Source organism: Silurus aristotelis, assembly GCF_946808225.1.
Source record: "Silurus aristotelis genome assembly, chromosome: 22".
Taxonomy (NCBI): Eukaryota; Metazoa; Chordata; class Actinopteri; order Siluriformes; family Siluridae; genus Silurus; species Silurus aristotelis.
This window is the reverse complement of record NC_139595.1, coordinates 6044414-6188592: the sequence shown is the minus strand read 5'-3', so window position 1 is coordinate 6188592 and position 144179 is coordinate 6044414. Positions and strand designations below refer to the sequence as shown.

Sequence of the window (144179 nt, the reverse complement as noted above, 5' to 3'; positions counted from 1 at the left end):
ATTTATCCCAATGGATCAGTGGAAACCCATTTCTGATAAATTAACAGATTTGGTAAACACTCATTCCTGATGCTTGTTCTGCTAATATATATGAATTCTTTGTTTTTTGTATATTAACAATTTAAAGCAAGTAGGATCCTGCATACATGAGGTGTATGTAGTTATATAGACACGTTTGATTGTTATGGGTTTAAAATCTTATAGTAAAAAATGGAAATTTAAATTCGACCGCGAAATATATCGGGTCCGGAAAAAAAAAAGCATTGCTGCGAAACCATACGCATACGACTGGTTGAGAAATAATTTATATTCTTGCTCTCCAGTGCAGTCACACTTTTGGAATTGCATTGACCTGTTCAAAATGCACAGTGAATGCAAGTGGGGAAAAAAAAAAAAAGGACACCATATAACTCTGTTTGAAGTGTGCGTGTGTGTGTCCTGATGGACAACTGTATATGAATGAGACTGCCTTAAACATACGTGAGGTCGTTAAGAAAAACATCTCCTGACCCAGCGTGTGGGGTGTGTTTGTGCGTATGGCAAACTCCGGAGCTTCACCCTCAGGCAGGTCAAACTGCAGCTCGCCTTGTACGTTTCATTGCGCAGGCAGTTCAGCACATACATTTCAATTTCCATGCAAAGGAATGATTTATTTCAGGCATTGCTTGTGTGTGTGTGTGTGTGTGTGTGTGTGTGTGTGTGTGTGTGTGTGTGTGTGTGTGTGTGTGTGCGCGCACAGGCGAGCTGACCTGGCTCTTACCTTGGGTACGTCTCTACAAATTAAGCCCAGTGGTGACCTGCCTCTTCTGACTAAACGTACCGGAGGTAAAGTAGTGATCGTGAACCTGCAGCCAACCAAACACGTGAGTTACCATGCACACATATTAAACCAGAGGTGCCCAAACTTTCTCCTGTAAAGGGTCAAAAATCGAACTTGATCGAGAGCCGTCGACCAAAAAATTAGACCAGACATTACATGCACAAATATATATCCTTAGCATAAAAATGTTATATAGACATATATACACTTTTTTGTATAATATACAGTACAGACCAAAAGTTTGGACACACCTTCTCATTCAAAGAGTTTTCTTTATTTTCATGACTATGAAAATTATAGATTCACACTGAAGGCATCAAAACTATGAATTAACACATGTGGAATTATATATGGAATTATATACATAACAAAAAAGTGTGAAACAACTGAAAAATGTCATATTCTAGGTTCTTTAAAGTAGCCACCTTTTGCTTTGATTACTGCTTTGCACACTCTTGGCATTCTCTTGATAAGCTTCAAGAGGTAGTCACCTGAAATGGTCTTCCAACAGTCTTGAAGGAGTTCCCCGAGAGATGCTCGGCACTTGTTGGCCCTTTTGCCTTCACTCTACGGTCCAGCTCACCCCTAAACCATCTCGATTGGGTTCAGGTCACTCTTCTTCTTGGTTAAATAGCCCTTGATGCCTTCAGTGTGACTCTACAATTTTCATAGTCATGAAAATAAAGAAAACTCTTTGAATTAGAAGGTGTGTCCAAACTTTTGGTCTGTACTGTATATATATGTATACATCACTGACTTTTTCTATTACAAAGGTTTTTAATTTACCACTGTTTTCCAATTAACCAATCCCTGAGCACCACTGTTTTCCCATATCCAACACTTAAAACAACACGGATGGATGGATGGATGGATGAATGGATGGATGGATGGATGGATGGATGGATGGATGTTCTAGTTTAGTGAAAGTTATAGTACAATGAGAAACAATCCAGTTTATTGTATGATTCAGTGCCTAATGAATATTCATTGACCTCTAAAGGGAGACATGAAGCTGGTTCTTAATTTTCAAATGTTTTTCCAATTTTTTTTTACTTTCCCCTCTTCTCATACATGGCACGATAGGCCAAAGCGAAGGTCACCACAGGCCAACTTTAGTCCACAGTCCCTAGTTTGGGCATCTAAACACAACTCTTGAGTCGAGTCAAATTTTGAGCTGAAAATACACAAACCTACTGTAAATTGTAATGCTTTTCAAACTTTTTTTCAAATTGCATGGCACCCTTAGATTAAGTATTTGGTACAACGAGAGTAAACCTAGGGTTACACTCGTTGTACCAAATACTTAATCTAAGGGTGGATGGTGATGGGACCAGGTAGTCGTGAAACGATTCCTCGTTTCAAATTATACGAGAAATCGTTTCACGCCTACCTGGTGCCATCACCATCCACCTCACACACTCACACACACATACACACATACACACTCACACTATAGGCATGACTTGACGATTCTAATTCGGCTGTGTCAGTCCTTAGTCAGGGACACCCCTAGGATTATGTCAATTATTGTCTGTAATCTTTTTTTTATTATTATTTTTTTTTTTTATGCAACATTTCCCCAGCTGTCTAAAAGGGTGCTGATCAAGTTTGCAACAGAAACTTATTGTTTTATGCATGTTGCTTTCAAAATCTCAGTTCTCTTCATGTTTTAAAAGAAATTGTCTAGACAGTAACACTGCCGCCTTATTTCAGGACAAGCACGCCCACCTGCTAATCCACGGTTACGTGGATAAAATCATGAGTCAGGTGATGAAGCTCCTGGGCCTGGAGATCCCAGAGTGGATGGGGCCAACGAAGTGCGAGTCTTCAGGTGGTGACGCGGACATCCTGCCCTACGGAGCCTGGAAAAAGGAAGTCAAGATCGAACTAAAGATAGAAGAAAAGAAAGAACCCGGAGCGAAGAGAAAAACGCCAAAGAAGGACAATAATCGAGGAGTCAAAAAAGAGGAAGATGATGAAGAGGGGCTGAAGAAATCATGTAAACATGAGATTGTGGTTGACGGTAGATCAGAAGCAGACAATGAGCTTAACAGAGTCAGTGAGGAATCCGCGACTGAAGTCTCTTCTGTGGGTGAAGCTAAAAAGCCACGAATCAACAATCCATCCTTATAGAAACTCTCTTTCTCTTTCTCTTTTTTTTTTTTTTTTTTTTATTTTATTATTTTTTTCAATAAAGAATTCTCAGTGCAAAAACCAGCAATACATTCTCAGGCATATTCTCTACCACCTCACAAATCTAGGCAGCCACTGTGTCTGTACAAAATCTTTTTTTATGTCAAGTCAATAAATGAAAGAAGAATCTCAATCGAAACAATATTTGGTGTGACCACCCTTCGGCTTCAAACTAGCATCAATTCTTACTTTTGCACAAAGGCAGGGATTTTGTAGGATCAGAATCAGGTGTACGATTAACCAATTACAGTGGAACCTCAATACTCGCGACCTTGACACTTTTCATTTAGAACCGGACATTTAAGAGTAACTCGCGAAATATCTGATAGTTGGTGAGAAGCTGCGAGTGGCTCGAAAGTTCGGAGTAACATTTTATTATTGTATTATTTATTTAAAGTAGTAAATAAACCAATTTTGACATTGTACAGTACATGTACAATTACCCTTGAAAAAGGAACCAACCAAAGGAGAGATTCAAAACGGATTTTTTACTCGCATCGAGGTTGCACTGTAACCAAACAGGTTATCATCATGATCATCGATTTCATATGAAGATTAAAACACGGTCATTAATTGAAAAAAGAATCAGCTGTGTAAGAGATCAAAACTGGCTGAGAAAGGACGTGGAAGACAGTTTCATGTCACAGGTCATACACCATGGCAAGACTACAGCAACAAGACACAATGAAGTGATTGTGCATCAGCAATTTCAAAGCAGACTGGAGTTTCAGGATGTGCTGTTGAAGCTATTTTGAAGAAGCAAAAAAGAAATAGGCAGTGTTCAAAGAGTGTGGATGCAGTGGAGGAAGGATGAAAGCAGATGAAAGACACATCATTCTTATTTCCCTTTGAAACTGTAAGATGTTAAACAGTGCCGTCAGCAAAGAACCAGTGGGACCCCCTATTGTCTGGAGAAATCTGGCCAGAAGCGGTCTTTATGGAGAAATTGTGACCAAAAAGCCATACTTCCAACATGTAAACAAGGCTAAGAGGTTAAACTATACTCCAAAACAGCAGATGCTCTGGACTGATGAGTCAAAATGTGAAAAGTTTGGCTGAAACAGGATGCGGTTTGTTTCATCAAATTCTGCGCATCTGCAGGTAACAGTGAAGCATAGTTTAGATTTCCTGCAAATTTGTGGCTGCTTTTCTGCCAACGGATTTGGAGGTTTGGTCAGGATTAACAGTGTCCTCAAAGCTGAGAAATACAAGCAGACCCTTATCCGTCATGCAGTACCATCAGTGAAGCTTCTGATTCTCCCCAAATGTATTCCGCAGCAGCACAACTACCCCAAACATACAGCCAATGTCATCAAGAACTATCTTCAGCACAGACAACAAGTCCAGGAAATAATAGTTTGGCCCCCACTGAGCCCTGATCTCAATATCATCGAGTCTGTCTGGGATTACGAGAAGAGGCAGCAGGATTTGAGACGGCCTGCAAGCACAGAAGATATGTGGTGGGTTTTCGAAAATGTTTGGGACGACCTTCCTGCCGAGTTCCTTCAAAATTTTTGTGCAAGTGTACATAGAAGAACAAATATTGATTTGATTTGGATTTCACTTTTGTTCATTGACTTTCCATTTTATTAATTGATAAAAATATGAATTAATGGATTTTTACAGCAGTTATATATATATATATATGTGTGTGTGCGCTCATGATATTTCTTTCTTTTTATGTGAGCCTGGATCAAAGTGTAGCCATTTTCTCTAGTCGCTGGATCTCGTTCTATCATGTTATCGCTCATTGCATCTATTTTATTAGGATCACCTTTTACAACGTGACAAGGTAATACATTATAGAAGAGTAAACGGCTTGCAAGCTGCTTGTACTGTACTGCAGACTGTACTATTGCTGATCACAGTGCAGTACTTTTGAAGTGCAGCATGATGTAACATGCGGCTTTGTACAGTATAATGATTAAAGTGTACTATGAGTAGAGAGTCTGAGAAATCTGTGATTGAATCAGTAAAGCTCAAGCATGATTTCTACTTCTGAAAATGATGTCCAAACCTTTTAGAGTAAACTAAATCCCATTATCCTCAGTAATTTCTTGCCATGATCAGACACTTTTGCGTGTGCCAGTCATGCCTAGTTGCATATTCTCTCATCATATTATGGCAATGAGACTCATTTTTTTCCCATTTCTACCTACTAGAACAACCCCCACTCGCTGCCTTTTCCGATGAAGCCCATTCCTGCATTAGACTTGCAACCAAAGTGGGAAATCGGAGCTCGGAATTACGTAGTTTTTTTTTAAAACCGCGACGATTGTTTTTTTATTGACATCCTCTACAGTAACTGTGTAGTGCGTGTTGATGTTCTTTGTTGAACTTGGAGTTCCCAAATACCAATCTTTTTTATTTTCTATTCAAAAGTTTACGAGTTATGAACTCCAGTCACGTGCAGAAAAACAAAATCAGCCACTGTGTGTGGTTCTACCACAGAAACCAAGGGGCATTTCAGGAATGTTGAAGCATAAAGCATTCCCAAAGCCATGACCAGGGCTGATTGTATGTCTTGCTTCTAGGGATATACCTTATTCTACTGAACAGCACTGATATGTGAAATATTTGACCTGCAAATAAAAAAAAACCTGTATGAAGAACTGTATATAACTGAGAAATGCTGGTTTTCTTTTTTCTTTCTTTTTTTTTAAGAGATGGTGTGGAACAAGTGGCAAAGCAAGTGGCGAACATACACATGGTCTTCTGGTGGTAAAGGGCAAGTACTGTAGATATGGAGTATGAATGTTTAAACATCTCCATTCATTTTTGTTTCAGTATTGAAACAACCGGCTTTTCCATCCATATGTGGTTCCTCTCCAAACAGTTTCCACAAAGTTGGAGACACAGTTGTATCTTCTTGTGTCTTTGGATGATGTAGTATGAAATGTTCCTTTCACTGATGCTTGGAGATCCAAACCTGTTCCAGCATGACCGTGCCCCATACACAAAGCCAGTTCAATGTAGATATGGTGGTGTACATCGTTAGGGTTAACATGAAGGTATAGGCTACGGTGGAAGATTTTGAGTGGCCTGCTATAGAGCTTTGATCTCAACCCTATTGAACATATTTTGGGATGAATTGGAACACACCCCAGGCTTCCTCACCTCAACCTACACTAATACCTGCCTTCAAATATACCACAAGCACACTTCAGAATCTAGTGGAACATCTTCCCAGAAGAGTGGAGGTTAATATAACAGATAATCAAGCCTATATATGGAATGTGATGCTCAAAAAGTACATCAGGATCTTATGGTCAGGTGTACACAAACTTTTGTTCATGTCATGTATGTTTGCTGTGTGTTTTTCCACATTTTAATTAATGAAATAGTCTTGGTTCCTTGAAAAAGCCAAACGAAGAATGTTTTTGTCTAATGGATTTCCAGGTGCTCTTTAGTTTCTTATACAGTGGAATCCCGGTGTACGAGACGAACTCGCTCCTGAAAACCGCTCGTGTTCCCATGTGTACCCGCATGTTCATTTTCCCATTAGAATGAATGTAAAAGCAATTGATCCGTTCCCGGACCTCAGGCGAGCGCTTATTTCAGGAGTTAAAAACAAATTGTATGCCTAAATTAACACACAAATATACATGTAACAAAGTATAAACATAAAAAGTAATAAATTATAAAGAAATAAATCACTTTTTGTTCTTTTCGATCGTACTTACTGTTGAACTAGACATGCCATATTGCAGACAAAGATCTCGTATGCGTACACCAAGTTCATGCTTTTCTACAATTTCTTTCTTTATTTCAATGGTTATTCTTTTTACAACCTTCTTTCCAGTGCTATCACTACACTTCTTGGGACCCATGATGCAAAATTTATAGTGAAACAAAACAAAAACACTATAAAAACAGACAAAAAGCTCAATTTTTACACAAGAGAACGACGAGAACGCACTCAGAACAACGTCTATGAAGCGGCTGAGCATGAAGCGTGGGGACGGAGGTGACGCTCGTGCCTGGAACCAAACACGTCAAAACAAATGTTCGTTTTTCCGAAATATGCTCGTACTCCTATAAAGATTTTTGCTAGTATAACTGCTCGTACACTGATATTCTCGTACTACAAGGCACTCATACCGGGGTTCCACTGTAACGCTGAATGTCCCTGTTGGTGGTGAGGAGCCTTTGGGGTCAATCGTAAGGATGCGGAACCATCCAACTAGACACCTTTTGCTATTTCGTTTCAGCGACATTGATTTCTAGCATAAAACAAATATTTTTTTTCTTGTTACAACCTGCCCAATTTTGAACATATATGTCTTCAATCCAGATAGTCTAAACCGAATCGGAATTTAATTTCACATTGACAAGTTCAATCTAGCTTGAGTGAAACACCCAGCCTTATCAACAAACAGGTGATTTCAATCAAAAACACCAACTGATTTTTTTTTTCTGCAAAAGAAAGCTATTTCCTAAATTTGTCTAAAATGCAGGGTTTCCAGTTATAGCCTTCCACCACACACACACACACACAACTAATGTTGGGTCAGATTGACTGCAGTCTTGCAGATGTCACAAGTGCAGCCGGCTCGGTTTGCGTGATTGCTCCACAGCGAGCGTGATTGCTTCCTGCTGTGATGAACGTTTACTGTTAAAGACACGGAGACCACTTCTGCATCACAAGAGGACAGATTTTGTAGCCCTCACGCCTCTACAAGCCACTGAAAGCCCCAGCATGTGCACTGAGTCTCCATTCACCTCCATTTCTACTAGGTTGTAGACTGTATGGAAAAATTTATTGGGTCACCTGACTTTTCCAGCCGCTTGTGGTCATTTCTCAAACTGTTACCACAACATCGGAGGCACACAATTCTTTTGGATGCCTTTTGATGCAGTATAATACAATTTTCCCTTCCATTCATCTAGATACCCAAAAAGTGACAAAAGTGCTTTAAGTCTCTCGCAATGAATAAATCTACACTGGTACGCAAGATTACAAACTTAATATAAATATAACTCTTGAATTCTACAAAGCAAACTTGGAAAGTGTTAGTTGAAGTGTTTCAGGAAGAGGTAGGTCTTCAACCGTCGCTTGAAAATAACCAGGGACTCTACACGGACATCAAGGAGAAGTTCATTCCACCATCTCAGAAGGTGCCAGAACAGAGAAGAGCCTTGAAGTATACTTACCTCTCATTCTGAGAGAAGGTGGTACCATTTGAGCAGTGCTGGAGGATCTCAGACAGCGTGGTGTAGTGTGTGAGGTGTGATGAGGTCTCTGGGGTAAGATGGTGCTGGTCCATATTTAGCCTTGTAGGCAAGCATCAGTGTTTTGAATAGGAGAACTTGGGCAGGTTGAACACAAGTCGTGCAGCTGCGTTTTGGATCATTTGCAGTGGAGGAATAGCGTTCGGAGGAAGACCTTCTAGCAGAGAGTTGCAGTAGTCCAGTCTTGAAATGACAATACCCATAGCCAGCTTCTTGTTTACATGGCTTAGAGTGGAAGATCTTAAGTGGCCTGCTATAGAGCTCTAACCTCAACCCTAACCCACAAACCCCATTATTCCTCTCCTCACCTACATCAGTACCTGCCTTTGCCTTTACTAACACCCTTGTGGCCGAATTAGCACACGTTCAAAAAGCACTTTTATACGTGTACTTTATTTTGGAGTCATTTCGTAGCACTGCTGTAAACCTGCTCAGTGTTTGGACAGAGATCCTTCCAGAAGGGTGTGTGAGGATGTGAATGTGTGCGTATGGCGTGAGGGGTTGTTATGAGTTTCGTGTAATTCCAGGTGTGTATGATTGATCTTCCTCTCCAGCTGAAGGAGAATTGCTTTGATCCTGGCCATGAAATTTTTCCTGGTTAGAGAAGAGCTGATCTACACAGTAGGGGTTTGGGTCTGGACGTATAGCTGTTTTTTTTTTTTTTTTTTTAATATGTGAAAGCAGATGAGCAAAATTGTGCTCTGTCACAGTAGCACAGATGAGCAGCGAGGCAGATGGAACACACCCAGGTGCGGCTCGAGTCTGGGAGCTTTTCCAAAGTCATGTGTTGAGGTATGATTTACTTCAAGCTTCTGTCCTTCTTTGCTTTGTCATTACGTTATTGAACAAAGTTATAATCGCATCTACTATGCTTAATTTTGTAAATAATGACTATTGTCCAGCTTTTAAGAAATTCTCTATCTCTTTTGCTCTCTCTTTCTCTGTCATTGTTTTTTCCTCACTTCTATATAGTTTTGCTGGAGTTTTGCTCAAAGTTACTATTGTATTACCTCAGGTATTTTCTTACTGAACCTTGTTTAATCTCTATCTGTTCATCTTTCATTTCTATCTCTCCATCTCTCTCTCTCTCTCTTTATTTTATTTTATTCTATTCACAAAACTTTTATTTCTTCTGTCTTTCTCTTTCATTTTCCATTATGCTCCTTCCCCAGTCTGCTTTGCAATGCTGCTTGGTCTATACCATTTTTCCTCGTTTTCTTTTTCCCTTATTCTAAAATAAACATTTTTTTTTACCCATCTTCCCACGTTAGTAATTCATGCTGTCATGCTGCATGCTAAGCTCATTTCTCTTATGTCTTTTTGTCGGTTCTGTCCATATGCTCTCGATGTGCTCCAGTTAAAAAGAAAACAGTCCTAAGATTCCATGCATTTCTCTCAAGTCAGGATTGGATTTTTTTTTTTAACAGTTTTAAATGATTGTAATCAAGAATGTGATTAGATTAGAGGTTAGAAACGCTAATTGTGTTAGCTAAGCCACTGGCTTAGCCACCAAGTACATTGTCTGGTTGCTCACATAAATGGGCCTCACACTAGTTCTCTAAACACATTCCATTGCCTGTTCAGTGTTTATAGGATCTTTATGATGTGAGTATGTAAGGTACACAGAATGTCTTTATCTGGGCCCACACATTTCTGGTTACTATGTCTTCTTACCCAATCAGGGCCAGGGTTTTAGCTCAGGTTTTTTCCAGTGTGTATATATACTTGTCTGCTATCTGCAATAAACTGAAGAAGAAGATTCACACCATTCTGTGTGCTGCGTAATTCTTCCCTGCTCAGAAAAGACACTACGAGCATCGTAGATCGCATAGAAAACCTTTTCAAGAATTAAGTTTTGTTTGGGTATAATAAAAATGTAACACATACCTAATAGCCTTGGCTAAAAAGTGGTAGCTTACCAATACTTGAATCTCGACAGTAACATTATTGTAATGTATTCTACTGGTATGTGTAATATGTCATGATGTAAGTCGTAAGCATTAAGTTCATAACAAAAGGAAGTTCATAATAGACATGTGCAAAGGAAGAGTAGTAAAGGAAGAAGCATGTGAGTTGAAAAGCCACCTGTGTAGTCTGATTTATTGGCTAAACACAAATAAATAATTACTGCAATGTTGTAATGCAACTTCAATCAGCTAACTTTACTGTAATCAGCTGACTTTACTGTATTTAGTTAACTTCGATAGGATCAGCTACCTTTTCTGTGATCAGTTAACTTGACTGTGATCAGCTAATTTTACTGCAATCAGCTGACTTTACTAAAACTAGTTAACTTTACTATAATCAGCCTACTTTACTGGGGTCAGCTAACTTTACTGAGATCAGCTAAATACAGTGTGATTAGCTAACTTTACTGTGATCAGTTAACTTTACTGTGATCAGCCAACATTTCTCCGATCAGCTAACTTTATTATGTAAACTTCTGCAATCATCTAACTATACTGTGATCAGTTAACTTTACTGCGATTTGCTAACTTTACTGAGATAAGAAAAATATAGTGTGATCAGCTAACTTTACTGTGATCAGCTTACTTTACTGGGGTCAGCGCATTTTACTGGGATCAGCTAAATATAGTGTGATCAGCTAACTTTACTGTGATCTGCTAAATATAGTGTGATCATCTAACTTTACTGTGATCAGCTTACTTTACTGGGGTCAGCGCATTTTACTGAGATCAGCTAAATATAGTGTGATCAGCTAACTTTACTGTGATCAGCTAAATATAGTGTGATAATCTAACTTTACTGTGATCAGCTTACTTTACTGGGGTCAGCGCATTTTACTGAGATCAGCTAAATATAGTGTGATCAGCTAACTTTACTGTTATCAGTTAACTTTACTGCGATTTGCTAACTTTACTGAGATAAGAAAAATATAGTGTGATCAGCTAACTTTACTGTGATCAGCTTACTTTACTGGGGTCAGCTTACTTTACTGGGGTCAGCGCATTTTACTGGGATCAGCTAAATATAGTGTGATCAGCTAACCTTACTGTGATCAGCTAAATATAGTGTGATCATCTAACTTTATTGTGATCAGCTTACTTTACTGGGGTCAGCGCATTTTACTGAGATCAGCTAAATATAGTGTGATCAGCTAACTTTACTGTGATCAGCTAAATATAGTGTAATCAGCTAACTTTATTGAGATCATCTAAATATAGTGTGATCGGCTAACTTTACTGTAATCAGTTAACTATACTTTGAACAGTCAACCTTTCTCCGATCAGCTAACTTTATGATAACTTCTGCAATCATCGAACTATACTGTGATCAGTTAACTTTACTGTGATTTGCTGACTTACTGAGATAAGGTAAATTTAGTGCGATCAGCGAACTTTATTTCAGTCAGCTAACTTTACTGGGATCATCTAACTTTACTATGATCAGCATACTAACAGCTACTGCTTTCAACCGAGGTTATGAAGATGTCACTGAGATTAGTTCACAATACTGCAATCCACTAACATTACAGCGTTCAGCTAATTTAACTGCAGTCAGCATAAGCTCGATATCTGTATCATAAGCAGTAATAGCTGTGTCAGATGTTCACTGCATAACTTTCAAAAGTCTGCCAGCTAATCAAGGATGCAGCTGGAGGTCAGTTGAGAACTCATTACCTTTACTGATTGTGGGTTGTGAGTTTTAATTAGGGTTCAATTAGGAATTGGAAATTTGATTAGAAAGTTAAACACATAGTAGGCTACCTTCTACCAGCACATTATTAGGATGTCTCTGTTTCAGTATTAAATTTGACAGCTGAGCACTGAAGATGGAGAGGTTACAAAATAAAACTATCATGCCTAACCCCCCTTTTTTTTACTAATGCATATATTAAAAGTATTATTGAACAATACATCTTGATTGCCTCTTTCCTTTTTGCTTTTATGGCAAGAACTTCGGAACATTTAAGAAAAATTATGTTGAATTTCAACTTGACTTGCATCACCCATACCAGACTACTCTTTTTAGTCTTCCCCTGTCTTATCATTTACCAAGAAGGCTTAGATCTTAGAATCTCAAAAGCACACATGCCAAAGTTCATTAAGTAGATTCAGGCATACTTCATTATATTCGTTTACACCTGTTGCTTCCATAGACACTTAAATCCATCTCCAGAGTTCTCTAACTGTTGGCTCATCAGGTATAATATCTCCAATCCTTACTCCAAACTATATCTCAATAAATCATAAAGTGCATTTCCTAATATGTCCAACGTTTGCACTAACATGGACTTATAAGTTTGTGTAAAACCTGATGAATGCATTAGAAAGGCTTCTGCCTAACATCCAGGCAAACAATATTTGTTCAAACTTCTTCTTTCTGTGTCAAAGGGCAGTGGAGCACAACTTGAAGAAAAAAATTATCTACCCTGTACATACACAAGCTCATAGATGCTTACAATTGGCTAGAGTCCCTGTAATGGACAGTGTATGTGCTCCAACCAAACTCTAGAGCACAAGTTATTATTCTTTTTTATTTATTATAAAGGACACCCAAGCCTAAGCTCCTTTAGCTTATATGCATAGCAAATCGTAGGTTAAGTTGCCAGAGAGAAAAACCCTCTAGCAGGTACATTTACCAATTCAATCAGATTGTTGTTGTTGTACACACTCCCCTCTTTCATGTCTTTTGAATAGATGTGCTTCAGCACTTGAATTCTGCACAACACGTGACCTTGAGCAACACATTTTCCTATTTTTTTGCTTGTAAACTGAGTGAAGTGTAATTGCTACAGAAATCAATTGAAAAACACACTGCCTTTGTTTGTACAATGAACTTCCCTGGCATGATTTCAGAGCAGGGTTTACTTGTATAAAAATGCATGATAAAAAAAGATAAAAACAATCAATCAATTTTCCTTACACCCTAAATCTATAGTACACTTATCTATATATATAAAGCTCAAATACCACTGACTGACTCACTCACTCATCACGAAATCTCAAAAACCACTGAACGGATTGCAATGAAATTTGGAACATACCTTCCTCTTGGGTCTTAGGTGCTCACTAAGAAAGGGTTTTGAAAAATTCGCCCTGGATCGTGGCTAACTCGCGAAAAACACGATTTCTCACGCATTGTAAATTCTTTGAAATAACATTACGGATCCTAATGAAACTTAGTACATTGTTTCTTTTTACATGTTAGATGCACGATAAAAATTATTTTCAAAGTAGTTTGCCCTGTATCGGTACTACAAAGGGGCAGTACGTTATTTGTTGACGTTACGTTCTGATCTCTGATCATCCAGTCCTGCTCAGTGCTTACTGCTTATTGCCATATTGCTTAGCGTTCTGCCTTCCGTAGCGAAGCACGGGTACTTTCAGCTAGTATATGATAAACGAAAATGCACATACCCCAACAGTGACTCTCTTTAGATCTTTAAGTCTCAGGTCCTTTATTGAAAAAATAGGTATATATTAAAATTACAAACATGAAACTTGCAGTATATTTGCATGAATCTTGGCCATTCTAATTAGAGAAGGATATGCAGCTTTCCCCACTGTAGCAGGACCACAACCAGACCAGGCTTGTTAAATAAGATTGACAATAAACTCCACATTTCTCTTACTTATGTCTCTCACTTAATGTTTATCATTGTCCCTATACTGATGCCTCTCAGGGACAGAATGTTCTACATTTGAAAAGGTTTTTTAATTTCATGTTTGTGTTTCACAAACAACTAGCATTTAATGAGGCATTAATGAGGAGCATATAGTTGTGTGTGTCCAAAGTATTGCCCATTGCAATTTCTAAATAGCCCATTAGTAAATAAAAAATAGTAACATTAACACATATATATTTACAAAATATTGGAACTTTAACAAATATATACATATATTGATAGTTTGAAACTGTATTTGGATCATTGGATCTTATTTTTCTATTTAAATCCGACTGAAAGTAGCCGTGGTTTCAATTCGAAGGGTTTTGTTTGTTTGTTTGTTTTTGTTTGTTCTAGTAAAAAAAAAAAAAAAACAGGACGTTTTACAGTTTCCCAACCTAAGTTGCATCACTTCTGTCTATAATTGATCTGGACCGGTTCTACCTGGACACGTATCATAGATGAATGAATGAAGATTTATAACACATACATAGCACAGCACCATGTGCTCGTGTAAAAAAAAACAAAAAAAACAAAAAAAAAAAACAAGTATTGATTTCAGGCATGTGTAAGTTTTTTTAAGGAGTGTACTGGTGCTGAATGTGTTTAGAAGGTGAAACTGGATCAACTTATAGCCCAAGGGGTAATGTTAATGAAGAACAACACGATTCAAGATGATTGATAGTCACCACTGCTTCAACAAAACTCACATCTGCAAAACTTCAGTCTAAGACGCATAACTCACCCTATTACAATTATTAAGTGGTTAAGAAATCTGCCCATAATAAAGACCACCTAATGACTTATTTATTTAAATAAAAGGGCAATACTGGTGCATGGTGGTTTTAACGTGAGTAATAATTAAGCAGCTGTGTCCTTTAATATCGGTATATATTGCTACCCATGCAACAAAGATCAGTATCCTTAGACTTCAGGTTTCTTCAATCAAGTGATTGTACCTTTGTTTGGGAAGATACAAAAAGATAAAATGGTACAGACATAAACCTGATGACAGTGATAAACAAATTAGCATCTTATTCACTCTTAAATGTTACATATTAGTATTTCAAGGTTTAACTACAACCCATGAGGGTACATCCACAGCAGTTGTTCACAAAAAGACCCCCATCGTACCCTTTTTCTGAAAGTGTGTGCATTAAATTATAAATCTCAATAAATACAGTATGTCATTGGCTATGTAAAAGTGCACACTATGGCATTATTTTTAATAGTAAACAGCTGGACACCACATAGACTTTAAAAATAAAGGATTGGAGATCTCCTTTATAGATGGATTTCCCTGTGTGAGCTCTGCAAAGTGAAAATCATTATCTGAAGTGATAATCTTGAGGTGTTTTAAGACTGTAGGATACAGTTAAGAGCATATGTTGGCTTTATTTGAGCTCGTCACCAATTGATCTGACATTTGCCATTCTTTTTTATTCTCTTATCAATTCCTATTGAGTCATTAATTCCTGGAAAAGAAAGGGGTGCTCTTTAAAATGTCATGTCCATCGTGCCTCTCTCTGAGACCACCTACTGGCATTTGGTTCTCTGATCTTCTAAACCAGCACCTCACAGGTCATAATTATAAACAGCTGTATAATGACATGCATTTTCATCTGCCATGGCGTTTAAAATAGTCTCTAACTTGGTGACCCAGTATTCATGATCTTTCTGAGATTTGGTGAGCCTATCCTGGTTTAATTAACCACAACCAGACCAGACTGGTTAAATAAGATTGACAATAGACACGTCTCTCACTTGATGTTTATCATAGTCCCTATACTCATACCTCTCAGGGACAGAATGTTCTACATTTGAAAAAGTTTTTCTTTTCCATGTTTGTGTTTCGTATCACAAACAAGTAGCATTTAATGAGCTACCTTATCTCATGTACCAGAACAGGATGATTATGGCTAAATGTATGACAATTTTTGTTCTATCACTAGCTCTCTTAGCAGAGTGTCTTCCAATACTAATTTTACATTTATAACAGTACAGATATTTTCACACTCCAACCATTTACACACATTTAGTAATTATTCTTTTCTTTCTTTCTTTCTTTCTTTCTTTCTTTCTTTCTTTCTTTCTTTCTTTCTTTCTTTCTTTCTTTCTTTCATGCCTACATAATACAATAGAGAAATACAGTAAACCTCGGACGGGACACAGTGCCAGTGCATTGAGCCAAAGATTGAATCCTGGAGCTGTAAAGTGTCAATGTCACGGAATACACAGAAATTCCTTTACAGATTCTATTTCACATTCAATCTGCAGTCAAAGAACATCGCGTCCACTTTTCCAAACTTGTCAGTAGCCAGTTTTCTTCTGCGGCCTTTTTCTCTCTCTCTCTCTCTCTCTCTCTCTCTCTCTCTCTCTCTCTCTCTCTCTGTCTCCTCACACACACATAAGCATGAAATGAAGCTGTAGTATGGATATGAGGGATTAAATGAGTTATATTCACTCAACACGTGTTCAACCCAGTGCTTGTTGTGTATATACTGACCTGCAAGAGAGGTTATTCATTTTTTTTTAACAAATAACAATAAACAAATCATATGTGCTTAATTCTCTTATCCTGTATCCTGAAGCACACATACTGCAGCGATGGTATATTTTCATATATATATTTTCTTATTACTTTTGTTACATTTTTATAATCGGTATAGCCACAGAAGGTGATTGATGTGTGCAAATGTGTAAACGTTTCTAGCATTAGTCTTCACCAGTGCAGGTGCGATGACATCATGTTCGTACTTAGATTTTCAAGGTAATGGTGGCAGATGAGGTAACCAGAGATGGAAAAAGTACACACATCCTTCACTCAAGTAGAAGTACAGATACTCATGTTTTAAAAGACACTGGTAAAAGTTGACTGCGCATTTTTACTCAAGTTAAGGACATGTATTAAAGTAAAGAAGTAACTTTAACAACTATCTGTTTTAGTGTCATTCAATTACATTTTTTTTACCTAATAAATGTATCCTGGCTGAACAACCACCATATAGAACACAACATGGAAAAGATGATGATCATGTGATCAGGAATGTCTCTGTTCTCAGTCATGTTTACATCGCTAACTCCCTCTGTCTCATCCACGTTAACTCCATACTTCTTGTTGCCTTCTGCCACGCTCGTTGTTAGCTTAGCTAGCATAAGTCTGTGGTGTGGTGTGTGATAACCAGGAAACGATACACCAGTGGTAGATTGAAAAAGCTGTGCAGTGACAAGAAATAGAATGAATAGAATAGAAAAGGCACGCAATGAGAAGAGAAAATATTGATCATGATACCAAATAGATTTAAACTGAAGTAACGAGTCTGTTTTTAAAATGTAGGAAGTAAAAGGTACAGATATTTGTGTGAAAAAATTAATAAGTGAAAGTAAAAGTTGCCTGAAAAATAAATAGTAAAGTACTGATACCAGAAAAATCTACTTAAGTACAGTAACGAAGTATTTGTACTTTATTACTTATTTACCATTGAATAATATAAAAAAATAGAGTTGTTATCTAGGCTGTGAGAAAAAATATAAAAAGGCTGTGTTTTTGCCGTGACTTTGGACACTTCCATGGAACGGTCTAACTTTGTTTCTCCTGACGCTTTGATATCACAACCCTGGATTTTGCACTTAGTCTGTTATTTTTGATTGAAGTCTTTACTTTGTTGCTGAATTTATTTGTTCTTGTTTTAATTGGGCACGACCCTGTGTCTCAGACATTTAGTTTATTGCCAGAATGAACGTGGAAATAGATTTAAATAAACGTGGAAAATGGGCGTTCTCCCTCAAAATATGGCGAATGTTATAGAACATTTAAGCTGGTGAAAAGATAAATGAGCAGTTTTAAAAGCTCTGTGGGATCCATGTTTCTTTTTGTTTACTAGCTCTTGATGTGCGTTTGTTCGTGTAACCATGAGCAGAGATGCCAGACTGATCCATTAACCCTGCACTGTGTAGCCATGGCAATGGCCCATATTCTATGCTCTATACCCACCTTAACTCGATGAAATGACTTTCAGAGCAAAGCAGAGATGACAGCAGTGGTGGTAGGATTAGTTGTTTTATTACAGCAGACAGTGGTGATGGGAAGATTGGATCATTTCAGTGACTTTGCTTTGAACAACTTGTTCATCAAAATAAAAATTTTGCAAATTAGTTTTAAAATTAAATAAATTGTTTTTTTTATTTTCAATAAACAGATCCTAAAACACTTCCACAAACTTTGAATGAGTGAACAGAATGAGTAGCTCACAGCTTATATCTTCTGGTCAAGATTTGGGCAACAAAAAACCTCTGATCTATTGCATTGTGTAGCGTCTATGGGAGTCATGTGATAAAAGAATGAACAACTTAGACTAGAAGAGTCGAGAGGTGAACTACTCAATTCTGTTTCCTGTGTAATGCACTGCATAGCGTATATGGGAGTCACGTGAGAAAATAACTTCCTTTATACGTCCCCTTACTAGCATGCAGTATCACACTTTCACAAACAGTGATGGAAATGTAATGTACACATCATCATTTTAATCATACAATACATATGATTGCTATCTTAGAATTTTTCTTCTAGTAGTTTAATAGTTTCTCTCCACATGGAAATAAAAACTTTCTTTCGGCTTCTCCCATTAGGGGTCACCACAGCGATCCAGCCGCATGTTTGATTTGGCACATGTTTTTACACTGGATGCCCTTCCTAACGCAACCGTTCCCATTAATCCGGGCTTGGGACCGGCACTAAGATTGGCTGGGGTTGGTTCCCTGACTGGGGATCGAACCCGGGCCACAGCGGTGAGAGCGCCGCATCCTAACCACTAGACCACCAGGGGACCTCTCTCCACATGAAAATGCTTTCTTGAATTGAATCTTGGTGACAATGGCTGCTCATTTTGTTTGCCTCTTTGTGAGTGTGTAGTAACTGCTACTGTTGCTGCTAATGGGCATGCACTGTCCAGAAGTAGCCAAAATGTACACCCTACACCATACACCACTTTAATATGTATTAAAGTTTCATTTACACATTATATGCTAGGATAAGTAGCTTTGTTAAATCAACTAGCAACATACAATTATCAATGACCTCTGTTACCTTCTGCTAACCTTAATATGAAGCTGCACATATTAATTGAGAATTTTTGGATCAGAACCGACGAAACATCAGACCATACATACCATTGAATTGGTTCAAGAAATTGACTTAATTGCTTGTGTGAACATTTTATACAATATCTATAGGACATTTTATAATAGGCAAGAACCTATTGTGTGAGAGCGTGAGAGACATCCATTTCGAGATATCATGTAGGAAACATTTGAAACTCTTCAGAGTACCCAGACCCCATGAGCTGTGATAAACCTCCTGCTGTACCTATGCCTATTATTGTTGTTGTTTATATAGTTCTTTTACATAACCCAAATAGACAAAGTAATAGTAGAAAATAGAAAAGTTTATTCCTAATTGACTGTAGAGTTGACTGTAGTGATTTCAAAACAATTTATCAGGAAATACAAATGAAAGGAACGGTGCTGGCATACTTAATGCAGGGAAGATGTTCAGCTGACTTCAAAGCAATTTATGACGTAATTGGAGGCGCAAACAGATGCTGTCGTGACGGGCTTTGAATGTCTTATTTTGTCCAAGCCTGTGATTGTTCATTCCAAAAAATGTGCCCAAGCTGATTCATTCCAATTTGGATGACTTTGAGAAAGTCATCCAGAAAGAGTTCTTGCTGTAGATGTAGGCATTGTTGTAAAATCATAATAGTGCTATCAGCAGTACAGGAACATGCACATGTAACAGCTAAAGAGTAGTAATGGAGTTTAGAAGCTTGCAAAGGTTTCATGCAAACCAAGTGTTTACACAAATCATTTAAATGTAAATGTCAATGCAAACATATTGAAAAAGTAATTTCAAGAAACAGTAATAATATATTTCATCATGGAGTTTGTTCGATTAAATTCAATTTTTATACTTTTTTTGTATAGCATAGCATTTAACAATGGACGTTGTCTCGAAGCAGCTTTACACTGGTACTATAGTAAGAAAGAATCAATAAGATTGTTCTTTATAAGTGTAAGTTTGTCCCTAATGAGCGAGCCAGTGGCAACTGTGGCAAGAAAAACTCACCGAGATGGTATAAGGAAGAACCCTTGAGAAAAACCAGACTCAAGAGAAAAAAATGAGAAGAGAGAGAAGGTTGAATGAGGTGGAGATGGTGAAGCTCCAGGAAGTGGACTGGATTAGTAAGGAGGAAGATAAAGCATCTATTAGGAGGATGCCAAGTAGAACGTCGGTTGGACCAGATGACACAAGTAGAAGCATAGAGGTGTTTTTAAATTCAGTGGAGTTTTTAACAAGATTGATTAACAAGATTTTGAAAGGTGATAGGAAGCCAGAGGAATGGAGAAGAAGTGTGCCGGTATCAGTTTTCGGCATTTTCTTGTCCTTTGATTTAATGGTAAGAGTGCACTAGTCAAAGCTTGTAAACATCTGAAACAAACTGCACAAGCTCAAATATTTTCATGTGGATTTACTAGATGTTATTTCATTCCACAATAACTGACAGAAAATACATTTATTTGTTTGCAGATATACTGTACTTTCAATGCCAATTTCAAGACTGACTTTTCAAAAAAAGATGGATATCGTGATGAGAGTTTTACTGTATGTATGAGGCGTAGCTGTGGCTGCAGTGAAAGAAGTCGTGTTATATTGTGTTAATTGGGTTTCTTGCTTTAGTAATGACAATATATATATTTATATTTATACACAACATAAAAACAAGTCTGTCTGTCTCCGACTGATTTGCCCTTTTTTGAAGTTTAACAAGTGCAAATCCAAACCAGTATCGTCTTCTAAAGCATATCCTGTTATTCTAGGAGTGACAGTATCAGAGCGGTGACAGGAGACCCACAATAGCATGGCGATAAAGCCGATGTCTTGCCATCACGCTGATATTTTAAGGCGCTGAAGACTTCCTCATCTCAATCTGAATTATTATCCGTGGCCAGGCCATTTTGAAAGGTCAACGTCTGACGTGTCTGATAAGGTGCGCTGGGTAATTATTGTAGTCTTTTGAAAATGCTTGTTTATCTTTGAGCTCTGAGAGTCACGACAGCAGGGGTTTGTGAAATAAACACACAATTTATGAAGCATGCGAAAAAACACAGTGGCATTTCCATTTTTTCTTTTTCAAAATTTAAGCAAAAAATATAAAAGAATATAATTATTACTATATATATATATATATATTGATATTGATATTGATATTGATATATTGATAATCTACAAATAATCCTGGTTTTGTGCCCAGAGAGTCTTGGCATGGGAATGGATTACATAATCACACTCACATTCATTCATGCCTGTCTAATAAAACCAGCTGAAACCCACACAGCAACAGGGGAATATTTTAAATTCCACACAGATCGAAAACCAAAGGATTTAATTAGGTACCCTTGAGAGTGATGCAGCAGGGAAGACCCCCACTGTGCCACCCTGTTTCCCTGCCTTTGTATTTATTGCTCAGTAATGTTGGTTTGTCAGCCAACTCTAACATGCACTTGCCTTCAAATCCATGTACTATAACTTGAGACTTGACAGTCAGACAAATGTATATATTGTGTACTCAGAACACTGACTGTCATTTTTAATGTCTAAAACAGAGAGGAGGAAATTCATATGTTGAACTGATGGTGTAAATATTACGGTTCTAATATCTAGACTCTTCGTGAAGCCTGAAGGTGTTCAGTAATGCACTTTCATCAATCTTAGCAAACCATGCCCTTTAAAAAGCACAGCCCAGCAGGGTAGCACACACACTGGTAATGAGATAAAGAGAATCAATCTGGGGTAATAGGCTCACCAATCTATATCTATACGCATTCATTCATTCATTCATTTATTCATTCATTCACTTGTCTTCATCTTCAGTGGTCAAGGATGGTGTAGATGGGGTAGATCCTGGGAAAATCTCTCCACGAGATTGGAAAACAACCAGAATGGGATGACAACCATTCATAGTACACCATGCATACACACTTTCACAAACTCCTTCACACCTAGAGGCAATTCAGAGAAGCCAAATCTATCAAAGAGCATGTTTTGGGAGGTTGGAAAAAAAAACCCAGAGGAAAGCCACATGGACATGCGTAAACATCTGGATCGCCCCACCAAGCACCTGAATAAGGAAGAACATCTAGTTTTCAATGAATTTGATTCTGTTTCAAATACACCAGCCTGTCTAATCTAAAGTTATTTGGGAATAAGTATCTGACAGGGCATGACCCAGATTTCGTACTCTCCCTCGGATACCGCTACACTTAGATCCGATTTTCTGCAACATGTTTATATAGACTTCAACCAAGAACTGCTCCAAAGGTAAGCATGAACTTCAATCATCCCTTTCCACATTTAAACACATAAAAATTAGCCAATGTCTTTTAGAACAGGTCAATTCTAAACTAGTGAAATTACAAAATATAGAAAATTCAGATGCAGTAGGTGTAGGTAAAAAATTACATAAAAAATTGCCATTTCTATATTTCAAATATTCTGATATGTCTAATAACTTTTACAAAGAAATTATAATTATAAAAGATCTCTAAAGCTAGACAAAGCCACCAATTAGGATTCTGAAGTAATTTAGAAGCCATTAATGGTTTTATAGCATCCTTAATTACAAGAGTCATGCAATCACAGTTTTTGGCAGAGTAATTCATCTCAGTTACAAGCTTGTAATTAATCGAAGTTAGCAAGTAATGCAATGGTCACCATGTGCATAGTTGTGACAGACGTGTAATAACTACCTAAATATATTGTTAAATGAACAAAAAGGGATATGTTTTTATTGTAACCACTGTGTTAAACTGTAGTGTTCATCAAAATGAATCCAAGTACTAAATCTCTGTATACGCTACTAATAATCTGCAAACTAAGGTTCCTTGACGGTTCTTTACAGTTTATTGTAGTTCTACTTGGAAACATATTTAAAAGAAGACTCTCTGAGTTTGTCCCAGAAGGACAAACCAAAGCACATTTTAAGATGGTAGATGAAGTTTTTTTTCAAAAAGTGTATTGATTACTGTAATTTGTATTTTTTGTATAGTGATGGATCATCAGTATGGTGGACATGAAGTGTTTGTTCACCAGAAAAAAAAGCTATAAAAGAAAGACAATTTAACAACCTGTAAGCCATTCTATATTCTTCTGACTGATCATCTCTTCCAGAATGCCTCCAAACCATCTACAGGTGAAAATTAGGGTTTCTGAATGGAGGTATGAGTTTGGTTTCGGATCAAAATTTCTATGGTGTAAATCATATAGTACATTTTTCCTTCTCAGTAAAAAAATTTCCTGTCCACCACTACCATTATCATCATGATCACCACCAACATCAAAGTCGAAACACCAGATCTTTTTGGAAGTCGTTTTTTCATCCAGTACAGTTTGCGAAGGTTTACTAAAACTGTTCTGTCATCTTGTTGAACTCTATCACCTTAGACACTTCATGTATATATATTTTTCCTTTAAATTACAAACCTGTCTCAATATTGTAAACATTAAACCTAAGATATTATTAAAATACTTATATTATGAGGACAATATACGGTACATTCATTAAAAAAATCAATAAAATGAGTCTCGGTTTCTTTAAACGTATTATTATATAAGGGAAACTGTATGTTATACACAGAAAGTCTAATAGTTCCTAAATAAAACACTTTTTCTAACAGTACAGAGTCTTGCTGTCAAAATGTATGAGCACACCTGCTGTCTAACGTTATCCCAGTGCCAGATTCTGCTTCTCTTTTTCTTCTTCTACTGCTGTGTTTCCTGCCTGTGGACTTGCAGGATTCATCCAGATTCTGTACTCCTACTCTGTTCTCTGCACATGTGGCTCACCTCCTGCTTCTAAACACATACCCCAAAACTGTTCGTGCCCAAGGTTTAAGATTTATGCCATGAAAGAAATGCTTCTATAATCCTAAAGACTTTTTCTGTGCTCATGCAATAATTCCTATTCACAATATACTCATTGCGTATGTTCTTAAGTACCTTTATTCATGTACCTTTATTCTACAATAGTTACATATTAATACTAATATTATCACTAATACTAATATTAATGCTAATACTCACACTAATACTAATACAAGTCATTAATACCTAGTAATCATTTGTAATCCAACAGATCAAATTCAAATTTTATTTGTCATATACACATTCATACAGAGTACGACATGTAGTGAAATGCTTTTTTACGACTTTCCAAACATGGTAACATGAAAAAGTAGAAATATAAGGATAAAACTAAAATAAAATAAATGAAATAAAGTATAAATTATGAGTATATTAAACGAATAAGTATAACCAAAAGGTATGAAAATAAGGTTAAGAATAATATAATATACAGTGAGGAAAATAAGTATTTGAACACCCTGCTATTTTGCAAGTTCTCCCACTTAGAAATCATGGAGGGGTCTGAAATTGTCATCATAGGTGCATGTCCACTGTGAGAGACATAATCTAAAAAAAATAAATCCAGAAATCACAATGTATGATTTTTTAACTATTTATTTGTATGATACAGCTGCAAATAAGTATTTAAACACCTGAGAAAGTCAATGTTAATATTTGGTACAGTAGCATTTGTTTGCAATTACAGAGGTCAAACGTTTCCTGTAGTTTTTCACCAGGTTTGCACACACTGCAGGAGGGATTTTGACCCACTCCTCCACACAGATCTTCTCTAGATCAGTCAGGTTTCTGGCCTGTCGCTGAGAAACACGGAGTTTGAGCTTCCTCCCAAGGATTCTCTATTGGGTTTAGGTCTGGAGACTGGCTAGGCCATGCCAGAACCTTGATATGCTTCTTACAGAGCCACTCCTTGGTTATCCTGGCTGTGTGCTTCGGGTTGTTGTCATGTTGGAAGACCCAGCCTCGACTCATCTTTAATGCTCTAACTGAGGGAAGGAGGTTGTTCCCCGAAATCTCGCAATACATGGCCCCGGTCATCCTCTCCTTAATACAGTGCAGTCACCCTGTTCCATGTGCAGAAAAACACCCCCAAAGCATGATGCTACCACCCCCATGCTTCACAGTAGGGATGGTGTTCTTGGGAAGCTACTCATCCTTCTTCTTCCTCCAAACACGTTTAGTGGAATTATGACCCAAAAGTTCTATTTTGGTCTCATCTGACCACATGACTTTCTCCCATGACTCCTCTGGATCATCCAAATGGTCATTGGCAAACTTAAGACGTGCCTGGACATGTGCTGGTTTAAGCAGGGGAACCTTCCGTGCCATGCATGATTTCAAACCATGACGTCTTAGTGTATTACCAACAGTAACCTTGGAAACGGTGGTCCCAGCTCTTTTCAGGTCATTGACCAGCTCCTCCCGTGTAGTTCTGGGCTGATTTCTCACCTTCCTTAGGATCATTGAGACCCCACGAGGTGAGATCTTGCATGAAGCCCCAGTCCGAGGGAGATTGACAGTCATGTTTAGCTTCTTCCATTTTCTAATGATTGCTCCAACAGTGGACCTTTTTTCACCAAGCTGCTTGGCAATTTCCCCGTAGCCCTTTCCAGCCTTGTGGAGGTGTACAATTTTGTCTCTAGTGTCTTTGGACAGCCCTTTGGTCTTGGCCATGTTAGTGGTTGGATTCTTACTGATTGTATGGGGTGGACAGGTGTCTTTATGCAGCTAACGACCTCAAACAGGTGCATCTAATTTAGGATAATAAATGTAGTGGAGGTGGACATTTTAAAGAGAGACTTACAGGTCTTTGAGGGTCAGAATTCTAGCTGATAGACAGGTGTTTAAATACTTATTTGAAGCTGTATCATACATATAAATAGTTTAAAAATCATATATTGTGATTTCTGGATTTTTTTTTTTTAGATTATGTCTCTCACAGTGGACATGCACCTACGATGACAATTTCAGACCCCTCCATGATTTCTAAGTGGGAGAACTTGCAAAATAGCAGGGTGTTCAAATACTTATTTTCCTCACTGTATATACACACACACTATTGCACAATATGAATTGCACAGAAAGAGATGGATATGTGAATGACAGATATTGACAGAAGTAAATCTGATAATCTGATTAAAGAAATCCAGTGTGATTTGTGATTTGATTTGATTATTTTGTAAAAAATAAAAAATAAAAAAAAAACGCTTTTGCTGAATTAAAAATTCTAGTCAAATATAATACAATTGACCTAAATTAGCAAAAGAAATATTATCATTACAAGTTTTACACTGGAATAATCTGTTTTATTTTCCTTTTGTCATTCTATCAATATTTGATTGTCTCCAAAATGCTGAATGTACAGAAATAAAGTACGTAAGGGCCAGTACCTGTTCATGGTTGTGCATGTTAACGACGTAATGAAAGGCACGTCTTCACACGCAGCTGTCATTCTGCATTCGCATTAGCAATGCCTTTTCATTTCAGCTCTTTCATTGAAACACACTCGAGCACTGAATTCACTCCATGAGCGTGAGACAAAACACAAGGTAATCGCTGTGCACATGCTTTAACATATCATTTTATTTCTGTTAGTTATTTACGGTCCGACTTTCCAATACGCATGAATAATTAACTGCAAAATCATAAATGCAGATAGCATTAAGGTTCATTAAACTGACATGATTTTAGTTATTATTAATCATCACAAAGTAACAAAGTAAATGCAGTTTGCAGTGATGTTCAAAATAAGTCTAAAAATGTGTACAAAATAATCATTTAATCAAATGCAAAAAAATGTATTTGCTATGTTCATTTAAAATAATGTGTTAAAAGGGGACCTTAATGTTTACTGAACATCCTCACCACAGCATCACAACAGTAAGAAGGAGGAGAATGACATCATCATGACATTGAATGGACACAATAAATGGACATGACACTATTTTCCCCTGCAACAATTGCACATGCCATCACACGTATGTTAAATTTACCCTCCGAAGTTAATTAATACCCAGTACAACACTGTGAAAGAGAGCACTTCTGGGGATCAGCAAACATACTGCAGGTGCTCAAAGACCTTTTGGACAAATGTTTATTTCCTTTATGAAAAACAAACCACTGAATATAATTTCATACACACACGACTGTATATCTATATTAGATGACTGAGTTCAAACACAATATTATGTATATAATTTAGATCATAAGTGTGCATTTGTTTCATAATTGTTGTTATATTTAATCACATGCAAGTAGGTTTATATAAATATTTGTATTATATTTATATGACTCCATCCTGAATAAAAAATTGTTATATAATTATACAAGCCTGAGAATTCCCACAATAAAAAAGGCTGGAGAAGCCAAGTGTTATTGCATGTATTGAGTTTTACATAACTGTATAATTCAGTATGCTTTTCTTTGCTCCCTTCAGTAATTTTCGTACGTTTTGTCAACATTGTCCTTTTCACTGTTTGATAATCAGTTATGTTGCTTGAACTCAAAAAAGGACAACAGATATCTCTGGGTTTTCAGAGCTACTCTAACAAAGCTAAATTTACCAAGCTTGACACATGTTTGCACAAAGACATACAAAACAGACAGAGTTCCTGAATCAAAAGACAGACCACCTGTTCAAAATGCCCAGGATTGCTGCAAAGTCCTGCTGGTCATTTTAGAGTCTATAATTTACGAGTCCCAGAGAGCTCATACATACAGTTCCTGGACTGTCCCGAACCTCCTCTTGTATAACCGGTATTAGTTCGTTCATAACTTGCTGCGTGCCAGTACAAAACTTGTATGATGATCTGAGAAAATCACATGTCCCATGCATAGGTTCCATGGACTACATCACAGACCAGCATCTATCTGTACAACAGCCAAGCCTGGTGGTGCATCGGCGACCTTCTTATTCCTGCGCAGCATATTGGTCAGGTTGCGTAAAGATGGTGTAGCTCTCAGCAACAGTTTCTTGAGACTGGCACGATACTCCTGTCGGATGAGGCAGTAAAGCACTGGATTGAGGCAGCTGTTGGTGTGCGCGAGGCACACAGTAATGGGAAAAGCGTAGGCTTGGGCGTTGTAGAATGCCTTGCTAAATGGCACCAAGTCAAACTTGATTAGGACACCCCATAGTGTCAGAGCCTGGTTGGGCAGCCAGCACAGGAAGAAGGACAGGACCACAATGGTGACAGATCTGGTGACTTTGGAACGCCGCTTGTGCCTCCCGCGTTCGCTGTCCGAGCCGGGGATCCCACTAACTCGCTTTTGCAGCACAAAGCGCAGCAGAAGCAGGTAGCAAACGCAGATAATAATCAGTGGAATTACAAAACCCAGGAGCACTTTTTGTGTCTGATAGAGACCCAGCAAAAGCTGTGGATCCCAGTTTCCCAGGTCAGAGAAGCGTACAAGGCAAAGTTCATCATCTGATACTTGCGCCGTCGTTGAGTAGACAGCATGAGGCAGCGTTGCCAGCAGTGACACTAGCCAGATGGCTACACTTGCCCATTTCACCTCAGCCGATGCCATCTTAGGGCTGTGCATGCGTAAGGACGAGGCCAGAGAACAGTAACGTGCAACACTCATTGCTGTCAGGAAGAAGACGCTGGCATACATATTCATGGTGGTGACCGAGCTGATGATCTTGCACATGACCTTGCCAAATGGCCAGCGAAAGTCCAAGGCAGTGTCCACAGCCCAAAATGGAAGTGTTAATACAAATTGAAGATCTGTTATAGCCAAGCTCATGACAAAACAGTTTATGGACGATCGCTTGAGCCGGTGCCGAGATTTGAGCAGATACAGTGCCAGCAAGTTCCCCACCAGCCCCAAAGCACATACCACCAGGTAGACAAGAGCGATGACCACACGCAGGGCTATGCTCGAGGTGTCGCCATACAGCTCAGGCATTGCTTCTTTGGACAACAGCTGAAGCCAGCATCGAAGAGAGAGGTTGCGTTGGTTCCCCGTACTCCGGTTCCACAGGTCTTCACCTTCGTCTACTCCGAGTCCACATAGTCCCAATCCGGGCAATGCAGAAGTGCTGCTGCTGCTGCTGTTGTGCTGCATGTCTGTAATGTCTTCACAAAGTTTTAAACTTGCACTGATAATGCCAGAGATGAGCAGGCTGAAGTTAGAAATCTTGAAAAAATTTACAATAAGATGTAGGAGATGATAAAAGCCAAAGGTTCCACTTCAGCCATTATTTATTTCTGATATCTGGTTCCTACAGCCTATTTTTAACTATGTAACGTAAAACAGAGAGCAATGAAAGAAAAACCTGTCGAGTTGTCTGTTCCTCACTCGCAGCTCACTGATCTCGCACCAAGCTTGCATTGCCGTTTAATACAAGTCGCACACGAGAGAGAGAGAGAGAGAGAGAGAGAGAGAGAGAGAGAGAGAGAGAGAGAGAGAGAGAGAAGAGAGGGAGAGAGAGACACAGAGAGTCTGAGTGAGTGAGTGTGTGTATGAGAGACAGAGAGAGAGTCTGTTTGTGTGAGAAAGAGAGAGAATAGATGAATGAATTGGGACACAATTTCCTATATGTTTAAAGACAAAACGTATGTATAATATGCAATAATACATCCTTTTTACCATATAAGATAAAAACTGGAGTGGGAATTTCTTTTCCAGTCAAAATAGATATTTAATGGAATTGACATTTAAAGTGAGATACATCCTCAGGTTTATCAACAACCCATACAGTACAGTACAGTGGCATTACAGTAGGCTAATAATCATAATAATAATAACAAACAATTACATTTATTGCATTGGCAGTTACTCTTATCCACCTACAAAGTGCTTTGAAGTCTCCATCAATACATACATTCTGGTGCTGGTTCATTAGGACAGCAACTGCCGTTAGTCTAAAACTTAGTTTGGGAGACTGAATAGTTTGAAAAAGAGTTTTTTTTTAAGGAGAAGGCGATATTTAACTACTGCTGGAAGATGTAGGTCTTTAAGCATTGTTTTAAGACTGCTAGAGACCTGGCTGAAGTTTGATCCACTGCCTCAGTACCAGAACAGAGGAGAGTCTTAAAGCATGTCTTCCTTGTACCTGAAGAGATTGTGGGAGCGGTTGAGGAGGTGTTTGGGGGTCAGAGAGAGCATGGTGCAGTGTGAGGTGAGATCAGTGCTGTTAGGTAGAGGGATTCTGGTACATTTTTGGCTTTGTAGCTACATCAAACTGGACATTTTGGAATTATACTTTGAGGATTTACTTGGATTTGTAAAAGTTACAGTACAGTATATAGGTGTAAATTATGTCATAACAGTAAGCTAATAATAATAATAATATTAATAATAATAATAATTTGGCTGAATAGCACAGTTACATTTATGGCATTTGGCAGATGTTTATATCCACCTACAAAGTGCATTGAAGTCTCCATCAACAAACTTAATTTACCAACGCAAGAACTGGATTTGGACTGTATTTAATATCAACAGTCTACTACAATGAATCAGGACCACAGGTAGCATTGAAGCATCTATCACTGTATCACCTTATCAATGATGGAATTGTAATAAATGGACATTGGTCTGGTTCCTCTCCAGGTTTCCTCCTCGTGTCATGTCCTATGCCATAGACCTGCTACCCTGAGCATTACAGGAGGCTGTGGCCACCTACATCCAGGATTTACTCGCCGCCGGGAACATCTGCAATTCCACTTAGCTGGCCAGGCCTGGTTTCTTCTTCCTAGAAAAGAAACTTCAACCCTGTATTGATTACCGTGGTCTAAACTCCATCACAATCAAAAACCAATATCCTCTGCCCTTGTGGCTTCAAACTCATCCACCTTCGAGCTCATTAAGGGAGCCACAAACCACAAACTTAACCTCCATAACGCCTTTCACCTTGGATACAGGAAGTGGATGAATGGAAGATGACCTTCAATACCCTCTCAGGAAACTACAAGTACCTAATGCTGTTTGGCCTCACCAAAACGCCATCCGTGTTCCAGGCGCTCGTCAATGACGTCCTGAGGGACATGCTCAACCATTTCGTTTTTGTCTACCTGGACTATATTATCTTCTCACACTCCCTGGAGGAACACATCCAGCATGTCTAGTCTGTGCTCCAGTGCCTTTTGCAATACCATCTGTACGTGAAAGCAGAGAAGTGTGAGTCTCACATGACCACCACCTCTTTTCTGGGATTCATCCTCTCAGCTGGTAATGCACAGATGGACCCAGCATGCATCAAGGCAGTTAAGGACTGGCCCTGCCCGGAGACCCATAATCAGCTGCAGAGATTTCTTGGGTTTGCCAACTTTTACCATCAGTTTATCAGAGGATTTAATGTCATCACTTCATGAGCTTACCTCCACCCACCAGAACTATGCCTTTACGCCCAAGACCGAGGATGTGTTTGCCAAGCTGTTCTCCTCTGCCCACTCCTGGTCCTGCCTGATCCTGCTCTTCAGTCCACCATCGAGGTTACGTCGAAGCTACTCACGTTAAGTAAATTTGTAAAGATAAAAAAGGAAAGTAATGGATTTAATGGAATTAATTATAAAATAAGAACATTATTTGTCACCTAATTATGAGGCATTGTGTACAAGGAGGATCAAATTAATTTACAAATACAATCAGGAGTTAATTTTACTCATGTAAGCAAAGAGTCCTAAATCATCTTATCTTTCAAAATCTGGGCACGTTTTCTATATAGTATATACAAATGAAAACCTTTTTATTATATAATTACTTTAATTATATTTAAAAATAATAATCCTGTGTGATAAAATAATTGCATTCTTCAAACATATTAACCTTTCATAAACTTAATTTCAAGGTTTTGTTGATTTGTGTGCAAAATAATTGTATGTGCCTCAAAAGAAAAATAATAGCAAAATAATAGATAAAAAGTACAATTTAACAAACTAAATTAAATAAACAGAAAATTAGCAGTCCTGAATTAATTCAGACTATTTTATACTGTTTATGTAGTATATTGGTAATACACTACTTGCCTCCCATTCAAAGAGATAATTCGAATGCTTCAAATGCATTACATTGTGTTATTCATGGTTAGAAGTTGTGTAGGAATTTTGTCAATTAGTCAGTGAGACACGCTGTTTGCCCCTTGGTTCCAATTATATAAGAAATAGATTACCAGTAGTTATTTCACCAATAAACTGTACACCTACTGCTCCAAAGTTGCATGACAATAAAACTGAATATAAAATAAATTATACAGATACATGAACAATCACATAAAATGTGAGCAAAATGCATGCTTTAAAAAAAAAGTATAATAAAGCTAAAAAAAAAAAAAAAGATGAGTATATAACCTAAATGGACACATAATTATCACAAAAAATTGCATTGCATTGATAAGAAAAAAAAACCATACATTTTAATATGTATTGTTTTATATGATTTAATTTATTGAATATGTTGCTTTTATTCAATAACTTAAAAGTGTGCAGGAATAATATGTTAAATTACTGGTCTCTGGGTTCAATATATTCTTAGTTTCAAGCAATAATTTAGTATTCGTCATCCTGCTAATTGTCAAGTACTGTACATAAAAAAGGTTCAAGAAAACACAAGAGAACTGGACTGTAGGTGATTATTGACATGCTTTAATGACACCCTTCACAAGATGAAAAGAAACGGAAAAAAATGAATGATCCATGCATAATGGAAAATGTCTTGTAAGCAAAACGACAAAAGGAGCTAAAACTTGTTCTACATTTCCCCTCCTAACACTTAAGTTAACCTGGCATCACAAAATGCTCTCCTGCTGTGCTGCTCTGCTGAACACAAACTGTTCACTGTACAACACTGTTCTCTGCAAAAAGACAGGGGAAATTGGCATGACATCGATTCTTTTCACATTTATGTACCATCAAGGTAGAAAACGAGCAAACATCCATTATTAATTTAATTCCTCTAGGCTTCTACTTTCCTCACTCCGGTATCAGGCCAAATTGAAGAACTTTTTAAGCAGGTTTTTTTTTTTTTTAGCTGTGTCATTTTTAATTCCTTATATTGTTTTTCTACCCAACACTCAGTGGATCTTATTAAAAAAGTAATGAAAAATAAGTTTGCAAAGAGGCCATGTAGTCCAGCGTTATTTGGCGAGAGATGGTGGAAATTGCAGTGCAGAGTGCAGATGATGTGTATTAACCGTGTCCATCATCTTCTGTTCCCCAAGATAGGGAGATTACCACATGCTGGATGGAAGTACATCCAAAATTATTATATGCAAGATCAGTGCGGAGGTCATAATGCAGCAGAGGAGCTCACACATAGGAAATCTTTCATTCAAGATTGACCGTTTATTGCAATATTGGTTTAACCAACAGCATCGGATCAAGTGGTAAATGCCAATCTGCGTTTTGTCTACTTGCATGTGTTGACTGACCTTAGTATAACTTGCTGTAGGTCACAATATGAATCCAAATAAGACAAATAAGACCAAATTATCTAACTGAGTCTTTTTAGTTTTCAAATGTTAATAGAGATTTTTTTAAAGTTTGGCATTTCACAAGGCTTTGTTCTAGGCCCACTATTATTTTTCCATATATTAGCTATTTCTATCACTTACATCTTTCACTTACTCAGCTATATTTATGCAAAACCTAGATGGCACAGACTGACTTAATAAAGAGAATAAGTGTACAAATTATGAGTGGTTGGTTTTCTGGCCATTGGTACAAATCAGACCCAAAATCTCTGTTACGCTCTGTCTGAAAAAAATTGTCAAATATGAACACTTTTTTTTTTTACATTGTAAATCTAACATTGGGCACAAAATATATCCATCATCATACTGAAAGACAAGAACTGTAATAATTGATTGCACATGTATAGCTGTATTTGTGAGCTCATAAGCAAAATCAAACACTGGCTTCAGGAACAGTTTTCTTACAATACCATCATTATTATTTACAAACGCATCTGTTTTGATCAATTGGGTACATAGCCATCATATTGAACATACTGGTGCTATTATATTATATACTGTAAAGAAACCATTTTTACTCAGATATACAACTTAATTATTTATTAATGTATATGTGTTGGTACTGGGAGAACAAACACTGTATATGAACACAACATATAATTTATTTTTATAAGAATAATGAAACACACAGGACTGTATTTGAGATGTTACAAAAGACAAAATGGCCGGAAAAACAAACACACTTTCTTGAACCCTTGCTCTTTGCATTAGATGGTGTTGATAAAATACTTACTAAATACTTCTAATTCATTTCATCTTCAGTAACCGCTTTATCACCAATTAAAGACTCTAAAAGAAAAAAACATTACCATGCATGTGAAAGATTAATTTGCATTAATGCATTTACAACCATGCATTTTCAGCATTCATGCTTTCACTATTAGTAATTGAATGGTCAGGAACATGGTTTGTTTACATGGGCTACTAGTATATCAATATTAATAATTATATTTAGGTTACTAGAACAGTTATATGTGTTAGAAATGAATTGATATGAATGGAATAAAAGTAATTCCAAAAAATATTATACACATCAATCACCTTAACATAGAAACAAAAACAAAAAAATATGTTCAGTTTTCGTCAGTTTATTTATCGCACTTATCCTATGAGATTTTACAATTATCTTGTACTTTTCTGTATTATTTATTCCGACATAGCTGCCTGTGTATTTTCCCTATTAACTCAAAACGTATGCAAATATCCAATAGTTTCCTGTTTGTGCTTCATGTACCAATATATTTTATAATCATTTTAAATAGAGATATTTATTTTTTTTCATTAGATGTGATCTTATGGTTTTTCTTGTTGCTTTTCTATTTCTATTGATCTCTACTGTTTTGCTGTGTTTGGTTTAAATTGATTTGCTTTATTATTCATGGTTTATGAGAGGAAGATCTAATTTCCTGTTCATTTAGTCCTGATACAAGAACTCTATAATTTAATGTGCTAAAGAATTACACCTCATCCTTGTTCTTTGTGAGCCCTGATGACTCCATCTGGACTAGTTATCAGTTTTGATACACAGCTAACGTGAGCCAGTGGTTGACAATGAACTGATTCAGACAACGCAAATAATGCAAATAGAAAAAGGCAAGATGGCAATTTTGTAAGTATAATGAGACCATGAGATCAATTTACTGAAGTCTCTGTAATTGAACATGACACTGCTTTTGTTTGAACTTTGGTTTTCAGGTTCTGCAAAAAACACAAACAAGAATTTTTTCAAGCAAAACTAAAATTGTCAAAAAAAACAACAACAACATAGAAGTGCAAAAAGATTGTCTAATCAGTTGATGTAGGACATCATTTCCTGTCTTTCTGATGACAAGGCTGCAAATTACGCCAACCCAGCATGGCCATGTGCCCAGTAATCGGGTCGCCATGGTGATGCTCCTGATCTCCATAACTTCGGTTGTGGTGTGGGGGGTCCATATCAGCATATTCAGGCCTGATGGAAACTATGTTGGTTGGTGTCTCCATATGCCTATCCATGGAGGAAACTGGATGCAGACTATGGACCTCTACCACAGAGCGCAGTGAGCGAGACTGAACTGGAGGGAACACATAAAAGCAGAAAACTACATTAGTGAATTAATAGTCATCTCATAACCTTTGGTAAATGCTTTGGCATCCAATCTGGTCAGTATTCAGTCCAAAGTGTTCCAATTATGGGATTGGAACATGCTGGCCATTTCACATATCAGGCCCCTATCACTGACTGAGTACCTGAAAGAACTCATCAAGATTAGCTGGTATGGGATGAGTCATGCTGGAATTGGCAGAAGTGCTTGAGGGAGCAGGAGACTTGGAAACGAGCCATTGGGTCAGAGAAAAAAAAATCAGCATTCATTTACATAGCAGACATCAAATTTGGGTATAAATCACTAGCCAAGACTTTGACACTGAAATTAGAAACATGGTCAAATGAAATACTGGGACAGCTTTGGTTGTAAGGACGAGGAATAAAATAATACATAAAATAATACAAACTTGAAACTGTATCAAGTTTGACAGTGCAACTGATCTCACCCATTACCAAAAAGATCCTGAAGGGGTTTGATAGAAGATAAAAAGTGTAGCACTAGGTGTTTTGCTTTTCTGAAAAGTTTTTGTAGGTTTTTGTAGGTGACCAAAGCTGATTGGGATTCCGTAGTTGTAGTTCTCTCTGTTCACGCTAATTTGAGCGATGATTAAACAAAAGCAGAGTAAAGATCAAGCACATGAGGGATCCGAGTCACATGAAACAAACAACACGCTGTACTGCATAATCATATGAGTTACTGTGGCACAAGCTCGATTACCGCCACTTCTTTTAATTCCCTCAAATACACTCTAGTTTGGAAAAAACACTACAATTATACCAAATTAAAGGGCATTTTAAAAGCCATTTCATTTGCAATCCAAGCATTTGTCATTTATAGAGTTAAACCCAGTCCTATGATTTGATGGCTCACAAACCTCCCAAGTTACTTGGGAAAACTACTTGCTCATTTTTAGCCATCATTTATAATATATATTCTGGACAGTACTTATATGCGTTGAATAAATGATTACTTTCTAAATTGCTAATATGTTCCCTGTGGTGAGAACAGAAATCATTTGGATCCATGGGAAAAAATACAATTCTGGAATAATTCATGCTTTGAATTTTTTATGTTGCTTTAACAAACCCCTGCTAATAAACTGTCAAAATTTATATTAGTAAATGTTTTACAAACAAATTCACAAAAAGATTTTCAAACCGATTGTGTGTCATAGTTTTCTACCTTAGATGTCAGAGAATAAGAAAGAAAAATCGCTGATAAATTTAAAGCAGGACAGTAAAACTATATCAAGGATTTTAATATGAAATTTTCTGCATTGTGTGTCAGATCTAAAAGGCTGTAAAATCTAATTTCAAGTCTATCAAAGGGCCAGAAGCTTTTGACCGTCAAGTGCTTGGCTCATTTATTGTCTTGAATTGTGTCCAACTGTCTCTTTTGGTAAAATAAAGTGAATTGATACGAATATAACTGGTGACATATGATGTGGCCAGAGATGTCACTGTAGTAGGTCATAATATAAACTGTGTTTTCTATATTTTACTAAGAATTACAGAAATATTTTTATTTCCTTTTCGTATTTTGACTAGGCAACGATCATAGCATAATCACAAAGAGCCAGTTTAATAACAATTAAATTGCCAAATGATAATGATAAAGATAAAACCTTGCTAGATACAGTTATTTTATAGTTTATTTTTTATTCAGTGTGTAATTTTCTCACACACTTCAGTTTATCGGTAACATGTGAAATGTGAAATGTCTCAAATGTTCCTGCACCAGGGGTGGAATGAATTCTTTACATTTCCCTCATTTTCCCTTTTTGTTAACCACATTTTAAAATCTTTGAACTCCAATTCTGCTTTTCAAACATGATATTTGACAAAATTTCAGTTCACAAAACACGTACCTTTGGCTGTGCTAAACTCTGCTGGATCATCCGCCCTGCTGGGGGACAGAGGTTGGAGCCTGGGGAACAGGATGAGAGAAAAAGACAACAGTAGCACCTAGAAGAAAGGAAGATCGGGAAATTGAATATGAGCATTAACATCTTTGTAGCCGTTATCCGTTTCTTATCAACTCATCATCTAGCATGTGGATTACGCTATCTTCATGCTAATCCCAGTCTTCTTTGCAGTTAGATACATACATTTCGGGTTTGTCGCATGGTGTTATTTACACCTCATACAGTCTATTTTTATCCACTGCTTTTTTCTGCTCTATGCTGCAGAATAGTCTTGTTGCACTAAAAAAAAAAGTTGACTCAAATTTGCATTTCTTTGTTGCAAATTCCCAGGTTTAGACTCTTATTCCCATATACAATTTATATGACTTCTAATTAATTTATTTCCTGTTGTTTCGTCCCTCGAGAAAGCTTGTTCGGGGATGTAACTGAATTGTGAGAAATGTAAAAATGCTATGCATCCACTATGTACTGCATTTGCAGTTCCGCAAAAGTTTTCGCATTCCGAGCTCATTTGATTTCCACATCAGTCTTCCCACACCACTTGATACATAATTCATGTCTTATATCAAGCAGCTTGAATACTATGGGATAATGAGGGCTTTACTCTTGTACTTATTAATAAACTTCACATCTAGGGCATGATGCCTCTACGGAGAAGGATGAAGTCAGAACTGCAGTGTAGTGTCTGGCATACATGAGCATCCATTGCATTATATGGATTTGCCGGTAACCACATATCAGGATGAACAGGATGGGGATGTTTTAAAAAAAATCAAGTGGAGGCGCCAAGCTTTTAGAATCATAATGAGTCAGCCTGACTTGTACTGGTGAAAGAGATTAAACAGTACATTGATATGTGTTTCGTGTAAATGTTTAATGACTAGCACAGGAAATCTAATATAAATGCGTTTCGATTAAATGTGAGTAGTTTTCCAGTATGTAAACTAGGCAATAACATTCCCTTGGTAGCATTGGAAAAACCCTAGAGTTGTTACTATAAATAAATGCTTGAGAAGCTCCAGTGACAATAATAACTATGTTTACCTTTGTCAGTATATTATACCAGAACTTATATCAGAACTCTAGAACAGGCCACTCAAGATCTTTCATTCCAAACCATGTGCACCATGATTTTATAAAGCTGGCTTTTTCTTTTGTTATATTTGATATTTAAAATGTGATCGTTTTACTATTGATTATGAAACGTACATGGAAAACAGGAACATCATTCACAATCTGATGAATCTGATGAATGACTAAACTCAAATCACTAAAAGGATTGTTTAGTAGATGAACACTGTATAGGATTTCTGTTCTTTTTATCAATGCGGGAACGCATGACAAACAATTCATATGAAAGATTCACCTCAATTTATTTATAGAACTTTAAACATGGAAATTGTCCCAAAGCAATAGAAAATTGACTATGAAATATAAATTTGAATGTCACACATTTGTCCCTGTAAGTTTATCCCAGAGGCAACAGTGGCAAGGAAAAATCTTAGATGGTATAGGGAGGAAACCAGATACAAAAGGAAACCCTGTCATCATATAAATGACACTGAATATCCATTCATTATAGTTGCATCATTGTTGAGGTTATCAATTGTTGACTGATGGAGTGTAAAACTGTTTGTGACAGTTGTAGCCCTAAGCCATTAGAGCAGAGCAGTATATATTAGCGCCATAATATTCCAGCTCTATCTTCATATTTTTGGAGTTTTACACTACAAATACCCGGCATGTATTTTTAGGCTGTTTAAGTAAAGACATCCGAATACTGGTGGGGTTTTTTTTTTTTTTTTTTTAATGAGATTTTATATGACAAGATTGAAAAAATTCAAAGTGTAATTTATGTTTTACATCACAAAAACTTAAAAAATGCTTTTTATGTGACACCAAATTATATATATATATATATATATATATATATATATATATATATATATATATATATATATATATATATATATATATATATATATATATCCCTTGTCACATTGTCACTTACCAGGATACATGTGCCAGTCTGAGCAGGCTTGTTAGAGCCATTCATGATCAGGGCTTGTAGCCTTCGTAATTGTTCCATTAGAGACCTGAGAGGGAGAAAAAAAATGGATTGAGTAAAAAAAGTAAGAGAAAATGTTCTTTCAGTGTAATATAAAAAAATAACTACTTTAATCACCTATGTGGCTTTGGATTTGTGAATCAGGATTGATTTCACGGGCTGGAAGTTTGACTTAAGGTTATTCTTTTAAGTATTTCGGAGACGTGCTGATTGTAATCCGGAATTCAATTTAATTTTGTATTTCATGCTTGTAGGAATAATCATCAAATAATTTCTAGTTTAAAATGGTGCACTGAATGTTGATCCGTTGTTGAATACTTCTGCCGTGATGTGATTTGCTGGCGTTCATGCACCATGAATTTTAGGACATATCGTTGTACTAGAAAGAAATTTCCCAAGGCATCAAAAGCACCAGTTTACTACTTTCCAAAAGTTTGGTGAATTTACCAACGAGGAAATGGAGACTGCAGGCTTACGCCATACACCAGTAATTGTCTATACAAGACTTTTATACATTTTTAAAAGACTGGTAATGTCCTTTATGATGTACCTTCATGTTTTGCTAGGTAGTGTCAGCTAGGATCAGGGGGTATGGTGGAAGTAGTTGAAGGGCAGCAAATTAATCAATTGGCTGAATAGATGAACTATTAGGACTGGGCAAAGCTAGGATGCTAAGACTAATGGTTAATCATTTCATCAATTTTGAAGCCATTTAAGTGTTTCATGCATTTCACAATGAAAACATTGACCTGTCATTGCAAAACCAATACAGTCTATGCAATTTGGCTGATCAATGATCAGTTTTTGCAAGGGGTGCTTGAAACCCCCAGATTGACACTTGCAGCTTTAGCAAAACTTAGGCATTCTCAATCATTTATGAGGATTTTAAGGCATTTAACTGTTCCAGTGACCTACATCCTTTAGCACCATGAGGCGCATTTAGCAGCAAGGGCCTGATGGCTTACTTGCCGCTTCTATAGTAGTTTTCTAACAGGGTTGGGTTGCTAGCCTAACGTCCACCCTGCTCCTTACGCGGGCTTGGGACTGTCTATAGCAGAATACTATATCCCTATTCCCACAAATGAGTACCCATGAGGGGGTAAGGGCTTTGTTTGAGGGCCCAAGAGTGGCAGCCTGGTATGGCTAAGACTGGAACGCACAACCCCCTGATCCAAAGGCAAATGCTTTAACCTCCTCCCGCACAAAACCTATACATAATGTTATTCTGCTGTCATATTATTTTGTCATTTGAAGAACCGATCACTAGAACTTGCAACTTTTATGCAAACAGTGCTTGAATCCCACAGATCGCCACTTGGGACTATATTTGCAGTGTTCTTATAATAGATTCGAATACAATTCAGTGTATTAATTTCTTTCCATTAAAAAGTCATCAGAATCACTGGGTTATTAATTTTTTATATATAGGTAGTGTTCTTATGCTATTTTAGCAAATGAGCTCATTAAAGATTTTTTTATGTGTAGATTGTGTATGATTGAGGAGCCTTACGTGTTGTTTTTTTCCAGTTGAATCACTTTCTTCTGCAACTCCAAATTCTGGGCACTGCAAGCAGCCATTCTAAATAATACATCATGTCACCTATTAATAACTTGCACATTTATGGCAGGAACACACACACACACACACACACACACACACACACAGACACACACACACAAACACAGACACACAAACCATTCATGAATCAAATCCAGTACATCCTGAGCTTCTCATCTAATCCACGTCTGCTGCCCTTATATCTCTCACTGTGAGTGCTATCACACATGAACACACAATGAGGGGTCTAAGAAACCATAATTGTACTCTTATTGCACACCATATCCTTCTAAAAGTCAGTCAGGCAGCAGGAAATCAAATACAATACAATAAAGCCTTTCTTACATTTAGAAAGCCTGGCTTCACAGATTCACAGTTCATCTGGCTGATTCACACCCATACACATCTTTTCAATGCCATTCATCATTTATTTGCTTTCTTTGTTTTTTTTTTTTTTTCATGTCAGACTTTTAATATTGTCTTTCCATTAAGCGAAAGAGCACAAGAACTTACTTTCCCTCTAGGCCATCGAGATACTCTTTCTTCTTTTTTCTGCTCTCCTGTGCAGACTGCTTGTTACGAATCTTTCGCCGAACCTTTTTCAGGATCTTCTCTTCATACTAATGAATTGGCAGAAGCATCACACACGCAAACACATTTACTTGCGTACTCACTAAAGCCGGGGACATCAAAAAAATGGAACGATCGAACTTCACCCAATGTTGTTGATATATTTTCCCCTCCAAATCAACAGCACTACACTAGACTTAAGTAAATCTTGCACACAGCTTTGTGAATATTTCAGACACGATTAAAGAAAAGTTTCCCGAACCCACAAGGGAAAATCTGCCAATATGATGGATTAGAAATGATTCATCTCACGCCAAGAACTAAAAACTTTAAAACCCCAAACATCTTAACTGGATATTATTCTTATTCATATTTGCTATTTGGGTTCATTTCCTTCTGTATATAGTTTTTGCTTGTGATGAGTTTTGCCCCAAGCGGAATTGGGTTGAATCAGCTTTGATGCAATGATGCCAGTGTTATGATCAGTGTTATGTTTTCAGAGCTCTGGGATAATATCCTTACTCTTCATTTACTTTTTAACATAAGCTTAAATTATTATTTACTTTTTTTTCCCTTCTGAAACACTCACAGTAACAAAAAGCATAATTGGTTTACAATTCATCAGGTAAGTGACCAGACATAATTGCACAATGGCCTCTTTTTGGCGTGTTCACAAAGCAATCGGGGGGGTTAAGGAAAAACAGACCCTGCATTTATTAACGTACGCGTGGACGCACGATACAATGAAAACATCACTTTGATTGGTATTGTGTGTTTGTGTGTTTGGAGACAGTGAGACAGGTAATTTATGACCTAGTGGCTTGTTGTAATGTGTTGAAAGCATTCCTGCTCACTTTCCTTCAGTATTTATGAGGGTTATTTTTACCTCAGAGTTTTTTAGATTAGTCACAGGGTTGTGTGTATTTCCAGGTAAAAGAAAGTTCACTAAAGAACATTAACCTTTTGTACAAGCAAATTAATAACATTTGGAATGATTACTAGGTTTAAATTAGATAAAAAATGTATGAAAAATATGTTAAATAACATGTTACCTTGGTGAGGGGAAGCTGGCTGGGGAGAGCCACTCCTTCCTTGGCTAAGAGTTTCTTCTCATCATCATTAAGAACAAGTTCCTCCAGCAAGTTCTGTGAGGGCTGCTTGGGCTGTAGAACACACACACAGACACAGGGCAAAGATAACAATTAAAATCGATTCTAGTACGAGGTGGTATCGGAAAGATTCAAGATTAGTTTTGTAACACGCCAACAGATGGCAGCACAAGTCTGCACACAGTCACAGGGAGCACCGAGCTTCATAAATCAGTGTGCCAAAAGACATCGTCCTGTGAACATCGGGAGCTGTGCAACTGTTGCTATTCTGACCATGTGTCTTACCACGTCGGCTATTCTGACCATGTGCACACTCTGTCAAAGTTTTTCGCTGGAAACAACATAACCTCTCTCCCACACCCACCAGATTTGGTGTCAGCGGACTTCGCCCTCTTCCCAGGGATGAAGATCCAGCTCGAAGGTCACCATTTTTTTGTGCCAATGCGGAGATCCATTGCTAATAAAAGAAGGTTTTGACACGCTTCGAAAAAGTTCCAGAAGTGGCAGGAATGCTGGGAGCGATTTATTCTACTGTGCAAGGGGACTATTTTGAAGGTGATCTTTTTGATACCACCTTATACTTAGCGATTTTATTTTTATTTTTTTATTTATTTATTTTTTTTAGATATATGGTTAAGCATTTATATATATGGATTATCATTTAATAATGGGTCCCCAGGGGCCATAATATGCAACTTTTACTTAGTTCATGTTATTTCATAATTTACTATTAGCTATGATACCAAAGGGCCTTGGAATTTCCGATTGATTAGGATGTATTTTTCCTTCTATATTAACAACTTATCCAGTGTTGTAGTGAAACAGATTGCAGTGTTGCAACAGATTTAATAACTGTTAATAAAACACAAGGTCACAAGTCCAAATTGAGAATCAAGATCAGATTCTAGAACAAGCAAAGGTCAGGTAATGGGAAAACAGAATTCAGCAGGTCAGGCAAGGATCAACAACGTGACTCAAAACAGAAGAACAAGCACCGAATAATTAGCTTGGGAAGGAGAAAAATGTACAGCTGAGCATATACTTCACAACGGCATAAACAAAACCTTTAAAACTATGAGTGTGTTTGGAAAAAGGGTGTGTTCATTCACTTTCACTTTGAGGGTGAATGAGAGTTGTGTAGTATGGTTTTGTAATGTAATGTAGTATGAGAAATCGAGTCCATGGGGGCCAAGTTTAAAGGCTATGGGGTCTTTTGAATTGCACTGTAACATGACATACAAGGACTTGAAGATAAAGGACTTAAAAAAAAAATAATAATAATTAAACAGTGTTATTTGTTAATATGTTATAATGTGGTATAACTGGAATAAAACCCTTAGTAATCAACCATTTGTTGTAGTAAAATTAACTCGCATCAGTTATTCAAGTTGATTATTTTCCGATAACATTTTCCTGTGCTGTTACATTTCCATATCCAAATAGAGCAGCATGCATTAAACCTGCACCTGCTTTATGTGTACATACATGTGATCCCTCTTCTCTGTAAAATATGCTTCACTACAAAACTTCCACTAGTTTCGGCTTTGAAGTGTGCATTACCGTCTCTTAGGAAAAGGTATAATTTTCTGATATGTCAGAAGAGAGACGGCTTGCTCTCATCTTCTCTAAAATAAATAAAAATTTAATCTTGAGCCAGAAAACATTTACACAGGCATTCTATTCGATGTGAAAAAGCTTGAACACCAACCATCCCCTTGAGTCACTGGAACATCTGCTCTCCAGGTTACATTTCTTAACTGTACACTTATGAGACTTGGTAGCCTTGTGATGCTTATTAACATCAAATGTAGCACATGTGCACATTTGCTTTGTTTTGTTTAGCTCTGTATCTTATAGCGACGGTATGTAAATTTGTGAATGCGCTACACTCTGCTGAAGGTTGTCTGGGCCAAATGTGGCAGCATACAGCTGCTGTGACAAGACCTTTTCAAATAATGACATGGGGAGCAGCCAAGACTATCTAAAACGGGTTCAAATCCAAAATGATAATGAATCCAGGTGACAGCGAGACAGATTGAGAGTAGCTGATGACCGAGCTAACAAGCTTATGCTGGTGTTTCGTTTGTTTATTTATTTTTTTTAAATGATAGGGTAGAGAGGAAGTAATTGTAGACTGTCATCTGTGCAATAAATTTATTTAGCATCCAATTTAATGGGATTAAAAATTGCACACATTTGTAGGCAGTGTCCCTGCAAAAATGCAGGTTTTAGCAGAGGAATTAAATGGTTTGAGTGTGTGTGTGTGTGTGTGTGTGTGTGTGTGTGTGTGTGTGTGTGTGTGTGTGTGTGTGTGTGTGTGTGTGTGTGTGAGATTATTTTAGGCAAGCAAATATCGTTAGGTCCGCCATCAAGCACCACTTGATGACTTATTTTTCCACCTTTTAATGAAATAAGTATAATCGCAAACCAAACTTCATGAAAACGTGATTTGGCAATGAAAGAAATCAACCGAAAGAACTTGAGTGTCCAATACACGGTTCTCACTCAACCCTACTAAATACATGTGCTATGAACTGGAACACTGACAGCACCCCAGAATTCCTCACCCTACAGTGATCACTAATGATCTTGGTTATGATGCTCTTGAATAAAAAAAAAACTGTGCCGCAAAGTCTGGTGGAAAGTCCTCCCAGAAGAGTGGAGCTTATTTTAACATTAAAGAGGGAGGAAATCTGGGACGGGTACAAAGGATGTTCAAAGTAGTTAAAGTAAAGATGGCTGAATAATTCATCTGGAACCCTAAAGGTACAGTATAAGAGACTTTACATAAAGTCAGACTGTAAAAAGTGCAAAGTACATTCGGAGTTCAGCATCCGATGATAAACAAAAGTTTGAGCATGCAAGTATAATATATATATATATATATCAAAGATTGCTCTCCAAAGTTTAGTTTGACAAAGTGGCTAAAAGACGAGAGCTTGGTATCTTTTTTAGCAAATCTTGTGAAATGATTAGAGTATTGTCATAGCCAGAATCCACAATTCCCAGTTGACAATGTGGCCTACAAACACAGGGACCGAAAAAAAAAAACACGAACCTATTGTTCATGTTCACATTTCCCTGATTACTGATCTCACACACCTTGAATCAATCACACTTGCAAAATTTAAAGACGCTTACTCCGCCCTTTCATTGCAAAGTATACGACACTATAACAGTCTGTTGTTAATTCACTTTCAGGTTTTGAACTCATTCTGGTTTTTACGTTTTGCTCTTGCCTGTCCTAGGACATGGTGTTTGCCTGAATTTTTGCTGTCTTTGGATTATGTCTGTTCTGTCTGCTCTTTTTAGGAGATTTTAAATACCTCCACTTGCATCAAACTACATAGAATATCAAATGAGTATGGAACTGAATATAAAAAAGCTCAAAGCTCATTGATCTGTGCATCATTTCTGCTGTCTGAATGCATCTAAATATTCCAGCAGTTCTGACAGGCATGCTTCTCACTCGTACATAATTACCAGTTACTCAGAATAGCTCTAGTTTTGCAATGAATAGATGCACATTTACATGCTCATGTGTCATGTGTCTGGTACAGTCTCTCGACTCAGCTTTCTATTTAATTTCTTCCTCACTCTATGCTACTGTAAAATGTAAACCTCATAACAGGCAAGTTATCGAATTATATAATAATAATTAATCAGCAATTTACCAATAATCAAAGAAAAAGCTGATTCGTTTTTTTTTTTTTTTTTTTATATCAGATACAAGTTTTTTAAATGCTTGCAGGAAAAATTCACAGATCAGGTGGGTATTTGAAACAAAATACTGCGATTGAGAAGTTTTTACTGTCATGGCAACCATTTCAAGGGATGGAATTTATGCCACTGTTTTTTTTTTAAGTGCTTCTGGAGGAATAAAGATTGCATTCAGAAAAAAGAAATAAGTCCTCTATCTTTTCCTGATCATTTTCCTAAGTCAGAACATACTTCTAATTTAATTCAGAATCCGACAGATATGAATGTTTTGGGAAACCCTAATGTAAAATACACTACATATTTAGTCAGTTTCATAAGTTAAAATGGAAGTACGATGTTAAAATGATTGTATTTTTTTTTATTAATGATTGATGCAATACACTTTTTTAATGAAAAAAAAGTTTACACTTTAATCACATCTTGATTATTTCTAATCTATCGTGGTGCCGCACAAAGGCAAAATGAAAAAATAAGTCCAGATACTTATGGATCTTACTATATACTGGTGTACATAAAAGGTAGGCAAGGTTTGTGTTGAGCAAAAGAAGCACACTTACAGGTTCTCCTAAATTAGAGAGGAGCAGGTCCTTCACGCTGAGCTGGAAAGCTGAAGAGGCTTCAGGGCACAGATTTGTTGTTGGCACACACTGAGAATCCATTGAATTGTAGGACATACTCGATTCCCAGGCTTCTATGAGAAACACACACACAAACACACACACAGGTATTACAATTTTTTCAAAATCATAACCATCTTTATTACCATCATTATTATCATGTGTTGCATGTTCAAGGAATTTGTTATGGTGTGCTGCTGCTATTTAAATATAAAAAAAACTATAAAAAAAAATCTATGAAAATAAAATAATAAATAAAGATAAAAACTCTGTAGTATTCATTATTATATTATTGATATACATATTATTCAATATGTACATCTACATTAAAAATATATATTTTCCCCAATAATATTATTTTTAATTATATATATATATATATATATATATACAGTGAGGAAAATAAGTATTTGAACACCCTGCTATTTTGCAAGTTCTCCCATTAAGAAATTATGGAGGGGTCTGAAATGCTCATCGTAGGTGCATGTCCACTGTGAGAGACATAATCTAAAAAAAAAAATCCAGAAATCACAATATATGATTTTTAAACTATTTATTTGTATGATACAGCTTCAAATAAGTATTTGAACACCTGTCTATCAGCTAGAATTCTGACCCTCAAAGACCTGTTAGTCTGCTTTTAAAATGTCCACCTCCACTACATTTATTATCCTAAATTAGATGCACCTGTTTGAGGTCGTTAGCTGCATAAAGACACCTGTCCACCCCATACAATCAGTAAGAATCCAACTACTAACATGGCCAAGACCAAAGAGCTGTCCAAAGACACTTGAGACAAAATTGTACACCTCCACAAGGCTGGAAAGGGCTATGGGGAAATTGCCAAGCAGCTTGGTGAAAAAAGGTCCACTGTTGGAGCAATCATTAGAAAATGGAAGAAGCTAAACATGACTGTCAATCTCCCTCGGACTGGGGCTCTATGCAAGATCTCACCTCGTGGGGTCTCAATGATCCTAAGGAAGGTGAGAAATCAGCCCAGAACTACACGGGAGGAGCTGGTCAATGACCTGAAAAGAGCTGGGACCACCGTTTTCAAGGTTACTGTTGGTAATACACTAAGACGTCATGGTTTGAAATCATGCATGGCACGGAAGGTTCCCCTGCTTAAACCAGCACATGTCCAGGCACGTCTTAAGTTTGCCAATGACCATTTGGATGATCCAGAGGAGTCATGGGAGAAAGTCATGTGGTCAGATGAGACCAAAATAGAACTTTTGGGTCATAATTCCACTAAACGTGTTTGGAGGAAGAAGAATGAGTACCATCCCAAGAACACCATCCCTACTGTGAAGCATGGGGGTGGTAGCATCATGCTTTGGGGGTGTTTTTCTGCACATGGGACAGGGCAACTGCACTGTATTAAGGAGAGGATGACCGGGGCCATGTATTGCGAGATTTTGGGGAACAACCTCCTTCCCTCAGTTAGAGCATTGAAGATGGGTCGAGGCTGGGTCTTCCAACATGACAATGACCCGAAGCACACCGCCAGGATAACCAAGGAATGGCTCTGTAAGAAGCATATCAAGGTTCTGGCGTGGCCTAGCCAGTCTCCAGACCTAAACCCAATAGAGAATCTTTGGAGGAAGCTCAAACTCCGTGTTTCTCAGCGACAGGCCAGAAACCTGACTGATCTAGAGAAGATCTGTGTGGAGGAGTGGGCCAAAATCCCTCCTGCAGTGTGTGCAAACCTGGTGAAAAACTACAGGTAACGTTTGACCTCTATAATTGCAAACAAATGCTACTGTACCAAATATTAACATTGACTTTCTCAGGTGTTCAAATACTTATTTGCAGCTGTATCATACAAATAAATAGTTAAAAAATCATACATTGTGATTTCTGGATTTTTTTTTTAGATTATGTCTCTCTCAGTGGACATGCACCTACGATGACAATTTCAGACCCCTCCATGATTTCTAAGTGGGAGAACTTGCAAAATAGCAGGGTGTTCAAATACTTATTTTCCTCACTGTATATATATATATGTTGTTGTTGGGTTTTTTTTTTTACGTCTTAATTCCAATAAGAATACGAGTAAAGTGCCAAGATAATCATATATATTATTTATTAGCTTCAGATTAGATTACATTTGATTAGATGAGATTAGATTACACGGTCTCGGGATTTATGAGTTTTATTTATAATGGATAAGAATGATTATTCCGATCAGCAATTGTACTGACTCACAGGACTGTCACATGTCGCCAATCACTCACATCTGTTCCTTGTCATCCTTTATTATCACCTTTATCTCACATTTCACAGCACTCTTTGTCACAGGATTATCTTCCATGTTTGCTGTGATTCCTGTTCTACAATTCACTATATATTTATTCTCTCTTTGTTGTGTGCATGGTTTTCATGAAGATTATTTTATGTAACAGTTTCTGCTTCCCACTTAATTTAATGAAACACTGATTAGGCCCAGTTTATCAATTAAAAGCTACAAACAAAACTAATGTTTTTTCCACCCACAATTTAAAAAATTTCTTACCTACAAAAAAACATTAATCATGAATAAAAAGTGATTGCATGACTCTTATTTCTGCAACCATGCAAGATTTTAAGGGACTGATATCAAAGATTTGCAGATATTGTCTGTTTGCTTAAAGGAAAAGTAGACAAGAAAAGATGCAGCAGGCCTCAATGCCATCATGAGGTTTTGTAAGGGTCTAAATCGAATGAACTTGTTATAAAGCACAGGGATTTTCCCAGGATGCATGCTCAGTCCTTTTCTGCATTCCCATTGTAACTATCATCGCATGACACTACACATTAGGATAAAGATAAGATGAAAAAAATTGAGGGTGATATCACAGATGTGGGGCAAATCTTACTTATTTTATACTATAACAATACGCAGGGCAAAACTTCAGAATTTGTTAATTAGTGATTAGTAATCATTATAAATTACAACAATGTTCCTGTCTCTCATCCATAGAGCTCTGACCTCAATACCATTAAACACCATTGGGATGAATTGGAACGCTGACTGCGGCCCAGGCCTCCTCACCCTACATCATTGCATGGCTTTACTAACACCCTTTTTCTGAATGAGCACAAATCTCCACAAGGCCTGTACACTTAAAAAATGTAGAGAAACATCTCTCCAGAATAGTGGAGGTTATTATAACAGCAAATAAAGACAATGTGGAATGAGATGTTCAAAGTAATGCACTGTAATGCAAAAAATATTCACAGCTCTTGACTTTTTCCGCATTTTGTCGTTACACCCTTATTCCAAAAAGGATTAAAATAATTTTTTCCTCAAAATTCTACCAAAAATTTCCCATAATGACAATTGTAACAATTTATTTATTTTAAATAAAAACCAAAAAATAAATATGTACATATATTATATTGTATTGTATGTAGTATAATTAATTATGTGTGTGTATTTTTATATATATATATATATATATATATATATATTTATATATATATAGAGAGAGAGAGAGAGAGAGAGAGAGAGAGAGAGAGAGAGAGAGAGAGAGAGAGAGAGAGAGAAGGGGGGGGAAGAGAGAGAGAGAGATAGGGGGGGGAGAGAGGGGGGGAGAGAGGGGGGAAGAGAGCGAGAGAGAGGGGGGGGGGAGAGAGAGGGGGGGGGGGAAGAGAGAGAGAGAGAGAGAGAGAGAGAGAGAGGAGAGAGAGAGAGAGAGAGAGAGAGAGTAATTTAAAACACCATAATTACTTTTTAACATTCACAAGAGTATTTTACGAGCTTCCCTGTGCAGAGAAAGAGAAGTAATGGGAAACTGGTATTTCTGTTCTTTTTTTTTATGTGTTTAATAGACATGAACAAGTTCTTCGAAAAACATCTATGACCTTCGAAACATGTCTAGTCTTCATGCTCTATGTTGAGTCTGGTTTTGCTAATAATAAACATACATTTGCATTAAGAATCCATATTTGTCCATGCCCATGTTGATTAAAGTATTAAAAACTTGAAAAGATTCATGGTTAAATGTTTCCTCTTCAATTTTGACTCTCACATAAGCAGTGTACGATGTTGTAGATTTGGAAGTGGTAGGTTTTTGATAGCTTTTGAATTGAATGATGAGATGGATTTGTTTTGTTTTTAAATATGTTGTGACTTGTAGAATGTTGTCAAATACAATCCGATCACACATTATGTATAATAAGCAATGATTTACAAGCGAGTAATCAGCGGGTTCATGGATAATGAACTATTGCTCTGCTTTGAACTTTTACTACTTTAAAACATCCGTCGAATCTTACCAAGATTAATGGAAACATCTCGTTCTGCTGAGCTTGAGGCCCATCCGGAGTGCTGCTGCTGTAGTTGGGGAAGAGAAGGAGCAGGAGAAGAAACAGCAAGAAGATGTTGGTGCTGCGAGACAAAGCAGGAGCCCAGGAGCAGGTTGGAGGAAGGAGGAGGAGGAGGAGGAGGACTGTCCAAATGGTCTGAAAAGGGATCGTCACTGATGCCACTGTCGCAGGGGGATGGTGCCCAGAGGGGTGAGCTAGACCCTGATGCACTTTCACATGCATTCAGCAAAGAGTCCAGGAACTGATCGGCTCCATCACTGTTGGACAGTAACTGCAGGAACATACACGTGCACATGAAACACATGGACGTAACAGATACACAGAAGTAGGTCAGACCCTCATAATGATCCAAGGCTGTTTTCAAAGATTTTTTTTCCCTCAAAAGGCGAGTGGATGAAGAGACACTGCACCCACTACACTCTCTGTGAATCAGCCCTTGTTTTGCTTAAAGGATGACATCACTGCTGACTTGTTTAAAAGAAACGGAACTGGAGGATTAAAGCGCAAGATCTCCACATTGTAAAAACTTCGCTTATTCTATGCAGAAGTTATTGAAACTTTCACTTTAGACTTATCGCATGCTGATATACTCACACTTTGATCCGGGAATGGCCAGGCCAGGTTAACATGGCCACCCTCGGGCTCTCCAGGAACCAAGTTCTCATGAGCCTGCTCAAAGAGGAGATCTAAGAGTTCCATCCCATTGAAACACTGAGAGTGACAGAAACAAAAAAATCGGTTATAGCTGACTAGAAGCTTTACAAAAGCTGTCCCTTATTTGAATAGAAAACTGAACACAATATAGTTTAAAAACTGCATGATTAATTTTAGGCATGAACCCACAAACAAGGCAACAGAATCTTTACAGAAATGGTTTCATTATGTATTCTATGTTCATGTTCCCAAAATAAACAAAAGAATGAGTCATAACCTGATACCTTACTTTTTTATTAGACCTTATACAATTTCCTGATACATAAATCCATCATTCATCTTCCTTATTATCAAGAGCACTGACAAATGTGTCCTGTTTTAAGAACATCGGACACAACTGACAATGAGAAATGATTATTATCCGTGCCAATTGAATATCATATGGCTAATGTGAATCAAAAATTATGTTACTAAGCATATTTAGAACACATTTATTGGCATCCACTGACATGCCATATTACTTTCATCTACATAGATTGAAGTAATGTTGCATCAGCGAGAAGAGACAAAAGCAAAAAGAATGTAAGAAATGTATGCATCCTAAAAAAAGAAAAGTATACAGCATTCGTTTCACACCTTTACACATTTCTTATCTTGAACTAGATGTGTCAATAGATTTCTGATTGCAGAGTATGAGCCACATAGATCCTCTGTGTTATCGGAGATGCCACGATTGAGCAAATCTCTTGCCACTCTTTTACTGCTCGTAGTTTCTACAAGAAATGGTTTCAGTTTGATCGTTAATACTCATCTGACAGAATGTGGTTTCTGTGATATCATTAGTGTGACAGGCCAAAATTGCATCATGTTCTGCACAGCAGCTGTCACAAATCTCACACACTGATATTATAGGTGAAAAAAGGAAACTGCATTTAACTCATGGTTCACAGCAGACATCTGTTAGAGATTACAGTGCCATTTCAGCAGTTTTATGTGTTCTGTATTGACTGAATTCATGGATAGAAGCATCTATAACTTCTGGATCTGCTGGAATCTTTTAGCAAATTGAATGAATTTCAAAAGAATGACCTTAGCAGAAAGATTGCAATATTATCATATTTGTTTTTATATATCCCACTTATCTGTGCTTCTGTATTTGCAGAATGAAGATCTCTCTTTCATCTCTTACAAAAAAAAGGAACCATTGTCATAAAGTTCATGACTAAGATTCCATTTAAAATGAATAACAATCTTATAATTAACAGCTTTTTAAAAATATTTTTAGCTAAAATATAATCTAATTAGGTGAGATTTTCGATAAAGAATTCTTGATTAACATGTATGGGGCCAGAAAGTTGTAATGGTCAGTAATTTCAAATTTGTCCAATTTGTCAAGCTGTGTTTTTATCTTATTAACTTTAAGACAAATTTGCACATTCACAAATGCGCTACAATTGTGGTCAGCAATCACAGGACAACAGAGGCATAACTTGTCTTGGTCTAGGGAATCCAGGTAGGTCTGGGGTTTATACTTCCAAATTTTGATCATACATTTACTTCCAAATGAAACTGAAATCTAACTGTATGATGTCCCTAGAATGATGGCAGCACTCAGTTCTGTAGACCCTCACTAATCTGTCAAATTTCATCTCATATTGCCGAAAGGTTCTATGGGCTCACATAGAAAACATAGACAGCAGCAGAAAAAGAATAAGAATAATAATAAGAGAGAAAGAAGAAGAAGAAGAAGAAGAAGAAGAAGAAGAAAAAGAGGAAGTAGAAGAAGAAGAAGAAGAAAAGGAGGAGGTAGAAGAAGGAGAATAAGGGAAAAAAAAGAAATGTTAGAATAACAATAGGGTGCCTACACACCTTCAGTGCTTTGCCAACTAAATATGTGTTGCCTTTAATTAATATAAGTAATAAATATAAATAATTATTAAATGATTTTTGCTCTGGCAATGATTGTAGACTTTATAGTATTAGTTAATTTTGTTTTTCTAATAATAGTATACAATAATAGTATAAAAAAAAACATCTTTTAAAGACAGGCAATGCATTAAAATGTCACGAAGATCACGGCGAATAATTGTATTGCAAAATTACTAATAAACTTTTTAAACCAAAACTGTTGATTTTGCACAAAACCTTCATGGACAATACAAAAAGTTTAGCAACTGGGGATTAATCACATGAAGGTCACCTAAGCTTTTAAAACAGAAGTGTACTGCTTTGTTTTTGGAAGCTGAATGTTATCTTCTGCCTAGCCAGCAGTCCTACAGCATGCATACTGTACTGATCATGCAAAGCTCAGATTGATAACGTTTATCTTTCGTGTACAATGGTAGCACAGCTGTTACATTCTTTGGGCCTTTGCATCGTTACTTGCAGTTGACTGAAGGCTCAACCGACCATTTCACATACAATTTCAAACAAAGGCATCTGGTCAATAACAAAACAATTGTATATATTATAGGCTGATGTGTCATAATATTGCATACATCTTTGTAGTAAGTGAAGGGGTTAAATGTACTAATGAACTAATAAGATTATAGAGTTTGAAGCCCAGCACTATCAAGCTCAATGCTCCTGGGCCCTTAAGACAGGTCCTTATCCTTCAACTGCTCAGAAAATTGTAGGTCGCTCTGAATAAGGGCGTGTGCCAAATTCCACAAACGAAAATGTAAATAACGTTTTCTCTTGTGTGCATTTGTAACTTACTCAACCTTACTTACTCAAAATATTACTTACTTAAATAGGGTTAACATTACCTTTCATTGCTACCAGAAATGTTTTAAAGGGGGGCTTATTTTTAATATATTATAAGCATTACTGCCAACTCTGTCTTAACCTCCTTTATCAAGACTTGTTCATCTGATCTTTCCTTTGGTTCATCTACCTCCACATCACAATTGACTTCAGATCATTCACTCCATTTTAATTTGGTCACACACATTTTCGGAAACCTAACCTTCCTTCTTTCTACCTGTCAGATCGATTTCTAACCATGAAACCTTGAAGGCACTAAAAGCGTTGTTATCTTGCCACTGACTGCTTCAGTGTCTTTTCACTGAATTGAACCAAGAGTCGCTAATAATCTTCTCTCTGCTGGCTTTGTTCCCTCACTCACACATTCTGAAATTCCATAGTTTCTACATCCTTATTTACATACATTACTGTAATTTATGATTATTGGGTCCCCTGGTGGTCTAGTGGTTAGGATGCGGCGCTCTCAATGCTGCGGTCCGGGTTTGATCCCCGGTCAGGGAACCCCAGCCACTCTTAGTGCCGGTCCCAAGCCCGGATAAATGGGGAGGGTTGCGTTAGGAAGGGCATCCAGTGTAAAAACATGTGCCAAATTAAACATGCGGATGATCCGCTGTGGCGACCCCTAACGGGAGAAGCCGAAAGAAAGTTTACTGTAATTTATGATTATTGTTTGGACACTTTCACTACGAAAAAATATACATTTTCCATTAACATTATTAGAGTTTATTAAGCTGGTAAGTTGTCTCTCTAGTGTTTATGATCTTGCTGTTGGTTTGCCCTCTACAGGTAGTCGTTGACTTACGACCCAAGCAACTTACGGCCATTCGACTTTACGACCACAATCGCTAGCTGCGGCGTACGTTATTTTTTTACCACCTTCCGGCATAATTTCACAGTACTGTACATATAGCCTACTCTATCCCAATCGTGATCGTAAGTCGACGACTACCTGTACATTAAAAACATTATAGATTTCTAACTAAAAGGCCGTTTCTGCTCCTATTCATCCTACGCCTGTTATTTAGACACATTCAAGTTCTGGCAAAAGTCTAAAAGCTTACAAGTTTTTGCTCAAAACAAAAGTCCTACAAGTTTCAGCTTGAAAAACAAGACAACTACAAGTTTCTGTTCAAAACAAAAGGCCTACACGTTTCTACTCCTTCTACGCTACTCCTTAAAGGCCAACAAGTTTCTGCTCACAAGTAAAACCCTACAAGTTCCTATTCTAAATGAAAAGTAAGCAAGTTCCTGTACAGTAAATGAAGAACATAAAAGCAAAAACTGCTTAGTAAAATATTTCTGTGTAGTGGTCAATACTGACACTCCAGAATTATTTTTTAGAAACCTTACATCTAATCGAAAAACTATTATAAATGTGTTGAAAATATACAATACCTTGTCAAGAAGCAGAGTCATATTCACACGTTTGTCTTAGCGAAACTAGTTTATGTATCCATTAGGTAGTTTCTTTCATTTAGTGCTTTGTTCTGTGTTTTCTTCTAGGCCTTTTTCAGGTGCTCTGTGTACTAGGGTAAAGTCTGAAACACCATATCACTGTGTGATTGATGTGGGGATTCTTCATACTATTGGTCAGAATGCTATGATTGACAGGGAACATCACCTTTCAGACCATGACTCATTCGTCATAAGAAAAGAACACCTACCTCCTGTGTTGTTGATGCACAAGATTTATGTTTATCGGTGGAGCCTGACCGTCTTATCTAACCTCAGCAGATGCAATAAAGGATGATTTCATTCTTCCTAGTTTGCATTTACTGAAACTTTCTATAGGTTAAGGCATGACATCATTCATAGTGTATACATGAATGTATTATCTTTTAATTATCTACATAAATGTATTAGCATTCATTTATGTATCAGCAAATAATTAAATACTAACTATTAGAATTTATATGAATTGTTATATGTATTATGTAATTATTATATCACTACCTGCCACACTATGTAATTATTATAATAATTATGTAAAAAAAATAAAATAAAAGAATCATCATGAATTCATGATGAATTTCATACAACAGGATACTTCACATGCTTTTTTTACTCGCCGTCTTTAATGTTTTTTTATTTGCACAGTGGAACCTACAACATTTACTAAACACATTTACTAGTTAGTTATTTAGTTCAAGTTTTTACTGCCTGTGCTGTACTTTTGCCTTGGGTGGGGTTCCAGTCATTAAGAGGTCAAAATGATCAACCAAAACAGTGCAAGCAGGAAATAATCTTATCATTAATTTGTCCCTACTGTTATCAAGAACAAGCTTGACATTAAACACTCTGTGTTGTATTGAGTTTATCTTCACAGTAAAAATAAAAGTTGGATAATATGCTGTAAGCTAATAGTTTCACAATTTCATAAACAAATGATGAGTCATACCTTTGTAAGAATTTGAATTTATCATATAGAACGTCTTTCCCAAAATGCCTTAAAGCCTGAACTTTAGTTCCCAATGCACATCACCACATACAGACCTCAGATTCTTAATAGTATTATCACAGTCATAAACATATTTCAATTTTTCACAATAATCACTACCGGCTATACTGTACATGCAATCATTATGCATTCAGTCAGGATAAAGTATTGTCCATGAATCTGTGAACTATACATACCAAACCTTTTGTTATCATGATTTTATCCTGGTCCTGACTGTTTGTCTGTTTGAATCTGTTTTGACAGATTCTGCCCATCCAGTGTTCCAATTTACAGATTTTTTTTGCCTATTGTTCAGGTACATTGTTACATAGATTTGGAAGTTGCTACACACATAAAAAAAAATTATATATAAGTATAGAGTGAATTGACTAATTTTGAATCTTGAAAGTATTCTCATTCTCATATACAGTATATTTACTCAATGCTTTATCTTGTTTAGAAACATGGTGAATCTGAAGCCAATTTTAATAATAATTCCAGGTTGATTAATAACATTTCCATTTGACTAAAACTTTCTAAATTATTGCCCTTATGATAAAAATTGGCATTTCCTATCGTCATTTCCATAGCCACTACTTATTTTGTATAGCTCAGCAATCTTTTGCCCACATTACACATTACAACAATATTTCAATGTTTGGCCTCTATGTGATGAACGAATAAGGAAATGAAGATCTTCCTCTCCAAAGCCTGTAAACCATATCTGTAAGGAGCTCACTTTGTGCACAGAGGCATTGAAATACTGGAACAGTTCAGTTCAACAGTTCAAGTTCAGTTGAATGCAAAAATGTTGAGTGCCTCCAGCTTTGTGGTAACAATTTGGGGAAGAACCACATACAGCAGGAAAGGTCAGGTTACTCAATACTTTTGGCAAATAACGTGTATATCTTTTAATCATATAAGACACATTTTCACAGCCTACTTTGCTCATATTTATCCAGGGTGCCAATATTAGTGGAGGGAAATGTGTGATCACATTAGCATAACAAATCCAACTAGCTCCATGTTTTTGGACAGTGCACTATAATTATAGAATGCTCTAAAGTGCTGCTTTAGCCTCCTAATCATTTTTTTTGTTTTACAACATGATTGTTTTTTTTACTAAATAAATCCTGTGGTTCACAAAATACATTTTTGAATAATTGTTTACTGATTATTACTGACCAAACGATTGGCCATTTTGAGTCACTTTAAAGTAATACAATTAAAGTTTCTTCATGTGATTATTTTGTGGCGCAATCTTTCTATAAAAATCAATGTTTAGCTACACCTTTGTTTTCTATTAAACTAATTGTAAAAAATGAACAGGTCCTTTGGCATTAGTGCATAACTTACTGAATATATAATCATTTACTATCTATTTTTATATTTGTCTGTACAAATCTATAGATTCCTCTATTGATTTGTTCACAAAAACACTAGTGTAAATTCCAAACCATAATCCAAATATATCATTAGCAAACACAGCAACATTTAAGCAACAGTGATTAACATACGCAAAGGCCACAGCAACACAATTAAACATTTTGAGAACACAGCCAGACTCTCTAAGGACAGACTGTGTGAGTGGGGTATATAAAAATGCTTTGTGCACCTCTGGTTAAATCACATATTTTTGGGAAATTGATAAAAACCATGGTGGAAAAACTATATATAAAAATAATTACCTCATATTTAATAACTAGAAAATACAAAGGAAAATACAGTAGACCTGTTTCAAAATGTTAACCTCCTCTTAATTGTAAATACTCAAAACTTAATTAACATAATTAACTCACTGAGTAACCTACCATTTGTCATTTAGAAATGGTTGTTTAAGGGCAACTGTGGAAGTCTATCAAAATCTGAAAGACAAAAATAGAGAGAACTGCTTATTTTCGGGCCGAAATGGCCTCGCAAAACTTATCAGTATCTGTAGGATGGCGCAATAATGATGATGCACTGTGATCATATAGAGCTGCATAGTTTGCACAAACTTGAGCCGCATGAAATAGTTATGGAGTCTGCATGGAGAAAACCTGACAGTGGCCTTCAAGTACAATATTTAGATGAGCCAGATGCATTTTGGCAAGTGTTGTGTAGGTGATGAATAAAGTAGGAGCAATTACTAAAAAAATAATGCCTTGTCAACTGTTTTCGGCTTACGTGGCAATCAAAGAGGTTGTCAGCTGTAAAAGATCAAACATTAAGCATCAAAATCCACCATCAATTATTTCTCAAAGATGCCAGGCCAGAGGTTTGAAGTCTAGCAGGCGAGGATAAACAGTTAGACTGCCTGCCCTCTTCATGCAGAGCAAGAGGGTAACTCAAAAGGAAGTATTGGAAGATACACAAGAAAGGCAAGCCTCAACAGTTGGAATGGTGATCACTCAGCAGATAGTAAAGATGCCAAGCCTGAGGTTTAAAGTTTATTATGCCAGACTAAACAGGTAGGCTGCTTACTGATATATACAGAGGTGTGGAGTAGCTCAAGAGGACACACAGAAAGAGACACATGAACAATATGACTACTGCTAGTAAGAATTCAAAAGATTCTCTTTCGTAAATGGCCAATTGGACATGGTTTTAACCTTCTGGAGGGTTTTCTTTTTTTAAAGTTTCTTGTTAAATGTCACTTTTAATGGATGAAAATTTCTTGCATCAAAATATGAATCACTTGGCAGTTTCACAGGTATGCTTTCTTATATTCATCCAGTTATTAAGTTCAGACACATCAAGGGTTTACTTGTCAACAGTGATTAAGAGCAAAGGGTTTCAGGATTGAGATTTACATTAAGTTTAATTGTTTGACTCATTTTAATCATAACTGTATGAATTGTGGGATGTGTGAATTGAACAAAGACACTATACCCTTTGGCATTCTGTAAGGCACCCCAAGAAGTAATCCCTTAGCTGGTTACACCAGGGGTCCCCAAACTACAGCACGCAGGCCGAGTACAGCCCACCCCCACATTTAGAACGGCTCTCTGAACAATGCCAGAGATATATTTTAAATATACGATTTCCTCATATCGTATTTGATAATGAAGGTTGGCTTTAAAACTATAATTTCTCCTCATTTATTAACAAATTGTAATTATTTGTTAGATTCACCCACCAATCAACAGAATGGTACATACAACATAAACGTATCTGTTTTGATTTCAATAACAATAAATATGCAAAAAATGTCATGATAGTAATAATGCTCTTTTAATAGGATGAATATATTTAAATGTTATGCTCATTTGTCTGTACAGTGCATAACAAAATAATAAACTAGACTTGCATTAGAATCAATGCTATTTAAAATTTAATTTAAATGAATTTAATGAATCATAAAAAATGAATTTAAAATCATAATATATATATATATTGTTCCCTGTATATATGCATAATGCATAAATGGGTAAATAAATTAATCTCTGTAATAGTGGTGTGTTTAAATTTTGGCTGTAGCGATATATTATTTTAGTAATTAATTATTCTACCATCTATTCCATCGATTATTCGAGTAATCGGAAGTTGGAAGTAATTTGTTTACTTTTTAGAAAAATTTACATTTTATTTCTGAAATTGCATACAAGAATATCTGTAAAAAACTAAACCCATATGGTGCAGTTAATTGACCTATTACATCAAAATGCAAATACAAATATATAAATAATAAAAAACGAGTGTAAATATAAACATTTATTTCAGATTACTTAAAAAAAAAAAAGGTACACGCACTGTAGGGTGATTCCTTTATGTTTTAGTTTAAAATTATTCCAAACTTTCTGTTGTTTTCTTTGGCCTGTATATATGGAAGCTCGTTTCCGACACATAAAAAAAAAAGTTTGCCTAATTGCGACTTTTTTTTCTCTCGTAATTCTGGTTTCATTTTCAGTGTGTTTTCTCCCCATTCCTCTATTTTTCATTCCACAGTGTATTCCGTGTTTACCTGTCCAGAGCGCTCCGGATTTTAGTGGGTGGTGCGTCAGTAATAATGGTCTGTGGGGAAACACAGCTTTTTTGTATTCTAATTACTTGAGGAATCATTTCATCCCTAGTTTAAGTGTTAAGCACAGTAGCCCACAAAAGGAGGACCTCCATGTTTTGTTGCATTTAATAGACTAATTTAATAATAGTTTAGAAGTTCTTAAAAAATTCACAGTAATAAGACAATAATTATATGAAACAGAGGGCTGTGTGACAGTGATACCAATTCAGTGCTGGTTATTTAATTCTAACAGCATGTTTATTATTCATATCTTCATTATTCATTATCGCAAATGTTCATACGTGTGTGTGTGTGTGTGTGTGTGTGTGTGTGTGTGTGTGTGTGTGTGTGTGTGTGTGTGTGTGTGTGTGTGTGTGTGTGTTAAAGCAGCTATACAGCTGTAACAGACATCTGTCACTAGTCTTAAAGCTGTGGTTATATAACTTAAATCTGTGTTGCAGTAAAGAGGTCATATTCAAGATACAATTAAGTTCCATTTAGACACAGTGTTTCTCTTTTATCATTGCAGTTATATCTAGACCACCCTTTATTTGACAGAATTTATTTTTCTTTTATCGGATGACCCATTTTCTTTTCAGTTCATCAAGATATTTGTGAACAGAATCTAGGTTAGGATGTTTTTCCCCAGACATGAATGAGTCTTCAGTAGTTTGTGAAATCAGATTGGTGAACAGATTTGCGACTCTGTGCTGCCATCTACTGGTTATTCTTTTAAAATCAGGTGACATTTTTTAACAATCTTGAATAATTTTGGGTGACTTTGCTTCAGATTTGTGTTCTTGGCTGATAGGAGTGTAACCTTCTTGGTGGTCTGCTGCTGTTGTAGAAAATATGAAATATGAAGAATGTTTAAAAATCTTTTAATATGAGAAGTTTCAAAAATACTCAACTCAGCTATGACAGCTACACCATATTGTATAAAAGTATTGGGACACCTGATCTTTCCTGTTATATGTGGTTCTTTTCCAAACTGTTACCACAAATCTGGAGGCCCTCAATTGTACTGGACATCTTTAGATGTGCTCTAATAAAATTTTGCATTCGCTTGAACTTGGAAACCCAAACCTGTTCCAGCATGGCAATGGCCCTGTGCACAAAGTGAGCTCCTTGAAGATCTGGTTTACATGCTTTTAAGAGGAAGATATTGAGTGGTCTGCTATAGAGCTCTGATCTCATCCCTTCACAACACCTTTGGGATGAATTGGAACGCTGCACCCCAGGCCTCCTCACTTCACATCACCTTTATCAGTACCTGCCTTTCATAACACCCTTGTGGATGATGAACACAAACATTCATAAGCACACTTGTGGAACATCTTCCAGAAGAGTGGAGGGAATTATAAGAGCAAACTGGGACTAAATGTGGAATGTGATGCTCAAAAATCACATACCACCTTTATGACCAGGTGACCCAATACTTTTCGGGAACATAGTGTAGGTGGTGTCGTATTAATACATTGTTAACACTGGAGAAGATGGTAGGCTAGTTTCAGTGAGCCAAGGGTTTGTCATGACTACATTTCCCAGAATTCAAAGCGCACGCACACTACGCAAAACCGCGTCACACACTTGGTACGTAAACACAGCAACAGGAAGCGGCTCTGTGGGATTGAGTCCTAGCAGGTTGGTGCAGGAAATTAAATCACGATGATGTATGTGGTCTGATCGTGTGTTTTATTGCTCATGTTGATGCCCAGGTTGTGATGGCGTGTTAGATTTCAGAGCTGACACTGGACACTGAGCGCAGAAAGCCGGGCACTTCCGAGCTAGTTGCCAAAGAGTAGCCAGCTAGCATAGGGTGCTAGCTTTGTAGCTTCAATGTTGTAGATTCAAAGTCATACAGCAGAAAAGGTGGTAAAGACGTGTGTATCTATTAATAGCATTCATAATTAATCTCAAACAAATTAATGTAATTCTGTCGAACTCCGCACAGGAAGTAAGCGAGCGCGTTATCTGGCTTCATTTTCTTCACCTGCTTTCTGTAATACAGTATGTATGATCAGCTTCATTATAAAGATGCTTGTTTGAGCATGAAAATGCTTTTGGAGTCGTTCACACGAACCCTGATTAGCTTCGATTTGATGTTTTTTCATGTTTGGCCCAGCTACGTTCATGACAAAGTGACTGACAGGTCTGGTCCAGCCCAGCAGTGCGGAAATGCTCTTCAGGGTTGCCAAAGGTTTTCAGAGAAAACGCTCTGAATATCACTAGAAGTCCCCGGATGACGCGGTTGACTATTTTTCATATTCATTTTGGCGTATGTAGGGAATCATTAAAATATAAGCAATGGAGATAGTAGTAATCAGGAATTCCTCAGTGGGAACAATGGTGATTAGTGATTGGTTGCTGGAAACAAAGTTTTATAAGTATTGGACGTTTGGAACAGTGTTGATTAGTCATAGGCCATTTGGGAACAGTGGTGATTAGTGATTGGTTGTTGGGGATCAAATCTGTATATGGATTGGTTGTTGGTAGCAGTGGTAATCAGGGATAGATAATTGGAACCAGTGGTGAATAGTGATTGGTTGTTGGGATCAGTGCTGATTAGTGATTGGTTGTTAAGAACAAATTTGTATATGGATTAGTCATTGTGATAAATGGTGAACAGGGATAGGCCATTGGGAACAGTGTTGTTTATTGATTGGTTGTTGGGAACTGCACTTGCCAGTGATTGGTTATTGGAAATAGTGGTGTTTAGTTATTAGTTTGTGGGAACAAGGTTGTATAAGGATTGGTTGCTGAGAACAGTGGTGATTAGTGATTGGTTGATAGCAACAGTAGTGGTCAGGGATAGGTAATTGGAACCAGTGGTGATTATTGATTGGTTGCTAAGAACAACGCTGTACATGGATTGATCGTTGGGAACAATGGTGAACAGGGATATGCCATTGGGAACAATGGTGTTTAGCGATTGGTTGTTGAGAACAAAGTTGTATAAGGATTAGTCGTTGGGAACAGTGGTGGTCAGTGATTGTTATTGGGAACATGTTTTTCAGGGTTTGGTCATTGATAGAAAAGGATCATCAGAGATTGATTATTGAAAGTGATGATTAGTCATTGGTCATAGAGAACAGAGGTGATTATTGATTGGTTGTTATGAAACAGTGGTATGTTGTTGGGCACAATGTTGTTCAGGGATTGGTCGTGTTTGAACTCAAATATTATATGCATAAAAGTGATGCTTCATCTTTAATGCTTTTTTTTTCCAGATAGTATGGTGAGGTGACATGTCATCTGAATAAAACCATTTGCAGGGCAGCGTGCCGTAATCAGCCAGTGAGCAAGCATCGGTGCAATGACAGAGTGCTTCCTGCCACCCAATAGCAGCCCTGCAGAGCAGCGGCGAGGGGCGGAGCATCAGAGTGGCGTGCCTCGGACCCCAAGTTCAGAGGAAATCAGCCCCACGAAGTTCCCTGGGCTGTACCGCACGGGAGAACCATCACCTCCGCATGACGGACACCACCATGAGCCCCCTGATGCTGCCTCTGATGATGACAAGGAGCACAGCAAGAAAAAGAACAAGTTCAAGAAAAAGGAGAAACGCAGTAAGACTTTTCTTACTTTTGTCTTTTTTTTTTTCCTTCTCAGTTGATATTTAAGAGCAGCCAAAAAGCAGACATTGCAAATGTTGTCAGGAATAAAAGTACTTAATGGTACTTCCAGTACTAGGATAATCTGTTTGAAATATTCACATAATGTATGAATGCAGGCTATCATGCAAGAAACAATACTTATTTATGAGATTTAAGCTTAGCCTTAAATAAGGAAGAATTTTTCTTTTTTTTTTATATTTTATTTTGAATTAATAATTATTGTTTAAAGGTTTTATGATAAATATGTGGATGTCATTCCCCTTGAAATTGTGTTTAGTTGAATGTTACTATAAATTTTATGTTTTGTTATTTTTTATTATATTAGATTTAACACTTATACAGGGTTATTCCAAAAGAATGAACCGATATCATGACGCATTGTTTCATTTCTCAAGCATCATCATGGAATGAGTCAGTGACCAGTTGAAAGAGTAGTTATCTAAGTTGATTGTGAGTATAATACTTATGACTTGGCTGGAGTTTTGTATTGCTTTTCCTTAATAAAATATTGTGTAATGAAATCGGTTCATTCTTTTTGAATAACCCTGTATAATTAATATAATTTTATTATTATTATTATTATTATTATTATTATTATTATTATTGTGGACAAATGGGGGGTGCACATTTAACCCTCCATCCTCTTCATTTTGGCACTGTACCCTATACTATTACGTGAAAGGCTTCACATCTAAACATTCCCTGAGGTCATTCATACGTTTCCTGCCAGAACCAATTTTCCACACCAAAAATTTTTTGTCATTGCTTGTATGGAAAAATGAAAACAGATATGATTTCACAGCTGCTTTTTATTTTATTTCGGCTAGCCAGAAACCCTGCACAGTACTGTGCTAATGCTGTCAGCGGAGTAGCCACTGTAGATGAACTAATGTTGACCGTTTAGTAAAAGATATTTACATTTTCTTGCTAGCCAAGCGTGCTAGATTTAGTTTAAGTATTATATGATGTAAGTTAAATCAAAAAGTACAAGGTAACTAAGATTACTTTAGTTACCAAATGTTGATTTAAGCTAGTAATAACCTTTGTTTTTACCTCAGAAACATGGTTAGTTTTTACTGTTTGGTTTACATAATGTGGGTGAGAAATAGAGTTCTTTACTTGTGTTTCTTCTCTAGTATTATATTCCATTTTCTTGGTACATTCCAGAAATAAAATGACACTTATTTATTTTATATTTTTTTGACTAACGATTCGAAAAGAAATGTCAGGACATTCTGTCATCAAAACAACTAAAACTCACTTAAACCTAACTGTAATAAACATGAGAACAAATACAAAGCCTAATCTATCACTATAATCTATATGTTGTTTATAGTCACACTTCTTGTTTATTTAGGCAGTTTATACTGTAACCCAAAACTATTTAATTGCAACCTAATGCTTAGAAATGTTTAGAAACTTAGTAGACAAACTTTGTGTGTGTTTGTTTGTTTGTTTGTTTGTGACAGGCTGTAAAGATTTATTTATTTTTATTGCTCATTTATACTTTTACTTTTATACTTTAAGTCAAGTTGTTGTATTTGGAACTTTAAAGAATTTACCTCAGTTTTTTCAGTATATTTATAAAAAGGAATGTTTGCTTTTCTGTACCTCAGCCATGGTTGCTAGCAAGCTAGATAACATTAGGATACATTTTTGGTAATTAAGTTCATTAAGTTTGCTAGCTAAATAGTAAATAAATAAATAAATAAATGCAGGCAGGTGATTTATTTTCTTTAGTAAGCCTGCTGCACATTTTGCTTGCAAACTACTTAGCATTAGGCAATTGCATCCACTCTTAACCAAGCCTGCAAATAAACTTGCTAACATCAGGCTATTAGGTTCAATCTGCAGCTAAGCCGTTACGCTAGCTATCATTAGGATTTAACTTTTTATATTAAATCCATAAGCTAGGCTTTCTTATTGTTTTGAACATATTAAAACTTTATTAAAACAATGGTAGCAGTAGCAGTGTTTGCCAGTATGTTTTCATGGTTTGTAGCAAATATGTGAGAAAAGAACACATGGTGGGAGTTAGCTTCTGGTGTTTCAGAGGAAGTATATGCTAACCTTTAGATCTTTTGTAGTTTTAAATGTCAATAACAGTCACTTAGTTCATTTATCTCATACTGCTGTTGCTTTAAGGTTTAGCCTTAAAGTTTATCTTTTAAGCTTGAAACAAAGTTTGGCTAATTTAGGCAGCTTGATTTATTTATCCAGACTGGTCAAAGTAGAACTAGTCACATTCTTTGTTAGACATCAACCATAAGTACTATCTAGTTTCTGTTCTTCACTCACTGTTATCAGTTCTACAATTCACCAACAGCTATCAACTTCTGTAATTTGTATTTCACAGAACGTTTGATGTGTGGCGTACTCCACACTGGCCCAGCCTGTCAGATTTTACTCCGCAGCTCTAAAGAGAAAGTACACCGTTTTCAACCCACTGGCTATATTTAGCCAACCTATTGCAGAGAAGCAGGAAGTGATGGACAGTTTGAGGACATACCCTGCCAGTCTATGTCCTTTGTGGGTGTGTATCTCTGCTCGACTCCAAAGCTCTCTAAGGAGATAGGCTCGTAAGTGCTGGCTGATGGGCTCTGATAGCTGTTATGAGCTCCGTTACTAAGAGTACACTCTGCAAAGTAGGTGTCACGGCTCCACTGGAGTCCTAAATAGAGAGCGGGTACAGTAGTTTCACAGGGAATAGTCCTAAATTGTGAGCTGACCTCATTTGGAATTTTTTTTTTTTTTTTTTTTTTTTTTAAGTCGGTCATGGCTCACCTTGAGGAAGATTGGCTGGAGTAAAGAGAGGGAAGAGGAGGTGGCCTGGGATGCTTCTCGCAGCTCTGTAATCTGCCTGATTGCTTATTATGGTATCAGGTCTGTCGAGGAGAACTCTTTGTTTCTCTTTCTATATTTGTAATTCTTTGCTTCTCCTTTGTAGCTGAGGGGTACGCTGCTTTCCAGGAGGACAGCTCGGCTGATGAGGCCGAGAGCCCCTCCAAGATGAAGCGCTCCAAAGGCATCCACGTGTTCAAGAAGCCCAGCTTCTCCAAGAAGAAGGAGAAGGACTTTAAAGTGAAGGAAAAAGGCCCCAAAGAGGAGAAGGCCAAGGACAAGAAGTCTAAGGACTTGACCGCAGCCGACGTGGTCAAGCAGTGGAAGGAGAAAAAGAAGAAGAAAAAGCCAAGCACTGCAGAACCTGAGCCTGTCGCTGTGGAGACCCCGGCCACGGTCAGACCCATTTTCGGTGCGCCGTTAGCTGAAGCGGTGAGGAGAACAGCGCTGTACGATGGAATCCAGCTGCCTGCCGTTTTCCGCGAGTGCATTGACTACATCGAGAGCTATGGCATGAAGTGTGAAGGCATCTACCGTGTCTCCGGTAAGCTGTTGCGTTAACTAGTAGCTGCATTTGTGTAGGTACAAAGTGACAAGCATTCAATCATTTAATTCCTTATACCAGTTCTTATATTCTTAAATCTCTCAGTAAATTAATGACCTGCAGTTTGCTTGCTTTAGTAAAATCCTGAACTAATTTTATACTGTTGATCAACCAATGTCCCACGATTCACCACTTTAACTTCAGAAAATCGTCCACCCTTTTGTTGAAGTTAGCATATTGGAATTAAAGTCACTCCCATATGAGGCCTAAAATCTTAAGACATCATAACTTTCCATGTTTTATGGGTGGGAGGAATAGCATTAAACTCAATCTTGTCAATCAGAACAACATTAGCCAGTCATGCGTGTCTTGAGTTCACCTATGCGTAAGCGGGCAGAAAGTGCTTTCCTCTAAATGCTCAGCTCCCCCTGTGATGTGGCTTCTTATGTCTTCAAGGAAGCATATTAGGGATTTTTAAATGAATCATGTCTATGATGCAGACGCTTCTGCAGTAATTGACCATGAGCGATTATAGCCTACTGGCGCTTTTCGTCGCGTACGCTTTTTGCTCTAACTTTAATGGCGGACGTAAAAAAAAATGCACCCAGCAAAGTGATGCATTGTGATATCGATAGCAATTGAATCGAATCGTTGACATGATAATCCAGTCGAATTGTAAAACCAGTGAGGATTCACACCCATAAAGCATATGGAAAGTAGCTTTAGTAGTAACTTTCCTGGCATTCCATTTTAATAGAAATAAATATATCAAAATAAAAAGTCTTGCAGGAGCCATTAACCGTTTTTTTTTCTCTCTCTTCCTGGCAGGAATGAAGTCGAAAGTGGATGAGCTCAAAGCGGCGTACGACCGGGAGGAGTGCCCGTGCCTGGAGGAGTACGAGCCGCACACTGTGGCCAGCCTAATGAAGCAGTACCTGCGCGAGCTCCCTGACAACCTCCTGGGCCGAGATCTGGCGCCGAGGTTTGAGGATGCGTGCAGCCGCTCCAGCGAGGCAGAGAAGCTGCATGAGTTCCAGCGGTTGCTGGCCGAGGTTCCTGAGGGTAGCAGGCTGCTCTTGTCATGGCTCATCACTCATATGGACCACGTGATCGCCCGTGAGGCAGACACCAAGATGAACATCCAGAACATCTCGATCGTCCTCAATCCCACCATGCAGGTGAAGCGTCAGCATTTTGAAACTGATTTTAAAAGTGCAGGTTTTCAGTAAAAAAAATGTAAAAAGTGTATATATACAATGTTATATAATTATCAATAATCTTGCTTCCCCTCAACATCGTTCCCCCTCAAAAACTTTTACTTCTCGAATGCTTTAACCTTACTGCTACACCTGTAATGATCTCCATTCTCTTCGGTTTGCAGATCGGCAACCGAGTGCTCTACGTCTTCTTCACCCATGTGCGTGAGCTTTTTGGCGACGTGGTTCTGAAAACAGTGGTGCATCCTCTGCGCTGGTCAAATGTAGCCACCATGCCAGCCTTGCCTGACACCCAGGAGAGCATTAAGGAGGAGATTCGAAGACAGGTACAGCTGTAAAAAAAAAAAATTATAATAAAAATACACTATAAAGACCTTTTTATGCAATCAAATGTTTTATACTGTACACTTGGGTGAAAACGTTCAGGCTTGCCTGAGCAGCAAAGGGAAGTGGTGGGTATTTTTGTCACATTTGCATAGTTTATACAAGGAAGTTGCACAGTGGTTATGAGGAAAATACTGTACATCATGGGAAGCAATGCGTATTATACAAATGAGGTTCGACGTTTCAAACGGGTCTTTGTTGGACTTATTTGTTGACTAAAGACAAGGTGCACACTGGGAAAATAATCAGGAAATTAGCAGACCGGTTTGATGCTCAGTAATGATCCGGTGATCTAATAGAGTTTTTGAGCATAAACAAAAACAATGGGGTGTGTAATTTGCATTATGTATGTTTGTGTTTTTCTGCAGGAGTTCCTTCTCAACCGCTTACACAGAGACTTGCAGGCTGGCATTAAGGACCTGTCCAAAGAGGAGCGCCTGTGGGAGGTGCAGCGTATCCTTACCGCTCTGAAACGCAAACTGCGCGAGGCCAAGAGACAGGCAAGGGCTCTGGGGCTCTATTTCTCTGCCACATTTAGTACATAAATAAACAAAAACTTATATACCGACCAAGCATAACATTATGACCACCTGTTTTTTATTGTGTTCGTCCTCCTTTTGCTGCTAAAAAAGACCTGACCGTTAAGCATTAACAATATTAAATTCTTTAACTATTTTGAGCTACACTAGTGAGCCTTGGCTGTCCATGACCCTGTTGTGGGTTCACCACTGTTCTATACTTGGACCACTTTTGATAGATACTGACCACTGCAGACCCGGACCAGCCCACAAGGGCTCCAATCCTTACGCTTGCCCATTTATCCTGCTTCTAACACATCAGAACATTAATGTTATTATTAATGTTATTCCTGTTTAACATGGCGGTATCTTTTAGATTTAAATACTAGGGGAGATGTTACGCAGTCTGACAGATTTAGTCCAACAAAATGATATTTTTGTTCATATTTTTTTATGAGAATGTCTCTTTTCGTATACAAACACAGGAGTGTGAGAGTAAGATAGCACAGGAGATTGCCAGCCTTTCGAAAGAAGACGTGTCCAAAGAGGAGATGTCCGAAAATGAAGAGGAGGTCCTGAACATTCTCCTGGCTCAGGTGAGAACAAATTGAGATTCTGAATGCTGAGCAAAGTCCAATAACGCTCAGTTTTATACACTGTTTGGACAAAAGTATAGGGACACCGGATTTTCCCAGCCATATGTGGTTTCCCGAACTGCTATCGCAAAGCTGAAGGCACACAATTGTACAGAAAGTCTTTGGATGCAGTAGCATGAAATTTTCCCTTCATTTGAACTAGGAGACCCGAACTTGTTTCAACATGAAGTTCCAATGAAGATATGCTTTGCATGGGTTGAAGTGGAAGATCTGCTATAGAGCTCTGACCTCACCCCTATTGAACACCTTCGGGATGAATTCGAAAGCTGACTGCACCCTTATTTATAGAAACTCAATATATACCCAGCTCACACAGAGCATAAAGACTCGAGTTGCTAAAGTAAAATGTGTAAAATGTATGTCCTGTAGGAGAACGAGATACTGACCGAACAGGAAGAGCTGATCGCTTTGGAGCAGGTCCTGCGCAGGCAGATCGCCACTGAGAAGGAGGAGATCGAACGACTGCGTGCTGAGATCGCTGATATCCAGAGGTCAGTTTATATACTTTTATCACTAAATAATAATATTAGGGCTTCTTTGTCAACGAATTCCGTTATCGCTTTGTCGGTCTGCTCAAGTTACGGGTTAGCGTGACGGTAAGATAACACAGCCGCTTGCGAAATGGCGGAGAGTACAGAGTCAACTGGATGAAGGTAAAACATCAGCACAGTGAGCAAAAAACTGTATAATCCTCATCATGTGAAAATGGTACAGTTTAATGAAGTGCTATTGTGTAAAGTGTTTGCTAACTTCAGGACAGTCGCACTGGATCTGTTCTGTCATGACTCGCGAGGTTGCACAATCACCTCGCTCACGACGTAGCATGATGGATTTAATTAAAACGGTGCGAACAAACGAAATTTAAAAAGCAGCAAATAACAGCAGCAGGAAACGATCTTTTTTTTTTTATGAAGCCTGTTGGCTCGCTGCATTTCTCCGTTCCATTCTCTTTCTATCGCATTTGTCTTCTCCAAAAGTGACTCCTCTGTTTTCGGTGTCATTACTATACGTTCAAATGCTTGTTTTCAGTTTGTATATTTCATTTATGCATATATCATTTAATTATTATACAAGATTAAATGTTTATATCTTCACAACTGAACTAAATTCGTGTGTTTTTGATTTTTAAAAATTGTTAAAACAATATATTTTATATTTTATATAGATTTTTTTAAGCAGAGTCAAATATCTGCAATTATCATTAAAAACCATATATATGCTGATTTACACAAATTGCTTTACCTTGCATACTTGAAAGGATTTATTTATTTATTTTTACAGAACCACTATAAGCTTTAAAATGTCTAAATTAAAGATGGTTAAACTCAGTATGTGGGTTTTGCATTTTTTCAAGTACACTTTTATTTATAAAAATACCCTGAATTAGGGGTCAGACAAAGAAGTTCAGATGCTTTATTTTATGTTTCCATTATTTAAAACCTGTTCGTTTGATTCGTCTGTAGTGTTCATCTGTAGTGTTCACCTAGATTTACATTTAGGTTTCAGAAGGTTTTTATACTTTTTCTTTGTGTTTAAAACATATTGACCTAATCACAATTAATCCCAGTAATTCATCATGGACTGATAGGTCTATGTTTTGTTTTTTTTAAACATTATTAATATTGTTGATATTAATATTATTATTATGACCAGGTTGTCTCTTAATTGATTATTTGAGATTGCTTTGGGGAAGTACCGACTTCAAATGTATGTGTTCCACAGGAACATAGAGAATTCTATGTATATTCTATATTCTATATATATATATATATATATATATATATATATATATATATATATATATATATATATATATATATATATATATATATATTTAATATTATTTATTTATTTATTTAAGCCGATTAATTGAAGAAGAAAAAATAATAACTGTTTGATTGTTTATCAAAATAATCATTAGTTGCAGCCCTAAATAATACTAATATTACTAAGTGAAAAGAGACGTTTAAAAAATATATATTTCAAGGTTTTTTTTTAGGTAGAATTTGGACTTAATGGTTATAAGCTGAACTCATTTTTCAAAACCTTCCTAGTTTATCCCACCCTGCTCCACACCTATATTCACCAGGTTCCACCCCACAGGATTTCCAGTAACGCAGTCGATCACCGCTAGTTTTGCAGCTAACTTGCAGTCAAGTATCCATCATCACCTCTATGACAATATTAGCAATAAACATGCACAATATTGCCACAGCAAATATTGTATTCATTGGTCCAAGTATTTCATCAGTTTCATTGTTATTTGATTTGGCTACCAAGGAGGAATGTTGCTAATTCTGTCATTAGTTCACATTAGTTTATTTTTTACTGTATCTTTTGATAAGTCTGTCTAGGTGCTTTTTTTTTTTTTTTTTTTTTTTTTTTCTCCTCTTTACACCAATAGTTCTTTTTTTTTTTTTTTTTCCTCTCTCACAGCCGGCAGCAGGGCCGCAGTGAGACAGAAGAGTACTCCTCAGACAGCGAGAGTGAGAGCGAGGACGAGGAGGAGCTGCAGATCATTTTGGAAGACTTGCAGAAGCAGAATGAGGAGCTGGAGGTGAGAGCAAAGGAGAGGTGATGAGGTGATGAGAGGAGGATGTAACAGACGGACAGACAGATCTTTATCTAGATCTTTTATTTAGATAGACAGACAGACAAACAGAGATAGATAGATAGATAGACGGATAGATAGATAGATAGATAGATAGATAGATAGATAGATAGATAGATAGATAGATAGATAGATAGATAGATAGATAGATAGATAGATAGATAGATAGATCGGTCTGTCTGTCTGTCTGTCTGTCTGTCTGTCTATGTTGATGGTTAAAAATGTCTAGATAGATAGACTCTTTATTATTAAGTATAGTTAAAGTGCTTATGGTTTTTCGCCACAGAACAAGAACACTCACCTGAACCAGGCCATCCACGAGGAGCAAGAGGCTATTCTGGAGCTCCGTGTTCAGCTCCGCCTCCTTCAAAACCACAAGCTGCAGCAGGAGCACACAGCTCCTCCCACAGTTGAGCACGCCCCACCCACACAGCCCAGCCCAGAGGAACGATCTAGAACCGAAGAGCTGAACAAACGTAATGCACCTGTATCTATAGCAGCCCCGGGAGACACCAGCGTCGCTGCTTCTTCAGCTCCCGTTAATGGAAAGCCAGGAAAGGATGCTTTAAAAGCCTCACCTAGCAAAACATACACTGTTACTCAAAATCCACCAATGTAGATCAAACACCAGAATGGCGTGCATCCTATAGCGTGGCTTTTAAAAGCTCAGCTCATACAATCACTCGAACCGCAATAAGGAGTTTGTGATTATAAAGATGAAAAATAGGGTAAGGGATTAAACCACAGTGGGTGTGGAAGAGGTTTTATGATTTTCTTTTTTGTTGTTGTTAGGAGTGGTGTCATAAACCTAAATATGTCTAAGTAAATGTATCTAGCATTAATTTGGTTTAACTTAACTATTCTGCAAACTCAGGCACTGCTGAAAAGGCATTGCTGGAAAAATACTGTAATCCTTCAAATAATTCTCGGAAAAAGTATTATTAATGAGCTACTTGGTAGAAAACGGTTCAAAGCTATTTCTTAAAGGGGATGAAAAAAAATGGTCTTTGCATTTCTCTATTTTTGGTGGGGGGGTGGGGGGCAAGAGTAAAGGCCCAAGATTAAACTTGAGGAAGTAATTAAAGTTATTTCTGATGGTGTGTGTTTGAGACAGAGAGTGAGTGAGTAATATAACCACTGTGCCATAGGTGAATGACTACAACCGGATCGAAGTTTTACACTAAAGAAAATAAACGGATCAGACAAAGAAGTTCAGATGCTTTATTTTATGTTTCCATTATTTAAAACCTGTTCGTTTGATTCGTCTGTAGTGTTCATCTGTAGTGTTCACCTAGATTTACATTTAGGTTTCAGAAGGTTTTTATACTTTTTCTTTGTGTTTAAAACATATTGACCTAATCACAATTAATCCCAGTAATTCATCATGGACTGATAGGTCTATGTTTTGTTTTTTTTAAACATTATTAATATTGTTGATATTAATATTATTATTATGACCAGGTTGTCTCTTAATTGATTATTTGAGATTGCTTTGGGGAAGTACCGACTTCAAATGTATGTGTTCCACAGGAACATAGAGAATTCGTTCTCTCTCTCTATATATATATATGTGTGTTTTCTGTTTCTATTTGTGTGTGCGTCTTTGTTATTAAAAATAAGAAGTCATCTTGAATTTCTAGCAAATGCTCTTGTATCACTATTTTATTCATTTCTCATGCTCTTAATGTGGCTTTTTTTTTTTTTAGCCCTTTATCCTTTCTAGCAGATGAATGCTACAAAATGTAATAAATATATTATGTTTGAATAAAGCATTCTGCTTATTTGTAATGTATGGGTCATGAGTTTATTGGGTAAATTATTCATTATTAGAGTAACCTAAGAAGAAAGACATGAATAAGGTGAATTGTAGAAAGGCTATATCAAGCCTAACTACCACTCTTAATAACCAGGGTGAGTAGAAAAGCATCTCGGAGCATGTTGAACCTTGAGGTGCTACAACTTGTTTGGCTACAGCAGCAAAAGACGCCATAATGTTCCACTCCTGTCGGTTAACAGGAATATGAAGCTAGAAGCACCGACTCAACAAAACTTTGATTGGTGAAGAATGAACAATGACCCAGCAATGAATTTTTTTTCTAACTGTACAGTTTCACAGCATAGATTTAATGTGTTTACCGTACACAGTGGCGGGCGGTCAAAGCCTTCTCTGCTGGCCTAAACACTATCAGAAGCACTGACCTTCATGTACAATCTAAATTCTAATATTTATTCCATAAAATTGTATAACAGTTTATTCTCTTCATTTCGTAGCATTTCTCTTGACTGCACTGCTTCCAGTACGTGTATGTGGATGTTAGATTTTTTATTTTTTTTGTCCAATCAGATTTCAGCCTCTATGTGCTGTCATGTCAATCTAATCTGCCCAGGGCCTTCAAAGTCAGTACTGCTGGCCTTTTTACCATAGTCTCCTTAATAAATAGCTCTGTTTCTTTACCCAATCAGATTTCATATTCGCCTCACAGGGCAGCTAGCTGGCCCAGAATAGTGTCAGCATTTTATCCTCCTCAAAATGGTTGGTCAAAGGGAAACTGTTACAGCCAAGTTCAACTGGCAAAACACGTGTGTAGCTCTGGACAAATGAATACATCTGAGTTAGACTTTTTTATGCATACGAAGGAAGAGAAATTGATTTGGTCTTGAACATACTTAAAAATCCATTTTTCAGAAAAGCTAGACATCCTGAGGAGGTGGGCGAACCCTGATGCTAGCTCGCTTGTCTCAGCCTGGGAAAGGGTTTGTTCTCCACTTCCAGACCAGTGAATACGAGTGGTACCACTGGCTTACAGCCTCTGAGGAGCGGTGCACATTATAGGTGCATCTCTGTTGTGTAGGTTGTATTTTATTAAAATTTTTATGTTTTTGTCATGTTAGATTCTAAACTGCTCTAGATGATAGTGGTGCACAGTTGCGGTTGTAGTGTAGAGATTTGGAGTCTTAACTGGGTTTATTGCTTTAGTAAAATGGTATTCACCCTCCATATGTGAAATGCTTTTCTCATTGTAATGCATATTGCGCTTTTTGTACAGTATTGATGGTTTCTATAATTTCGATGTGATAGTGGTGGTATTAAGAAGTGGATTAAGTCGGGTAAGTCCCCACTGAAGGCCCAGGTACCAAATACACGGCCCCCCCACACACATAAATTTACATATATATATATATATATATATATATATATATATATATATATATATATATATATATATATATATAAGTAAATGTAAATAGAAATTAAGACTTCTGCTTAATTTCTCGCAATTGTTTTTTTTGCATTTTCTTCTTTGCATCTATAAATAAAGCTTGCTTCGACTCTACATTGTACATTAAGAATTAATTCATATAATATGTATAATAGTAATATACTTATGCAAGTTTTTGATAAGACGTGACAAAAGCACATCCCCAGATATGTTTTTTTTTGCAGTATTTTTTCTTTACTTGTTTGTGTGTGTGTGTGTGTGTGTGTGTGTGTGTGTGTGAGAGAGAGACAGATCAGCGTACGCTTATCCCATGTGCGTGTGTTTTCGCTCCTGAAGCCTTCTATTCGAATTACGTAATGCGCAACAGGCGGGTCACGTGACCCGGGTTTCCGTTAGCTTGCGGCAGGAGCTGGTCAGCGCAGGCCGGGGCTGCGGTGTGGGGAGAGAAAGTCGCTGGAAGTACAGCGGGAAAGAGTGAGGGAGAAAAAGCGTACAGAAAAAGAAAGACGAAAAGAAAGAGAGAAAGCGACGGGGAAGAATGTGTGAGATGTTGTAGGGGCTGTTTTTGAAATGGCCATCAGGGAGCTGAAAGTGTGTCTTTTGGGGGTAAGTGGAAAAAACTTCCTCAGCATTCTTCTGGGTCCTCGGAAAGCATCCGACGCTCCGGTTTCTGCTCGTCTTCAGGCTTCGAAACGCCTTAAACACGTAGGAGAAAGTGTATTAAGATAAGAAAACTGTGCTGAGGTTTGGTTATTTGAAGCCACTTTGGTATAGCCGCTTTGTAGTTTCATGGAAAGTTGCCTGAAACGGAGCTAACATGCTAACTATCCCCGGGTTTAATGATGCCAGCTGTTTTCAGGGGAAACTAACCAGTCTGCTACAAAGCCGCTCGAAGTCGCCGAGTGACGTCATTCGATATCGCGGATGGTGTTTGGGTCATTTTGGTTTGCGTATATACACGTTTTACTTAAAGAAGGAAGGAGGATTTTTTGGGGGACACTTGGAAATATTATTGTTAGGGATGTTATTTATTAGAATATTAATCATGAATACATGACAGTAAGACCCCGATAGACGAACGAGTTCCGGTCCGAGAGCACGTTTGTAAGTCCGAAAGAACGAGGTTTTTACACCTTTGACACAAATGTACAATGTAATGCATAAAAAACAGAAAAAGAAAAAGTTTGTTCCATCTGTAAAATTTCGCAACTGGAATGTTTGTAAGCTGGGGACATACTGTATATGAATAAATAATGTACAATGAAACAAATACGATTAGGAGGTTTTTGTTTGTTTGCATCATTTTGTTAAACTTCACCGGGCAGGTTTTCAGAACATGTCTTTTGAGACACCGTTGAACTTTCATGATGTAGCTGTACTGTCCAAGCCATAGTCAGTGTGAGCACCTTCTCTCTTTAATGAAGATGGACAAAAGCCCACACAGGATTCGTCTCACTGATACACAATTTTACTCAATCCTGAGAGTTTCTCCAGAACTTTAGTGAACTGACCACAAAGAAAAGATGCCAAGAATCTCACTTGGGAAAATGCGCATGAGATCAGAATGTACTGCTTTTGTTTTATTTTCACAATTTATTGTGTATTCTGCCTGTTTTGTTCTTCAGTAAATGTTGGTTGTGTTTGGCTGTCTATTTAGACCCATTTAATTTTGTCTAGAAGGTGCTTTCACACCTAGAAGTTCAGTTCCTGATTCTGAATCAAAGTCTTTGTGATTTGGTTTGTTTTCTTTCTGTATGTATTAAAGAAAAAAATAAGAAAAATAATCCTGCAATCTATGTATAAAACTTGTTCATTCTATGGTCAGAAATGAGGCGACGGGATGATTGAAGCAAGTGGTATCCAGGTGCATGTGCAACCCCCCCCCCCCCCCCTTAAAAAAATCACCTGAGAACAGGTTGTTGGGATCTGTAGTACACTGGCACATCCCAACATCTCACAGTCATTTCAAAGGTGGCACTGAGCTGTATGTTTAGAAAACCATTCGAAAAAGCAGCAGTTGTCCATGTGAAAATCCGTATTTCACCACGCTTAGCTCCGTCTACGGAGTCGGTCTGCATTTTCTGTTAGCAGCTCACTAGATCAGTGATATTTTATTTAAATAAAGTTGCTCAAGGGCTTCTATAAATCACTGAATCTGTGGAATGGAATGTATTAAATTGTTAACACTGGCCATGGTAGCAGAAAATTACATTTCTTTTCACTGATCTCCAGCTTGATCATAATCATCATCATCATCTGGCCTGCCTTTGAGCCAAAGAGCATGAAAGTCTAAACATGAAAGAGCCAAGTAACACACTACCTACATCATCAGTGCCCTAGCCCTTTTTTTGGTTGACATTTTCTCTTTTGCTGTCACAGGACACAGGAGTTGGGAAATCAAGTATTGTTTGCAGATTTGTCCAGGATCACTTTGACCACAACATAAGCCCAACTATTGGGTAAGTATATGGTTCGGAGAATATCACTTTCTATATTATACCCAGCATTAGACCCAGGTGTGTCTTTACAGTCCAACAATTTGTAATTCCTTATTAACTGTTGAAAAGTGCTCAAAAGCTGATTTATAAGTACCCAAGCCAGCCTCATCTTTTCTCCTCCGTTGCTGGAATGCACCCAGTCTCGGATGTTTTCATGAGTCAGCCCAGTAAAGCCGAGTAAGGGCCTTTTTCTGTCTGGAAGTTGTTTACATAAGCACTTTAAAAGTTACTGCTCCCACATGAACCACGTAAATAGATCACTGTGGGTATTGCACAAAAGCGTATCACATCAGCTGTGTGCATGTTGGCATCAGGTTGTCGAGGTCTGGAATACATTGTTGTACAACCCAACGTCCAACAGTAGGTTTCCTTATGGTAATTTCTGTCTGGTTTTGATCTGAAACTAGCAGCAAAAAAAAGTCCAACCACCCATGCGTTAGTGTGGTTAAATCGCTAGCCTATGTGCCAGATTAACAGATTGTGTTCATGCTACAAGGGTTTCATTCCACAGCTTCAATAGCCTTTAAGAAATCTTTTTGTTCGTTTCATATAGAATCTGTACTGTACAGCACTCATCCAAATCCTAACCCCTGCTGTGCTACACATGTGCAGCAAAGATCAGGTCCAGGTGTTGGTAGAGGAGATATTGTTTCACTCATCAATTAGCTTGAACAGATGCTAGAAAGTCACAACTGTGAGCACAAAAAATACATGGAAGCGTAGGGGAAAAAAAAACTCCAGGCAAATTCAAATGGTCCTCATGTAACATTATAGCTTGTGGGCAAATTTTTCTTGTAATAGTGAAGATAAGCATGAAGACAAACATGATGCTGCACCAGGCGAGAATTAAATCTTGGACTATTTGAAAGACGCATTAACGTACATGCACTCTAAGGCCTATCTTTTTTCTTCTTCATCATCCGTCTCCAAAAGCCTTATCACACCCATATATGGTTCTTTTCCAAGCTGTTGCCACAAAATTTCTGCGTTCTCATCACTGAAGCTAATAGTCGCCCAAACATTTTCCAAAACTGCACTGCCCCTGTGCAGAAAGTGCACCTAACACCTTGCAATCCAGCATTAGTGACTAATCTCACTGCTGCGAATAAATCTGGAATGGGAGATTAAAAAAAAAATAATAATAACATTGACATATTATTATGACTGGTAAAGTGAACAACACTGATTATCTCTTCTTCATTGCACCTGTTAGTGGGTATGAGATCCAGTATTGGGCAGCAAGTGAACATTTTGTTCTTTAAAAGCATCTCCAAAACTGCAGTTCTTGTGGGCTGTTTCTGGTCTGCAGTGGTCATTGATGCTCAAATTCCTGAAGAGGTTCATGCTGTTAATGATCGACGTGTCAGAAATGTTTTGGGACCGACACAATATCAGGCAGGTGCTCATAATGTAACGTAAAGCATATAATTGCGTTGCCAGGCTTTTTTAAGGGCCTGGTTTTGTAAACACTTTCATTCAGATTATATAAACAAGTTAAATGTCATGGTTCAGTATGCAAATTAATATAGGATGACTTAGTGATGGGATAATATAGCACAAGAACTGGAAGACTGTCTATTTTTGTCTGGTTGAATAAATCACTGAAATGTGATGAAACCTATGATACAGAAATACAAAAATTCCCCTTTTGGCTGCTTCAGACAAATCCAGGAAATGCTTTCCATGTATTAATTTAAACATATAGAGTTATATGATCTCGATGTTGCCTCTAAACTTTTATATGTCTGTGTAGGGCTGTGTATTGATAATGAGCATAGACATGTAGAACTGTTAACTGTTAGTAGCTAGTTTAACTTCAAGACAATAATTATAATTGTGAAATGATTACACGTTATCGTTCGAGTATGCTGCGTGACACAAGGGGATTAGTGTATGGATGAAAAGCAGTTATAATCCATGAAAGTAGAGAATGTGAATGTGTGTCTGCTTTGTGTCTACACTGAATGATTAACTGTAGCTTTTGAATGGAGTGTGAATGAGTATAATTCCCCTTTGTTTCAGAGTAATATCCATAACAAAAGAAGAGCTTCCTTTTTATTCTCATTTCCACTGTTCCATTTGTGTCACACTGTTTCCGTAACTGCTCACGCTTTTCTGTTTATGTGTCAGCGCGTCGTTTTTAACCAAGACGGTTCCCTGCGGCAATGAGCTTCACAAGTTCCTGATCTGGGACACGGCAGGGCAGGAGAGGGTGAGCGTCTCTTCTTTATACGTTCTCTGCACCTCGCAGTCAACACTGTCGCAAACACAAACACTGGGCGCAGCATGTGTTCAAGCTCTGCTGCTTTCAGAAACTTCCCTATGTTTTCCCAAACAGTATGATTGGAGATTCAGGCCTAGATGAACATTTCTATTCTCCAGCTCTCATAATAATCAGATACTCTTAATATTAACTTTTATATTTTTGAAGTCCTTATGTATGAGGGGGAAAAAAACAACACCCACGTTGGGGTTAGAGAGCACTTTGTATATAAGAACATAGTTTTTTTTGTCTGCTTTGTTTCAGAAAGTTTTATTTTTTTTGTGTCCAGCCCTGAATCTCAGGACTGAACACTACATTGCTCACAGATGACTAACATAATTCCAACATGTATTATGTAACAAGATGAATTCTATTATAAACGATGGTTTTGCTATTGTCTGTCCAGCGAGGGAAGGAGCCGATGTTTCTCCATGTTTTTGTACTAATATGCTACATATTGGCTACTCTGATTAACCTGTTGTGGCATTTTGTAGCCATAAACTCGAAGCCAGCTGGTGGGAAAAACCAGACAGAACTGTGGTTCTTTTTATGGAATTCTTTAATGCTTGTTGGATCAATACCCCAAATCCACGTGTCCCAGTTTTATTATACCAGAATTCCCCAAGGACAATGGTTTGTTTTAGAAAAAACCTTTACCTAAGGACATGACTTCAGACTGTAAATGAGTCTCATAGTATAGACACACTTTGCTTTGCAACTAATTGGTTCCTAATAGTGGTAGTTAGTTTGGAATCCTTTATGTAAACAGAATAAAACTTTTCATAAAAGTTGTCCAAGCAAGCAGAAAAAAAAAAATCGAAATCAATTAAGTTTTAAATAAAAAATTAAGTGGAAATAAAAGAAACACATGTTCAAGTATTTCAGATGCAACTTCCCAAAATGGCTAAACTCAAAGTTAATCATAAGGACCAAAAACTCAGCATAAATATTACACACAAAAAAAGTGTAAAGTTTGACATTGTTATCGGGGCATTTAATCTTGAACCTTTTTTCCAGCTCAGACTCTGTAGGCAATGATTGAAAATGATTACGGCACGTTTGGTTTTGTGAACGAAATGCATTTCCGTGAAGTTCAGGATTCATTTACATGCAAAGGTTTAAAAAGGCGGGCTGTGGGTGGCCCCTGAGCTGTGTGGGCCCTGAGCTGTGTGGGCCCTGAGCTGTGTGGGCCCTGAGCTGTGTGGCCCCTGAGCTGTGTGGCCCCTGAGCTGTGTGGGCCCTGAGCTGTGTTTGATGCGCTTCTAACTCTAGAATCTCTGCCATGACCAGTGTAAATTGGAACGCTTGCTGAATGGAATTAAACATGAGCAGATATCAACAGTCTTTACAGGAAAGGTGTGGTGATTATACCGCCACACTGACCACTGCATGCTTGAGAATTAAAATATCTTTCTCTCTCTCTCTCTCTCTCTCTCTCTCTCTCTCTCTCTCTCTCTCTCTCTCTCTCTCTCTCTGACTTATTTGCTGATTCGGGTAAAAGAGTTTGCGTGTTTGGAAAATGCTGAGCGGGTATGTTGTCTGCTCTGCTGTTGCAAGTGCATGACATCACAAGAAACTCGTTCTATCCATTAAATGCACACTTCCTCTTGTTTATGTATTTCCCTGTTTTGTCGCCTCTTGGACTGTCCAAATGCCCACAATTAAAAAAGTGTTTCCAGGCAGAACAAATATTATTGGGTTTTATTTTAATTTTCAACCTTTTTAAAAATGAATTTACGAAAAGATTTTAATTACTCTATATCTGTTTGCTTTGTTACAGTTTCACTCTCTGGCCCCGATGTACTACAGAGGGTCTGCTGCTGCCGTTATTGTGTATGACATCACCAAACTGGTAAGTTCCTCTGCACACCGTACAGTGAGGAAAAATAAATATTTTTTGAATATTTAAAGTCTGTATTTAATAAACCATATTCAACTGTTTGTATCCTGGTGCTGGGACTTCATTGAGCATTGAAGGAATCATGAATTAGGTGACTTTCTGGCACATATTAAAGAACAATTTTTTGTCATCGTCCAGGCAACTGAATCCAAACACCCCAAGACAAAGCCGCCAAACACGAACAACCCTAAACAGGAATAATATCTCAAGAAGGCATATCCCAAGAATGTCCCTTAAATGCTCCTGACTCTAACTCCATTCAATTAAAGACTATTTGGCAAAAACGAATGTGCCACAATTTAGCCCTAATACTATCGAATGCAAAGCTGTAGTTGCCAGTACTATACATTTTTATTTGTATAGCACTTTTAACGAAGGATGTTGTCTAAGAGCAGCTTTCCACAGATAGTGTGCTAAAAAAATCTAATGAAATGATCTTTAAGTGTAAGTTTTTCCTTATTGAGCGAGCCAGTGGCGACTGTGGCAAAGAAAAAAATCCCTGAGATGGCATAAGGAAGAAAGCTTGAAAGGAACCAGACTCAAGAGGGAACCCATTCCCATCTGGGTGAGGTGTGTGGGTTGAGGTGTGCAGTGAGGATCAAATGCAAACTGTAGTCCTGAGTCATTGTAGAAGACTGTTGACATTAGGTAGCATCTATATAAAGTAGCATATATATAAATAAATAAAAATATTTATTGCGGGTGGATATGCTGTTGTGTATACAGTCAGTGTGGGCACAAGATGGATTTGCACATATACATTACTGTGGCTTTGGAAAAGTTGAAAAGTCTCTTTTCTGTGCAGGACTCGTTCCAGACCTTGAAAAAGTGGGTGAAGGAGCTAAAGGAGCATGGCCCAGAGGATATTGTAGTGGCAATTGCAGGAAATAAGAACGATCTGGGTGATATACGGTGAGCATTTTGTGTTTTTATTGGAAATTTGAAAACACTGAAACAATACATATGAACCATTTAATTGTCTAGCCTGCTTACAATTGTTAACAGCATAATTAATAGTAACTAATCTCCCAGTGTTATTTATTTAAATATAATGTTTGTTATACATAGATCTTTATCCTGTTTTACCTTGGTTATATTTTTATTTTGGAAAAATTAGTTAGAGCAATAAAGGATGGAGATGGAAGTGTGTTGACTAGTGAAGAAAGTGTGTTGAGAAGATGGAGAGTATTTTGAGCAGCTGATGAATGAGGAAAATTAGTTTTTTTTTCTGTCCAGTTGAGCACCATTCTTTTGGAGTAGTTTTATATAAAACAACAGTTATGGATTTTCGCAGGGAAGTTCCCACAAAAGATGCCAAGGAGTTCGCAGAGTCAATCGCAGCCATATTCATCGAAACCAGTGCCAGAAATGCTGTCAACGTTGAGGAACTCTTTCAAAGTATTAGTAAGCGTTTTTATTTATTTTTTTTATCTTGTCCTAATAAGCATTATGTAATCGCTTCCTAAAGACCAGATAGGTTTCATGACTGAAAGCTGAGTGCACATTAAATATTAATGTAAGGAATTGGTTTAGTAGTACTATTACTATTATTAGCAACACTATCAATAATAATAATAATATCTGTCTGTTTATTAGTTTAGTATAAACACATTGTTAAGGATTTTTTTTGTTTGTTTAGCACATTAAGAAGCAACTTATAAGAAAATCTTCCTTGTTGAGAAGATACCAGGAGTGTGCAAAGCTTCATCATGAATCTGTTTTCTTGGTCACTGTATAACAGAGGTGTAAAGAGTACCTGAAAATCATACTTGAGTAAAAGTATAGATACCTTACTGCAAAACTTTACTCCATTACAAGGTAAAAGTCACCAATTCCAATATGACTTGGGTAAAAGACTTGGAGTATCTGACTTAAACAGTACTCGAGGAATTTTACTCGTATTGAACGTAGGCTCAAACATTCACTAGTCCTCAACACCTCAAGAGACGTTAGTGAAAAGCCAAAAAACATTTATTTTCCAAAATACAAATCAAACTAAACACCTCAACACTGCATTCAACATGCCAGAATGAAACGGAGATCAAACAAGTCGGGCAAAAAAAAATAAAAAATAGTAAAGCAATCTTTTAAAAAAGGAAGATCAATCAACTAATAAAATGACAGTATCTTGTCAAAGTGAAAGAACCATTAATATTCAATAGACAAATACATTGAAAGTAAATAATTTTAGATGAAGTAAAACCAAATATTCCGGACTGATTGTGATTTTGATGCATTTCTCAATATTTGATAAACTTCAACAAAAGCTGGTTCCCAGAGTTTTTTTTATTTGAGCTCTTTTTGAACTGAAAATAAGGTTTAGCATTGATAAAGTCTCTCCCAGGCAGCACATACGGGTAGGGGAGTGTTGAACCTTAAGGACACCTTCAGCAGATATAGTAAAGTTCATTGTCACCTGAAATTTAGTATAATAAAAGGGTATATATATTGAATCATAAATGAATGAGTAACAGTTGCTTATATCTTTGATACTCAGTGAAACCAGAAAGTAGCCAAAAAAAATGACTTTAGTACAGTAAAAAAGTGCATTTACACACACCCTTTACACCAGTGGTCTCCAAACGTTTTTGCGCCACTGACCGGTTTATTGTGAGGGAATATTTTTACGGACCGGCCTTTAAGGTGTGGCGGAAAATTACAACACGATAAAATGATACGACCGGCATAAAAACTGGTGTTTCCTAAATATAATAATAAACCTGCCTCCACTTATTTTTTGTTAATTTTGCTAGCTTGCGCATTTCAATTTAATTGTAACTGAATGTATTATTACATTATTACGGCCGGAGCAGCTCCTTTAAGCAGGTAGTGGATGGAGGTAAGACATGTGACCGAGGCATCATGACATGCATCAAGAGTGAGTCATAGCCAGGTGTGGCGGAGAGAATCCGGTAATTTTCCAAAATAAATCATCGTTCAGAATCAGACAATAAATAAAACGGATGATGTAAGTTATGTATTTTTTTTCTGTGTGGTACCAATTGACCCACGGACCAGTGCCGGTCCACGGCCTGGGGGTTGGGGACCACTGCTTTACACCACCGCTGTGTAATTCCATGTGTTGTTTCATTAAAATAATATAAAGTAGTTTGCATATAGTGTGCATCAGAATGAATCCTAATGTTTCCTCTGCAGGTCGGCAGATCCCCCCACTAGAGAACACGGACGTGGACAGCAACGAGTCGTTCAAGATCACACGCCAGCCGCCTCCATCAGCTAGACGCTGCTGTTAGAGGAGTGAAAAAATTGTCTTGCTCTCTTTGTCATAGCTGGATATTTAATTTAGCTTTATACCCATCCTAACCTGTAACCTAAAGTTAGCTTGACTTTAGTACTGATGTAAAAAGAGTTTAGATTCCGCAGTTTAAAGCATACAGTAGGTTTCTTTTTTTTAACGAGTTTACAAAAATGCACAATGCCGACTGAACAATATTTCCAGTGTTCACTGTGAAGACAGTGGAGCAGAGTTAGCTGGCTAATTCTGTAAAAATAACTTTGTAAGGAGCAGAGCCGTAGATCTAAACACATTTGTGTCCGACGCGTGCTCCAACTCCACAGTCCTGCACTTCTTAGAACTCAAAAAAAAAAGCACAAAAGCCCGATCGCGTTGTCGTAAAATAGCAAGCGTCTTCGTTTAATGCCGATCCAGCATTAGCCTGCCATATCCAGATGTTCAAATTTTATACGGACAAGAATGACAAACCCCAAAAGTATGAGACGTTCTGAGAGGATTTTTAAACTTAATAGAAAAGCAGTTTGCTCACAATGGCTTTAAAACTCCTCGGTCTGTTTACGTTAGACTTTAATAATCAGGTACTTTACCAACTCTTTTAGCTGACAGATATAGTACATCTTTTTTTATTTTTTATATATATATAAAATAAAGCCCAAGTGCTCTTCGAAATCACACAAATTAAATAAACACAATCAAATAGATGATCTGTTGTTATTTAGATACATAAACAGTTCCATTTATTGCATTTGACATGCTTGTTAGTCGATATAAAAAAAGACTATATAGACAGAAGAATTGGGATACCTAATCTTTCCTGATCTAAACACCTTTGGGATGAATTAGACTGCTGAGTGCACTCCAGACCTCCTCCCCTCACCCTACATCAGTACCTGATATTACTGACACACTTGTGGCTGACGAACACAAATGTCCACAAGCACAGTCCAAAATCTAGTCAAACATCTTATTAGAAAAGTGGAGAGAATTATCTGAGCAAATTGGGACTTATTGTGGAATGTGATGTTTAAAAAGCACGTACCATACTTATGACCAGGTGTCTGCAAACTTTTGGCTATATAGTATATAAAGCACATGGCAGGCCTACGACAAGGCAATGAAAACCCAAAATGCACACCGTGGTTAATTAACCTCTAGCTTTCGGGTTGCTCACTGCGAACAAACGCAACCGAATCTGTTTGGAAGCAGAGCGAGATCAGCTCCGTCAGATCAGACGTGTTGGACCGGTTGTTTCGGTCCGCACCCAGATACGATTGTCGTGTTCTGACCAGCCTAAACGAATCGCATGGCGGCAGAAAACGCACCCGGTGTACACACCGCCTTAATGAAAGCGCCATACAACGTGATATTTGATGGAAATCAGTATAATGAGAAATGTAGGCAGTGTTCAGTGTTCAGTCCCAGATATAACAGACTGTTAGGAGTCATTACATGTTATTAAGCAGCTTGTTAAATGTGAGACAGATTTAGTATTTTGTCTGTGTACAGGAGATCCAATTAGAACAATCATTCCAGTTTTACAATCTCACCATTCCTCATTGTCCTTCGCTCCTTTAATGCCTTCTTTTGAGTTCTAACACGTGGCCCATTTGGCAGCAGAATACATGTAGGATGTGAAATATTTTAATGAAGTGAGTGTGATTTTCAGTTGTGAAAGCAACGTATTGAAACGTGCAAGTCTGCAATAGTTTTATATGCCAATAACTTGTACAGTTATTGCAAAATTATCCAGCATGCTAATTACTAATCCATGAAGTGTCTTAAGTGGGGTACTGAGAACCTGCATGCGATCCACATGTGCCTAATTCAGAAACATAGCTGGATAAATCAGTATAGCGTTTAAGATGTAGATGTTAGCAGTCGGACATTGTTGTGTTTATCAAGTGCTCTTGAAACTAATCATAGTCCATTTGTAGATCACTCTTAAAAAAAATTTTTTATATATTGTGTAGCGTGTTATTTAGTGTTACAGTCGAGTGCAGATGTTTGCACCCTCATGGTTTCGGCACAGGGGAAACAAGCGTATAGTAAAATGACCTAAAACATAATTCAGGCAGTTGCCACTTTACAGCTTCAGTGTCTTATTTGATCCTGAGCTCTAGGTGACTCTCTTCGTGGAGTTTTACCTGTCCAGGTTTCTACCTTCAAGCTCCAAAAAACACGTGGATTGGGGAAAGAAATGCCGCTTAGTTGTGAATGTGATAAGACTGTCGGCACATGCAATTGTTTCCCCACCTCACATACAGTGTCTCTGGGATTAATTTAAGTTCCACCGTGACACTGACCAGGACAGAGCACTTTATACATGAACGTCTATAAATAATTCCCAGAAATAATAATGTATTTCAAAAACAAGACAATCCAAAACGTAAGGCAGAAATGTTTCAAAACAAATAAAAATGTGAAGGTTGTGCTAAGATCCAGTAACACAAAATACATTTCGCCCTTAATGTTATTTCAAATCGGTGTAAACGTTTGCAGATGACCTGTGTTTTTTATTTTATATATATATTTTTTAAGACAATTTAAAATCAAAAGCACATTTCGAGGTTACAGAATGCGATTAATTAACAGCCACCAGGGGGCAGTGCGAGCTTAACTCTTAAAACAAAGTACTACATCATTCTAGGTCTCTCTCTTTCTGTGTCGGTAAATGTGCAGTCTGTTCCCCGCGATCATGTCCACATCCTTTATTGTACCACTGATTTGTGAGAAAAGTAGCGTGTGCCCCAGCCTTTTGTTTGCATTATTAACTATGTATGTTGCAATGACTTGGAACCACCCAGAGGAACCTGAGCGCAATCAGAGTCCCAGTGCAAATCGTCGTCCGTTTCCGTCAAAACAGGAGATTTGTTTTTTTTTGTCTGTCTCACTGCTCTTCCAAATGTATTAAGCACTGAGTCTGAAAAGTTTTATCCATCACATTTTTATATCTCGCTCTCTGTCATTCATCTGTTGCATCAGAATGATTACACAGGCCCAGATGTCTATGCTTTATGTATGCTGATGCATTAATTGCCAATATACCAGCCAGAAGCAACAATGCCCTTATTATTGACATAAATTATTTACATCTGGATGCTGAACAGAGTAACATTTTGTAATAAGCAGTTTGTTAATAAATATGTACCGTAACTTTTATCTTGCATTTTTGTTTTTCATTTGAGAATACAGATGAAAACAGATGTTATATTTCTGAGTTGACATGGGGGTTTGCTTTAATTGGTTGTACAGTTGTTGGGTCACACCAGGCTCCTGTTTAATGAGCCCCAGGGTGCTGAAGTGACCAAAGATTTTCTTATTTTTTTAATATTTGGTTGATTTTCAAACACGTAAAAAAAAAAAAAGAAAGAAAACGACTGACCGGCCAGTCGACATGAATCTTGAACGTGTTTGGAAACGATCCGAAATGACCACCACTGTCCAGGAGCACCGCCCTCACCTAAGCCAGCACATCATTAATACTTTTCCCAATTTCTTATTTTATTTTTTCCCCCAATTGAACTGTACAAATTGACATTTTCTCTTTCTGCTACAAAACTTTTTTTAAAGAATGTTCATTAATGTGAAGTAAAAAAAAAGTGTTTAACATTTTTAATTATTGGTATTTTAGATTAACCCCTGTTATCATCAAGATACCACTATAATTCACAAAAAAAATATTTAATTAAACTTTTATTTGTTATGAATATTAATTTGTTTTGAAAATTTAAACTTTAGTTACCATAATTGGTCAGAAATGGCAAGATAAATGTTCAAACTGAAATAAAAATGGATGTACAACACAATTGTTAAAAGTTGTTTTGGCTAAAAGAAATAAAAATAAAATAGAAAGAATCTCTACCAGACCCTTGTTCAGCCTGGTAGCTCCGTGGTTAAGGCTTTGGGTTACTGATTTGAAGGTTGGGATTCAAGCCCCCGTATCACCAAGCTGCCACTCCTGGGGCCCCTGAGCAAGGCCCTTAAGAAAGTATCCTGGCTGATCCTGCGCTCTGACTCCAGCTTCCTCACATCACTGGGATATGTGAAGTAAGAATTTCACTGTGCTGTAAAGTTCATGTGGCATGTATGAAGCTTCTTTCTTTCCATTCAGTGAAGGTTTATTTCTGTAGCACTTTTCACAATTCTCATAGCAGCTTTACAGAATGTAAGAATTAGAGAATTTCAATATAAGTGAACTATGTGTACTGTGTTTATCCCTGATGAGCAGCCTGGGGTGACTGTAGCAAGCAAAATAATTTAGATGGTATGAGGAAGAAACCTTGAGAGGAACCAGACTCAAAAGGGGATTTGGGTGACACCAATAATAATTATAAATCATTAAAACATTAGAAACAAGAAATACCATAAGCACCAGAGGGGGTGATTATGAGTAATGTCCTTTTTACCATCTTATCAGTTGGAGTTATGAAACCAGGTGCTCCTGAGCAATAAATGAGCTTAACATCATTTTAGACTTCATGCTAGAGCCTTTAAATGTTCAACGATGGAGAAACCGCATGCGTAAAATGTTATTAAGAGGTTGTTTATTCTCATAGTCCAATGTCTAAAATCTTCATGAAGTGGAAGCGACCTGGTGCTGGTACATCTCTAGACGGCTCTGGATCCTCTTTTTATCCATCGTCACTTATCAGGGTCTATTTTTCCCAAAGAAGGAGTGTTCATTTGTTGCTAGCTGTTTTTTTTTCCTTTACTTTCTCCAGTCACATTGCTTAAACGAGTCTACTAATTAGAAGTGTAAATGATTGTGTATTCATTTGTGTCTTTTTTTTTTCTTTTCCCTATCCTTCGTGAAACTCCAGGCACAGCATGGTGGGGAATAATGGGATGTAATTGGCTAATGGGATGTAATTGCCTTGTATTTATGGTCCCATTTGTAAGTAAATATCCGTTTTTAAAGACGGAGGCTGCGAGCTGGATTTGCCTGAGCAAAGCTGAAAATCCCAACACCAGCTCTCGCATCTGTTTCTGTCTACAGCAGATTATTGGCGGTGAGTCAACTGTTTTAGACGTTTTTGTTTTTTGTCCTTTAGGGTTTTGGTAAAATGTGAGCCCGAATGTCCGATCAAGTTCCATAAACCTTTTGAAATCCTGGCAAGAACCAAATCAAGGGAGTGAAGCTGTGTGGAAGAATTTAATCTCGAGCCCCAAGGAGCACCAAGAGTCATTCTAACAGAGTCACTAAAGAACATTGAAGGAAGCTGATGCTGAGGATTAGTGTGGAGTGGGAGTTACTGTCCCTGTGGTAATAAGTGTTTGGTTGGGCATAGATTACTCATTTGTTGTAAGATAACACTCTCTCTGCCCTTCTAGCCTTTTCTCTCCCTTTCTCATGGAATACTCGAGTTCATTTTTAACATGTTCGTTTGTGAATATGTGTGTGACAGGTCGCCTAGGGGACGTGTTACGGCGTTTTCTTCGCTTTCTTTCCCCTGGACTGCGTAATGCAGGAAGGGTGAAACCGGACAAATGCGAAGGGAGAAAAGAAGCTCTTATGAAGTGTCAGAAAAGCGTGTAGCACGTCACCATGGGAACATTTGCATGTAGATGGTGCCAGAATCAGGTTCCTTCACTTCAACCACAGGGTTTTGTTTTTGTTTTTAAAGCTGCCTAATGGAGAAGCAGGTTGGCTTTAAACCCTCGGCTTTCTAATTACGTTGAAGACGCAACCTTATTTCTTTTTGTTGTTTTGAAAGCCTGAATGAACTGTAAGTCGCATGTTGGTGTTTTGCAGAAAAATGACTGAAGTGCATTTGGTTCTGATATTTAAAAAAACAAAGAAAAGCAAATTACGCACACCTCATGCACACTGTAACCATAACACTGTTATTGCTTTTGCCCTCTCGAATAATTGTCTATTTAAAGCACTCTTTTCAGTATATAATGTGTATATCTGCCATGTTGTGTGGAATATTTAGTTCATTTCTTTAATCCCATAATACACTGTGCTGTTTGGATATGATTTGTGCGCACTGTCACAGAGGAATAAAGTGAGCTAAGAAGGCAATGTGCCTTCAGTCTAAATCTCTATTTATTTATTTATTTTTTTACAAAATAGGATTTTCCAATAGGCGAAAAATTATGGTGAGTTTTGTTTCTCATATTTGTTCACTAAGAGTATTTTTATTTTATTTTATTTTTCCAAGAAGAAGGAAGTATTCCATCACATACCGTACAATTAAGGCACCGTGGAATTCTTTTCATCTTTTTCTTCCCAGCTTGTTAGGAAGTTGGAGGTCAGAGCTCAGGGATGCTCATGAGCAACCCGGAGTAACTTAGTAACCCTAAACCTTGACGTAACCGTTGAACCCGCTTGCTTGACCCATTGTGCAATTTGTCATCTTCCTTTTTTTTTTATCTTTATCTAATAATTTTTTCGTTCACTCTGGTAGCCAGCTCTCCTATATCATGTAGCCCTAACACTCTCTCTGCCTTTTTTTACATACCCAAGCTCACAAATGTTTACTATTGGTCAGTGTTGCTCTGATTGACAGACAACAGAGTAACACCTTCCCTTCCGCAAAGAAAGCACAGTGCAAGGCCACGAGTTATAATATATTCGTTCTTCTTTTCCCATGTTCACGTCTTAAATTTCTCGTGATCTCGACATAAACATTGTTTCTTACTACTTAATTTTTTTGTGTATTTGGCGTAAGAGCATGGCATTAATTATCCATGATGCTGCCTTTAAAACATGCTGAATACACAGGAACGTTAATTAGAATAGCCATTATTTGTCACGTAGACATTACAGCACACTGAAAATTCTTTTCTTCTGGGAAAGCTGGGGTCAGAGCATAGGGTCAGCCATGATACAGCACCCCTGAGGCACTGACGGTTAAATGCCTTGCTCAAGGGCCCAAGAGTAGCAGCTTGGCAATACCTGGGCTTGAATCCATGACCTTCTGGTCAGTAACGCAGCAGCACCTTAACCACTGAGCTACCACTCCCAATTAATTACTGATCACGAACCATCATAACCATATTATGGGGCTGGCATGTGGATATGATGCTGTATTTAGAACATTCCTCTTGATCAGAACATTAGAGTAGGTTCTAGATTTAGCATCATTGCAGCACCATGGATAGTAACCATTATCACGTGCCCGCTGCCACACATGGTTACGGTTAATTTTTTAGAAAAAGTTATTTAGTATTATTCACGAAAATTCAGAAAATTTTATAACAAAAAAAAAACTTTTGTTAGGTCGAGATCACGAGAAAACAAGAAAGAAAAAATACTGTAATGCACGGCCTCTAGGACTTCTGTACAAAAGGTTGTTTAAAAAAAAACACCACTTTTTTTTTTTACTTATACATTTTCCCATAGCTCTTTCTTGGAAGTAAAGAAACATGTAAGCTGTACCAAACCTAACAGAAAAGGAAAAGCCTTAACTACCACCCTATTTTACATCAAGTTTCTATTTTCTTGTACCACGTATTACTTCATATTAACCGCAATCCATTTACTTAGTTTATAATAGTGAATGCTATACGATAATACGAAAATACCACAAACCACCTCATTCTATTCCTTTCGCTGCATTTCATACGAAATATTTAAGCTCAGCGCCAGGTACAATATATGTCTGAGATTCGATTTCATCATTTCTTGTGCATAAAGTCTTCATTATTATTTTTTTAGATGGAACATTTTGCAAATTCATTCAATACATATTATGTTGTTTAAATGCGGATAAAGAGATGTTATAAAAAACAATGCGATTACAGTGGATCCAGAGCCTCTGTTGGGAATTTACCACATCCACACACTCATTCAGTGGTTAAGGTGAAGGTCGGGGGGTTCAAGCCCTGGTATCGCCAAGCTGCCACTCTTGGGCGCTTGAGCAAGGCCCTTAAACTTCTATGCTCCCGGGGGCGCTGTATCATGGCTGACCCTATGTTCTGACCCCAGCCTCCAAACAAGCTGGGATATGCGGAAAAAATATTATTTCACTGTGCTATAATGTATATTTGACAAACAAAGACTATTCTATTCTATTCTATTCTATTCTATTCTATTCTATTCTATTCTATTCTATTCTATTCTATTCTAGTCATTTACCACTCACAGCAATTAAGCACAGGTAGGCCACCTCCTGCTGTATTTTGGAAGGCAGAAGGAAACCCACACAGACACTGGGAGAATATGTAAGACTAAGATGAAATTCTGGAGCTGTGAGCAGCAACGCTCTCGTCTAACCACCCGGGATGTCATTTCATTTTGAATTTCAGAAAGCAAATGTAACCACTGATCCCATTCATTCACACAAGACAGTACTGCCTTTTTCTACTTGGACAGAAATGGCACATAGCAGCAGAGGACTGTCAAAGCTTGAGAGCTGTACCGTGCAAAATCCTGACACATGAATGGGGAATGACTGTGGTCTAGTTAGGAAACACCAGGCAGCAGTAATTTCTGGTTATTTCTACCCACAGTCATTGTGTTTCTCACACCAGGTTGGGTACATGACCAAATGGAGCTCACAGCTTTCATTCACTTAAAGGTAGACTCTCAGGTTGCTTATATATATATATATATATATATATATATATATATATATATATATATATATATATATATATATATATATATATATATATATATATATATTCATTCAATTTTATTATGTTCCATCCTGATAATATAATTGTTCAAATTCTTTTTTTTTTCTACACTCAGTACACCATAATGACAAGATTCAGTATTCAACAAAACATTTGAAAATGAGCTCAAGTGCCTCTCATTTCTCTTGATCATTAATTAGGTGTTCCTACACCCTGCTAAGAGTTCACCTGTGGTAAATTAATTGGATTGGACATGATTTGGAAAGGCACACTTCTCTCTATGTAGAAGAGATGACAGTACATATCAGAAAAAAAAAAAAAAAACAGCCATGAGGTCAATGGAACTGCCTGCAGAGCACAGAAACATGATTGTTGCAAAACACAGATCTTGTAAAACAAAGATTCCCAAGAGCATTCATCATTCTCTAATAGAAGAGCACAACCAAGACTTTTTTTGAGAGCTGGGCACCCGATCAAACTGAGCAATCGGGGGAGAAGGGCCTTAGTAAGAAGGTGACCAAGAACCCGATGGTCACTCTGACTGTGCTCTGGAGCTCCTGTGTGGAGATGGGACAGAAGTTTTAGCAGGACAATCATCATTGCAGCCCACCACCAATCTGTGCTTTATGGCAAAGTGGCTAGACAGAAGCCTCTCCTCAGTGCATAACCCATGGAAGCCCACCAGACTTGCAGACTGTGTGGAACAAGATTCTTTCATCTGATGAAACCAAGATTAAACTGTTTGGCTTCAGTTCTAAATGTTATTTCTGGAGGAAATGAGGCACCGCTCATCACCTGCATAACACCATCTCAGTGGTGGCAGTATCATGTTGTAGGGGGTGTTTTTCTGCAGCAGGGACTTGGAAACTGGTCAGGGTTAAGGGAAAACTGAATGGCGCAAAGTACAAAGATATCCAAGTGCACAGGACCTCAGTCTGGGCCAAAGGTAAACCCTATTGAACATCTCAGGAGAGACATGAAAGTGCCTGTCCACCGAAGGTTCTCATCCAAACTGACCAAACCTGTGCATTTTTGATTAACCCTGCTGGATTAAGCACATCATTTAACCAACAATGGGTATTTTGTTTCCTAGAAATCTTCAGCTTCATATTTCTATCTGAACCGGATTGCAGATGTTTTTATATTAAATGGTTAGAAAGAAACAAATATGCACTTGAGTACATGCTTCACTGTAACAGTACATGTTTAAGTACTGAGTACTTATAGTAGTTAAGAACTAAAATGTTCAACTTTTACTTGATAAATAAAAAGTCTAAACATTGTAATCCATTTTTTAAAAATAAAGCACACCTGATAGTCCACACCTCCGCTGCCGAATCCTTACTTACACTTTATGGACAAAGTATTGGGACACCGAAACTATATGGTTCTTCAACAAACTGTGTTACGTCCCAGTCTAGAGTTGGTGTGCACAGCGTGATTAAAAGCACGGAGTGGTATATATAATGGGTGGATGGAAGTGTATTTGGTAAAAGTGTGATGGGAAATGGAAACGCAAACACTGGGGTGTCGTAAAACAGAAGGTATGTTGTAGTATGTACAGTACAACACCGGGATAGACTTCAGGGTTGACCAAGGCCAAAATAATAAACAAAAACACTCATTTAACAAACACTACCGGTATTTACCTACACACAAAGCCCAAAAGAAATACAAAACATTTTCCTAACTCCCTCACAGGGACAGGGAACAAACACACACCCAACAGAAATGGCAGCTACACCCCTACTACCGGTGAACAAAACAACAAATATGTACATATATTTTACAGGTATGATACAGTGAGTTAAATATGGTCAAAACAGGACAGGGCAAACTCAGAGTCAGAACAGGCATAGGTCAGTTGCAAACTTGGGACAGAATAACGATCAAAGAGAGCATTGGATAAGCAGCTGCTGAATCCCAGCTTCCCCTCAACTGTATAGGTCGCCTCCTGCTGATGTCATCAGAAGGGAAGAGGGTGCGGCTTTGGATTACTGGAATGCAGGGAAGACCTGGACTGGAGTCTTGGGTTGGCACCTGCATACATCTACACACCGCATACAAATACAATACCACCCGCAAAATCTCGCAGGTTGTAACTGTTACTACAAAGTTGGAGGAGGTTGTATAAGATGTCTTTGAATTACTTGAACTAGAAGACCCAAACCTGTTTCAGCTTGACAATATATAACCTTTTGCATAAAGTGAGGATGATGAAGATTTACTTGGGTTGTAGGCCTCCTAACCCTGCTTTAGTACCTAATGTTACTAATGCCCTTGTGGCTGAATGGTCACCAATTTCCACAAGCACAGTCCAAAAAATCTAGATAAACATCTTCCCAGAAGAGGTTATTATAACAGCAAATGGAGACTAAAAGTTAAGTGGGATGCTGAAAAATCACAATATTAGTAGGGTGTTGAATAGGGTTGAGGTCAGAACTTTATAACAGGCCACTCAAGATCTTTCACTCCAACCCATGTAAAGCACATCTTCATAGAGCTGGCTTTGTGCACAGGGGCATTGTCATGCTGAAACATGGTCTCCGAGAAAATGTAATATCACTTTATATAGAAACATTCTATACAGTTGTGCAACTTCAACTTTATGGGGAAGAGCCACATATGGCTGGAATAGTCAAGTGTCCCAATACATTTATCCGTATAGTCTGTATATTGGTTAACAGATGTTTTCAGTGAAGTAAAAAATGTTTAAATGTTCCTAGGCAGTTTTTAGTAGTGGCTTGGAAATGATAAGAATTATTGAACCATACATTCTGTAATTGACATTAATTCAATTATTCCTAATGGCTTAAATGAAATTAAGCGACCAAATAAAGCATGTCGCTTTGTTCAGTGATAAAGTCGCACAACCCCCACCTAACCCCCCGCACCGACACTACCGCACCTGCACGTATCACCTGCAGCTGACTTTTTGTCATCTGAGAAAACGTGTGTAGGACGGAACCCTCACTGTAGTCTTCTATCAACTACTTCTTATTACATCCTGCCAATCAAACGTGTGCTCGTCTTTACCTGTTGAGCAGATCGCAGCTTTTTATTACATGACTTGGGATGATTATACTGTTAAATGTCATAGGTTTAGTGCAAATCCTAGGGCCAGTCTGGTATAAAGTGCAGGAAATAGAGAATTATATGTTCTCCTAAACCTTAGGCTCAAGTATATTTAAGCAAACAGCAGAAAAGGAGCAATAATTCTGATATAATTTCAGTTAGGATTAATGTATAGTCATATTAAGACTTCAATTATATCAGTTGCAATGTTTTTATATTTAGTATATTGTAAAAATATATTGGGTTGTATACCCATCCGTTGCTTTTATACCCCTAAAAGCTATATTTCAATCCTTCAAGTCACCATTTGGTGAAAAGTGGATGCTCAGGGATTGAGATGTTGGACTTCTTATCAAAAGGTTGTGAGTTTAATCCCAGCATCAATCAATTGACTCGATTGTAATTTTTGACAGATTTTTAGGGTGTAACTTTTTACCACTAAAAATAATGAAATTAGATTTTTTTTATAAGATAATTTATTTAGATTAAACCAATTTGCATAAGCAATTATACCATCATTTGCACTCTTGATCAATGAATTAAAATTTGCAGATGAGTTGGCCAGAATTTTTCTCAACAGGATTTGGAAAGTAAAGAATGCTATGAAATGAATGCTGCCCTTTGGAGACGTTTTATATCGTCACACGGAGCATAATCCCTAGTTATGAATATATAATTTCTGATGATGACCTCACACAATAAACATGACATGAAAAATGATTAACCTTAAACAGTAAACATGACATGAACTGGGACTTGTTCGGCTTTTTATTTTTAGTTCACACTTGTCAAAATGCAGAAAAATATAATAGCTCTGCAGTTGTCACATGAGGCCAAACGAGTTATTCAACAGCATTTATTAAGTCTCGGTACATTTGTAAACCATCAGGGAACGGTAATTGACTCTTGATGCTTTCACTTATGAGGAGAGCCTGAGAATTACACAGGAGGCAAAAGCAACAAATTAATAAATATACTTCTATGATGGATGTCTGTGTTTCATCTATTTTTAAAGCCCATCAGCAAACACAGGCTTTCACATAATTAACCTTTAGTCAAGTTAAACCCTGGTAGTTTTATTCATTGGTGTGAATCATTTGGATTTGTAAGAACATACACAAATATATGCCCAAATCTTTCTGTTTTTATTTAATTCTGTTTAATTCATGTAGACCGGGTTCACGGAAAAAACACATAGGGATTCAAACAAATCCAAGCACAACGCGATCCCTACATGCTTCTGATTTCCCCTCCTTTTTCAATTATGACTCTCCCTGGTGTAATCCTGAACCTGGGTTACTGTCTGTGTGTAGCAGTGGCTACGATATTTCAGTTTTCCTCCGAAAACATGCAGGTAAGTAGACAGGAATAGCATGAACATTAATTAATTTTTTTGTACCCGTGAATGAGTGTGTGAATTTGGGTGTACATCATGTTCTGCACACAGGATGTGTGTATCCCATCACACACCCAGTGTTGCAGTGTTGCAGTGGTCCTTGACAGTGTTTCCAGTGTTCATTGTTCCTGCACTGTGTCAAGCGTTTCTGAAATGTCCCCAGGGTTTCTGAACCGCTGCCTCCTAAGCCTGCCAGTTAGAACAGAGACCTGACAAAGAGACAAAGACAGTGGAGAATACGCAATAGAAAATTCAAATGAAGGCATTTTTCGTGCGTCCGTTCATACAGGTGTCCTTCGTAGCAAAATAGCAAAGCCAAATGCATTAGATCCTTAATTACTGAAAAACTGGCTGAGTCACAGGACGGAAACAGTCGGCCTAAATCCGTCTCAGCCTTTACCATCGCAACAGTCAATATTTGCAAAGTAGCAATTCCCTCACCTGCCTTTTATCAACGTAGCAGAAATGCTGGAGACACGGATAATAAACAACTGTGCCAGACTGATTGTAATAATAGCCATGCACTGCTGCAGGGGTTGGGTTTTATTTGAAATGGTTTGTGGATGTGGTGGCTTGGAGAGTGCACGTGGGTGGCAGCAGCACTCCGCCACATTTACCAGGTTTTGGGGGGGGGGGGTGTTAGAGGTAGCCAGGGGAAATTAGAATAGATGTGCTCATCACAGCACCTCCACCAATGCAGTAATGCCACCGTCCTCTCTAGGCAATTAGTTAATCGTGTTTTAATGTTAAGCCCATAGCAACAGATGAGAGCACTCTTTTCTGCCGGGGTTAATGTGCTCATCAGACTAGCACTGGCGCACACACACACACACACACACACACACACACACACACACACACACACACACACACACACACTATACGATATCTATCTATCTATCTATTGCACACACACACACACACACACACACACACACACACACACACACACACACACACACTATACGATATCTATCTATCGCACACACACACACACACACACACACACACACACACACACACACACACACACACACACACACACACACACACACTATACGATATCTATCTATCTATCTATCTATCTATCTATCTATCTATCTATCTATCTATCTGTCTGTCTGTCTGTCTGTCTGTCTGTCTGTCTGTCTGTCTGTCTGTCTGTCTGTCTGTCTGTCTGTCTGTCTGTCTGTCTGTCTGTCTGTTTGTTTGTTTGAGACATTCAATCTCCATCCCCTTGCATTGCAGATCTTCCACTCCATCCCATGTAAACCATATATTCATGAAGCTGGCTTTGTGCCCATTGCCATTTTGTAAAAGGTTTGGGTCTCCTAGTTCAAGTAAAGTACAAATCCGCATCCAGAGACATCCTATATAATTGTGTGCCACTAACTTCGTTGTAACAGCTTGAGAAAAATTATATACAGCTGGAAAAGTCAAAATACTTTTGTCCATATCTTGTATATATACACCCAGAGAGAAAGAGAGAGTAATAACCCAACTGCACTATGAACCAATTTATCTGTGTACAACTTTACACACAAAACAGATCTATTTTTCCACCTCCATGGTGATGCGTCACGCACACAAATTGCAGAAATAAACTTCCTGGGATTTTTCCATAACTGTTCCCTTCTTGCCCTGACCAAGTCATTTCATTGCGGCTGATTTTCCCCCGGCGATGTGAGCTAAGTGCTGCACGCTTTCACCCTCCATGTCTTTGACTCAATCTGTTTTTTTCTTCTTTCTTTTTTTTTCCAAGCAGTACAAAGCATGCGATTGTCCATCTATTAATTTTAATGCGTCCTCGCGTCACTTACATTACTTTAAGGAGCTTTTGCCGCTTTTTACGAGTGGAAGGAGTGCGTTACCATAGCTCTCTGCAAGTTTCCAGGGAAACAGATAGGGGCAGGTGGAAACCAATTTCCCATCCAATAATTATGATGAAGCAGCAGGCAATAACAGGGGTCAGGGGGTGTGGCCCTACAGGTGGCCCTTTTGGAAATAAGCAATGCCACTCAAGCTAGACCTCAGAACAAATCTCTGAGATGTCTTTCACTGCGATGCAATCCACATCAATCCTATTTATTTAAAATGGTCATTGGCATGTTGCAGGCGTTATAACCAAATATGTTACTATGCTTTACTTAACAGTTTTTTTTTATTATTATACAGTTCTTTTCATAACCTAGTCTCTGGGTTGAGCAGAGGGAAGTGATCAGCTCAGTCAATAAGATGTTGGACTTTTGTAAGGTCTGAGTTTAGATCCCAGCACCACCAAGCTCCCACTGTTGGGCAGTCGCTCTGTATGAGGATGTCTGCCAAATTCCATAAATCTAAATGAGCATGTTGCATTATTAATGCAAAACCATACTAGCTAGTTTTATTAGTTTTAAGCTAGTTTTGATGTCACCCATATGAGGATGGGTTCCCCTTTGAGTCTGGTTCCTCTCAAGGTTTCTTCCTCATATCATCTAAGGGAGTTTTTCCTTGCCACTGTCGCCACGGCTGCTCATCAGGGACAAACGCACACCATTCACCTTCACTGTTGTTTTCTGTAAAGCTGCTTTGAGACAATGTCTGTTGTGAAAAGCGCTATACAAATAAACTTGACTTGACTTGACTTGATACGACTGGTTTGCTGCGCAACAGTGGAGGTGAGAGCTTTGTGGTTTAGGCTTTAGACTTTGGATCTAAAGGTTGTGAGTTGAAATCCCTGCTACACCAAGCTGCCACATCTAGGCTCCTGTGCAAGGCCCTTAACCCAGTAACTGCTCAGTTGTATGACTGAGAAAAAACATGAGTCACTCTGGATAAGGATGTCTGGCAGATGCTGCCAATGTAAATGTTTTTAGGTTGCTGGATTTCTATCTCCTTATATCTCCTTAATAAAAATAGCATTGGCTGAGTGATGTCATTAGCTGTGGATGTTACCGGAATGTACTTATGTAATGGTATTCATTGTTAGCTATTCATTGCTGGCTTTACCTGGTCAATCACCATATATGAGGAGAGTGGTAGCTTAGTGGTTAAGGTGCTGGGTTGCTGCTCGGAAGGTTGGTGGTTCAAGCCCTGGTATTGCCAAGCTGCTTTTGTTGGGCCCTTGAGCAAGGCCCTTAACCCTCTGTGCTCCAGGGGCGCCGTATTATCTTTGACCCCAGCTTTTGAGCAAGCTGGGATCAGCGAAGAACAAATTCCACTGTGCTGTAATGTGTATGTGACAAATAAAGGCTATTCTATCTATCTGTCTGACTGTATGGATGTAGCCATGCAGGGAATATGAACATTTGTCTGAGTTGAGTGTTTCCAATTTCAAAACCTCAAGCTGCTAAGGGGTTTAAGAAGACACAGATAGCTAGCACTTCTTAGAGAACAACAATGTACACAGTCTAAAACGGATTCTGCACAAACATCTCAAAAGTGATGGTATTCAGCACCTCTCAACTTCCTCCATCACTGTGACATATTTATCCAGTGGATACACTTCCATTGACACTTAATGTCATGTCAGGTTAATGACACGACAGGTATGAGCCTGAGGTACAATTAAAGAAGCATCTCATGTGGTGAAAGGTCTTCATGACTGAACAACAGGTTCAGTCCATAAGTCCATTCTCCACTGAAAGAATTGTGTTGACTTGTTCGCTGCACATACCTGCAATTGAAGGAAAAAAATTGGCTTTTCCAGGATTCTTTACTGTAGATTCCTCAAACAGAACCCAATCCATTCTTCTGCAGTCTTCAATGATGTAAATGTAGTGATGACGCAATGCATTTATGTCTAATCAATTTCAATTATGTTGTTGGTCATGCAGACTCCTGTTGTAGACCATGTTCAGTCTACTTTTGGACTATAAAAACATTCATTGATGGAATATTTGACAGTATGGCATAATACTGCAAAGAGAAAAAAAAACTTTCATATTCCAAAATTTTTTTTATAATACTATTTCATTAATGTTGTCATAATGCATTCAATAGAGGGACAATGTTCAATATGTGCGTGTACGTTATATTTTATACAAGGATTCTAACAACGCCAGAGCGCGTGCTGTTACAGTAAACCTCAGACTGTAATATCCTCCATGTGTTAATTAGATTATTGGAAAAAATTTATTGCAATATATGTTTTAAAATTGTTTTTAGTAATGCATCTAACCCACAAAACCCAGTACACCTGTTTTGGTGCTTCACGCGCACGGAGTTTGCACGGGTATTCCGTCTAAAGCCGTGGCTGTGATTAACTACCTGACTTGGTGAATTCCTTGCCGTTTTGGACAGCTCGCGCGTGCCTACGCGCCGCTCCGATTGGCTGGCCCGGGCACGCGCTGTAGGTCCGCTCCGAGATAAAAGCGCGGAGCCGGCGCGCGCGGTGCGGCAATTCGGACTGCGCGCAAAAGGATTAAAACGCGCTGGGAAAAAAAAGTCGAGATTAAAAAAGTGATTGTTTAATGATTTATTTATTTCTTTTTTTTGTCATATCTGCAGGAGTTCGTGCCAAGTTCCTCGAAGCTGCTCAACAGGTAGGATGTTTAATAAAATAAAAAAAACACATGCAATGCATGCGTGCAAACGGGGCTACAAAACATGCTGAGTAAAATATAATGCAGTACAAAACAAGTTTTCAAAAGAGACTGCATTTGAGTGAATATTGATAACATGGACTATTTGTGGAAAATGTTAGTAAAATGTTTTACACATTTTCCTGTGCAAATGTTTCTATCAGTAACAAGAAGCAACAAGTAGATAGATTAATTAAAGGAAAAATGCAACAATTCTGATGCTTTATGCTTCAGGTAGTGAAAGATGGAAAGACTATGGATAATAAGAGGAAAAGTATGAAAGCTTTGTTTAATATCTACAGTAATAACCACATTTATGGGATTTCACCAGAATGGTTTGTGGGTTCAAAAAAAGAAATGAGGAAAAAAATGTTCTAAGGTTCAGTTTTACTGATGGACTAATGGACTTAAAACTTTTAAAGGTCCAAATGGGCAGAAAAATTGAAACCATTCATTTTAAGCGGGGCACTGCATATTGGTGTCAAAATAGATATCAAAATAGCACTGGGGTCCCTGCCTTATGAATATTTATTTGTCTGTATGTTTGTTTGATTGCTTGTTTGCATACCAGGAGTCCGAACACATTATTATTTTTTTGCTATTGTGCTATTGTGACATTCTTTAGGATCCTGTGGGGTTTCTGACTTCAAAGCTTTAAATATGTCTACAATTAGGCTAATGAATAAACACACAAATAAATAAACAAACAAATTAACAAATATATACATAAATGATGTTTTCGAAAGCCAAAGGCGGATGTATTTTCTTACTATTTGAACCCTTGACAGTGTTTCCAGGAACCTTCCTAGACCCCTGGATAAAAATGTCAGGGCTTAACAAACCCTAATGTCTGAAAAAAAACCTAAATGTTCATTGTGAACCTACACTATTAGAGTGTACCACAATATTACGTAGGTTGATTAATGCTTCCTATTTCACTCAGTCCAATTAAAGACCTTATCACCTTTTAAAATTTACATAAAAGTTGACCACTTAAAATAGTACTACAAAAGTCATGGTCCATGTAGTAGTGAATGTGTTTTATAATAATATAGGCTGAAATTATTTTCTGTAAACAAAAGAAAAATGTGTGGTGATGTAAATACATGTTAGATATGTATCTATGTAACACTTCTGATTCTGATGAAGAGAAGTTCAGATGCACCACAACAAGGGCATCCCACATGCCGATGCGTAGCATAGTGAAAGTTCTCAGAATTCACAACAATTTAATTTTCTCCAGGCTTCAGGAAAGCTTTCAGGAGTGTGGGAGTACTTGAACCAGTTTGTGTTAGTATATAGCAACATAAAATGGCACTGCCAAAGTAAAATCCAACCGAGTAGGTGTGAGTTGGAGCTACTGTTGCTGGACATTGTGTTTAAAATAGATGATAATAAAACTATTGTGTCAATATTGTCATTAACAGAGAATGTAATCATGATCTTCATGATTTCCCTGTGTGCATATTCAGGGTTTGTTTCCGCCTTCAATTTCTAATCAAGAGAGTATGTGGCTCCTGGAGAAGATCCGTGGCTCTGTGGAAGGCAACGTGTTCCGTCATCGTGACTCGTCTGACAACCAGTCCAAAGGGCCCACACACAGCAATGTGCTCACGCCTGATAAGATCCCTGACTTCTTCATCCCGCCCAAGTTGGTGTGCTGCCCCCCAGAGGCAGAAACTCCTGAGATGAACCCGAAGAATGGGCTACACTCCTCCACATCTGAGCAGACCATCTGCAACAAGACGCCTCAGGGTGGCTCGCGCAGCCCCCGCCTCATCTGCAAGCTCACCGGGGACACCAAGAACCTCCTCAGGTCTGCCAACCGCCACATTATCCAGATTGAGAGTGCAGATGAATTAGCAGCAGGAGACATCACCACCAACGCTGACCCTCAGTCCCAAACAGCCATGTCCTTGCCTTATGTACCCAAAGCGCAGACCTCCTATGGCTTCACCACGCTGATGGAGAGTCCTCACACACGGCGCAAGGAGTCACTATTTCACAGCGACCCAACCAGCCCGCTCACGTCCCCCAATTCTCAACGCAAGACACAAGCCAACAGTAACCACCTCAACCCAGGTGACTGCAATACCTCACACTCTAACCCCTATCGCTACTTTAGCGGAGGCGAGAGTGACACATGCTCTTCGGCAGAGTCGTCACCATTCGGCTCGCCCTTGCTCTCAAGGTCGGCCTCGCTTCTCAGAATGTTCACCCACGAGACCCAGGCCAAAGTATCACGAGCGAAGCGCTCGTTCGCACGCCACAGCTCGCTCTCTACAGACGACTGCAGCTCGGTGGAGACCAGCCCCAACATCCAAAGGCGCTTCAGATGTCCGCCGTCACCCGCATTCGGAAGGCACAAAACGGGTGCCAACATTGACCGCCTCACCCAGCACACCGTCAAACTGCACAAAGGTGGGACACTCCGTCTGTGCACGGACTACGACACAGAGGCGGCGCGGCTTAGGGTGCGCGTACTTGCTGCGGAAGACCTTTACGACAAGCAGATCGACGTAAAGAGCATCAACTGCTGTGTGGCACTCTACCTGAACCCAGGCAAGCTCCAGAAGCAGCGAAGCAACATCATCAAAAACAGTCGCAACCCCGTCTTCAACGAGGACTTTTTCTTTGATTCCTTGCCAGCCGCACAGGTCAAGAACCTGGCGATAAAGATGAAGGTGGTAAACAAAGGCACCAGTCTAAAACGGGACACGCTGCTTGGGGAGAGGGAGGTGCCCCTTAAAGATCTGCTGCCTGGCATTTAGTTTTCAACCGCGACAGAAACAGGAAGTACACTCCTGACTGGACTGAACCCAGAGCAAACTAAGTGTCCACTGTAATGTTGTTTTTTCTTCTTTTGTCCTGCTGTAAGTGGTGACCTTTAAAGTTTGAAGATTGAAAGAGCATTATTGACAAGGGTTCTGTTTGTGCACATGTTCCGTGTGTATGATTAGGGTGTGACAGTATTTGAACTGTACATAATGCTTGCTGTAAGTGTCCTTTCCAAAGTGTATGTGTGTGTGTGTGTGTGTGTCTGGCTCACTATGGCAACCCCATGTCTTAAGAAGCCAGCGAACATCTGTACAGCTGGTGTTGCAGATGCTCTGCACTGTGCACATGTACAAAAAGGCTTTGAAGTGCCACAATGACAAATGAAAATGCATGCTTCATATTAGGCTTGAAATTTGGAAAACTTGTGAGCGTGATGAAGACTTCTCTATTCGCATTTACTGCACTACCAGACTTGACCTGTAAGCCTTTTCTTCAATCACTGGAGCATGTGAGTGATCATCTCATTGAAATGTTCTTGAGTATTAGTCCTTTTGGTTCTTTCGGTATAATTCCTCTTCTTTTCACCAAGAAATTTTGTGGGACAAATTCACCCTCCAGCCTTACAAACGAGAAAAGCTGCACATGTCGACCGATAGATCGCAAAACAGGCACCTGTCGATTCAAATGATTGTAAGTAATTGACGCTGTAAATTATAGCCTATCCATGCTTATGTGTGTATGACAGACATACGGTATACTTTTTTGGAGTATTTGCACAAATGTCTTGGCATGTTTGTTGAAATTGATGTACACGGCTGCAACTAAATTGCACAGATGAATTCCTAAGCTGTTTCCATACCACTTGTTGAACACTAACTGTAAAAGGACAGCAAATGGTAAACAATCTTTACTGATCTATGATCTATGTTTTTCAGTGTATCCAGTTCTAATTCCTTATTACAGATCATCTTAAAATCATCAGCTTAATGGGCTGAAAACCTTGGGGACTTTGGAAGACTTCTTATTTTTCATTCACAGAGCTTTGAGATCTCTGTAATTCGAATTTACTAATGAAAGCAAAAGCCAGCGTTGACAGACCGCATGGTCGTCTAGTAAAGAATAGCACTTCTGGGTTGTTTGGGTTTACTCTTTTATATTGAATATCATCATTTTAGCTGGCAGGTTATATATAACTCCTAAGGGTATAGAGGCATTAGAGGTGTTGATACTGGATTGCTAGAGAGACAGAAAAAGAGGGGGAGAAAGTGAGTGAGAGTGTGTGTGTGAGAGAGAGAGAGAGAGAGAGAGAGAGAGAGAGAGAGAGAGAGAGAGAGAGAGAGAGAGATCTAGTGATCCATTGTCACCCAGTATTTTACATAAAGCTCAATAATTACACTCTATAGATTCTGCAGGGTCCTTTTGAAATGCACTTCTTGGGTTTTCTGGCAATTTTTAACTCCAATTCGTACTTCGACTGAGCAAATCATACATTCCGAGCTTTATTTCGAACACTGATTTGCCACAGGCAAATTGCAGGTATTAGATTCCCTATTGGCTTTACTTCAATGCCAGGGGACTGTAATTCTCTACATGAGCTGCAGAAGTACAATTACACAAGGGAGGAATGACTTCTGACTGTTTGCAATCTCTCAAATTAAAAAAGCTGTAAGAAGACCCTGCACTCTCTAGTGGAAGTAAAAGAACCCGTCGATATTCATTTCCCTATGCGTGTTTTCTGTCAACGATATCTAAAGTTTTGAGCGCTTGCATTTTTTAAATTCTTCTTCCAAACAGACATATATACATATATATAAAATAAAGTGCCTATCCACTGAACTTGATGCCTGTCCTTCTGTCTGTCAAGACGTAGGCCTCTGTGTGCAACCTTCCTCCTCCCTTATTACTGTGTTCAGACGCATTTTCAACACTACCTTTATTATTGAAGTCCAAATAGATGTACTGTAATATTGTACCTTCGAGTTATACAGTGTGATTGTTTCCTATATTTTCTGACGCTGAAGATGGATATTGTTGGTTTTGAGTGGGTGCGTTCGTCATTGTGGGCTTTCATTGTTTATTACACCAAATTCCGGCAGAGACCGAATTCCATACCCCCAACTCTGTTTTCTGAAACTGTTTTCCCTTTTATTACTTCTTTCCACTTTTGAATTGATCCTCCAAATCCAAAGTGAAACATGGTATTGACCTGTCTATTTTTGGTGCCTCGTTCAATAAAAGTTGTGTAGATGGTGATTTTTATTGCTGTTTTTATTTCCCAACCTACACACTATTGAGAATATGTATCAATATCCTTTTCCCTGACATAGAGACATTTCAAACATTTTTGAGAACTGATATTAAGAATAAGCATAGCTTGTTGGAAATTCCGGGGATGTGATATTATAAATTCTGGGTATGGTGACATTATGCAAATGAATTTTGGTTCACAGAACTTCTGCAGGTATATGTGGTATAAATAAGTAGACTGAAACACTTATTGTGCTTTCTACATAGAAAATCGTGAATATTTCACCTTTTAATGATCATTTTCTCATTATCTGGTGATGCTACACGAGATATGAGTACATTTCTTAAACATTTAATTAAAACTCCATTGCCTTAAAAGTATAATTTCATGCTGAAACACAGAAATTGTCATGAGAGTTAAGTGGTTTTTCATCAAGCATCTCAAGAATAAGAGATAAACTGTTAGGTCTTCGTGTTAACACTAAAATAACACTATACAGTATAAAACACTTGAATTAAGCGAGCTACAGTGTAACAAGTGTGATGTCATCTATGGAGGTATTAACATGAAATTTAAAGCTGCTTTGGAAGCTGAGCTGTATGAGCAAAGTGCACAGGTGAGGTGGTGAGACAGTAGTATAGTTTAAAGGACTAATTAAGCACCGCTGCATCGTTAATACAAGGGGAAGCAAGGAAAAATTCCCACTCTATATATAAAGGATGAAACTGTTAATAAACTATAATTGACCAAAAAGCAGATAATTAAAAAATTGCATTACAGTATAAATAAATAAGTCATTCAGAATGGAGCTTTCCTTTAAAATGAAATATATTATGGATAAGGTGTACATATAAATGTACGATTTGTAAGATTTAAAGTATCATTGGCTGCAAGGAATATAATCCATCACATACATATCATCCAAAAATACTTTAAAGCTGTTTTCATTGCCATCAGTAAACAGATAATGTAGTATCAGGGATATTGAACCCTGCTAACGAACGCTACTGAATCAGTTTCACTGTGAAACTAATTAATGTACTATAAATACACACTAAATCTAAATGTGACTTTGGCCAGACCTCACCAACGAGCTCTCGTGACAATTAGCAGCTAGTTGTTAACCAGGTCAGCCAAACTTATCAACCAATTAAGACTGATCAGATGAACCACAGTACAGATGTCCCACTCCCACACTCATAACACTTTTGTTTTTCCTTACAGACAAAAATGGCACAAGAAATTCAGCAATGAAAGCAACACATTTTGAGTAAGAGCCTTTATTTGTCACATGTACATTACTGATCAGAAAGAAATTGTTCTTCCAATATCCCAGCTTGTTAGAGCACAAGGTCAGCCATGATGCAGCACCCCTGGAGCAGAGAATGTTAAGGGCCTTACTTGAGGGCCCAACAGAGGCAGGTTGGCAGTGCTGTGGCTTGAACCCCTGACCTTTAGACCAGTAACTAAGAGCCTTAACTACTGAGATACCAGTATAACAAATGCTTTGGTTTCAAGTGTATTATTCTTAACAAACATGAAATTTAGCTATGTTGTTTTAAATAGGTACAATTCAAAATTTGCCTTAGCAAGCCAGCTCATAGTCAATCAACTGCTACACTGGTAGCATAAAAAATGTACAAACTGATGAAAACAGATGAAACACCACATGCTGGTGGTAATAATGTATATTTTGTATTATAAGGTGAAGAGGAACTGCTGCACAACACAAAGGTTAGAAAAATGAATGTGGGGTTTATTGTAATAAATAATTAGCTCCTGAAAACATTTCAGAATTCCTCATGCAAATGAGCTCTAGTTATTGAAATACAACCTACACACTAGAAAATACTCGTAATTAGATGCAAAAATGTACATGCTGTGGTATACGGAAGGGGATAAACATTACGATTTTCCACTGGAGTTTCCATGGTAACCAAAGCTAAGCCGTATAGTCCAGTTTGGCATCCAGTTGGTAAGATACGCGTTTTTCAGCCCCCATGAAACAAGTTTTTTTTTTTTTTCATTCCTTTCTTTTTAATCTTCTCTATAACATGTCAGGACCTAAGCTCTTTGAGGGCAAATGCTGCCACACTTCTTCTTCTGCAGCCCATGAAACTATCAATATATCTTCTAAACCAGCAGTCACACAGATTTGCTAAGGGCCTGTTAAGGAAGAAATTGCTTTCCTACTCTAGCTTTTCTATACCCATACCTTAGGATCTCATTCTCAGCAGATGTTTAAGTTCAGAAACAAAGGTAATCTGAGAGTACTCTTCTGTGTGTCTGTACTATGAAGACCTGTGACGTCCATCTCATTAAGGTAAAAAATACATCACAGCATTACAATAAATTTTAGAGATTTTTTTGTATTCTACTTTTGATGTACCACTTATTAAGATTTTTTTAATCTTGATTTTGTTCAAATTTCTAATTTAAGATTAATGAAAAAATTTATAATTGAATTGGTTTATCCTATTAACTGTGATCACAACGTTGCTGAAAGCGTGTTTCCCACCTACTGCTGGATCAGATCAATTCAGCACTTCATTTCATAAATCCACAATGGCACTAATACAATATTTCCATTTATTTCCATGAATATTCACTAGTTGCTGACATATTTGTCATAGGCAGACAGTAAGCATAAGACTCAATGCAACATTTAATCGGATGAAATAACCAAAATATCACTATGTTGTGGAATGAAAGATCTTCAGCACCAGTTCCCCAAAATACTCTTTCTGTCCAAACATTCCTCTTCTAACACTACAGCAACTGGTCTCCTCATTTCCCAAAATACGGGTTTATGAGATTTTTAAATCATTGCATTTCTGTTTTTATTGAAATTTTACACAGCATGCCAACTTGTTTGGAATTGGGATTGTATATTAAGATAGACATATTTAAAAATCGACATTTTCTCTCGGTTTTGGAATTTTATTCACCCTGAGAGAGAGTTTTTGGAGCAGCAGAAACCTTTTGAAAATGCTCTCCCTAGTGAATCGTCTTCTTTTTTCGGCTTAGTGAATGCATTTGAAAATGCATTTTTATGTTGTATTTGCATAGATGGATGGATCTGAAAATATTGACAACATACGGATTACTAATGTTGTTTCAAGAACATCGATTCTTCATTATCATATCAATTCTAACACTTTATTTAAAAAACAAGTGAGTTTTAAATTTATACATTTATAATGAAAATGTGCTTCGCTACGGAAGGCAGAACGCTAAGCAATATGGCAATAAGCAGTAAGCACTGAGCAGGACTGGATGATCAGAGATCAGAACGTAACGTCAAAAAATAACGTACTGCCCCTTTGTAGTACCGATACAGGGCAAACTACTTTGAAAATAAATTTTATCGTGCATCTAACATGTAATAAGAAACAATGTAGTAAGTTTCATTAGGATCCGTAATGTTATTTTGAAGAGTTTACAATGCGTGAGAAATCGCGTTTTCCCGCTAGTTAGCCGCGATCCAGGCGAATTTTTCAACACCCTTTGTTAGTGAGCACCTAAGACCCAAGAGGAAGGTATGTTTCAAATTTCATTGCAATCCGTGCAGGGGTTTTTGAGATTTTGTGATGAGTGAGTGAGTCAGTCAGTGGTCAAGTCAAGTCAAGTCAAGTTTATTTGTATAGCGCTTTTCACAACAGACATTGTCTCAAAGCAGCTTTACAGAAAACAACAGTGAAGGTGAATGGTGTGCGTTTGTCCCTGATGAGCAGCCGTGGCGACAGTGGCAAGGAAAAACTCCCTTAGATGATATGAGGAAGAAACCTTGAGAGGAACCAGACTCAAAGGGGAACCCATCCTCATATGGGTGACATCAAAAGTGGTATTTGAGCTTTATATATATCGCGAGTTAGCCGCGATCCAGGGCGAATTTTTCAAAACCCTTGCTTAGTGAGCACCTAAGACCCAAGAGGAAGGTATGTTCCAAATTTCATTGCAATCCGTTCAGTGGTTTTTGAGATTTCGTGATGAGTGAGTGAGTCAGTCAGCGGTATTTGAGCTTTATATATATAGATAGGAACTATTGCTTCTTCCACTGTGATTTCAAACCGTCATCCAAAGCATTCTGTCAGCATTCTAACAGTCATATCTTGGTACCACTGGTTCCTGTGGAAAAGCAGGAAAGTTGATTAGACAAAGAATAAACAGGTTAAGAGGGATACGGTTTAGAAAATGTCAACATTCACAAAAAAACTAATAAAAAAAGGAATCTAGAAACACGATGGGACAGATTGAATATGTTTTGTTTGGTGGAATATATTTTGTTCAAAGTTTGTCTGAATAGTAATATTTAAAAATAAATGATTGTTGTCTATTTAATATAAGTAATGATGGCTTTTATATGCTGGTATTGGTCGGTATTGGATGATGGTCTTAGTACTTGCACTTGGTATCATATCAAAGAAAAGAAAAGAAGCGGTATCATCCATCCCAAGTTTCAGAATGGAATAAAAAAACAAAGATAATTTAAAAAGATGGTGCATTATGTTATGTGATGCAGTCATGTAGCCAATTAAATTAAAGAAATGTTTAATCAATGAATAGCCTTTATTTGTCACATATACATTACAGCAAAGTGAAATTCTTTTCTTTGCATATCCCAGCTTTTTTTTAAACATGGGGTCAGAGATGATGTATCGCCCCTAGAGCACAGAGGATTAAAGACAGGCTTGAACCCTGAGATTCTGATCAGTAACCCAGCAACAACTGTGCAACAACTGTGAATTAATTGCTGCTAAAATGGAGGGCCACGAATCCTAGAAGCCAACAGTCCAATAATCAAACTGAGGTTAATAATAAACTTCTAAACATACAACATCTCCAAACTGAACCCTTTACTTTATATGTTCAATTTAAAGAGACAGAAAAATAACATTCATCAACTAAATAAATCAAACTAAAACTCATTAAACTATGTAGCTTAGAAGATTAGATCATCTGATAATTTTAAGCACGTAGATTGGACAGGGAGTTGCATTAAGCTTCTTATTGAAATGGTTACTATCTTACTTAAAAGTTAAGTCTTTTCCTGTAATGACTGCCACCTCTGAAATGTTATTACGAGATCTACCACTATTGATCCTGGTGGCTTTGACTCTTCTAAACCAAATGGCGAAATGTTGCTATAGCAACCCAGGCACCATTGTCTTATGATGAACAGGATAAATATGGGGTTGCACAAGTTAAGTGAGGAATATTGTTTCAGATTTGTGCCGCAAACAGCTAAGGAGGAATCGACTTACAGCGATGTCAAATCAGCTGCACTGAGAACGCAAGATTCCAGAAGGTTCCCCATATGGTAGCCTTCAAGCTATGACCCCTTCGTTGTGATTAGTCATCTAGCATTTCTCTTCTCTGGGGGACTTTTCAGATTTAAGAACGTTCTGTGCTGTTCGCTTTTGTCACGTTTAAACATGGTTTACTCGCTTTCAGAAATCCGTTTCAGCTCAATTCTATATTCATTCCTTTTTTTTGTTTTTGAACATAATTTTTCTGACCAAAGATGCAAAAAAACTTTGGATGAATATGAATATAATGAATATATTAGATTTAATTGATTACTTGCAATTTCACTGATTGGTACTGATTACCAAACTCACACTCGCACAAGAATTATTGAGATTTTAGTTGGATTTCATACACATAAAGATATGATTGTTAACTCCGCCCATTTTCCTAATCTTGAATTTTAGGTGCTTTACATTTGTCACATGTACCTTTACAGCATAGTAACATTTTTTCTTCACATCTCCCAGCAATTTTATAAAGCTTTGGTCAGAACACATGGTCTGCCATGTTACTGTTCCCCTGGAGGCACAAAGTTCCTGATCAAGGGTCCTAAGCGTGGCAGCTAGCCAATCCCAGCGCTTTAACCCACACATTCCAATAAGTAACCGAAAGCCTTAACCAATCAGCTACTACCTCCCAAAATGTTAACAACTTAATTTTACAAGTCACATAAATGATACCAGCGCTACAATATCTAACTAAGGTACAAACATATGATTGGGCATAACCTTTATGTATGCTTTATGTAAATGCTCAACGGCCTGTATTCTCTATTATGAGATCTGTCATAGGATGGATAAAAAAATAAAAATGCTGTGGAGAATATTACAACCGAATAGTGGACTTTGATGTGGAACAGGAAAGGAACCCTGTATTAAAATGAAAAGGGTAATCATTTGCTGTGTCCCTTCTATTCAGCATGGAGTAGTGAGTGGTGTTGCTTTGGAAGTCTGGTTTGATTGGTGTGTGTGTGTGTGTGTGTGTGTGTGTGTGTGTGTGTGTGTGTGTGTGTGTGTGTGTGTGCATGTGTGTGTCCACTACTGAGAAGCCTTTGAGAATGCAGATGAAAGACTTCGCTTTGTTGATTCGGAGTATGGTTCAGTGAAGTTTGAATTTCAGACTGCTTTGTTTGTCCCGATGTGGTTTATAAGTGCAATAAAACATAAATTTGTTCCAGGGTTACTGTAACTTCCCCAGTTAGTTTAAAGTCCTGAATCCATTAAGACCGAATCCCGTACACAACGACGATCATAATCAGCTGCTCTAAAATGCATGAGTTGTCAGCTGATTATAGTTATCTATGGTATGTACAGTATAATCTGCATTATTATGTAGTATACAGTACATTGGCAATATTATGTGTTATGATCTGTGGTTGTGTGTGTAAATTAAAGTAATGTTTCCAGAGGAAATAATAAACTTGCAAATGTCTGAGGGTTTTTTTTTTTTTTTGGTCCTGACATACAGCCCAGTCAGTAAGCAATCTCTAAACATGTCTTTTTTTCTTTTGTGTTGCTGCCATAGCAACATGCAAAACTAGTTGTGGCTGTTTTATTTCCAATTTGGGCTCGCCAAACTCCCTAAATTGGCACCTTAGGAAAGCATCACAGCACAGCAACAAGCTCGTCTTTGCAAAATTAAGAGATATCGAGGGAGACCTTTTATTTCTCAAAGGTATCCAGTAAAAAAACAACACTGGAATTTTATTCTAGGATTGCCAGCCTTTTAAGAAAACAAAAGAAAAAAGCATGGATTTTTCATTTGAACAGGACTTTATTTCCCTAGAAACACCGCATGGAAACAGGCGCATCACTTCCACACTCATTTTCCTGTTGCTTTTCTCGCTTCCTAGTTCAAAGTCATGCAGTTTCATGGTTTTTTCTTTGTTTTGTTTTTTGTTTTTTGTTTTTTACTGATTTACACAAAAGTATAGTGGTGTGTGTGGGAGGCCAGTACTGGCCAGTGTTTTTCTCCACATTTTTCATTGTCAGCTATCTGCATGCTCTCGAGGTTAGTCCACGGAAAGCACCAGATCAAAATACACAATGTGAGAAGGCATGATTATATTCAGTTTGAAACGCCACCTCCATTTTTTTATTCGATTTCAGTTTCTATCATACTAGTGACATCTAATCAGGGACTTTTGAACGATCGAGTCTGGGGTGAAATGGAGGTGAAAAAAAAACAACATCTGGAGATCCAAAACTGTTGGATTAGTAACTTCAGTACAACAGAGCCCTGGTTACACAAAGTTCTATTTTCAAATTTGTTCTTAATTATTAGAGTTTATTAATCACAAAGTATTTATTGATTTATTTTATTAAAGGACCACCGACAGTAGTTCTGACTGTAAATCAGAATCCTAAGTTTCTATTAATGTGCTTCAAGTCCTGATACATTTTTTTTTGTTTCTATAGCAACAGCTAACTGAAAGGAATGATACTGTATGGTAGTCCTTGATAGCCCTAGGAGCAAATTTGAAATCTACTGTATATAATCAATATAAATGTGTTGTTTAGCAAAGAAGCATCAGAAAATTAAAACTGTGGTTGAGATGCTGGAGATGCCTGTTGCCTGCTTATTAAACTTTTATTAAAGGAGTCTCCAGTGTTAAAGTTTATTATATTTTTCAGGACATAGATCCCTGCACAATACTGTTTCTCACTACATTTTACAATTCACAACCTGGAGGTTGGGGGGGGGGGGGGGGGGGGGCGGGGGACGACTCATGAGAAAATTACTGTATTGCAGATGTTCCAGATGATTAATTATAAGTAGAATCTATAACTACTAACCCACCACTATGTCATTTGTGGTTTCCCAATACCAGTGTTTCTCATCATTGTTTAATATTGCAAATTGGTCTGGTTAAATAGCAGCTGAAACTACAGTGTTTTAAGACCATAAGCAGGAAGTACATCAATACAAATTATGGCTTAAAATGTTTGGTTACTGAAATCTTATTTACCCTAAGTTAATGAAATTTAAGTTACTGCAAATCCATGCAAAAATGTTGGGTAATTTTTAATAAAAAATTACAACCTAAAAAAAAACTAACCTACTAAAAAAAATAATAAAAAAAAAATCTGATGTTACTACTACAGTTAATATTCCTTAAAAAAAGAAAAAATATATATTTTTTATAGTTTTTGAAATAAAGCCTAAATTAAGGCAAACATGTTACAGGGGTCTTCCCGTTGGCTCACCACCTGCAGGAGGGACAGTAAGGGACGGTGCTGTGAGGATTGGGCAGCAGTCGAAGGCGGGGGTCTGCTTAGACTGCTGCCCCCGTGACCCGAATTACGGATAAGCGGGAGAAAATGAATGAATGAATGATGTTACAGGGGTTCAAAAATAACACTTTCCACAGGTGCTGGGAAAACTCATTAAAATTCCTATTCTCAAAAGTATTTTTTTAATTACAAAAATCCTGAAGATTATTGCTCAATTATAAACTGCTACATACTCATAAATTATGCCATATGTTAAAACATTTTTTTTTTTCTTATTCAGTAAAATTATTATTCTGAATAGTCTGTGACATAAAAAGAATAAAGAAATACGAGGGATAAAAATTAAAAGAATATAAATAAAATAGTGAAAAATAATAGAATTTACAAGATTACAAAATATAATATATTTGCAGTAAAATAAAATAAAATAGAATTTACAATAAAACATTGAAGTGGAAACAATAAATTTAGAAATAGAATATAGAGTAAACATTAGTTACAGTACAATGGCAGTTTGGAAACACTTAGTCTTTTATCATTTTTGAGAGACTCATGCATATATATTTTTTTTATATACAGCAAACCTGCTATTTTACAGGTATGAAAATGTACTTTAACTAAAAAAATATATAAATGTACGGATATCAAACTTAGCATGAATAACAGCTTTACACCCCCACAGTATGTGGACAGGTAATTTCTCCAAACATTCAGCTGAATACTTTGTCATGTCTCATGTAAAGCTTATCAAAGATGTTTTTCACTAGTCTGAGGTTTTCTTTTTAAACTTGTGATCCAGCTCATCCTAAAGCAGTTCAATAGGATTTAGGTATAGTGACTGAGCAGGCCATTCTATGATAGATAACAGACAACTGTTTGCTCTCTAAATAACACTTTCAGAACTTGAACGTACGCTTCAGGTTGTGGACTTGTTGTGTTGTGAAGTACTGACGGAATTGTATGGTGTTGAGGTATGGAATAGTAGCCATGTTGCTTCAGTGTTCTTTTCACAGACAATATGTATCCAACATTCCCTGCTCCAAAACAACTCCAAACCATTGGCTTCCACCTCTAAGTTTGACTGTGGGTGTGAGTCAGTCTGCTGTCCTCTTCTCTCCTGTTCTCCCTCTTACATAAGTTCCTTGGTTAAAGACAAAATTGTCATGTTTGGACTCATCTGTCCAGTCATTTACTGTCTAATTGTTGTGGGTTTTTTGACTCACACTGTCAAGATCATGAACCATGGACTATGTTATCCAGCAGATACTGTACTTGCATGTCCAGTTTGCTTGTCACTAGCAGTTCCATGACACTTCGATGAGCACATGCATTTAAATCTCACCTTGCACTTCTTTATCTCACATTTGTCCTTCCATGGTCCTCGTTGTTGTTTTGTTCAGGTTCAGGTTTTGATTTTCTTGTCTGTGGTTCATGTTATTCAGTGTTTCGTTTCTTTGTTTGTACATCTTCAGTTTAATAAAAAAATGATCTCCCTACTTCCACATTCCTTAAATTACATGTTACATGAATACAATTTTATTTAATCTTTAAGATACATGTTTTTAAATGCATTTAAGAGATAAATGCAGTGGTATGGAGAGAATTATGGCATGCTAAATGAAGTCCTTTATGCACCATGAGTGTTTTTTTTTTTTACCATTTGCCCTTTCAAAAAGACATTAAAATGTGAAATTAGAGGAGGTTTAATTACCCAGACTCTCCATAAAGCTAATACTCCACACTCTGGTAAATATGAATATTTTTTAGCTGGTTAATTAGGTTGGTTAGGAATAGATTTAATCTCTTATTTTAGGGGCTGAGGCATGACTTCTTAAAAGAACTTTGAGTCTATCGTCTGTCAGTCTGATGAAATTTCTCACTCCACGTGTAGCTTTGACATCGAAATGGTCGTTAATCTGATGAATTTAAAAAAGGAATAGGCACCGAAAATCTCGTTATCTCGACGATCCTAAAGAAATGGATTGTAAAGAAATCCTGCTCTACAGCTTGCTTGACTGGGAAGAAAGAAATGAGGAGATCTTAGCGCTAAGCCTTTGTTTAGTAGTCAGAGAAGGAAAATTTCTCTGAAATTAGTTTTTTGAAACAAATAAATAAATAAATACTTGTGTTTTTAGCAACAAAAACTGGCAATAAATTCTGCGATTTATTATCCAATAAAAGCTTGTTTGAATGTTATCAACAAATGGAGCGGGATTCCATTTTTACGTTGTCATGGTGATGTGTAGAAGTAAACACCTGCGAGTAGTCATTAGAAGGTGGTGGGGTGCTGAACAGGAAATGCTTTAATTAGAGAGAAAAAAAAAGAATGGGAGAGCCGAAAAGGACTAAGCACTGTGTTACTTCAACCCCAATTAATGCACACACTCTATCCAAAAGAATTAAATCTCAGCTCGAAATTCCCCTCACTGGTGAGAGAGAAAGTCATTTGGCTGTACAGATGACTGCCTTTTTCAGCAGAAGCATCACTGCTAAGTGCATGTCTATCTTGATTGCAGGTTCGTTTGTAACCGTGGTGCTTAGTTCATATTGTGAGCTTTGGATACGCAACAGCCAGTCAAGTCAAGTCAAGTCAAGTTTATTTGTATAGCGCTTTTCACAACAGACATTGTCTTAAAGCAGCTTTACAGAAAACAACAGTGAAGGTGAATGGTGTGCGTTTGTCCCTGATGAGCAAGCCGTGGCAACAGTGGCAAGGAAAAACTCCCTTAGATGATATGAGGAAGAAACCTTGAGAGGAACCAGACTCAAAGGGGAACCCATCCTCATATGGGTGACATCAAGAGTTTGGTCATAAATCTTTCAACAATACAGAACAATTTGTGATCATCATAGATCCAGCATCAGCTTCTCCATGCCAGGGCCTTTAAACACTCGGCATCTACTTCTCCATGATCATCCATAGGTCCATAATCTTCACGAGGTGGGACGTGACTGGAGCTGGCCAAACCTCAGGATGCCTCGGGATGGGGAGAGAAAGAGAAGCAGTGGAGAGGAATTAGCGTAGCTGCTGTTCATGATATTAACAGCACAAGTTGATAATGTGCATGTAATCATATATTCTGGAGCACAAGGTTGTGATGTGATGTGTGTGATGTGTGTTTTGTGTAGGCTTTGCTAAAAAGATATGTTTTTAATCTGCACTTAAACTGGGAGAGTGTATCTGAACCCCGAACACTGTCAGGAAGACTATTCCAGAGTTTAGGAGCTAAATGTGAAAATGCTCTACCACCTTTAGTGGACTTTGCTATTCTAGGAACTACTAGAAGCCCAGAGTTTTGAGATCTCAGGGAGCGTGACGGATTGTAGCGTGTTAAAAGACTGGATAGATACATGGGAGCCAAACCATTTAGTGCTTTATAAGTGAGTAGCAGTAGTTTGTAGTCTATTCGAAACTTAATAGGAAGCCAATGTAGGGACGATAAGATTGGGGTTATATGATCGTATTTTCTTGACCTAGTAAGAACTCTTGCTGCGGCATTCTGAACTAACTGAAGCTTGTTTATTAATGATGCAGGACATCCACCTAGTAATGCATTACAGTAGTCTATTCTAGAGGTCATAAACGCATGGACGAGCTTCTCTGCATCAGATATAGATAACATATTTCTTAGCTTAGAAATATTTCTAAGGTGAAAGAAGGCTGTTTTTGTAACTTGATTGATGTGATTATTAAAAGATAAGTTGCTGTCTAAAATAACTCCCAGGTCTTTTACCGTTGAACTAGTAGTTACAGAACAACCGTCTAAATGCAGGCTGAGATGCTGGAGCTTCTGTGTACTATTTTTTGGGCAGATGAGCAAAATCTCCGTTTTATCAGAATTTAATAGCAGAAAGTTATGGGTCATCCAATCTCTTATTTCTTCAACACACTCAGTTATGCGAGCTAATTGAGCTGTATCGCCTGGTTTGGATGAAATATATAGCTGGGTATCATCAGCATAACAATGGAAGCTAATTCCATGCCTTCTAATAATATTTCCTAATGGAAGCATGTATATTGTAAAAAGCAGGGGTCCTAGAACTGACCCTTGTGGCACGCCATAATTTACTAGCATTATCCTGGATAGCTCTCCATTTAAATCTACGAAATGGTAACGATTGGACAGGTAGGATTTAAACCAGCTTAATGCCTGTCCCTGAATACCGATGTAATTCTGTAAGCGATCGAGGAGAAGATCATGATCTATAGTGTCGAACGCAGCACTAAGATCTAGTAAAACTAATAGGGAGATGTAGCCTTGGTCTGAAGCTAAAAACAGGTCATTAGTGATTTTAACTAGAGCAGTTTCTGTGCTATGATGGGGCCTAAAACCTGACTGAAACTCTTCAAAGATATTGTTCTCCTGCAAGTGGTTACATAACTGGGCAGCGACAATCTTTTCTAAAATCTTAGACATAAATGGGAGATTTGAAATTGGTCTGTAATTCGATAGCGTGTTTGGATCCAGATTAGGTTTTTTAATGAGGGGCTTAATAACTGCTAACTTGAGGGATTTAGGGACATGACCTAACGATAGTGAGGAGTTAATAATATTGAGAAGAGGCTCACCAGCTGTATATAACACTTCCTTCAGTAGTTTAGTGGGAATTGGATCTAACTGACATGTTGTTGATTTAGCTTTCATAATAGCATCATACAGCTCTTCCTGTCCTATACATGTAAAACAGTGTAGTTGTGGGGTTGTAAGTACGATTGTGTCAGGAGATGCTGTCAGAGGTTGAACTGCCACAATTGTTTTTCTAATGTTATCTATTTTTTCAGTGAAGAAATTCATAAAGTCTTCACTACTAAACTGTGATGGAACACATTTTTCAGATCCCTGATTTGTTGTTAATTTAGCGACTGTACTGAAAAGGAACCTGGGATTGTTTTTGTTATTTTCTATGAGTTTGCTCAGGTGTTTAGCTCTAGCAGCTTTTAGCGCCTGTCTGTAGCTAAGCATACTGTCTTTATACGCAATTCTAAATACCTCTAATTTAGTTTTCCTTTATTTTCTCTCCAGATTACGTGTTGTTCTCTTTAGGGCATGCGTATGACTATTATACCAAGGTGCAGGTGCTTGTTCTCGAACCTTTTTTAACCGGATGGGGGCAACAGTGTCTAAAGTGCTAGTGAGGATAAGGTCTATGTTGTTCGCCATCTCATCAAGATGATCAGCAGTTATGGGTTTAATGTGAAACTGAGATAAATCAGGCAGGTTATTTATGAATCTGTCCTTAGTGGTTGGAATAATAGTCCTACCAAGTCGATACCGTGGTGAAACACGGTTAATCTGCTCTACCGGTAGTGTGTACAGTATGAGATAATGGTCTGTGATGTCATCACTCTGGGGTAAAATATCCAGTGTCACAGCTCTAGTTACAACGAGTTCTCAGTTTTGCATGAGGTGTTAACAATAAAGTCTATAGGAAGCGAATGCTGTTTAATGAACCAACATGTGATTATGGTTAGTTTTAATGTACTTAACAACAGATTTGTTTAAAAAATACGTACAAGACTAATGAATTGTATTTTTTTACACTTACACATACACACTAAATGCACAGAGAGAATTTGTAATGCTTTACATGCTAATAATGGGAATTGTGTTGGTTTTAACAGAGACTTTAATGATCCCTGTAGATCTTTACTTGTTATTTGTTGCCTACATACATTGCGTAGTGGATCCCATTAAGCACCAGATGAAAACCTTTAGCAAGGTCACATGTTAATAACAACTGGTCACCAATAGAAACTATTTGGAGATCATTGCTCCAGGTTCAAATAAGATTCTACAACGATTTCTTCGGTTTGATGTTAACAATTTAATTATGTACACAAACTACATTATGGAAAAACATTGGGTAATGGTTTCATTTCCAGCAAAGACAATTACAGAACATTACAGGAGATCTTTCCTACCAGTGACCATCAAACACTATAACTCTTTCCTTATTAGTAGGGACCAGAGCTGACACAAGATCTCTTGTCTTGTCTTGTCTTGTTACCTACCAGCCTGTGGTTTGTACTGGTATTTGTAGTAGGAACCACTGGAATGTCTGTGATGCTTCCTATGTTTTCTGTTTAGTTTTTTCATTGATGTTTGGTATACTTTGTGCTCTGACTGGACAAACTGTGCTTTGTCTAACAAATTTAAATTTCTCCATCGTGGGCCTTATCCTCATGAATGTGCAGCCTTTGTAGTCACTGATGATGATGATGATGATGATGATGATGATGTGTCAGCGACATGGCTGGGGAAAAGCAGTTAGCCGCAATGCACCAGAAATTTTGGATGTGTAATCACCTGACACGACTGCCACAAAAATGCTGCATAAATCTACAGCCTAGGCTAGAAAGAAATCAGGCCCAGTCTGACTTAAACCTATTAGATTTTTTGTTTGTTTTTGAATAATCTACAGCCCTAAATTAAAAGCATACTGAATCTTTGCTAACAGCATCCAATGATTTTTACTACCACTATAAGGATGAAGTATGAGATAAAACTTAAAACCAGAGCAGGATTTTAGGAATTAGGGCTTTTTTTTTTTCAGACTTGTAGTACGTGATCATCAATGTCTGATCGAGTACATGCTGCACTTATGGTGAGTGACTTGTTCCGCTCAGACGGGCGATGAATCAACCTGACAAACGCACATGCATGTCCTCCTTCAAATGCACTTCTGTTCACAGTGTGCTGCATGTGGACCCTACAATCGCATTTTTCTCTCTGACTACAGTATGCTGTCTGCCAGTGTCATAGCTGTTTGTCTGGAAAAAATAAAAACCCAATACTTCTGCAAGCTGTTCTGATGACAAATCATGACAAATTTGATTCATTTCACATTTTCTAAAAAAAAAAAACCCAACAATTGGAGAACCGAGTGCAGACATATTCATCAGTTTAATATTTATATTCATAAATTTTATAGAGTTCCACAGCCAGAAAGAAGCACATCTTTGAAAAGGCAAGCTGCAATAGAAAAATTATCTGTGACTGGGTGGAGAAAAGTGAGGTTATTATAACAGTAAATGGAGACTGAATATGTAATATGTTCACGAAGCACATACAGATCTTATGGTCAGGTGTCCACAAACTTCTGTTCATACAGTGCATAGAGCTTAAACCAGAAACTTTGGTTTACTATGTTTTACTCAGGAACTTCTGTGTAACTCATGTGTAATTGTCTATTTATATTTCATTTATATGTCATTTCTGTTCATTTAGAAATCATTGTAGGGAAATTGATTGTATTTTGTAGTTATAAATGTTAGATTAAATGCTTTAGATTCAATGCTGTATGTATAAAGCTAACAGTTAAAAAAAAATCACCACACACACTTTAAACCAGTAGTCTCCAACATCTCACCTCTCTCACAAAGGTCCTTCTCCCTCAATTGCTAATAGTTTAGCAAACAGCTCTTGGAAGAGTCCTGGTTGTGCCACACAGCTTCTATTTAAGAATAAGGTTTTTGAGTGTTGCTGCAAAGGGTCTGAATACTTATGTTCATGTGATATTTCAGGTTTTGTAATTGAAAACAAAATGTACGGCCATTTCTAGAATTCTATAGTGTAGATGAATGATTGTGGCATCAGGCTGCAACATAACAAACTTGAAAAAGGAAATATACAGGTTTTCTTTGACTTATGATGGAGATGCGTTCCGATGACCCCATCGTAACTTGAAAATTCGAGTTATGGCCTAGCCTACCAAGGAGTTCTAAAAAACGGTGATAAGTATGGCATAGTATACTGTAATTCATTAATTATGTTACAAATTACAGCAGATAATTTAGCAAAACAGAGCAATTTACACTATCGTAATGGTTAAGTATATATTTTCAAATATAAGTATATATATAAATATATATAAAGTCAAATAAGGCCTAAGCCAGTAAAGAGATGTTCCCTTTACTCCAACAACATTCTCTTGTCTAGCAAGGAGGATATTATGATCAATGGTGTCAAAAGCTGCACTAAGGTCGAGCATCACCTTTAGCTTCTTTTATCTTTATGGTGTGTTTGGGGTTGTTTTCATGTTGGAAAACTGCTGTTCGGCCTAGTTTCTAAAGGAATAGCATAATGTTCTGCTTCAGAATGTACTGAAGCCCTACTGATGACCTTTGGAATGAATTGAAACACCGACTGCACCCCAGGCTTCCTCACCCTTGTGGCTGATGAACAAAAAATGTCCATAAGCACATTCCAAAATCTAGTGGTAAATCCTGAGTGGAAGGAGAAATTATACGTGCAAACGGTGGCTAAATGTGGAATGCAATGCTCAAAAAGCACATGCCATTCTTATGACCAGGTGTCCACCAAAACCTTTGGCAATATAGTGTACATCAGTGGACCTGGCAACCGCATGTCAACCAATAAACAGTGTATTAATAATTCCTAATGTTCACTATCAACTATCTTCCTTCTTGTCATCTTTTACCAAATACCATCAGGTAAGTTGGTATATGCTCAATAGTGAATAAAAAATACGACTGAATAATCCTTAACTTGTCAGGTATCAGACGAAAGCCAGATTTAGAGTTTCTGTTTTTAAACTCCTTGGCCTTTTCAAAAATACAGCAAGTGAGTGCGTAACTGTGGAGCTTTATTGACTTGATATGATGACAGCAGACCAAGGAGGAAAAAAAAACGGAAGCTGAGAGAATTAAACACTGTTGCTATGGCTGCTGCAGATTGCCATATGTAAACTCTGCCACCTGGAAATCTAAAGATAACAATAACATCCGTTGACGACGAAAATAATTGATGGCAATATTCTAAGAAACATGCACAGGAACAGGGTAAAATGAATTGGACAATAATGCTTATTTTATTTGACCCTCTTAAAATAGACATTTTCCATTACATATTGTCAAAGCAAAACCTATTGAAAAGAAACTACCCTATGGTGACTGGATTTATTTAAATATGTGAGGCGTCACGGTCGGGTCGATGAAATCCGGTTTTAAATATAGAACAGTTTGAATCATACGAATGACTTAACAGAAAATAATAATCCTTTTTTTTTTTTTCCCTGAACCGCTCATATTTTTGCATTTTGGAAACCAGTTACTGAACTTTGGCTGACTTGTGAGGAGATCTAAATGCAGCCTGGCCTTACAGAAAGAAAGTAAAATTACACACAGTAGAGTGCTGGGTAGAAATGAAGATTATGATCATTTTTCACTCAAATTTCAAAGTGTTTTAAATTATTAGCTTCTAATCTTGCGCTCACACTTGCTACTACACAGAATCCTTGTTCTATCCCAGACAGTTTAATATGCAAGTAACAAATTCGTCTTCGCAGTCATTATGAATTCGGGAACTACACCATATAGACAAAAGTTTGTGGACAGTGGACCTTATAATTCTGTATGATTTTTGAACATCCCATTCAATATTTAGTCAACATTTGCTTATATAATAACCTCCACTGTTCATTTTAATTCCTTCTATGTGTTCATAGGTGTTCAAAAGTGTTGAGGTCAGAGCTCCATAGCAGGCCTCGAAAGATCCAAAGCATGTAAATCATATCTTCCGGGTGATGGCTTTGTGCATAGGGGCATTTTTATGCTGGACCAGGTTTGGGGATCCTAGTTCAAGTGAAGGGAAAAATTTCCGCTGCATCCAAAAACATCCTGTTAGATTGTGTGCCTCCAACTTTTGGAAAGAAAACACATATAAGTGGAAAAGTCAGGTGTCCCAATAGTTTTGTTCATATGGTGTCTTTTTGTCATGCAATGAAGGTGATGGCAGATACAGAAACAGACATTTATTCTAAATTAAGTAAATAAACTTCTCCTATTAGGGGTCTCCACAGCGGATCATCCGTATTTGTGATCCGCATGTTCGATTTGGCACATGTTTTTACGCTGGATGCCCTTCCTAACGCAACCCTCCCCATTTATCCGGGCTTGGGACCGGCTCAAAGAGTCCACTGGCTTGTGCAACCCTAATAGCTGGGGTTGGTTCCCTGACCGGGGTTCGAAGTAAATGATGAAAACAAAATGTGTGCAGAACAAGAATTAAAACAGGAAAAAGGTTCAGTGTTGTTTATTGGTCACACACACACATATTACACACAGAAAAATCAAGCTACAGGAATGTACCTAATAGAGTACAAATGCTTTGTTGCTCCAGCTGCACCCTAGCGAGGTACAGAAATGTATGTATCTCTAAACATTGTTTGTACCTCTAAACGAACATTTATGCACCCCTAGTGACAGAAATGTGCCTTTTTGTCCTGGTGTGGTTTAAAATTACATCCAAATTTTTTTCCATAGCATTTCACTGATGTACCGCTAAACAGATTTGTCCTTAAAATGTACACTTGCATGGGGCGATGTAATGCATAAATGTTCTTTTAAATGTACAAATAAGATCGTACAGAAATGTGTAAATGTTCAGAGGTGCATTGCTGTACCCTGCTAGGGACAACGCATGTGAACTCTTTCAGGTATATTCCAGTGTGTGTGTGTGTGTGTGTGTGTGTGTGTGTGTGTGTGTGTGTGTGTGTGTGTGTGTGTGTGTGTGTGTGTGTGTGTGTGTGTGTGACAGGAATAGGTCTGACAGGTGATGTGTAGCCATTTTCCATTTCAGTATATAAAAGATTTTCTTTTTTCAGGGCAAGCCATAACTGCTGAAATAGGTCTGGACAAAGCACACATTTTCTTCTTGTTTATCTATCCTGTTCAAAAATTATTTGCATGTTTGGTTCCTTGCCATTGGACATCTATTCATAGATTCTATTATTCTTCATATAATAGAATATTCTCCTATACGTTCTCCCCTACGTTCTCCCATACGTTCTCCCATATTGTTCTTACATAAACCTCCATGCTACAATTTCAAAATATTTCGTTCTCTTAATAACTGAAGCTGTCTAGCAACCTGCAGTGGCATACTGTCCTCAAACCATAATGCACCCTCCATCATGTCGTCTGAAATTTGTTTTGTTTGAGGGCATGTTTCACATGAACAAATAGTTCTTTTGAAAAGCATACTTAGACAAGACTTTGTGTGCCTTTTCATAGGTTAGTGTTTGACTCCAATTAGTCTCTGGAGAAGCTGTTAACCCAGAGGCTCTCATACATACAATATGTATAAAATCATGTATTTTTTTTTTAGCAAAAAGAACAGTTTGAATGTCCAAGATGAAGATCAAAGTAAATCATGATATGAGTAATTTATGTGATAATTTAAATGAGTCTATACTTACTGCTCAAGCGCTTGCTGTGCATGTGCAAACATTTACAAACTTTATTGTTAAAGACAAACACTGATCAGATATAATATTACAGTGCATCTTAGAGGCAATGTGCATAACATTCTTTAACCTATTACAATAGTAGCTATCAAGCAGTGGGATATATTAGGCAGCAAGTGAACAGTCAGTTCTCAAAATGTTGGAGGCCAAAGAAGTAGTCAAGCGTAAGGATCTAAGTGATTTTGACAAAGGGCAAAATTGTGATGGCTAGATGACTGGGTCATTTCCTTGGGGAAAACCTGGCCTCAGGTTGCACTATGGAAAGAAGGTAAGTATTTTACTATTCTGAACAACTCTACCTTAATACAGTGGTGTAAAGTATTTGAGTAAATGCATTTTGTTACTGTACTTGTAATTTTTTTGGGTTCTATTTAGTTTTATTAAGTAAATTTACTTTTGTAATCAACTACATTTATGATTATATACTGTATGTACTTTTTACTTCACTATATTTTAATTGACACCTTTAACCAACCAGCTTTTGTTGAAGTTGAATAAAAATATTGCCCCTCTCTGAGACTGAGGTGCATAAAATCACAGTCAGCTCTGAAAATTTGGTTTTACTTTATGTAAAATTATTGACTTTAATTTTATTTAATACTATTGGTTCTTCTACTTTGTGATATGATACTGTAATTTCATTTGTAAAATAAAGATACCTTTTTGAAAGATTGCTTTAATACTTGTCTTAAAGCAATGTCTTTTTTCTGACCAACTTGTTTGATCTTGGTTTCATTCTGGTATGTTGAAGAGGCTGTTGTGTTAATCTTGGTTAATGCAGTGTAGAGGTGTACAATTTGATTTGGATTTTAGTCAAGTTTAAGCCAACTTTTATGTTGTGGCTTTTACAAAACAGTTTTTGTCTTGTCACTCACATGTGTCTTGGTGCTGAGGACTAGTGCATCTCTTTGAAACTGTGAGTAAAATACTCGAGTACTGTTAAAATCATATACTCTAAGACGTTTACATATTGGAAGTGGTAACTTTTAACTTATAATGTAGTAAGTTTTGAGGTAAGTTATGTTTACTTTTACTCAAGTATGATTTTCAGGCACACTTTACAACACTGGCTTAATAACATACTGAAACATGCTTAATCTTGTACTTGCAGATGTGGGTGTGGTAAAATATACATTTTAAGTGAAAAAAACATTGCTATTCATCGTTTAGGGAACCCATATAAAGACACATGTTGAAGTATAATAAATGTGGACATAACTTTCTTTTTTGTTCTGTGTATAAGAAGATTTTCCCTATGAGAGATTTGTTTACATTACTTTCGCTCTAAACTTTAAATAAAATAAATAAATCAGTTCGTACAATTAAACAGCACCTGATTCTTCAGACAAATGTTTGTTGGCCCTCACGTCATTGACTTTTATTAATTAAAACGAGAGAAACACATCTTTAAAACATTGCATTAGCTGACTAGCAAATCACCTCTAAGGGTGTCCACTTGTCTTCTACTGAAATTACAGCCGCGTTAGTGAAAAGAGCCGTTAATTACAACGTGACTGAAGCTTTCATCTAATTTACAGCTCCATGTGACCGTCTTTGCGCTTTGCAAACATCGACAGGTGGTGGATAGGTACAGGTGTTTTTACTTTGTAAATACAGAGACATGTGGAATCATCGCATCCCCAGCAAGACACGGTGACAGAACTGGTGCCAGGAGAAGGAAGAAAAAAGCAGCAAGAATAAAGTAAAGTATGAAAGCCTCTGTTTCTGGCTGTCAATGTACATTATATTTCAGTGTCTCTGTCTCACTCTCTCTAGCAGACACTTGCTTTTTTTGCTTTTCCATGTGCCTGTACTGGGTGTTTGCCTTGTGTGTTTGCTTATTTGAGCAGGGAGTTTGTGCCATTTTATATTGGACTATCAGAAGAATGACTATCACCAGGGAAGCAGGTTCTGTAAACCTACTTCTCTCACACATGTTTTTTCTGTAAGCACACGGTGGGCATCTGCATTTCATCCACAAATAAGCCTTCCTGATTGCTTTCATCCATCATAAATCACCATGTCAGCTGTTGTACAAGATGAAATAATGATTATTTGGTACTCATTAATCATTTACAAAACAGGCAACACTTAGAAAAGATCCATAATTTGTTCCACGAAGGTTCATTATCTTCAGATACCAGTTGCTTATTCTGTACATCATAAAAGTGCAATTAGGGCTCAGAATCCTCCTTGCTGTCATCCTTGCTCACACAGCTAATATTAAACTAATAGCCTCCTGGAAGCCTTAAATTTGATATGCTCGAAAGAGATGACTATCTAGTTAGCTTTCATTTTGAAAATGAAAAAAGTCCTGCTATAATTTTTACCACTTCAACATTTTTTTATTTATTTCATTTGTATTTCATTATTGTATTTAATTATAATATATATATTTTTAATGAATTTTTAATTTTTCTCTTACAACTGTCTGACTTTGTCAAAACAATTTATAATAGTCTCTTCAGGCCCACTTGTTGTCCTGTTTGTCTATTTTTCCTGTAGTTATCTTTACTTCAGACTAATTTCCATGTCCCTAGTGTTTTGTATCACTTTATCACTTCGCATATATATTTCTAGTTTATGTTTTTGGTCACTGCATATTCTTGTTTTCTGATTTATTTGCTAGTTAACCAGTGTGTGTGTTTTTTTAGCGTTCCACTTTCTCCTCTTCTTTCACCAAAGCTTTGCAAACTCACATCCTGTTTTCCCTGTACAGCCAGTCAATGAATTGATGTCAGTCAAATTATTACCAGTGTGTGCACCAGTCAATTCCATCTGTTAGCTTAACCCTTTTCCCAAAATTGGTTAAATCATGTTTACCTAAGCTATGCCACCTTTCCAGGAAAAAAAAGCATCCCTTGACACTGACAGGTTTATTACTACCTCCTACTTCCTGAGGAAATTGCTGAATTTGTTGTTTTTACCCAATTCCAACTTCCAGTATTATACACACATTTTAATGGATCCATTCCAAATTGGCTTCAGGAAAAAACAGCATAGAGACAGCATGTGTCAGTCACTAATGACCATCTCATTTATGCAGACTGTGTCCATGTTAGCATCCTTGTTTTTGCTGGATTTTAGTGCTGGATTTAATACGGTTCATCACCCTGATGCCCACTGTTGGTGTTAGTGACCTTTTTATTTACTTGGTCTCTTTACTTGCTCTGATATCAGTTATAACAATGAGCTTTTCACAGTAAATAGAGCAAGCAGTCATCATGCATTACTACTTATTACTAAGAATGCCTCAATATCGATACTTCTACAGGATTACTATCTGATACTGTTTTAAATAAATGCTCTGCTACCCACATTCAATATCAAGTAATATGTAGCATATGTACAATTAATGATGGCACTCAAAGCAAATGAGACTGCCAACAGTTAAAGTAAAAATATCAAGAAGAGAAAACTTAAAAAGCTAGATTGTGATAACTTGCACTGCGTATAGCAATTAGCATTAAAGCTGTCTAGCTATCTGAGAAAAAAAATAAGTAGACAATGCTAGGTGAATAAAAAATACTTAGCCAGTGCATTGTTTGTAAAAATACTGGTCATTGTACATGAGGGATTCTGATGTATTTATGACAAGGAAATGCCCTTCAGCAAGTGCTAAATGCTAAAAGGGCTAAAGTGCTAAACTCAAAAAAAATTTAAGGGCAAGGGATTAGTTCAATTTTTTTAATGAAAAACATACAATATAAATCTGATTTCAATATCCAGACATTAGCTAAAGAGAAGATACAAATTGTAATGGCACTGTTTTACAGTGTACTCACCTACTCATACAAGCGTATTGCTGCAAATCCTACTAACAACTATCAGTACTAATTTAATATACAGCATTCCACAAGGTTCAACACTTACACAATTACTTTTCAGCATTTACATGCATTGTTCGTGCGCATCAGCACATCAAACATCATTTGAATGCACTTGCGTTTGCTCTGAAATTTGTTCACACTACCTGCATCTCAATCATTGCTAAATCACTCAGCAACTGATTGCAATGCATTACATCTTGGATTCAGAAATTGTTTATATTTACACATGATGGAAAGAAAAATTGTTCTTGTACATCCAACATTTCTACTTTAGTTTACAATGATGTTGTTACAGCTTCACATCAAGTAACAATCTTTAGCATTTGAGTCAGTCTGACCCTAGCTCCAATTTTGGGATGACTGTCTCAGACATGCATGCATTAGTCCCTGTCTAGATTACTGAAATGCTTTTCTCAATGTCATTCCAGAACAACTCATTAACAAATTCCAACATGTACAAAATCCAGCTGCATGAACCTTGGTCCAAACCTTCTGTAGACATTATGCCTTCTTCCCACTCAAAAATCTCCACAGGCTACCTTTCCATCATGGAAATATTTATAATAAAGCTTAAAAATCCCTTCATTGTTTTGCTCTAGAGTACTATATATATATATATATATATATATATATATATATATATATATATATATATATATATATATATATATATATATATATATATATATGATATTATCCCATTACTTCTTTCCTCACACTTCTCACTCATGTAGGAGGTTCATTCATTCATTCTCTCCCGCTTATCCGTAATTCGGGTCGCGGGGGCAGCAGTCTAAGCAGGCCCCCGCCTTCGACTGCTGCCCAATCCTCACAGCACCGTCCCTTTCGGTCCCTCCTGCAGGTGGTGAGCCCATGGGAAGTGCAGGAGGTTCGATTCCATTTATTATTCATTATTCATCATTTTTGGAACCAAATTATTCCCAATGTTAGCAGACAATTGTAAGACTTTTTAATATATATTTATTACTGTATCACCAAATAGACTTGTGCTAGTTTGCACTGGAATCTTTTTAAACTCTCCAAATTCTTTGTATTGCTTTAAGTGTACAAGTTTCTTTAGATCCAATGATTATTCATATAGATAGATAGATAGATAGATAGATAGATAGATAGATAGATAGATAGATAGATAGATAGATAGATAGATAGATAGATAGATAGATAGATAGATAGATAGATAGCAAATACGTAGCAAAACTTCCCAGAATTGAACATTAAGGTTGAACTATTTGCTACATTTAGTCTCTTCATTATTAAAGAAATATCATTACAATGTCTCAACTCTTCAATGTAAGACTTAGAACTGCCTTGACCATCATTAAGCTGCAGAAAATAGCCACAGTTTGAAATTTTCCCCATCTTCCACCACTTATGATTACTCTAAACTTAATGCTGGCTTTACTAACAATAGAGCAACCTTTCAGAGTAAAAGTTGAGGACATATGAGAAAGTCTGACTAACAGCTTTGACTCTGAATGAGTATTTTAGGGTCTTTATATGAAGAACATAGTGTTTTAGAATGTGTTCTTCTCTCCTAACTGAATACCTCTCTGTTTAATTCATTTTCTTCTTACTTTACATATTCCAGTCTTGTTGCTTGTTGCTTTACTTGTGTTGAATAAAACGAAGTGTTGTTTCGTTCGTGCTGGCGTTTCTCTCATTCAATTGTCAGCAAGTCAAACTGACATATTTGATTGGATTCCATCAGCTGTCGTGATCGAGATCGAGATCCCACGCGCACACTCCGCTGACATTTCCTTTGATGCGGCAAGATATCGAGAGCTTTGTGAAGGGGTTTTGTCACAGTTGTAATTTCTCTTTCATGTCTCTCCGGGCGGCGAAGTGGTTTAATAACAATATGAGGAGGATGCAAAGCATTGATTTGTCATAAAAAAAAAAAAACCCAGACACGTGCGTCTTCATTCTTCCATTTACTGTGTTAATGCAGCATAAAGGTGGACAACACTGAGTCAGAGCTTTAAACTGAGGTTGAGGACCTGTATATTAGACAGCAACGTATTATTATTTGCTTTTCAAAGGCGACCGTGATGACAGCAAAATACGCAGTGTTGCATTAACACTGTCAGCATTTAATTAACTGTAAGTGGGTTTGTTTTGTATTCGGAGATTACTTGCGTAAGCCCTGTAGGTGTGAATGGAACGCGGAGGATTTTTGCTGTGTAATGATAATTCGGAATTATCTGTTGTTTCAGACAAGCTAGTGAGCCGAAAGGGATGCGCGAATGACTAATCCCCTTTACCTTGCTTGAAGTGAATATGAGTGTGAAGTAGGTAGCAGTAGAATAGGTACTTATGAGACTGAATAAGTAGACACTGGGTATTTAGCTGTGTTTCTTGCTGGAGGGATGACGTATACGACGTGCAGTCACTCATTTATCCAGTCCTACTTTATGTGCAGTGGAACAAACCCCTGGCCTATGCTCTGACTATTTTACCAGATAAATGACTCTCATGCGGTTGTAGTAATCGATTAGGTAAAAATAAATAAATAAATAAATATATGGACGTCAGGGACAAGATTGTAGGGACAAGATTGTAGATCTGCACAAGGCTGGATTGGACAGCAAGACCATCCAATTGTTGCCTTGGTGATATGTTTTGACTAATTGTCATACTGGAAGACCCTTCCACGACCCACAGCAACGGCTCTGTATGTTAAACGTATGTCATTTCAGACGTCTCTGTGAAAGATTTGCCCAGTTTCATGCAGAATATTACATTTGCACATAATGTTGAGTTTTTTAATACATTTGTCCATGTGGCTTTTTATGATATTGAAGGGAAGAGTTTTGTATAGTTATCAAATTTGAGTCAATTAGAATTGAGGTTCAAAATGAAGAGACTCATCATCAAACTATTTTTAATACACACAGGAACACACTTGTTGAAAGACAGATAGGCAGCACAATTCATAGTTGCTATTCTTTTAAGTCGTGTATTTCTCATGTCTCTCTTTCCGAATAATAAATAGGGTATACAGAAAAACTTTGCTTTTTTGTGCAAACCACATAAAACAGCAATTTTGCTGTTTGTCCCTTTGTGTGAATTTTTATTATGGCTGGACAATATTTTTTAAGTATGTTTACTTCCTGTTAAATTAGAAGTCAGGAAATGACTATATCTGAATATTATATTATAATCTGATTATTATTTATTTATTTCTTATCAACTTTATTAGCAATGTTATTGTTATTGTTATAAACACATTCTACTTTCTCTCTCTCTCTCTCTCTCTCTCTCTCTCTCTCTCTCTCTCTCTCTCTCTCTCTCTCTCTCTCTCTCTCTCACTTCTCTTTGCTAGTCTTCAAATTAACTTCTTTCCATTTTCTCACTTCCTAAACCTCGTTGCTCTCATAGAGCTTGAGCTTTTTGCTCTCATAGAGCTTGAGCTTTTTGCTCTCATAGAGCTTGAGCTTGATCCGATGACAACCTGCTCACTGGAGATCAACAAAGCATTAATGGAGTTTGTTGCTATGGGAAAGCGTGATACCATTTTCAAAAAAATACTCCACTCACTTTGATCTCACATGCCCCTTTTGCACCTTTTGAGATGTAGATGATTTTGCACTTTGGGTCTTGAGAGGAAGCACATAACCCAAGCCAAATTTATCTGCATTGTATACTGTAGCACTTACAATTAAATAAAGTTTGCATTTTTTCATCCTTACATGGTATTTAGTTCCACGTATTGAGTGTATAGCTTTGCCATTTTTTCTTCTTTAAATGTCATAACCACCCTTTGTCACACAACTCATCTTATCATTTATATTCCTATCTCGCACATTATTTCGGCTCATTAGGCCAATTTCACCCCAGGGAGTCGGTGTTTCCAGGTTCAGTGAGGTGCGTTACTTCCAAGTATCTTCAGATTTCTTGGCCCTTTAGCCAACATTGGGCCATTAGGCCATTCATGGGTGCCCTGACCCTATTTATAACCTACCCTTCAAACTGCTTATCCTATTACAGTGTTAGAAAAACCATAACGCAGCCAGACTTGAACATATTTTGTTTATCACAAGGGCTATAATGAAAAGTCATTTGTAGTGTCCCTGTTGGCTGCCGGGAGTCTATTGGCACATTTTAAAAGCAGCTCAGCTTGGCGTTGTGCCATTTCCGAGGCTATGCATTATTATTTCCACTGGCCTCGAGCACTTTTAATGCGGCATAGGCATTTTGCTAAAATCAGTACAGTCATTTAAATGACTTGCGGGAACACAATGTGGCTAGAGCGGCTAATCAGCCAAGTGGGGTGACACAAAAATCTCCTCTGGCCGTTGTGCTAAGTGAGCTATTATTATAGAGGCCAGTGTGATTCAAGAACCGCTGACGGCTCATGCAGTGTTTATGGCTGATTTTTTGTATTTATGGCAATCCATGACATGGCCGAGTTGCTAGAACCTCATTTGCTGGAACCTCATCAATTTCCCAGCCTTTATGTGCCCTTTAAATCCACTAGGATATAACTTATGCAGTCTTTTCCCATATTAAGGATTTTAAGGGAAAAAAATCTAAGGAGAATAGTAGTTAGTTCCCCACACCCTGCTCCATTTATCTGCACTATAATAATGGCAGAGCAACCAATCCTGTGGTATATCTGATAAAGTTCCAGCAGCTGTGATGCTCAGTGAATGGCCTTCTCTGCCAAGTGAATTTTAAATTTATTACAAGAATCTAAGTCACATCACTCACTTCACAAACTGACGTATGTTTAAAAAAAAAAGGAAAGAAAAAACTTTTCTTTTTTTGGCATGTCACTCTGTTTGTCACTTCACAAACAGCAGCAGTTTCTTACAGATCCCCCAGAGAAGCAATGTCCACATCACTAACAGACTGCTCTGAGAGATGATAAGGCCATAGACATGCAGATTTTTTTTTTTTTCCAGGATCATGTTTTTCTTTCTTTTCAGAACACTTGTTATTCTCTTAGCTGATGCAATTTATCTCTAAGAGTGCTTTAAGTTGCATTGAAATTGCTATAATCATACTCTAATATACTCTGAGCTTCCACACAAAGAGCATGATAGTCTAATTAAAGCTGTATTCATGACTGGGAAGATCATCAAGTCCAAAGCCAGCAGTAGCCAGGGTCAAGGCTAGACTGTGTCTTAATGGGGTCAAGGCCAAGGCAAGGTTGAGTGCAAATGAAGGCAAGATTGAGTCAAGATCGAGATCAAAAAAACATCAAATGCTTTTCGCGGCTAAGCTTTTATTTCATCTATGTGCAAACACAAGCATTATATTTACATACCGTCAATTGAGACCACGATCATGACTTGTTCTTTACATGGCCAAGTTCTTGTACAAAAGGCAATAAGTCACAGATGAGATCATGTAAACTGAAAAAAATGCTTTGAGATTGGAAACAGCTCAAAATCTAATTATGAATTTCAAAAATTTGCCACAAGCAAATTAACATGACAAAAGACTTTGTTGGTTTACAGCTGGGCAAACACTTTAGCACTTTTATTGATTTATTGAACAATAAAATACTGTAATGTACATTACAAGCTTTAGCTTAGTTTAGGTCTGAAGACAGCCATACAAACCAACTTGTTACAGTGTGTGTCGTACTGAGCACTTACAAGGAGACCTTCCGCTTCAGCAACCACTAAAGCAATGCTGCTGCACTCATGTTTCTGTTTATTGACACACAGCACAAGCACTCAACTTCTTTGATGTATTACTCTGGCCACTGTACTGTGTGTAACTCAGTTTTAGGGAGTTACCGATCTTTTTATAGTCTCAGCAATCTTTGTGGAAAGCAACAATTCAAATTTTTAAATCCCCAGAGAGTCTTTACCATGAGGTGGCATGTTTAACATTCAGTGGTCAGTATGAGAGAATTGAACTAAAAAACTCAAAGCTCTAACACAAGATACACAAAATTGTATGATACCTGTCAAGCAGACAAAAACAATAAAATTATGAATAGGACATGTGTTTGGATACAGGACGTACAGCTGTTATCGTACAGCTGTTATCGTACTGCTATCGGATACACGACATACAGCTGTTACAGCTGTCTTAGGGTGTACTCACTTTTGTTGCCAGCTATTTTGACAATAATGGCTGTATATTGAGTTGTTTTTAGAGGACACTAAATCAATACTGCAATACAAGCTCCACATGGACTACTCTAAAATATATCTAAGAATCATTTCTATGTTGTGTTGTGTTGTATTGTGTGTTGTTGATTTGGGCTCAATCAACCACAAGGGCATTAGTAAAGTCAAATACTAATGTAGGGTGAAGAGGCGTAAGATGCAGTCAGCATTCAAAGTCATCACAAAGGTCTTCAGTAGAAATGAGGTCAGATATTAATAATAATAAAGATGTACAACACCCATACAAACCATGTCCTCATGAAGCTTGGTGGTAACTAATATATTTATTGGGACACCTGACACTTCAAGCTATATATGGTTATCTTCCAATATATATACACTGTACTACGCATACTATGGCCCATGTTTTTTAAAGGGTTAATTGGACGTTAATTTTTAGCAGAAATAAATGTTTTTCATAAGCAATTACAATTATGACTCAAACCACTGAGCCCATGCTGGGTGTAAGAAAGGTGACTAGGTGCGCTAATAAGGCAGTGAACAGTGAAATGCTTATTGCTCTGCTCTTGGCCTTCCAGCCTAATGATTCCTCCATGGACGAGTAATCTGATCATGGGTATGCACGTATAAGACTCTTTTCGGGAGAAGCACTGCTAATCACATTGCTAATGCCGCTGACGTAATCTGTAAATGCGACTAGAACATTGCATGACTAAGAGTTGGAAATTTCATTGTGAGTTGTCAGTAGAGTAAGAATGTATTTGTGTGGTATCCTGGAAAACTTTTGAACAAATTTTTACATTTTATTTACATTGATAAAATTTTTATCATTTTGTTTATTAAATTTGCTTGATATTTTAATGTAATTTTGGTGTAAAATTTTTCATGTCAGGGTATCTTAATGGCTGATCCAGAATGCACTATGATGTGACCTTTTTCCAAGCCATCATGTGTTTTTTCAAGCCATCATCTCGGTAGGCTAAAATCATGCTTCATCCATAACAGAGATGACAAAAGTACACACATCCTTCACTCAAGTAGAAGTACAGATACTCATGTTTAAAAAATGTTAAAGTAGTGACTACACTTTTTCACTCAAGTAAAAGTAAAGAGGTTTGTTCTCTGACATGTACTTAAGTAAAAAGCAGCCATTACTACTACCTGTTTTTTTTTATCACACTAGTAACTGGACCTCACATTATATTGATATATTAATACAATGGAATTAAAAATGTTGTTCTCTAATGAATGAATGTATCGGCTAAACAACCACCATATAGAACACAAGCAGAGAAAAGATGATGATCAGGTGATCAGGAATGTCTCTGTTCTCAGTCATGTTAACATCGGTGACTCCCTCTGTCTCATCCATGTTAACCCCATACTTCTTGTTGCCTTCTACTTTGCTCGTTTCAGCTTCGTAGGCTAGCCTATGTCTGTGGTGTGTAAGAGTCAGGAAATGATACACCTGTGGAAGGTTGAAAAAGCCACACAATGACAACGATAGGTTGATGGGCTGAAAACAACACGCAATTAAAAGAAAAAATATTGATCACATCACCAAATAGATTAAAATTAAAGTAACAAGCCTAGTTTGAAAATGTAAGAAGTAGTAATTATAAATATTTGTAGAAAAAATTTATGAGTGAAAGTAAAAAGTTATATAAATAATGCACACTATAGTAGAATTATAAACTACTGATACCAGAAAAATCTACTTAAGTACAGTAATGAAGTATTTGTACTTCATTACTTCCCACCTCTGATCCATAGCCTATATTTTCATGAAGATGTTGCTTCTTTGGTTTTACCAGACAAAACAAAGTAAAATAAACAGTTTGGTTTGATAGTTGTGCTGACGTTGTATGTGATAAAAGGGTCTGAAAACATCCTCAAAGTGCCAAAAAGTTCCATTACGTTGAATACTTTCTTGGAGCTTTGGCTTTCTAAAGCAGCTTGGGTATTTTGAAGTTTGGTCAGTTTAAGCAAGATGGGAAGGGTGTGATTACACCTTAAGTATCTGGCAACCGTCATCTAAACAAAAACAAGTGCCGGTGCACCCAGGTTTTACCTGACCCAAGTGTGCACATAACAGTCACATAAGAGTGCATTAAATCATCCTTCCTGGCAGCTCCTAAAGAGCAACACAGAGGTGCGTCACACTGAAGGAGAAGGAGGTGATGACAAATGCATAGTGCAGAAAAATACTGTGCCCCAATATTTTTTTTTTTTTTACACTGCCATTTCCCCTGAGAAAGGTTTTCTTCATGTTTGCCACCGAGCCACATTTCAGCACTTAGAGAAGCCGCCTACGAGGGTCTGAATCACTGCGAGCACACCATCAACCACCAAACCACACAAAACTTCATCACCTGCACTCTCTTCTGTTTGGATATCATACTAATTAACTAAAATAATTTATAAATCACTGTCATCTGTAGAGTGGATTTACTCGCGTTAATTCTTGAAGCCATGCATTACTGCTGATTTTTTAGATAATGGAGATTGAATTGTGGGTAATTAGAGATCAAACAACTGAAAATGTTGTTTTTTTGCATTAAAAAGTTCGAAGTTATAAAGGATACATGGAAGGCAATCAGTGCCATCCTGTGTAGATGGAGGAGTTGTACATTCTTCTTCTTCTTCTTTCGGCTTCTTCTGTCTCCATAACCCCCTGTCCTCTACGTCTGCCTCTTTCAAACCAACTACCTTCATGTCTTTCCTCACCACATCCATGAACCTCCTTTTTGGCTTTCATCTTTTCCTCCTTCCTGGTGGCTCCATCATCAGCATTCTCCCACCGATATACCCCATGTCGCTCCACTGCACATGTCCAAACCATCTCAATTGGGCCTCTCTCACTTTGTCCCCAAAACGTCCTACATGCACTGTCCATCTAATAAACTCATTTCTAATTTCTAATCTGTCCATTCTTGATGCATCCAATGAAACTCTCAACATCTTCAGCTCTGCCACCTCCAGCTCCACCTCCTGTCTTTTGGTCAAAGGAGCTGTACATTATTATAAACCATAATTTATATTACACATAATAAATATAAATAAATAATAAGTTCCAGGTCTGCCAGCTAGATGAATCCAAACATGTATTGATGAGAGTCGATGAGACTTTTTCCTGAAGCAGCATCAGAATTAGTACTGGGGTTGAATATTAATGTGGTGGTTTGAATGTTGTTGTACATTACTGTTGTTACAACCACAAGATCTCTCAGGTCGTTTTGTATACTTTTTTTGTTGATTATATATAGTCTGTGCTGGATAGTCATTTTAGATTCCATTTCAGATTTTACTACACTCCAGTCTAGTGAGACCACGACCACCTCTCCAAGATGACCATAATGAGGCAGTAAAAAGCAGAGTAGAGGCCAGGATTGGAAGCTCACATTGCAGATGCCTGAATTTCATTTTGTGATTATATACTGCTTTTCCAAACTTGTGTTATAGCCTGATTTTGACTTGAGTTTGCTCTGTCCCTTTGCTAGATGTTGATGTAAATATTTGTATATTTTTATTGTTGTATCTCTGGTAGTAGAGGTGTGGCTGCCATTTCTGTTTGGTGTGGGTTTCTTACCTGATTTGGTGAATGGGCTCCAGTCAATTCCATTAGTATTTCTTTTGTACGAAAACCAATGAAAACTGTAATGTGCAGAAAAAAACCCCACAAAATAGCAAGGTTAATTTTGATGCTTCTGGTTGAGAAGATGTATGCCGGCTGTGCAGATGTGGCTGCAGTGAAAGGAGACTTGTTGAATTGTGTTTATTGATTATCTTGCTTTAGTATTGCCATTCATTCTCTTTGCATGAGATACCTGTGATGCAGCACTCTGTTATACGGCGTTTCTCTATAATATTGATGGTTTCTATAGTCGTGGCGTCATAATGATGAATTGATTCAGGTAGGACACCACTGACGCCTAGTTGTGAAATGCATAGCCAGCCACTTCAATAGAGATTAGAACAAACCCCACAGCGATTAAAATTTCCGTAATCCATATATAATCAAATCATTCATCAGTAATTGCCTAGGACTAACCAATCCCACTGAGAATGGTTCAATAAAAAAGCTGTGTGTGAATGTTTTTTTTCTATGATTAACTGTATTAAAAATACACAGGAAAATGTAAAAAAGAAAAAAATATATATTTTTGTTTATACAATGTACAAAAATTCTCCCAGCTGTCCTGGATACGTTTTTGAACTTTCTTTTTTTTTTTTTGACTATTTGAAAATTCTCTGGCAAATCTGTGGTTTAGATTTTATGACAAATATGTGGTAAATTGTGGTAGGCAGAAGCCTGTCCTCTCATAAATCCTGCTGCTTGTTTCCTTCAGAAGGATTTACTAAATGAATCGGATCCAGACTTGGTTTCGAGTTGCCAAGGAGTTGCCTCATGTGAGATGAGTTGGTGGTGGTTTGATAGATGAGTATGACTGTGCTGGGGAATTTGGTCTGAAGTTCATACATATGATAATCTACCAGCCTTGGGCAGATTCTGTGTTAGTCTGGCTGAGGGGGCATGCACAAACCATCTCTGATTGAATAGGATGGTTTGGTCAGTGTCTGTCCACCAGCTGTTCTTGGAAACAGACACTTCCTGCATCTGATTTTGATCACATGATGTGCTTTTAAATCTGCTAAATAAACAAGAGAGCTGGGAGAAGAGGTAATGGAGGTAATGTATCTGCAAAATGTGTATGCAAGCTCCTCTCTAGGCACTAGCAAAGTTACAAAATATGTCCTAATAAAAATAGATTATTCATATGAATAAACAGATCATGTTTTTTTAAAAGATACAAATGCATATATGGATAAAAAGTGCATTTTCTTGTTTCTTGGCAGAAATGTTGACTGGTTGAGACTAGCATTGAACTAGCATTCGCATCGCGAATAGGATCCCATGGTACACAGCGAGTAGCACGAGAAGAAGGTAATCGCTTTCATGCAGGCACAAGCAGGAGGTTAGATATGAAGCTTATGGGATTAACATGGACACTCTGCACCATGCAATTTTTTTACAGCATCCTTTGCAAGTGCCTGGTCAAGGTTGGGCAATATATTAATAGCCAGAGTGTGTAGAATTTATATATATATATAAATTCTACACACTCTGGCTA

The 144179-nt window shown here is 37.5% G+C and overlaps 6 protein-coding genes across 9 annotated transcripts in view; 4 read left to right on the top strand and 2 right to left on the bottom strand.

Moving 5' to 3' along the window:
* Positions 1 to 3104, top strand: part of sirt6 (sirtuin 6) — a 17339-nt gene extending 14235 nt beyond the window's left edge. Inside the window, exons 7-8 of the mRNA XM_083524892.1 lie at positions 740 to 863; positions 2534 to 3104. Coding sequence (XP_083381018.1) covers positions 740 to 863; positions 2534 to 2953 — 544 coding nt within the window. The 3' untranslated portion in view covers positions 2954 to 3104. The remainder of the gene's footprint in view (positions 1 to 739; positions 864 to 2533) is intronic.
* A 24171-nt stretch (positions 3105 to 27275) lies between these two features.
* On the bottom strand, positions 27276 to 29123 carry rxfp3.2a (relaxin family peptide receptor 3.2a). Its single transcript, XM_083526258.1, has one exon. It carries the CDS (start codon positions 28918 to 28920, stop codon positions 27703 to 27705), a length of 1218 nt encoding a protein of 405 aa, XP_083382384.1. The 5' UTR covers positions 28921 to 29123; the 3' UTR covers positions 27276 to 27702.
* A 5504-nt stretch (positions 29124 to 34627) lies between these two features.
* On the bottom strand, positions 34628 to 56266 carry creb3l3b (cAMP responsive element binding protein 3-like 3b). The gene is made up of 10 exons (XM_083524721.1): positions 56108 to 56266; positions 51887 to 52003; positions 51242 to 51563; positions 46922 to 47055; positions 42588 to 42698; positions 41479 to 41585; positions 40918 to 40986; positions 39351 to 39435; positions 37283 to 37379; positions 34628 to 35382 (listed from the first exon to the last, which is right to left on the bottom strand). The coding sequence occupies exons 1-10, from the start codon at positions 56126 to 56128 to the stop codon at positions 35135 to 35137; spliced, it is 1311 nt and encodes a 436-aa protein (XP_083380847.1). The 5' UTR covers positions 56129 to 56266; the 3' UTR covers positions 34628 to 35134.
* Positions 56267 to 62677: 6411 nt separating this feature from the next.
* On the top strand, positions 62678 to 75285 carry ralbp1 (ralA binding protein 1). Of its 3 annotated transcripts, none has more exons than XM_083526251.1 (10): positions 62678 to 62775; positions 64407 to 64697; positions 67693 to 68130; positions 68959 to 69308; positions 69512 to 69673; positions 70100 to 70231; positions 70735 to 70845; positions 71275 to 71396; positions 73342 to 73462; positions 73803 to 75285. In XM_083526251.1, exons 2-10 carry the CDS (start codon positions 64448 to 64450, stop codon positions 74133 to 74135), a joined length of 2019 nt encoding a protein of 672 aa, XP_083382377.1. In that variant the 5' UTR covers positions 62678 to 62775; positions 64407 to 64447; the 3' UTR covers positions 74136 to 75285. The 3 variants fall into 3 exon arrangements, with proteins under 3 accessions (XP_083382377.1, XP_083382375.1, XP_083382376.1); XM_083526249.1 differs by having other exon boundaries at positions 64362 to 64697; XM_083526250.1 differs by having other exon boundaries at positions 62759 to 63088; positions 64362 to 64697.
* Positions 75286 to 77106: 1821 nt separating this feature from the next.
* On the top strand, positions 77107 to 87122 carry rab31 (RAB31, member RAS oncogene family). 2 transcript variants are annotated; one of them, XM_083524919.1, is made up of 7 exons: positions 77107 to 77343; positions 79117 to 79196; positions 81366 to 81447; positions 83279 to 83350; positions 84204 to 84310; positions 84693 to 84796; positions 86555 to 87122. In XM_083524919.1, exons 1-7 carry the CDS (start codon positions 77308 to 77310, stop codon positions 86650 to 86652), a joined length of 579 nt encoding a protein of 192 aa, XP_083381045.1. In that variant the 5' UTR covers positions 77107 to 77307; the 3' UTR covers positions 86653 to 87122. The 2 variants fall into 2 exon arrangements, with proteins under 2 accessions (XP_083381045.1, XP_083381044.1); XM_083524918.1 differs by having other exon boundaries at positions 77110 to 77343; positions 84693 to 84802.
* Positions 87123 to 104036: 16914 nt separating this feature from the next.
* On the top strand, positions 104037 to 109302 carry LOC310717114 (C2 calcium-dependent domain-containing protein 4C). The gene is made up of 2 exons (XM_083524790.1): positions 104037 to 104234; positions 105746 to 109302. Exons 1-2 carry the CDS (start codon positions 104163 to 104165, stop codon positions 107042 to 107044), a joined length of 1371 nt encoding a protein of 456 aa, XP_083380916.1. The 5' UTR covers positions 104037 to 104162; the 3' UTR covers positions 107045 to 109302.
* The last annotated feature ends 34877 nt before the right edge of the window (positions 109303 to 144179 follow it).

What these genes read in the sequence shown, in the direction of transcription:
- rxfp3.2a (XM_083526258.1), bottom strand. Translation starts at nt 28,920, where the DNA reads ATGCAGCACAACAGCAGCAGCAGCAGCACTTCTGCATTGCCCGGATTG.
- creb3l3b (XM_083524721.1), bottom strand. Translation starts at nt 56,128, where the DNA reads ATGACTCTGCTTCTTGACAAG. An exon ending in CTCGATGGCCTAGAGGGAAA is followed by an intron (nt 40,987 to 41,478) that starts GTAAGTTCTTGT and finishes TGTATTATTTAG; the next exon opens with AATGGCTGCTTGCAGTGCCC. An exon ending in AGACTGGCACATGTATCCTG is followed by an intron (nt 37,380 to 39,350) that starts GTAAGTGACAAT and finishes CCTTTCTTCTAG; the next exon opens with GTGCTACTGTTGTCTTTTTC.
- ralbp1 (XM_083526251.1), top strand. Translation starts at nt 64,448, where the DNA reads ATGACAGAGTGCTTCCTGCCACCCAATAGCAGCCCTGCAGAGCAGCGG. An exon ending in TCCTCAATCCCACCATGCAG is followed by an intron (nt 69,309 to 69,511) that starts GTGAAGCGTCAG and finishes TTCGGTTTGCAG; the next exon opens with ATCGGCAACCGAGTGCTCTA. An exon ending in AGCAGAATGAGGAGCTGGAG is followed by an intron (nt 73,463 to 73,802) that starts GTGAGAGCAAAG and finishes TTTTCGCCACAG; the next exon opens with AACAAGAACACTCACCTGAA.
- rab31 (XM_083524918.1), top strand. Translation starts at nt 77,308, where the DNA reads ATGGCCATCAGGGAGCTGAAAGTGTGTCTTTTGGGG. An exon ending in ACACGGCAGGGCAGGAGAGG is followed by an intron (nt 81,448 to 83,278) that starts GTGAGCGTCTCT and finishes GCTTTGTTACAG; the next exon opens with TTTCACTCTCTGGCCCCGAT. An exon ending in AACGATCTGGGTGATATACG is followed by an intron (nt 84,311 to 84,692) that starts GTGAGCATTTTG and finishes GGATTTTCGCAG; the next exon opens with GGAAGTTCCCACAAAAGATG.
- LOC310717114 (XM_083524790.1), top strand. Translation starts at nt 104,163, where the DNA reads ATGATTTATTTATTTCTTTTTTTTGTCATATCTGCAGGAGTTCGTGCC. An exon ending in TCCTCGAAGCTGCTCAACAG is followed by an intron (nt 104,235 to 105,745) that starts GTAGGATGTTTA and finishes GTGCATATTCAG; the next exon opens with GGTTTGTTTCCGCCTTCAAT.